The 137,103-nt window shown below is 55.3% G+C and overlaps 4 protein-coding genes across 18 annotated transcripts in view; all 4 read left to right on the top strand.

The window, feature by feature from the left end:
* Window positions 1-3,244: 3,244 nt before the first annotated feature.
* TCF3 (transcription factor 3) lies at window positions 3,245-88,959 on the top strand. 13 transcript variants are annotated; one of them, XM_071452140.1, is made up of 20 exons: window positions 3,270-3,584; window positions 5,670-5,771; window positions 12,852-12,924; window positions 47,380-47,453; window positions 48,490-48,586; window positions 57,685-57,752; window positions 60,962-61,091; window positions 62,668-62,717; window positions 69,390-69,492; window positions 70,015-70,154; window positions 70,261-70,387; window positions 71,223-71,281; window positions 71,934-72,012; window positions 73,380-73,453; window positions 74,033-74,236; window positions 75,630-75,753; window positions 76,445-76,607; window positions 80,567-80,793; window positions 81,491-81,635; window positions 82,537-88,959. In XM_071452140.1, the coding sequence occupies exons 2-19, from the start codon at window positions 5,697-5,699 to the stop codon at window positions 81,631-81,633; spliced, it is 2,010 nt and encodes a 669-aa protein (XP_071308241.1). In that variant the 5' UTR covers window positions 3,270-3,584; window positions 5,670-5,696; the 3' UTR covers window positions 81,634-81,635; window positions 82,537-88,959. The 13 variants fall into 13 exon arrangements, with proteins under 13 accessions (XP_071308246.1, XP_071308247.1, XP_071308248.1 ...); XM_071452142.1 differs by having other exon boundaries at window positions 80,570-80,793; XM_071452137.1 differs by lacking the exon at window positions 80,567-80,793 and adding an exon at window positions 77,515-77,753 and having other exon boundaries at window positions 3,271-3,584.
* Window positions 88,960-91,533: 2,574 nt separating this feature from the next.
* Window positions 91,534-95,252, top strand: UQCR11 (ubiquinol-cytochrome c reductase, complex III subunit XI). The gene is made up of 3 exons (XM_071451695.1): window positions 91,534-91,679; window positions 92,828-92,962; window positions 95,010-95,252. The coding sequence occupies exons 1-2, from the start codon at window positions 91,630-91,632 to the stop codon at window positions 92,946-92,948; spliced, it is 171 nt and encodes a 56-aa protein (XP_071307796.1). The 5' UTR covers window positions 91,534-91,629; the 3' UTR covers window positions 92,949-92,962; window positions 95,010-95,252.
* A 5,209-nt stretch (window positions 95,253-100,461) lies between these two features.
* Window positions 100,462-118,904, top strand: MBD3 (methyl-CpG binding domain protein 3). 3 transcript variants are annotated; one of them, XM_071451692.1, is made up of 8 exons: window positions 100,462-100,480; window positions 104,692-104,748; window positions 106,771-106,930; window positions 108,995-109,132; window positions 112,919-113,009; window positions 114,369-114,546; window positions 115,726-115,923; window positions 117,065-118,904. In XM_071451692.1, the coding sequence occupies exons 3-7, from the start codon at window positions 106,829-106,831 to the stop codon at window positions 115,916-115,918; spliced, it is 702 nt and encodes a 233-aa protein (XP_071307793.1). In that variant the 5' UTR covers window positions 100,462-100,480; window positions 104,692-104,748; window positions 106,771-106,828; the 3' UTR covers window positions 115,919-115,923; window positions 117,065-118,904. The 3 variants fall into 3 exon arrangements, with proteins under 3 accessions (XP_071307793.1, XP_071307794.1, XP_071307795.1); XM_071451693.1 differs by lacking the exon at window positions 100,462-100,480 and adding an exon at window positions 100,629-100,862; XM_071451694.1 differs by lacking the exons at window positions 100,462-100,480; window positions 104,692-104,748 and adding an exon at window positions 100,629-100,862.
* Window positions 118,905-127,594: 8,690 nt separating this feature from the next.
* Window positions 127,595-137,103, top strand: part of MEX3D (mex-3 RNA binding family member D) — a 12,829-nt gene continuing 3,320 nt past the window's right edge. The window contains exon 1 of the mRNA XM_071451823.1: window positions 127,595-128,141. Coding sequence (XP_071307924.1) covers window positions 127,682-128,141 — 460 coding nt within the window. The 5' untranslated portion in view covers window positions 127,595-127,681. The remainder of the gene's footprint in view (window positions 128,142-137,103) is intronic.

Here is a 137,103-nt window from a genome sequence, read left to right on the forward strand (position 1 = left end):
ACTAAGTGACCAAAAGAGCTCACAGCAGGAAAATTTCCTCTGAGCTTTCATCCCACACTGTCCTGGCCATGAATGCCTGTGGAAAACCAGCGAGACTTATCCCATCCCATCCCATCCCTCCATCACTTGGCTTTGCTGAGCCACCAGCAGCAGCAGAGTGAAGCTCAAAGGTTTAATTACAATTGTTGACAGGGAAATTATGGCCACAGATGCAAAATTAGAATATAATTGTGTTAGGGAAATGTTTCATCTTCTCCCTGTCATCCCCGGGAGTGGAAGGCGGAGGGGGAGCAGCAGGAGAGGGATGAGGTTGGCAGGAGGCCCCACAGTGGGGGGAGTGACAGGGCTGGGGGTGCTGGGGGTGACACCAGTCCCAAGGGCCACTGGGCCCAGAGGAAATGTGGCAGAAAGTGGTGAATGGCTCCTTTGTACAGAGCAGCAGCGACGGGGCAACGCTTGCCTTCCTTCACCCAGAGCTGCAGAGGGACAGGAGCCAGGCAATGGCTCCCACTGCCAGAGGGCAGGGCTGGATGGGATCTTGGCAATCAGGAATTGTTCCCTGGCAGGGTGGGCAGGCCCTGGCACAGGGTGCCCAGAGCAGCTGGGGCTGCCCCTGGATCCCTGGCAGTGCCCAAGCCAGGCTGGACAGGGCTTGGAGCAGCCTGGGACAGTGGGAGGTGTCCCTGCCCAGGGCATGAGGATGGAACAAGATGAAGTCTAAGGTCCTCTCCGCCCAACTGTTCCAGGATTTTATGATTCCATGTGCCTTGGACCAGCACCTCACTGCCACCCCACAGCCCCATCCTTGCTGAATTGGAGCAGGGGCCATCCTCACCCCTGCAATGATCCATCCCTGACGACAGGAGATGACTTTGGTCAGTGACCCCATTTAAATGCGGGCAATTCTTTCCACTTTAAAAAAAAGAAAATAAAAGCCAAATGGCCCAGAGCTGCAGGTGACAGCTGGCCCCAGATCTGGCTGCAGAGGGGTCAAGCACAGGGAAACCCAAACCAGCGCTGCTGACTGATGAGCCTGGAGCTGCCTGGGCAGGGCAGGAGAAGCAGCTTTAGCCAGGGAGAACAGCCCAGCTCCTCCAAGATCCCTGTGTTGGGATCCAGGGTGGATGCAGGTGAACCCCTGCCCACACCTGCTGCAACCACATGCTTGTGCCTCTGCTCCTGCACCTCCTGAACCACAAGTAACTGGGCAAAGCACCATCCATCCACCCCCATGCTGAATCCCAGCTCCTCAAAAACCCACTGGAGAAGAGGTGGGGGAAACAGCTCACAGGACCCTGGGGAATGATACAAACTCCCTCACCCCAGAGGGCCAGACAGACACACATTCCACGGTCCCACTGGCACCTTTGATCCCAAGCACCTGCCAGGTGCTTCCAAGTGCCAGCACCGGCTACAACAGCAAAGTGGGCAGGGAGATGGGTGGGGATGTAAGGAGTTCTATGGGTGACATGAACAGTGGGACCCAGGGCACTTGGTGACACAGAGCTGCGTTATGGGGTCACACGTTGGAGAGAAGGGATGGGAAACCACAGGGGCCTAGATGAGCTGGAGAGGAGGGATTATGACAAATCATGAAGTCCAACAAGTTCAATGAAATGTTCTGCACATGGGTCAGAGCAGTCCCAAGGAAAAGCACAGGCTGGATAAAGAATGATCAGGAAAAGCCCTGGGGAAAAGTACTTGGGGTGTTGGTGGGTGAGAGGCTCAGGCTGCCCCTGCCATGGGCACTGAGCCAGAAACCCCCCCTGGGCTGGGCTGAGCCCCCAGCGTGGGCAGCAGGGGAGGGGGGGATTCTGCCCCTCTGCCCCTGTGCTCAGGTGAGACCCCACCTGCAGAGCTGCCCCAGCCCTGGGCAACAGCAGCAGGAGGACGTGGAGCTGCTGGAGCCAGGCCAGAGGAGGCACGGAGATGCTGCAAGGGCTGGAGCCCCTCTGCTCTGGAGCCAGCCTGGCACAGCTGGGGCTGCTCACCTGGACAAGAGAAGACTCCAGGGACACCTGAGAGCCCCTGGCAGGGCCTGAAGGGGCTCCAGGAGAGCTGCAGAGGGACTGGGGACAAGGCCTGCAGGGACAGGAGCCAGGCAATGGCTCCCAGTGCCAGAGGGCAGGGCTGGATGGGATCTTGGCAATCAGGAATTGTTCCCTGGCAGGGTGGGCAGGCCCTGGCCCAGGGTGCCCAGAGCAGCTGGGGCTGCCCCTGCATCCCTGGCAGTGCCCAAGGCCAGGCTGGACAGGGCTGGGAGCAGCCTGGGACAGTGGGAGGTGTCCCTGCCATGGCAGGGGGTGGTACGAGACAAATTTGAGGCCTCTCCGCACCCGGCCCGCTCCGAGGCGACTCCAGAATGTCACACACGGACTCTGCATCCCAGCCCCGCTGCACTGCAGGGCCCGGCCGGGCCGGGTCGCAGCCGCGCAGGCCGGTCCAGGCCTCAGCGCTCCCCGGTGCCCCCACACCGGGGCTGCCCCGGCCCTACCACCCCCGGGGCTGCGCTGTGCCGGGGGAACCGCCATCCCCAGCGGCGCGGAAGGTGCCCCCGGGGCCCCCGAGGGGGCGGCGCGGCCGGGCCACGGCCGCCACGCAGGTCCCGCCAGACCCCTGTGGCCTCCCGGGGGGGGGTTCCGGGGGGCGGCGGCTGCCAGGCAGCAGCTGCCGGGCGGGGGCTCCCGCGGCGGGACCCCCGGGACCCCGGCCCTACGCGCCCTACCCCGCCGGGGGCCCCGCCGGCGGCGCGGGGGGAGCCGAGCTGTGGGCGGCGACGGCACCCAGCGGCCTTCCCCGGCCCGCCGCCCCACCCCCCGCTCGATGGGCGGGGACCGCGACAGCCCGCGCCCTGGTTGGCCGCAACACCTGCCAATCACAGCAACAGGACATTTCCATTGGTTAGGGCCGTGCTGCCTTATCAGTCCATCTCGCGGAGCTCCGTTGTCGTCACCGTCGCTGCTCGCCCAGCCGCCCGTCCCCCTCCGCTAGGAAATATAGTCCCCGCCACGGCGGTGCCCCTTCCGCGCCGCCGCCGTCGCCACCGCCCTGTTGTGCCCTCCCGGGCGCGGTCACGCGCGTGCCGGTTCCGCGAAGCCCGCGCGTGGCGGCATCACCCCCCCGGTTCCCCGCTGTTTGTGCGGGCGGCGGAGCGATACGGCGGGGGCGGGGCGAGCGGCCGCGAGTCGTGAGGGCGTGCGGGGGGGAGGCGGCAGAGGCGGGCGCGGGGGGGAGCCGCCGTCGCTGGTGCTGCCGCCGCCGCGCGGGGAACTATGCAGGGACCGCGGGGCGGGCGGGCGGAACAGCGGCGGGAGGCGGAGCGGCAGCGGCGGCCCCGGCGGCAGCAGCAGCAGCGTTAGGGCCCGGCCCGGCGCGGGGCGGGGCCGCGGGGCGGGCCGGGGCGCACGCGCCGCCCGGTGCGGGGCGATCGCGCCGCTTCGCTACATTGTATCCGCCGGCGGCGGAGAACAATAGGCGCCGCCGCCGCCCCCGGGCCTGGGCGCCGCGGCCGCCCCCGCCCCCGCCGCGACCCCCGACACCCTTCATGCGCTTCCCCTGCCCCGGGCGCGCCGGGCCTGGAACAGGTAAAAAACAAAATAAAATAAAATGTAGGAATAATAAAATAATAACCAAGCCAAGCCGGCCGCGCCGCCCTGGGGCTGCGCGGAGCGGGGGTCCCGGCGCAGCGAGCGCGGGGGTGCCGGAGCTGTGGGCGCCGGTGCGGAGGGGCTCGGAGCGCTCGCGGTGCGGGCGCGGAGCGGGACGGGACGGGCTCGGCGCTATTGTCCCCTCGGCAAAGTTTGCCGGGGCCGGGGGAAGGGGGGCGGCAGCGGCGGGGCGGGCTCGGGGGGCGTGCGGGCCACGGGGAGGGGGTGCGCGGTCCCCGCCGGGGAGGGGGGCCCGGTGCTCGGTCCTGCCGCGAACTTCAGCCGAGCACAGCCCGCCGCGGCCCCCCGGGGGTCCCGGAGCCCCTTCCCGGCTCGGGGGCTGCGGGAGCCGCGGGACCCAGCGCGGGGGCGGCAGCTTCGGCTTTCCACCCCCGGCAGGGAGGGGAGGCTCGTGGGGGCCGCTTCGCCCTCCTGCGCTCCCCGCTCTGGGCGGGGGCTGCCGGCCGGGACCTCCCTCCCTACGGCATGGGGGGCAGCGAACAACTTCAGCCCCGGCCCGCGGCCGTCCCGGGGCAGCCGAGCCTTTGTCCGGGCTGGGGAGGGACCCCGGGGGCGCGGACACTTCGGGGAGGGGGTCCTGGCCCGGCGCCCCGGCCCCGCGGGCTGCTTTGGGGTCAGAAAGTGTGCGTGGAATAAATAAAAATAACCCTCCCAACCTGGCTTTGGGGCGGCCAAGGGTTTTGTTCACGTTGTCCCCGGGTGCTTCGGGGGTGCAGGGTTTGGGGGGCTGGGAAGAGATGTGCCCTCCTCCTTCCACGGTTTCTCCTGGGTCTCGTGTCCCCCCAGCACCGCTTGAGGCACCGGGACAGAAGGTTGGGAAAGTGGCTTTAAAAACACTGACCAGATGCACTGATGACACTTTGAAAAAGGCTTTTCAAAGAAAATGAAAATAAGAAAAAAAAAAAAAAAAAAGAAAATTCCCGGGCTGTTTTTTATAGTGGTGAAGGCTTTTTACACGCTGGGCTGATTTCAGCCTTTTTTTATGAAACTTCATTGAAACGTAGTGGCTGATCCTACAAACACTTTGGATCGTGTGGAGTTTTCTTTTTTTTTTCTTTTTTTCTTTTTTTTCTTTTTTTTTTAACCTTATGATTAATGAGTTAAATTTATTGGCCAGCTGCCCTTTGTAACCATGAATGAGTTCCTAAAAAAAAGGCCAAAAAAAAAAAGGAATCTTTTATCTCATCCCAGGCCTCTCTTCCTCCCTCCCAAAGAAATATTTTTCTATCATAGCTAGCTGGCCAAAAAGATCAATCTCCCTTTTGAAAAAAAATAATCTGTAAAATTAGGAAGAATAATATTTACCTATCTTGCAAGGTTGCCTGGAGGGCTTTATTTTTGCAAAAACACTCCGAAAACAAAATTTTTTTGTTTCCAGCCCCTTTTGGGAGTGGAGAGGTTCAGTTCTCACTGAGCACGGCCTGGCTGGGCATCCCCAAACACAGCCCCTGAAAAAGCAGCTGCAGGTGCTCGGCGACCCGAAGGAAAGAGCTGTAACATCAGACTTTTTTTTTTTTTCTTTTCTTTTTTTTTTTTTTTTTTTTAAACAAAACTCGGCAAGGACAAGAGAGCCTCCTGCGGGGAGCAAGTGTGGGGGAAGGCGAGGGGGCGAGCTGAGCCAGACAAGCGCCTGAGTGATAACTTGCCTGAACCCTTTGATAAATGAGTTCACTCTTTTTTCTCCCCCCCCTTTTTTTTTTTTCCTTCTTTTCCCCCCTTCATTCGCCACACGCCAGGAACAGAATTGGCCTGAACTAGTGGAATTGGCAGCAAAAAACTAACATACAAGTGTGTCTGGTCAATAGGAGGCTTGTTCCTGCCGCTGGGTGCTGTGTGAGGACTCCGACTGTGCTCTGGCCCCAGAGTTGGACGCTGCAGACACGCTCAGGGTTTTTCTTTTCTTGCCCCTCCACTCTGTCTTTTTAAAATATTCATCAATGGGGTGGGTAGTTTGCTGTAGTCATTAAAATATCTCTCTCCCCTCCCCCTCGCTTTCTGCAGGACTGCCACTGTTGAGTCTGTGGGAATATGAATCAGCAGCAGCAGAGAATGGCTGCAGTTGGGACAGACAAAGAGCTCAGTGACCTGCTGGACTTCAGTATGGTGAGTGAGTGCGGCCGGGGGCTGCGCAGCCCCGGGGCTGGGAGCTGCACAGGGGAGGAAATGTGAGCCTGTAAATTGGACATGATGGGTTTCAGATGTGCCGTGTTTGTGTGCGTGCACATGTGCTGCAACTTGTTTATTTTCAAGTTAAAGCAAAGCCTCTGCCCCTCCTCTCCCCCTCTTCCCCTCAAACGTGTGTTGTTCCCTCGCAGGGAAGGCAGAGAGGTTTCTTCTCTGGATGGGAAATTTTGGGGGAATTAACAGAGTTGTGTGTTCTCTGTTTAAATGCTCACTTGGGTGACTGTTTCTGCAGCCATGCAGGGATGTAACTTCAGTAGCTGATTAATCAAGCTTTTTTCCTCTCCCTAGATCCAGACTATTAAACTTTTGCTCCCACAGGTTATTTTGTCACAGTTTGAAATGTGTCCAAGCTCTCCAGCGCATTATTTTTGCAGGAGTTGGACACTTGTGCTCCCCATGCTCTGCTCTTCTGTATCCTGGAAACCTTGAGCTGCATTTAGGAGCTGTTTATTTTCAAAGAAACAGGACCTAAGAGTTCCCCCTGAAGGGTGTGCACAGCTCGGAGGGAGGAGAAGTCCCTTTAGTCACAGCAGAGCGGGGTTAGTCCCTGGCACATCCCGCTGTGGCACTGCCAGCGCTGCTGCCTCTCCTTGGCAGGTGACTCGTGGAGGGCAGAGCTGCTCTTCAAAGGCACATAACTGTCTGTTGGGCTCCTCTGTTGTGTGCTGCACCCTCATGGCACTCCAAGCCTGTGCCTTGCTGTGGAGATAAGCAAACGTGCTGCAGAGATAGAAACAACAGCTCCAGGAGGGGGAATGGCCCTGAGAGTCACCCCAGCCCGGGTCACCCAGCCCACAGCCCTGCTGGGCTGATGTTCCTGCCCCGTGGAGGAGAAGGGACAAAAAGTGGTGGTAGAGCTCGGGTCACCTGCTGTCCTGGTGGCTGTGGCACCTGGGGGTGTGCTGAGGCTCGTCTGCTTTTCTGCATCCGCACACTGAGGTTCAGCCCTGGGAAATAAAGCTTTTTCTCCAGCTGGGGGTTGTACCTGTCCTGACAGGGCTCTGTGCTGCAGGGGGCAGGGGGGTGTCTCTCAGCCCCCCAAGAGCAATTCTCCTGCAGGAGAGGCCCAGTTCTCCCAGTTTCATCCTTCTACTGGGAGGCTGATTCTGTTAAATTGCTGGTAATGGGCTTTTCTGGCAGAATGTTTTAAAGTGGCTACAGGGACTGCAGTGATGGTATCCCTGTAAAACCAGGAATCTGTTCAGAGTTTTCTGTGGTTATTTGTCCCTCTCAGAGATCCTGCAGGTTGGCAGGAGCCCTGGGGCTTTCCATCAACTGCACTTGGAGTCAGTAACCCAGAATCTGCTCCCTGATGGGGGCTGCAGCAGCTCCTGCTTCGCTTTTTCTCTTCCTTGGAAAAAAATCAAATCCCATTCACCATTTAGAGCTTTAAAAAAACCCCAAGACCTTATTTTCCAATTTAACCAACCATCCTCATTTGCATGCCTAGAGCTGTATTCCCAGGAGGAGTCTTGACCTGGTCCCTCTGTCCACAAATGTTTCTGTCCTTGGAGGTGAATCCACACCAAAAAGGTTAAATTTGGGGTTGGATTCAATGCTCTTGCACTGCTGTAATTCTGGGAAGGACCAGAACTTATCCTGTGCTCTCCAAGGCTGCTGTGGGGGTGCTGGGGGTTGCTGCTCACAGCACCAGGGCCTGTGGATGTCATTTGCCAGCAAATGACTCGAAGATGTTCCCTGCAGGATCCGTTGGCCGATGGGCTCCGGCGCAGCCTGGACTGCAGCCAGCTCTGTTTCACAAACCCTCATCTCCACACACCCTTCTCCTCTCTTTGCATAAAGGGAATATTAACAGCTCTCCTCGAGGATGAGGAGCTGAAATGGAAAAGCTTCCTAGAGAGTAGATGGGTCTGTTGAAGAGGTGCTCCATGGTTTGCTCTCTCTGTGTCCTTGGGATACAGGATTTTTGACCACAAAGCTCGCTCTTTCAAGCGTATTTATATTTTTCTTTGAATAAACAGGAGTGGAGCATTGGTTCAGTAATCCTCTGCAGGAGAGTAGAGAGGAGGGAAAAGTAGAGATACTCAGAGCAGCTGGAAGCATTTGCTTCAGATCAGTATTTTGATTCCTTTTTTCTAGGAAAAATGTGTTCAGCCCCAGCAGTCTGTGGTCCAGCCCTGCAATGTGTTTTGCTGTGCAGGGAGGGAATTTTAAGGCCCTTAGGGGGTGGCATGGCCTGCCATGAGTTCCTGGGGTCAGTAAATGACAGGGTTGTGTGAGATGCTGAAAACTGGGCTTGCAGTCCTCAAAGAAGAGACTCATCCCTCTTTAATAAATAAATCTCTTGGGTAGATATTGAACTCCAAAGCACTCAACAAAAGCTTTGTGCCACTGTAATTTGCCAAAAAGGGTGAAAATCAAAGGAATCAGTAAGTGAGCAGGAGTCAAAGGAAAGGCCCAGTGATGGTTTGGGGTGTGCATGGCAGCACACTTGCCTCTACCCCCAGATAAATTGCCTTTTCTAATTACCCCAAAGTGCAGGTAATTTGTAAGCTTGCCTTCACCACTGCTCCCTGGCAGCAGGCCCAGATGGGCTGCCAAATCTGGAGAGGAGCTTTGGAGAAAACATCCTGCCTATAGACCCAAGTGGGCAGCTCAGCCTATTGATTAGGCTGGGCTTTGGTGGCTGCCAGGCTTTGCAGCTCAGCCTATTGATTAGGCTGGGCTTTGGTGGCTGCCAGGCTTTACAGCTCAGCCTATTGATTAGGCTGGGCTTTGGTGGCTGCCAGGCTTTGCAGCTCAGCCTATTGATTAGGCTGGGCTTTGGTGGCTGCCAGGCTTTGCAGCTCAGCCTGATGGGCACAGCCTGTGTATGGGGGAGCTGCCCTTGGCCTCTGCTGTCAGGAGATGCTCAACCACAAGGACTTGGAAATGAGGAAAAGGGTCTTTCCCCCGAGGCTGCTGAGCACTGCCCAGGCTCCCCAGGGAATGGTCCCAAGGCTGCCAGAGCTCCAGGAGCATTTGGACAGCGCTCCCAGGGTGGAATTGTTGGGGTGGCTGTGCAGGGACAGGGGCTGGACTGGGTGATCTTTGTGGGCCCCTTCCAGCTCAGGATATTCCAGGATTCTAGGACTTTTTGTAGTTACTGGTTATCCCAGGCAGTGTCTCAGCTGTGCCAGGGCTGCTGTGCAGTGGGGAGGTGCCACCCAGGTGTCCTGGCTGGGCTGGGCTGCTCTGGAGGACAGGGACAGCCCAGGCAGGGGACAGGGGAGCAGAGCAGCCCTGGGGGTGTTGGTGCCACCGAGCGCCAGCCGAGCTGGGAGCGGCCGCGTGCCAGTGCCAGCCGGGGGCTCTGGCAGGAGCGAGGTGCTGTTAACAGCCATGATTATTAGCAGAGTATTAACCATATGCTGCAGGGAGCTGCCTGGCAGAGGGGGTTTCTGGCTCGCTGCAGGGTGGGCAGGGGCTTGAGCAGTCACACAGGACCTGCCGCTCATCGCTGCTCCCGCTGCGCCGCGGCTCCCGCGGCTCCTGCCCCGCATCCGGGGGTGGCAGCCAAAGTGCTGGCAGCAAGCAGGGCTGGAGCAGCTCCTGCTGCTCTGCTGGACAATGCTGAGGCCGTGCCCTGCTCCGGCCAAGGCCCAGCGCCTGCATTTCCATGGTAAAACTCGGAGTTCTATCCAGAGTGAAGCAGCTGTGGAGTTTAAAGTTCGACTATACACACACAGGGGGCATTTGGGACTGTAGACAGGAAGGTCTGTCTTAAGTGAACATGTATAACATGTCCTGCTGTATGTATTTTGAGTCAAATTCCCTCTTCTCCCCAAATTAACAGCTGGATGCTTTCCATGCTGCAAAATAGATTTCGGGTTTGGAGTTCAGGCCTGAGGTTGGTTCAGCCTGGAGTTCATCAGGTGGGAGAGGAGAGAGAATGAGCACTGATTTAATTTGAAAAGAAGTGCACTTCTAGATGTGCACAATAAATGACATGCTGCTTGATGTTCCTCGTTCCTGGCAAATTCCCTTTCTTTCTTGGGGGTTGCTGTATGAAGTGTGGGGTCTCTTGCCTGTAACCTTCTCAGGGGAGGGTGCAGGCATTTGGATCTTCTCATGCTCTGGATTTGCCTCTTTTACCCAGGGAGAAATGAAGGGAGAATAAATTCCTTGGAAGGGGTGGAAATTGAGCTAGGAGGGAACGAAGAAGTTGTCACCTCTCAGGGAGGTTGGAGATAGGACTTGAAAAACCAAATACATCAACTTAAGATAGGGGATTTTACATAACCGTTCAAATCTACATTATTCAAATCTAACAAAAGCCAACTAATGACCCAATTACAACTCTTGAGAGCTCATGCCTGGGTCCCTCAATGCCTGGGTCCCCTGGTAGGTGCCAGCTCCGGTTCATCTCCTCCCTCCCCCCAGTTTATTTTTAAAGCAGCATTTAAAAGCAGAAAGGAAATTTGCAGTGGGTGGATGAACTTTGCCTCTGAGCAACACACGCCAGCGAAGGCACTTCACGTATGACTTGTGCCGGGCTCCTCGGGGCAGCTTCAGCCCACACCACAGTGGAAAAAGAGGCTGGGAGCAAGAAAAAAGCCCAAAACGCCTCCTGTGGTTGGCAAGTGATAGGTGTGGAGGGGTAATCTGGGGTTCTCTGCTCCCCATCATCCCTCTTTGACATCATGAGGTTGTGCCAGGCCTTGGCATGGAGCTCGGGGCAAGGTTCTTCCCCCCGAGGCTGCTGGGCACTGCCCAGGCTCCCCAGGGAATGGTGCCAAGGCTGCCAGAGCTCCAATGGCTCCCAGGGGTGTTGGGGTGCCTGTGCAGGACAGGAGCTGGGCTGATCATCCCTGTGGGTCTCTTCCAGCTCAGGATATTCCAGGATTCTTTCCTTTAGCATCTCTACTTGCCCTGCTGCAGGAAGGGGTCCATGACTCCTAAATCCCCTGGGGAGGGAGAGCAGGAAGGTGTTGCATCAGCCTCAAAACCTCTCTCCAAGCAGTTGGAGGAGGGGAGAGGTTCTCTGGGCTGTGGGGGGGTGTTTTGGGGGTGCTGGGCATTGCTGTCCTGGGGGGACACTCCTGTTCTGCACAAGCAGAAGGTGCTGGGTGCATTATGGAACAAGGCTGTTCCTTTTCTCCCCTCATGTTTGCTGCTCAAACCTTGCACTTTTCATCCTCAGCAAGTGCTGAGCAGAAATGCTCATGAAAAGAGCCAGCAGTGCCGTTTTGGGAGGGGGGGTTTGTTTGTTTGTTTGTTTGGGGTTTTTTGTTGGGTTTTTTTTGTTTTTTTTGTGTGAGTGTGCTTTTTGCTAGTCAGTTCATGATGCATCCCTTCCCCCCTGCTCGCACATGCAGACCTGCCCCTTGCCACTTGGCAAAAAGGGAGTTTGATCTCAATCTTCCCTACCTTGACAAGAGGGAGTGAGCGCAGGCAGGGTGGGATCAGCCACCTAAGTTCAATTTTCAGCACGATTGGAGATGTTTGCAGAGCCCCCCTGCGAGGGGGAGGGGATGCAGGGAAGCCCTGCAGCAGTGCAGAGGAAGGTGAGCTGCAATCTTTGGGGTTTGTTTTTATTTTCTAGCCCAACTTCCTGAGGAAACAAAGCTCATCTGATGGTGGGGCTGCTGGGCCACCCCAAACACCTCGGGGTGAGCAGCAGCCTCGGGGCACATCTGAGGGGGCCGGGGGGCTGTGTGCAGGCAGGTGAGGGCAGGTGTGTGCAGGCAGCTGGGATGAACACTAAACACTGTTTACACCTTCATTTAAATCTGTGTATAAAACATCTACACCCTGCACATGCATATATATGATCCCAAATTTGTGCTCTTTATGAATGGCAGTTGGTTCCTTAACTGCTCTCTTTGCATCTTTACCACATTTAACTGTTTTTTGTTGGTTTTTTTTTTTCTCCTTCCCAGCATTTGTGAAAACAAAGCTGGGCAGACGGTTCTGTACAAAGGAATGTTTCTGACCACAGCCAGACATCAGCTATGTCAGGGCATGAAACGTTGCCTTTCTGTAGGCTCTTGTGCCATTACATTGTTTAATCTTCAAAGCATTAAACTTTTGAGTTATTCAGACATTACAAAGCTAAAAATAATAAAAATTCAAATGACTTGGTGGTGAAAGTATCTTGAGTAGAAAAAGGATATTAAAATGTTAATTCACTAAGCGTTTTCCCACCAGTTGTTTTATTGGCTGGAGCTCCATTTGTGTGCAGGAGAATTAGTTTTCTTTTCTGCTGCACGCAGGTGCATGTAAATTATTAAATAGCAGCCTCTGAAACTCTCCCAACTTTTATTAAAAATATTTATACAGGTTAGGTGACGAGGTGTGTTTTTGAGGAAGCTCCTGGCAGGAGAGGCTCAGTTGTGATAATGAAGCTGTAGTGATAGAGCAAACAAGTCCCCAGAGTGACTAATTCTGTGAAATATATTAATTTTTAAATCCTGAGTAACTGTATTTGCCCTTGGAGCAGCTTCCTCTCCCCAGGCCCCAGGTCTGTGTCAGGTCCTGGTGCTGCTGGAGCCCCTAAAGCAGCAGGGTGGGAGCTGCTCCATGAGGATGGGGGCTCATCTGTGAGCCCTTGTCCTGCCCAGGCACTGCACGTGGCTGGAGGTGTGGGATGGGAGCAGGACTCCTGTGGGAGCTGGGATAGTGAGGGATAAAACAGCTTTGCTGTCGTTATCCTGCTGGCTTTTTATCAATGGAGTTGGCCTTTCCCAGGGCTCACCTGTAGCCAGGGTGAGCAGCTTTGGCATGGGATGTTGGTTTGGACCACGGCAGGGATGCTCCTGGCTGGTCTCCAGCTGCCCCTGCAGAAGCAGGGGTTGTACACGAGGGAATGTGTGTGAGAGCAGGGCTGGGCCTCCCTCCTGAGCGATGGAGCAGGGACACCAGGAAAGGTTTTTGCATCAATAATGGGCTGCCTTCCCCTCCCCTCCCCCAGTGTGACCCCTTTGCAGCAGCACAGTAAAACCAACATACTGAAATCTCTTTTCTCTTCCCTTCTCTCTCATCTCCTTGTTTTTCTAGATGTTTCCCTTGCCAGTGGCTAATGGAAAAAACAGACCCACGACCCTTGCAAGCACTCAGTTTGGAGGATCAGGTACTGTCATCTTGTTTTTCCCCTTATACCATAATGTTTCTTGCAATAAATTTGTGTTTGGTTCCAGAGACACCATAGAGGAGGGTGTTCTGTATTTTGGTGATGTTTTTTTTGGGTGGTGCTCTGCTGCTGTTTCTCTGGATGGTTTCCTTGTTGCTCCCTGTGTCTCTGGGTGGGCAAAGCTGCTCTTGCTGAGCTGTCTCCCATTAAGATGTTGCTGCCTGAGCTGGAGGTTGTTGTCCCACTGCTCCAGGAGCCTGGGAGCAGACAGGGCTGCTCTCTAAGCTGCTTAGATGTGTCTGCACTGCCCTGGAAGACTTTTGCTGTTCCCTTTTGAAGATGGGTGGTGGTGGCTCATTCCTGGCACACTCTGGGGATCTGCTCCATGCAGCCCCTCCAGCAGCTCACTGCTGTTGGGTGGGATCTCAGCATTCCCAAAGGGATCTTGCAAAGCCTTCCAGGGTGCCAAGAGGGGAGCAGGGATGCCAACATCTGAGGGCTTTGGGAGCAGGGCAGTGGAGAGGAGTGGGCTGGAGAAGTGGCTGCAATTGGAGGCTGAAAATGTGCTGGTTGGTTTGAGGCTCAGGGGGAGGATTGCTGGACAGTGCTGGGCCAGGGTTTTAATGCCCAGGGAACTGCTCTGTGCAGGGCTCACACAGCCCCTGGCACGAGGGAAGTTCAGCTAATCTGCCCTCCTTGCTGAATACTTTGTGGATGGTTAAAACTCGACCTTCCCTGTGCAGGGAAACTCCTGGCTGTGCTGTGACACTGGGAGCATCCCAGAGACTGGGCTGGGATTTCTAGAGAGCAGCTTTGATGCACCAGTGGGGCACTGGGAACCTGCAGCAGCAGGGTGGGAGCTCTGCCCTGCCTTGCCCTCCTGCTCCTGCCCTCCTGGAGCAGGCAAATGTGATGCTCTCCAACTGAGCTGTTTAGCTGCGTGTCAAGATGGTTTTGAGCAAACACTTTGGCAGGGAGGGAAGCTGTTGAGTGGGTGCTGGAGGAAATTGGAGGGGAGAAAACTCTCGGGTTAGCCCAGATGGAAGCTGATCTCTTCAGCGAGTGTTCCTTGTGTGCCTTCTGCTGTTAAAATAATCCACAAAAGACGTGCTGCACACTGGGGGGAGTAGAGCAGAGCAGGAGCTCCCATTAACCCTTTTCCTGCTCAGAGCCTGCCTTGGCTGCCAGCTCCATGGTGCTGGCCAGGAGCAGAGCCTGGAGCAGGGCCCTGCAGCACAGCCAGACCCCCTCCAGCCCAAACGACACCAAATCTTTGATTCTCCCCCACCCCTTCTTTTCTTTCGGGTGAGTGAAAGGTAATGTTGACACCACCCTTCCTCTGGGCTGCTGCTCTCTGGGCCTGCCTGGGAGCAGTTCATAAAAACAGAGCACTGGTGTTATACAACTGCACTGAGGGACATTGCACAACCCCTGCTGTCCCAGCCTCGGACACAGCAGAGGCTCCCTCATCCTGCTGTGGGCATCCTGCCTTGGGAATGCAGCTCAGGGCTGGGTGTAGGGAAAGAGCTTTGCTCCAGCAGCAGATTTATCCCTTGATCAGCCATCCTTGGTCTCACCTGGAGTTCAGGGGACAAATTTCATTTAAGTGTCAGCTTTGGGACTTCTTCCTGCTCCTGCATCTTTGGCTTTTTGCTGGTGGGTGAATAACTGCAGTATGACATCAGCGAGCTGTGCCATGCAGAAGGCTGTACCCTGCCTGTTAGAAGGATCCAAGGTGCCTAAACAAGGCCCTAGAAAATGGCAAGAGGTTGTTCTCAGAAATTGTTGCTTTGTTGGTTTAGCTTTATTCACAGATGCAATCAGCTACTAGTTACAATTGCAGAATCATGGAAGGCTTTGGGTTGGAAGGGACCTTAAAGCTCATCTTTTGCCATCTCCTGCCATGGGCAGGGACACCTTCCACTAAACCAGGCTGCTCCAAGCCCCTTCCAACCTGCCCTTGGTCATCCCCCAGAGTAGATCATCCCCCAAGACACAGGCAGTCAGCCAGCTCAAAATCTGATTTGAAGTCATCATTAACCTTGATGTGGTCAGAGGATGGAGAACAAAGGTCTGGGGGATCTGGACTTGCAGGGGGAGCAGAGCACCTCACAGCCACACCATAACCTGGTCCTGGAGGTGATCACCCTAGATCTTGCCATGCAGGAAGGCCTGGGCTTCTTCTTTAATGTGCCACATGTGTTCCAGGCACTTCTCAGCCAGGGGCCTGGACCAGCAGTGAAGGCAGTGCAGCATTTCCCCTCTGCCTGCAAAGAAGAAGCAAACACTGATTTGTCTGAGTCTTAGCTTGGTGCTGTGCAGCACAGCACCAGGATCTCTTTATTTGGGCTTGTTGTGGTAACCTTAAGATAACAAACTGATGTTGTCTTGTGTGCCAAGAAATAATGGTGTTTTATCCTTCCCCCAGGATGGGAGCCAGTCCCTGGGTTGGTGTAATTGGGTTGGACATGGGAATTCATGATCTCCTCTTCCCATCTCAATGTGGAAATGCTGGGGCAATGTGCAGCTTTTATTCTTTTTCCCCTCCAAAAGAGCTGTTATCTCCAGGCTCTTTCCTCCCCAGGGAAGTGAGGAGGGAAGGAGGGAAGGGAGCAAAGCGCTGACTGATCAGTCCTGGCCAAAATGAGATTTTTGCTTCCAAAGCCCAGCTGGTAAATAAAGGAACAGAAGCATTTGAAACAGGCAATCCCAGTGATAAAATTGTCCCAAATTCAAATCCTTTACAAATTCAACATTTCTTTACCAGAAGTGTTGTTAACCATTGCCTGCCCAGAGCAGGAATGGAATCACCCTCCCTGGAAGTGCTGAGAACAGGTGTTGATGTGGCACTTGAGGACATGCTTTAGTGATGAACATGGTGTTGGGCTGACAATTGCACTTGAACATCCTAAAGGTTTTTTCCAACCTTATCAATTCCATGTTTCTAATAACTGCCCTGGCCAAGCTGCTGGTGGCCCCTTTACCAAGGGAACCCCTTTTTCTCCCTGGGGCCAGAAAAATTCAAAGTTTTTATGCAAACCCTCCAGCTTTGACATCCCTTTGCTTTCCTATTTACCTCCTGCTTTTATTTTAAGCCCTTCCACTGTTTCCCTCATTTCTGTCCTCAAATGCTCCGGGGAGGAACTGGTTTTGCTCCCCCGCCGCATGGACAATTCAGCACCTCCGCTTTGCCTTTTCTTGGCAAGGAGAGACCCAACAATTGCCACAAGGATGGAGCTGACGTCACCCAGCCCGTGGCTGCAGCATTTATAGCACATATAGGTCACCGCGGGAAGTTGGTCTTCCTGGGGCTGGGAGCTGCAGCCAGTGTTTGCCAGCATGGGCTGTTTTCTGCTGGGCTTTTATTTTAGCCAGGGTGCTCAGCCCATGCCGCTAAGGGGTTCACCTTCCCTTCCCCAAAGTGTGTTTGTTTCCTGCAGTAGCAAAACATCTCAAAGCGTGTCCCCCGTCGTGTCATAGTTCATAAATGACTAATCTGAGCTGCAGCAAGCTCCCTCCCAGTGCTTCATCGAGCCCTGCCTCAAGCAGGAAACCACTGGGGCTGAATTTCACATGGAAATGACCATTTTAATTGACATCGAGGCAGTGGGAGTGGCTGGAGGCAGCAGAGTTGTGCTGTGGCCTCGTGGCTGCTGAGTTTTCGGCAGGGTTGGTGCGTGCCGGCTGCGCCTTTGCTCCAGCAAAGGGCTTTGGGCTCTGCAGAGCAGGGAAATAAACCCAAGGCATGTGGTTGTGTGTGAGGGAAAACATCTCCTGGAGCAGCACACGAGCAGCACTTCCACCTGTGGGTAGTGTGGGGGGTGTGCAACCATCTCCATTCCCATCCCAAATGTTGTGGGGTGCCAGGACTGCGTCCTCATGGGATGGGAGCCATGGGGTCTCCTGCTGACAAATTATTCTGCTCTCAACAAGAAAAACCTCTGTTAATTTTTGTTTTTCTTTCCCTCCCTTTTAAAATAAGCGAATTCAGCATTAATGCCTTTTTCTTCATGCTTTGTGCCAAAGTGGGTTGGGCTCTTTGCTTGGGCTCTGGGGTGGGTTTGGGAGGGAGAGTCCCCTCCCGGCCCATGCTGTGATTCCCACCCCCAAAATTCGTTGGGTGCTTCCTTGCTCGTGAGCTGAGGCTCCCTGTGAGGGAATTGCTTTGATCGGGGGAAGTTCATCAAGTCCATTTGAAGCTGGTGGAGCAGGGAGTTTTTCAAAGGCTTACAAGCTGGTGCATGTAACAAATTTTAAGTTATAGTCTGGTGAACAAAGCAAATGGATTCTCCCTGGAGGGAGGCGAGCCCGGATCCCCTTTGAAACTCTCTTTAAACAGTGCACAAACTCAGATACCTGTGGCAACAGCACCGAGAGTCATAAATTCTATGAAAGCTGGGGTTGTCTCTTTAATTGGTGCTATGGGGGAGCTGTTTGAAGGTTTAATTATTTTGAGTGTACAGGCAGCCCTGCGTTGGGAAGCACTGAGCAGGATGGGCAGGGTCTGGTACAGCAGGATGGTGCTGGGCTCCCCTCTGCCCCTGGAGCTGGGTGGTTTGCAGGGACACCACGGCAGGCAGGGCTGGGAAGAGCCAAGCACAGCCTTTCTGTCACCATGCTGTCAGCAGTCGAGTCCCAGGCTGCAGAAACCCATTTGCAACTGTTTTCCATAGTGAGGAAAGCAGGAGCTTTTATTAGCAAGGCTGTATCACGTTTTCCTACTAACTGCCTCGAGTTCCCACATGTTTTGCTTATGCTGAAGTGGGAGTGCTGGGCTCTGCTTGCTATTTTGATGGATGATGAAAGGCAGACATGAGGTGTGCAATATGGGACTCGATATTTAGAACTGGCACTTCCCCTTCAAGTTTGGGATCCGGGCTGCATGTTTTTGTGGTGTGCCCATGCAAACTGTCACCAAACACACCAAACACAAAGCCACCACAACACAAAAAGGCAAAGCAGGAAAATTCACTTGCCAGGCTGTTGGTGTGACCATTTGTTTCCAAGTAAATGTTATTGTTTAGCCATTATCAACTGAAATCAAAGGAGAGCTGGGAGTGTTCACCTGGAGAAGAGGAGGATCCAGGGAGAGCTCAGAGCCCCTGGCAGGGCCTGAAGGGGCTCCAGGAGAGCTGCAGAGGGACTGGGGACAAGGCCTGCAGGGACAGGAGCCAGGCAATGGCTCCCAGTGCCAGAGGGCAGGGCTGGATGGGATCTTGGCAATCAGGAATTGTTCCCTGGCAGGGTGGGCAGGCCCTGGCCCAGGGTGCCCAGAGCAGCTGGGGCTGCCCCTGCATCCCTGGCAGTGCCCAAGGCCAGGCTGGACAGGGCTGGGAGCAGCCTGGGACAGTGGAAGGTGAACCTGGCCACAGCAGGTGTTTGGAAGGAGAGGAGCTTTAAGGTCTCTTCCAACCCAAAAACCATTCTGGGATTCCATGGAAAATCCTTGTCCTGGCCAGGTCCAGCTTGCTCATTCCTCACAGTACAGTCCCTGCCACCCCTGCTGTCCACACTGCTGGAGCCTTTCCATTGCTGCTGCTGGGATGCAGGAGGATGCTCCAGCCATGGCAGGGACACACCTGTGTGCTGCTAACAAAGCCTGGGCACTCTCAGTGAGTTCATCTCCTCTGTGCCAGTCAGGCTTTCTGCTTTGGTTTTGTCTTTGCCCTTGGGAAGCTCCTGTTCTCCTCCCTCTCCCCTTTCTGCTCCCTGTTTTTCCCATGGGGCACATCCCATTTACCAGGATATGGAAAGAAAAGAGTTGGAGGCCCCAAAAGCTGGGGGCAGGAAACAACATGTTTGGGCAACCAATGTCAGGGGGAGGTCTTCACACCTGTGTGCCTTAATGCAGGGTCACACCCCAGCTCTGATCCTCCTGTCCTGGGGTGCACGTTCCTGCTCCCAGAGGCTTCTCCTGGGCCTTTGCAGTGATGTTGAAACACAATCCCAGAATGATTTGGACCCATCTCATTCCATCTCCTGCCATGGGCAGGGGCACCTTCCACTTTCCCAGGTTGCTCCAAGCCTTGTCCAGCCTGGCTTGAAATACGAAGGGCTCTCTCTTTCTTGTGGTTAATTGCTTCCCCTTGAATTTTATTTCACTCCTGGGACTGAGGGTGTCCTGTCCTGCCTGAGGGCAGCTGGTTGCTAATGCACACATGAGGAGCAAGTCTGGGAAGAGCAGGGACATGGTGACAGTGCTGTGGGGATGCTCTGGCAGCAGCTCAGGGCTCCTCTAGCACCTGGGGAGAGGCAAATATAACCCAGTGCCTGTCTCCCAGTGTGTTTAACTTAGGGGTGAAGGGTGCATGCCTTCAAGGGAAGGTTTTGGGGGGTTCTTTGGGGTTTTTTTTGTTCATCTCCCACCTTGAGAAGAATTCTCCTGACTGGATTTAAGATCTTTAACTGTGAAAGAGTACAGAGAATGCTGGGTGTGCCAGAGCCAAAGCTGTACTGAGATAAGTGACAGCTTTTGTTTAGAAACTGCCAGTTTGCCACAGACCTTGTTTAAGCACAGTTTTAACTTTGCCAGAATTGCTGAGGCAGTGCAGGGCTCTCTTCCCAGCAGAGCTCTTTCCTCCCATGGATGAGGCAGTTCCAGGCTGTGAGGTTCAAGGGGCTCTGATGGGATCAGTGTGTGTTGTGTAAAAATCTGAGGGGAAGCTGGGCTTGGTGTGCACCCTCTGAAAGAACAGGTACAAGCTCCAGCACTGCCCTGGCTTTAATGAGAGAGCAGTAATTAGTAAGTTCAGTACTGGTGGGCAGTAATTAGTAACTTCAGCTTTGATATTGGAAGAAATTCTGCCCTGTGAGGGTGGGCAGGCCCTGGCACAGGGTGCCCAGAGCAGCTGGGGCTGCCCTGGATCCCTGGCAGTGCCCAAGGCCAGGCTGGACAGGGCTGGGAGCACCTGGGACAGTGGGAGGTGTCCCTGCCATGGCAGGGGTGGCACTGGATGGGTTTTAAGGTCTCTTCTAATCCAAACCATTCTGGGATTCTGTGAATTCCCTCTGCCTTGCTCCTCAGGGCTCTCATGTCCATTCTGAGCTCTTAGCTGGTCTCTGGGGGCAGACTCTGGGGTTTGGTGCAGCTCTGCCTGAGCTCACCTCCAATCCTGCCCCAACCCAGGGCTGCCTGAGCAGCACATGTTGGCTCAGCCTTCCAGCTCCAGGCCTCCACGCTCGTTGTGCCCTTTCCAAAGGGGAGAGATGGCTTTGGAAGGGGCCCAGCAGGTCTGGCAAGTGCTGCTGCTGGACCTGGCTGCTGCTAATTTGCAATTCCTCATGCCCTGTGGGGTGCCCTGCTGCAGCACGTGTCCCACGTGTGACCAGCTCCTCAGCCTGGTGCATCTCCATTGTTAATGGCTGTGTGCAGTGACACTCAAACTGCAATTATTAGTAGTATTTTTAATTAGAGGCAACAAATGGGTGTCTTCAGGGGGTGGATTTCATACAAAGTGCTGTTTTGTTACTCTGGAGGGCCTCATCTCTCACCTGGCACTACATTCCCAGTGAACACAGCTGAAGGACACTGTGTTGTACCTGACTCCTGACTGTTGTCTCTGTTGTCTTGGTGGCCTGGAGAGGATCCTCTTCACTCCTGCCCAGCCTGTGCTCCCTGCTCTGGGTGCAGGATTCACTCAGGGCCATTTCCATCATGGAAAGGGCTGAGCCCAGGGGGAGCCAGTGGTGGATGTAGGGACAATAGAGCTGTCTCAGGGATGTCACAACGTTTACCTACATCAGGTGGAGAGGAGGCCACAGAGATACTGCAAGGGCTGGAGCCCCTCTGCTCTGGAGCCAGCCTGGCACAGCTGGGGGAGCTCACCTGGACAAGAGAAGGCTCCAGGGACACCTGAGAGCCCCTGGCAGGGCCTGAAGGGGCTCCAGGAGAGCTGCAGAGGGACTGGGGACAAGGCCTGCAGGGACAGGAGCCAGGCAATGGCTCCCAGTGCCAGAGGGCAGGGCTGGATGGGATCTTGGCAATCAGGAATTGTTCCCTGGCAGGGTGGGCAGGCCCTGGCCCAGGGTGCCCAGAGCAGCTGGGGCTGCCCCTGCATCCCTGGCAGTGCCCAAGGCCAGGCTGGACAGGGCTGGGAGCAGCCTGGGACAGTGGGAGGTGTCCCTGCCATGGCAGGGTGGGAGTGAGCTTTAAGGTCCCTTCCAGCTCTCATCACTCTGTGGTTCTGTCTGCCTGTTAGATTCCATCTGTCTGGGTTGGGATATCCTGCCCTCTTTGAGCACCTCCAACAGCTGGGAGTGGGGGCACTGAATTGCCCCCACCAGTCCCTGTGTGGCCAGGACCAGGGACCTGGGCAGTGCCAGGACCAGGTGCTGTTGTTTCCCTGGCACATCCCAAGCCCAGCTGGATCCTTGCAGCAGCCTCAGTCTGATGAGCCTGGGAATGGCAATGATCCTCTGGGTGCCCCTTCTCACCAGGGCAGGCACAGGGGCAGGGGCTGAGCTCTGCTCTGGGACAGGGACAGGAGCCCAGCAAGGGCTGGAGCTGGGCCAGGCCTTGGCATGGAGCTCAGGGCAAGGTTCTTCCCCCCGAGGCTGCTGGGCACTGCCCAGGCTCCCCAGGGAATGGTGCCAAGGCTGCCACAGCTCCAGGAGCTCCCAGGGCTGCTCAGGGTGGGGTTCTTGGGGTGGCTGGGCAGGGACAGGGGCTGGGATCAATGATCTCTGAGGGTCCCCAGCTCAGGATATTCCAGGATTCTGTGATTTCCAGCCAGTGGCAGCTCCCACACCCTCAAAGCCCTGGGATGATGAGTTTGCCTCACTGCAGGTGCCTGGTGCTGCTGGAGGAGCGGTTGCATTTTAGGAAATCTGAGCTCTTTCAGGGGCTGGTGGCTTTCCCTGTGCTTGGGCAGTGCCTGGTCCCCTCCAAGCTGAGCCCATCCTGTGCACACCTCAGAGCCCCCTCTGCCAGGAGGTCCCCAAGTACCTGGCAAGCTTTGATTAGCACATTAGCTTAAACAAATTGAGTTATTCACCCACGGAGGGAAGAGGTGCTGCACTCCTTCAGTGGTGACTTAGAGTTTAATTAATTTTGTTACCAAATGAGGCATGAAATACAGTTTGAAATACATCGTGGTGCTGAATGTGTAATTGTACAGGGGCCTGGGAGCACGGCTGAGGATTGGGGATCACCTGAAGCAAGCCAGGCACGGAGCTCTCGTGGCCCCAAAACGGGGCTGTGTGACAGCAGAGAGCCCATCTGGGGGACAGACAGACAGACAGAACCTTCATAATGCTCCCCAGTGGGGACCAGGCCAACCCCCCATCACAGCAAAGATGTCATTGTGCCCACAGGTGTGGCACTGTTTGGGTTTTTCTGCCAGAGGAGCCAACTCCTGGGCAGGATTCAGAGTGGTGGCAGTGTCCCCAGGTGTGTCCCCAGCAGCAGCCACTGTGGCCATGCTGCCTTTGCCATCCAAACAGGGATTTGCCTTGGCTTTGGGTGAGGATGGAGGGTGGGGGTTTTGCCAGTGGATTGCAGAGATCCTGGCCTGTCTGGCCCTGTCTTGCTGGGTGGAAGTACATCTGAATAAACATCAGAAAGGGAAAATCTGAGCCATGAGGGGAGATTTCTTGGTTCAGCTTTTGAGAGTTTCTGCAGTGGCTGTTTGGATGCTCTTCTCCCTGCTCTGATTAATGTTTCTGGAGGGAAGTTACCTCCAGTGCCTCACTCCCCCAGTAAAGAAGGGAAAGAGGCAGTCCAGGACATCTGCCCTCATTTTTTAATCCTGAATTTTTCAATTAACTCACCAGGTAGGCCCAGCTCCAAAGCCAGCAGGGAGAAAAATCTAAAAAACACTGTCCATCTGCCTGTGAAACCTGGGAAGCACATCCCCACCTCCAAAGTGACCTCAGGCAATGTCTTCCTCTAAATTTAGCTGGGGATTGCGTCAGGAGTAAGAAGGAGGTGAAGTTAATGTGGCATAAGCTTTTTCTAGCAGGGGAGTTTGCCTGGTTAGACAGGGACTGAAAATAAATAAATGAGCTTCATATCAGAGCCTCTGGGGCCAAGGCTGGGAGGGAGGGCAGCCTCCAGCACGCAGGGACATGAGGAGGTGGCTTTTTTGGGACCAAGCAGGGCAAGGGACAGTCATCTATAAGCCTTGACTTGTCCTGGCTGGGAATAACCCTGCAGGAGAGTGGGTGGGTACTGGATGTGGCCAGCAAGCTCTGGGGTCACCTCTGCTGGTGGCACCTGCCTGTCCTGGGGCAGGTTTTCTGGTGGCTGCTGGGCACTGCTCAAAGCAGAGCTGTTCCTCCCCTTCTTAGGGACTTCTGAACCATCTTCTGCCCATCATTGCTGCATCCCTGGCCCCTGGGGTGAGGACTTGGTAACGTTTTCCCCCTCCAAAAGCCCTCCCAGATGTGTGTGTGTGGCACCTGGGGACAACCTGACCTGGAAGAAGCCAAAATCCTCCAGGACAAGCCTTGGGGTCACTGGTGTCGCCAAGCCTCTCTCTTACCTTTGTGTCTCATCCTTGCCAAGCTGGGGGGACAAATCTCACTTTTGACAAGTGACAAAACCCATCCTGGTGGCGCTGAGTGCGTGACCTTCCCTGAGAGCGGGGGTGGCCTGGGCCCCTTCTGCTTTCTGGGACATTTTATTCTGCAGTGATGTGGTCTCCCTTGCAAAGGCTCCTCCTGCCCTGTTAACATTGTTATACAAAGCAGCAGTTTGCCATCTAATTAGGAAAAATACGCACTAACCTCTACCATATGTTGCTCTCCTCCTCGGATTTGCATTTGAAAGTCCAGCTGAATTTCAATGTGAAACTGGATTTTATCCAAATGATGAATGGCCCAAAAAGCTGTGGGAAGGTGGATGTGCCTCCCCATCACATATGGTTGGTGGGGTGTTTTTTTTGTCCTTTTTGAAGAAAAATTTTAAGGCAGGGTTCCTTCATTTCTTGTCCCATGGTTCAAAGTGTTCACACCTTTCCTCCCAAACTGGATTTGTCTGGCTGGGTGGTCATTGCAAGGCCTGTGAGGTGCTGGAGCTCCAGCCCCATGAGGGAGAGGGATTAGATTTGCTTTTAACAACTCATTTTTGGTGGCAGCTCCACTCCTGGCTGTGTCCTGGGCTGAGCCCCCAGCGTGGGCAGCAGGGGAGGGGGGGATTCTGCCCCTCTGCCCCTGTGCTCAGGTGAGACCCCACCTGCAGAGCTGCCCCAGCCCTGGGCACCAGCAGCAGGAGGACGTGGAGCTGCTGGAGCCAGGCCAGAGGAGGCACGGAGATGCTGCAAGGGCTGGAGCCCCTCTGCTCTGGAGCCAGCCTGGCACAGCTGGGGGGGCTCACCTGGACAAGAGAAGGCTCCAGGGACACCTGAGAGCCCCTGGCAGGGCCTGAAGGGGCTCCAGGAGAGCTGCAGAGGGACTGGGGACAAGGCCTGCAGGGACAGGAGCCAGGCAATGGCTCCCAGTGCCAGAGGGCAGGGCTGGATGGGATCTTGGCAATCAGGAATTGTTCCCTGGCAGGGTGGGCAGGCCCTGGCCCAGGGTGCCCAGAGCAGCTGGGGCTGCCCCTGCATCCCTGGCAGTGCCCAAGGCCAGGCTGGACAGGGCTGGGAGCAGCCTGGGACAGTGGGAGGTGTCCCTGCCCTGGCAGGGGTGGCACTGGATGGGCTTTGAGGTCTCTTTCAGCCCAAACCAGGTGGGATTCAGTGCATTTTCCCAGCCCATTCAGGTGGGTTTGTGCAGGAGCCCCTCATGTTGCTCCTGCTGCTCCCTGCAGGGGCTCTGGCTGCAGCCCCAGGCTGGGGATTGAAGCTTTTTGATTTTTCACTTCACTTGGAGCAGTGGCTGCTCCAAGCCCCTTCCCACACAGGGCCTTGCTTTGGGCAGTGCTCCCCAGGTACCCAAGAACAGGAGCAGGGCTTTGGGAGCCAGAGGATTGCTGAGCCAACTCTGCACATCCCCACAGTCCCTCAGAGCTGCCTGGACTTCCCCCTTGGCTCGAGGCTGGATTTTTCCCCTTGGCTGAGGTCTGTTTAAGCTGAGTTAAGCTCTGTGACAAGCTCAGCGTTACGTTGCTGAGCTGGGTGTGCTCACATGGCTCTTACTGACCTTTTACCTCACCTACCTGGCAAAAAGAGCTCTTAAAAATCACATCACATCCTGATTATTTCACATCCTCCATGAGTCTGTCATCAGAGAGTGTCTTGGGTGCCGGGCTGGCCATGGTGCTCACAGGGGGAGCTGCTTGCTTTGGGTTTCTGACTTTTGTTCTCCTTTCTCTTCACTCCTTGGAGATCAATTCAATTTTTAAGACAGTTTTTGTTGGGGTTTTTTGTTGTGTTAATGCAGCTGAACTAATATGATTACATTTCCAGATTTGGGTAATGGAATAACAAGTCAGGAAGCTTTTTTTTTTTTTTTTTTTTTTTTTTAAGAAAGGAGAACTTATGTCACTTCCAAGTCTCCAGTTGGGAAGCCCTTTCCCTTTATCAGTTACTCAGAAAGGTTGGGGGCTCTCCGTCCCTGGGAGTTTCCAAGGCCAGGTTGGACAGGGCTTGGAGCACCCAGGGATAGTGGAAGGGGTGAAATGAGATGGGCTTTGAAGTCTCTTTCCACCCAAACCATTCCTTGATTCCATGTTCTGCTCCTGGGGGCTGTGGCCATGCAGGGACACTCTGATCCAGGGTGCTGCACTTTGTGCTCCATGTCCTGGTCAGGAACAAACAAAGAGAAGTGACAGAGATGACCTGGGTGCCCAAAAAGATGCATCTTCCCTTTGCCCTGAGAGCTGCCAGGCCAGAGGGGCAGTGTCCTCTGCTTGGGGCAGAGGCCCTGGCACACCCACCCCTCCTGGGGCAGTTCAGTTCCACCAGCAGCTTGAGACACGTTGCCTTTCCTCATCTCTGTGCTTGCTCTCAGGTTCAGAGCAGGGATCTGGAAAACAGCTCAGCCAAAGCATCTCAAAGTGGCAACTTCCTTTCTAAAAAGAGAAGGATGTTGTGGAGTTGGTGGCTTCCCATTATTTGCCCCAATTTGAGCTTTCTTGCCACGGATCCCGCAGTGTCAGAAGGACCCAAAGCTGTTGGAGAGTGGCCAAAGGAGGGACACGGAGCTGGGGAAGGGCTGAGGAGCAGCTGAGGGCACTTGGCTGGTTCAGCTGGAGCCCAGGAGACTGAGGGGAGGCTCCTGGGGGCTGCAGCTCCTGCCCAGGGCAGGCACAGGGGCAGGGGCTGAGCTCTGCTCTGGGACAGGGACAGGAGCCCAGCAAGGGCTGGAGCTGGGCCAGGCCTTGGCATGGAGCTCAGGGCAAGGTTCTGCCCCCCGAGGCTGCTGGGCACTGCCCAGGCTCCCAGGGAATGGTGCCAAGGCTGCCACAGCTCCAGGAGCTCCCAGGGCTGCTCAGGGTGTTGGGGTCTCCTGGTTAATGCCTGGATGATCCCTGAGGGTCCCTTCCAGCTCAGGCTATTCCAGGATTCTGTGATTCTGTGTGTGTCAGGCTGTGTGTCCTGCTCTGCTGCTGGAGCTCGCTGTGGCTTAGGGTGTCACACATTGTGTCACCACCTTGTGTCCCCAAGCTGCTGCTGCCCTCAGGATGGGGTCCTGGCCAGTGGAGCAGAGCAGGAATGGGGCCGTGGTGTTTTCCCTTTTTGGGAATGCTCTAAGAAGGTAGTGACTCACTTTCCATGGGGCTGATAGTTACCCTGCTCCTGTCTTGGATTTGTGTTGTGTAGCCAGCAGGATTATTTATAACTTAGCCAGCATCCCGAGTCTATTGTTTCTGCAAAGAGCAGGAATGACTAGATGACTTCCTGAGATTTTTTTTTTGCCACCCCCTCATTTTTTATTTTTTTAAAAATCTACTTTTCCTTCCAAGTATTATATTTGCCAGTTGGATGCTTTCCCCCCACATCTTCCCCTCCTGATTGTGCATTTGTGCTGCTGACAATCCCACTACCGGTGTTGCTTTAACTCTAAAATCTCTCCCAGGAAAGGCTGGGGGCTGTGCCCCAGGAGGGCTGGGGCACCTTCCCATGGCAGGAGAGGCTCTCTGGCCCTGCAGGTGCTGGACACTGAGGCAGGAGGCTCTGAAGTGCCATCAATGGCAGGACTGTCACCTCTGTACTCTGTGGATGCTTTGGGATGGGAGGTGCATGCCCAGAGCAGGGTTGGTCTGATCTGGGATTGCACCAGCTCTGGGTCAGCCTTGTTGCCTCTGCCTCTCTGAGGGGTCACTTGGGACGATCCAAAGGTGTCCCTGAGCCCAGGGATGTGCAGAGCAAGAGCCATTTCCATCCTGGCACAGCCAGCCTTGGGGATGTGGCACGGGTGGCCATGGAAGGAGTGGGTCCTGAGCCCTGTCCTCGGGTGTGTGGCAGTGATCTCATCTGGGCAGTGTTTGCCCCAAACCCTGGAGCCCTCCTGGTTCTTGTCCCCCTTCTCTTTGCCCACCCACCTGATTCCCTGTTGGTATCATGAAGCCCAGCAGCCATCACCACTTTAATTAATTAATAAAGCACTTCCATGGAAATCAGTGGGGAGGGAAGGTGCAGGATGGAAAGAAAGGGCAGGGTGGGTTTGGCCAGCTGAGCTGATCTAAACCTTTGTGGGGGTCCTGCATGTTGAACTTCCTTAGGGAGCACCCCCAGTGCTCCAAGGCTGCCATCCACAGCTTCTGCTCACCCAAGCAGCTCCACTTTGCACATTCTTGCTTGACCCTCACATCTGAGACTCCTGGTTTGGGTTTGGTGGAATCCAGCTCCCTTTTGGCCAAGTGTGGAGGCTCAGTGGTGCCCGTGCCAGCTGTGCTTCCCTCACTGTCTGCAGCCTGGCTGTGATGTAGGAGCAGCCTCTGAGGCTGGGGGTGAAACAGCTGAAGGAGAAGGAGCCTGGGCTGCCTTGTGGGCAGCAGAGCCCTGCTCAGGTCCTCTCAGTTTCCATCAGTTCAGAACTCAGAACCTGGGGCTTGGTGAATGTTAAGCTGCTGTTTCTGCCTGAGGTGTCTGAGGTCTCTGCCCCATGGGTCACCAAGAGCTGCCTCGTGTCCCCTCCAGCTCTGGCTCCTGCCCAAGCTGCAGGGGAGCCCTGGAACAGGCTGGCAGTTCTGGTGCTCCCCCTTTGCAGGGCTCGTGGCACTGAGGTGTTGCTGTCCCTGTGCTGACTTTCCAGGAACTGCCTGGCTCTGCAGGGAAGCGTGAGGTTGATCCAAGTGGAGTTTTGTCATGCTGGAAACACCACTTGGATAGGAGCAGCTTGGAGTGGAAAATGAGTCCTGAATTCTGTCCTGTGGGGTTTTTACATGCTCTTCACAGAATTCCAGACTGGCTTGGGATGAAAGGGACCTCAAAGCCCATCCAGTGCCACCCCTGCCATGGCAGGGACACCTCCCACTGTCCCAGGCTGCTCCCAGCCCTGTCCAGCCTGGCCTTGGGCACTGCCAGGGATGCAGGGGCAGCCCCAGCTGCTCTGGGCACCCTGGGCCAGGGCCTGCCCACCCTGCCAGGGAACAATTCCTGATTGCCAAGATCCCATCCAGCCCTGCCCTCTGGCAGTGGAAGCCATTCTCCCTTGTCCTGTCCTTCCATGCCTTCTTCATGGCCAGTTCTGCTCTTCCAGGTTTCCTGTGGCACAGAGCAGCAGGTGTAGGTGAGAAACTGGAGGAGTGTCTGTCACCTGAGATCCTGGGCTTGGGGGAGAGATGATGCTCTGAGAAGGGTCTGGGAATTGAGGCATCTCAGGGAAGTGATGTCTGGAATCATGGGTTCACAGCAAACTTCTGGGGCTCTCTTTGGTCCCTGTTTTAGTCACCACTGGAGGTTCCTTAGGCCTGGACTTCACTTGCTTCCCCTGGGAGCTGCTCCTGACACCCTTACAGCCCGAGCAGAACAGGTTTGTGCATCCCAGAGTGCCTGTGCTGGGCTGCTCCTGCTGCTGCTTGGCTTCATTCCTGTGAGGTTTTCCAGCTGCCAGGGCACCCTTGTGCTGGCTCCTTCCCATCCCAGACTCTCAGTGATTTGGGGTTTCTCCCTGAGCTGGAGCTTACAGGCACTGAGTGATGTCCCAGGTGAAGGCTGGTACAGTTCCATCCCATCTGGCTCACTGCAGGCTTGCCCTGCAGCACTGGGTGCCACTGAATTCCCAATTCCTGCTGGCCCTCAGGTTCATTAAATTGAAATACAGGGGAAATAAAGCTGGGTGAAAAGATGGGGAGCTCCCTACAGCCCCCATGGACCTGAGAGCCAGGCAGGAGCATCACCCCCAGCTCCCTGCCCTGCCCAGCCCTCCTGGGTCAGCTCAGAAATAGAGAAGAGCCCTTTTCCCCCAGCTTGCTTTGTATTTTTAAAATCATTGTGGTTTTTTGTTCTGTATTCTTTAAATAATTTTCTAAAAAGTTGAAACTATAGAACTGGGGTTTTTTTAGTTGTTTTTTTTTTTTTGCCTTTTTTTTTTTAACCCAAAAAAGAAAACTGAAAGATGGGTGAGACGTTGTGGTTTGGAGCACCAGTTGTAAATAAATTTTTGGGTGCTCCAGCATGCCAGGCTTTCCCACCTGGAGAGTGAGTGCTTCTCCCAGGAGCTGTGTTTGTCCACACAGCTCTTCCAGGGATAATCTGTGCCGCTGTACTTGGTGCCAATAAAAAGCTGAGCTGGCTCAGCTCTGGGCTCTGCTGCCTCCCTTAGCTCTGCCCTCATTTTTGGGCAAGTCTCTCCATCTGTACAATAGCAGAAAGAGTTTTGTTCCCTGGAGGGGCTTCGAGGTTTAACATTTACAAAGTGCTTTGAGATCTGCAGATAAAGGAAAGCCAAACAATAACCCGTGCTCAGGGTTGTGCCAAAGGAGTCCCTGGATCACCATGGCAGAGCTGAGCAGGGTTGGGTGGAGGTGGCTTTTGTGAGGGGGCAAAAACTGCTCCAGCTGCAGCACTGGTGCTGACCCGGCCTTTAAAGGGCTCCTGGCAAGGAGATTACAAGAACATTATGGGATCACAGAGTGCTTTGGGCTGGAAGAGACCTTAGGGATCATCCAGTGCCACCCCTGCCATGGCAGGGACACCTCTCACTGTCCCAGGCTGCTCCCAGCCCTGTCCAGCCTGGCCTTGGGCACTGCCAGGGATGCAGGGGCAGCCCCAGCTGCTCTGGGCACCCTGGGCCAGGGCCTGCCCACCCTCATCTGTAGATCAGAGCATGACTGAAGCACTTGGGTGATTTTTGTCCAGGGCTCCCTATGAACAATCCTGCTCTGCATTGTTCAGCAGGTGCTGCCCATTTGCTCTTTGCTCTCCAGGCAGCGCTTCATAAACACCCCGGTAAACCTGATCTACCCCATAAACTTCATTCCGTTTCCTTTCTCGGCCCCTGCCTGTGCCAGCAGCGAGCTCCCTGCAGTCCCCAGACAAAGACAGGCGGCGGTGGGCAGGACAGGACGGGACGGGACGGGCCAGCGGCCCCGGGGCTGCTCCTCCCTCCCGGGGCTGGGCCGGAGCTCTGGGCGCAGGGGCCGCTCCTGCCTGCCGGCGGCTCGGGGCCATGGCAGCCCACAACGGCCTGCCCAGGGGTACGTGCTCCTGCCACACGGCTGGCAGCGTGTTTGCTGAGGGCTGGGAGGATGGAGCGGGAAGGGCTGGTTTGTGGTGGGCCAGATGGGAGCTGGACTCTCGAGGGATTGGGGGGCAGGCGGGCTGTGGAGGGGCAGGCTGGAATTGTGCGGGGATCTTCTTCCTCGTGTTCTGGGTACTTTTTGGTGCTGTTGGGCAGGAACTGAGAGCCTTAAAGCTGCTTGAGGACACCCGACCCTTTCTGGGAGCAGGAACAGCTCAGCTGTGTCTGCTCCCTGCCCACTGTGTGTGCTCAAGTCCCCTAAGCCTGTTAGAGCTGTGACCAGGGCAGGTCTGTAGGCTGGGGACACAGCACCAAGTCCAGGTGCCAGCTGAGGGTGTCCTGTGTAGGGTCACCCGTGGCCCCCACCCCCAGAGCCCATCGCTGGCACTGTTAATTGCTGTATTGTTAATTGCTGTATTGTTAATTGCTGTGGTGACACGGCCTGGGTGTGGGGTTTCCTTGCCCTACAAGGGGCTCGTGGGATGGTTTTTATTTCAAGTGATTTTAGATACGAATCAAGGCACAGCTCCCTGGAGGTGGTCTGGCTTTGATTGGAGTTTTTTGTGCGTGGAGTTGTAACTTAAGAGGAACCATTTAGTCTGAATCGCTGCTGCTCGTGGTGCCTGCTTTGAACTGAGGTGGGGTACAGGGACACCTTGGGAAATCTGCACCTCTGAGTTTTAAATAAACATGGGCTTGTGTGTAGGTGATGCAGCATCCTGGGTGCAGCCTGGGCTCTCTCTGGGATGCCAGGGAGCAGCTGAGGCTTTGGGATGCTGCAAGATCAGGGGGAATTGCAGGGTGGACAGAGCTGTGCAAGCCCAGGAGCAGGTTCCCATGAGCACCCTGGGATAGGGGAAGGTGTCCCTACCCATGGCAGGAGGTGGAACAAGATGAGCTTTAAGGTCCCTTCCGACCCAACCAATTGTGGGACTCTCTGAGAGAGTTCAAGCTCTGTGCCCGAGGTGGGCAGAGGTTGGTGTGTGCTCCTCGCCCTGACCACAGCAGTGTGGGCAGGAGCTGCATGAACAAGCCCAGAGTGTGGTGGATCCTGGGCACCAGAGAGATTGATAACAGCTTGTTTCCCCTTGATTCTGTTGGGAGATGAGGGCTCTGGTGGGAGCAGCCAGGGCAGTTCATTCCCTGTGCCATGGTGGCACCAGCGCTGGGGCTCTGAGAGGAGAAGGTGTGGGGCTGTGGTTTTGCAAACCAGCTGCCAGCTGAGATCTTCCTCTTCCTGTCCATCCTGGCCTGCCCCATCTTGGGGGCTTCTGGGGCACGTTGTGCTCCAAATGGGGAACTGATTTTCTTTGGGTTTCCTGCTGCCTTACGTGTTCAGCAGCCCCTGGAAAGTCCAGCAAGCCCAGAACTCACTCAAGAGAAATGCAGGGTGGGAAGGGCCCTTTCTTCCCACAGCAGCCAGTGCTGCCATGCCCTGAGCCACCCAGGAGCCTGGTGCAGTGAGCACCTGGAGGGAGCTTTGTCAGGGGCCAGCATGGCCCTGGGTGTCCCCAGAGCAGAGGTGGGAGCTGCCAGCAGAGCTCACATGCTGGAGGCAGTCCAGGGATTTGGGGATGACTTGGTCTTTGTTTTCCTTGTAGCACTAGTCTGAGAATGGTCTGCTTTTTTTCCCCCATTCTCACTTTTATACATATAATTTTAATTTTTTTGTTTGTTTCAAACTTGCATTTGCAAAATGCAGCCACTTTCTTTCAAGACAGCAGCTTCTCATCCACAGTGGTGAGCTCAGCTCTCACCATCCCAGCAAACTGCAGCTCCAGGTTTTTAACTGCTGCAGCTCTTTTTGTTCATGTAGGAAAACATAGATAGTTAAAAGAAAGCAATCTTTGAGCAAAATATCAGAGGAGCTTGTTAATGGTCAATTTTCCTAGACAGTTGTATTAGGATTCCTGATAAGGAGTGTTAGTGCTTGGCTTGACAAAAGCACAGAAATCGAAGGCTCATGTAGAGGAGACACAGACAAGATAATCTAATGGGTGTCTTTTTGTCTCCAGCTTGTTCTGAGCAGCAGAGAGCCCTGCAGGGGCTGGGATGGGCTCTGAGGCCAGGCTGGTGCTGCTGTGGATTTGCCTGTGGAGCAGGGAGGGGAAACTGCCTCAGAGTCACCTATCCACAATGGCCAGCCTGTGCCCAGGGTAATGTGAGAGATGTCAATAAAAATCATAAAATCTGCTTTCCTGACATCTCTGGGGCTTCCAGGGGACTGGGCAGTGGGGATTTTTTGGGGGCATTTTGGGGATAAGACCAAGGAACACCAGCTCCTACCAGCTGCTGTTGAGTGATGCCAAAGCTGCACCCAGGCAATGGTTTGAAATGTGCAGGCAGGAGGAAGGTGCTGGTTAGTCCTGGGAAAGAGGAGGATCCGTGCTACTCATTGAGTGCCATCTACTGGCACCTCACCCGTGCCACCGTTATCCCAGGGCAGTGGGTGCCCAGCCTGCAGGGATGCTGAGGGTGGGCTCCCTTTGCTCCTCCAGCCCTGCACTCCCTGCCCCTTGTGGGGCAGGAGGAGCCTGGCAGCACCTGCTGAGGTGGCACGTGCCAGCCAGAGCTGGTGCCACCAGGATCCATCACACACACAGGCTGGATCCAGCCCTTGGCTCCTGTCCTCCCCCTGGGGCTGCCCCAAGCTCTTCTCTACATCCAGGTGACACATTGTCATTTATAAAACCTTCCTCCCCACCACCTCAGTGCCTCAATCCCTCCACCAGTGTTTAGGCACTGCTTGGAGATGTGTGTTGGAGCTGGATTTAGGGACAAGGGGCTGAGGGCACGAGGGGCTGGAGCAGCTTTTTGGTGTCCCTGAGCAGTGTGTGGCAGACAGGGCCTGGAGGGCTGATTGGCAGCCTGAGCCCACAGTGCCAGGCATCAGTGACTCCTGCCAAGGGCACGGGGTGATGGCCCTGCCCCATACACACCATAGCCTTGGTGGCCTTAAAGCTGATGGATTGGGATTTGTCTTCAGGTAAACTCTTCCTGTAACTTGTCCTTTTGGCTTTAGGGCTACAAGGGGAATTCAGGGCATGGGGTATGGTTATACAAAGATGTGGATCCTTTCAGGGCAAGGGACAAGTGAACATCTTGAAGTGTTTATGTTTAAAGAGGGGGAAAAAGAGTTGTTCATGGAAATGGTGCTTTGTAGGAGCAAGTGGATTGAATTCAGCCCTTTTTAATGCAATTTAAATAATCAATGGTCTATTCAATTACAGAAATATTTGGCAGAGCTCTAAATAGGTCACATCTGTCTTTAAATTGTTCTTCAGGTAAATACCTCACTGTGTGGTGTCACATGGACCAGATTCTGTAAGAGTTGTTGTCTGGGAGGGAGAACTCCTTGGCTGTACATGCAGTTATCCCCAAAACTCTGCACCTGGTGTGCTCTGACCCATGGATTTGCTTTAGGGATTCCTTGGGAAGCCTGGTTCGTATATTTTGGGTTATCCAGCTCCTGAAGCTTGGAGCCCTGAGGTTGCTGGCTGTAACTGGACATGGCCAGGGGCTTTGTTGGCAGCCTCTGTGTTGCTCTTGGGGGCCAGGATGGGATCCTGAGCCCACTGTGCCCCAGGAATGCTCACCTTGGGAAAGGGGAAAACAAAAACACCGACTTTTGTTGTGGTGACCAGAGCCCCGAGGTTACTCGCGAGCAGGAGCCGGGCTGAGGGAGGGAGGCAGGTGGTGCTGAGAACGCTTTGTTTGGGAAAGTTTTCCTCATTGTGTCCAGCAATTCTTCTGAGATGATCCTTCCTGTGGGCTGAATCATCGTCTGGGCCAGCGCTGGCTCTTGGACTGCGCCCGCATCCTGAGCCCCAGGGGCATCCACAGGAGCCCAGCAGCCCCCAGGACCACAGGATCACAGCCCCTGGTTGGAGCAATCACCCCGGGCTGTCTCCCTCACCCTTTGGGGGCTGTTTTCCCTGGGGAAGCTCACAGGGACTGGTGCATTAGTGCACAAGTCATTCCCCACCATCCCTCTCCCCGCTGAGAGGAGGCTCACAAACAAACTGCCAAGGCCACCCTGGTGGGGTGTACGTGTGTTTGGCCACTTCCCCACATCATTTCCACATTATTTGGAAGCCATCCTTAATTTGTCTAATTTTTAACAGCCTCTGGCCTCCCTACCTGTAGGGCTGCAGCAGTGCAGGGCTGGGAGGGCTCACATACACACGGCTGGCACTGCCTGCCTGTTTGATCTCAAATGCCTCTCTGGCAAACTTCTGGGCGTTTTTCTGGTCACTTGTAAGTAAACAAGCTTCTGTCCCCGTTCGTCTTCTTGGTGAGTAATGGAAATCAAGTGGGAGAAGATTTTTGTTCCCCAGTGTTCCGGTTGCATCTCTGCGGCTGTAATTTGATTTTACATTGCAAATTAAACAATACTTGGAAAGATGCAAATCACAGCGGAAGTAGAGGTGGCTGCTGCTAAGTGGAGTAAGTGGGGGTGTTGCAGCTCCTCTGTGCATCTGTGGGGGTGTGCAAAACACCCCATGGCTGGAGGAACACGAGAGGTCACTGAGAGTGTCCCAGGGTGTTGTAGTGCGTTCTTATATTTTGTAATACCTTGAAGTAGTTGGTTTTGTATTCCCATGTTTTTCCCAAATGGTTTATCCCAGACTATACCCCCCCCCTCCTTTTGTGTTATCCCTTTCCTGGGATAAGATCTCCAAAACCCCCACCCTGGCTCTCTGCCAGTCACCTCGACATCCCAGCCCCCTACCTAGAAGTTTCGGTCCAAGTTGTCGAGTGATTAGCCAGGGGCCAAGGGTCAACCCCCCAAGTCCTGCCCCATACGCTGTTTTGTATGTCTGTCCCCCCAGCACCCATCCCCCAGAGATACCTATTGGTCAGTAGGATTTTATCTATGTTAGTTTCCTCCCCCCTTTAAATGTAAGCTCCAAACGTCCCCCAGCGCTCTCGGCAGGAGGACCCCCTGAGGTATAGGAGCTCCCTCGGGACTCCTTAATAAAACCTTGGAATATCCCCTGCTGGGAGTCGGCCCCTTTCCTCTTCCACCGACGTCTCGGTCGTCTCTGCTGCAACGAAGGCAACCAGCCTGAGTGCCCTCAGCACCCTCGGGGCACAGAGAGTGTCTCCCTGCAGTCGGCCGTGGTGGGGTCACCCCCCCCACTCTCTGCCGACCCGGGTAAGGCCCAGGGACTCGAGAGGCTTGCAGAGAGACCGGGACACCAGGGGACCTGGTGTGTTTCAGTCCTCGCTGCCTCCAGGCTGCTGAGTTCCCTTGCTCACTCAGCAGAATGAGTTTTGTCTCTTTGGACACCAATCCATGTGTGAGTGAGCAGTGTCTGCCCTGCCATGAGTGTGCAGCTCTGTGGCACAATAAATGACCTGGAAAAACTAGGATTTGGATTTAGACTCAGTCTTTTCCCTGAAGCTTTCTGTTTAATGGAATATAACCCCTGGCTTTGGGAATTGCCCCATATCTCCTGAATTTCAATTGTTCTGTGGTAGCAAATGGGTTTATCTTGTTGAGTGTGTGTGAGGCAGAAATAGGGAAGGTTCTCCATGGGGCTGTCTGTGTGTTTATGGGAGAATGGATCAGGAGCAGTCCTGGGGGAAGGACTTGGGGTGTTGGTGGGTGAGAGGCTCAGGCTGCCCCGGCCATGGGCACTGAGCCAGAAACACCCCCTGTGCTGGGCTGAGCCCCCAGCGTGGGCAGCAGGGGAGGGGGGGATTCTGTCCCTCTGCCCCTGTGCTCAGGTGAGACCCCACCTGCAGAGCTGCCCCAGCCCTGGGCACCAGCAGCAGGAGGACGTGGAGCTGCTGGAGCCAGGCCAGAGGAGGCACGGAGATGCTGCAAGGGCTGGAGCCCCTCTGCTCTGGAGCCAGCCTGGCACAGCTGGGGGGGCTCACCTGGACAAGAGAAGGCTCCAGGGACACCTGAGAGCCCCTGGCAGGGCCTGAAGGGGCTCCAGGAGAGCTGCAGAGGGACTGGGGACAAGGCCTGCAGGGACAGGAGCCAGGCAATGGCTCCCAGTGCCAGAGGGCAGGGCTGGATGGGATCTTGGCAATCAGGAATTGTTCCCTGGCAGGGTGGGCAGGCCCTGGCCCAGGGTGCCCAGAGCAGCTGGGGCTGCCCCTGCATCCCTGGCAGTGCCCAAGGCCAGGCTGGACAGGGCTGGGAGCAGCCTGGGACAGTGGGAGGTGTCCCTGCCATGGCAGGGGTGGCACTGGATGGGCTTCAGCATCCCTTCCATCCCAAACCTCTCCTCTGTGATTCTGTAATGACAAACATGGTGCTGTGTACACCTTCCTGTAAAGGGGGTACCACAGGTTTGGGTCTGGCCACCTCCTTGTTGTTCTGCAGGGTTGGGTTTATCCCAAGCTACTTCCAGAGCTTTGGGACATCCCCTTGTGCCCTCCCAGCCTCCATGGTCCCTGTCACCCACCCTGTCACAGTGCAGGGCTGGCCAGGCTGGCTGTGGGTCCCCACTGTCACCTCCCCCTGGGTCTCTGTGTCCGTTGCACAGGGGGAGCAGAGCTGCCCCTCCAGAGCAGAACTGATCCCAGGACAGTGAGGAACAGCGACTCCTCTGACACCTGTTGTGGGTCTGACTCAGCCCAGTGTTATTCTTGGTCTGTTTCCCTGCACTATTGTCCCTTGGACCCTCGTTGACATCCTGCTTCTTGCAGGGCTGTCAGGCTTGGATGGAGGCTGGGCCTGAGGGACAGGGATAGGTTTGTCCTGAAGAGGCTGGGGACAAGGGACACGGTGGGTTCGTCCTGCAGGCTGGTGACCTTTAGAAAGCCCTGACTGTGTTATCCTCCATCCCCTTCTCCTGCCTCTCCTTTGTGCTTGTGTTTGGTCACTGCTGGCCTTTGTTTTTACAGCTGGGGGAAGTGTTTTGAGCTTTAAAGTTTATTTTCTTCCCTCTGGTTGTCGTCACAGGTTTGTTTTCTTTCTCCGTGTGGCATCTTGCTGGCTCTCCCAGGGGCTGGGAGAGGGACTGGCTGCTGCACTTGGGGCTTTCCTGCTGGAGGGAGCAGGATCTTCCCTGCATTTGGGAGGCCCAAAAGCCTCTCTGCCTTCACTTCTTTTACTGAATTTTTATCACAAAATCCCAGAATGGCTTGTGCTGGAAGGGACCTTAAATCCCATCTCATCCCACCCCTGCCATGGCAGGGACACCTCCCACTGTCCCAGGCTGCTCCCAGCCCTGTCCAGCCTGGCCTTGGGCACTGCCAGGGATGCAGGGGCAGCCCCAGCTGCTCTGGGCACCCTGTGCCAGGGCCTGCCCACCCTGCCAGGGAACAATTCCTGATTGCCAAGATCCCATCCAGCCCTGCCCTCTGGCAGTGGGAGCCATTGCCTGGCTCCTGTCCCTGCAGGCCTTGTCCCCAGTCCCTCTGCAGCTCTCCTGGAGCCCCTTCAGGCCCTGCCAGGGGCTCTCAGGTGTCCCTGGAGCCTTCTCTTGTCCAGGTGAGCACCCCCAGCTGTGCCAGGCTGGCTCCAGAGCAGAGGGGCTCCAGCCCTTGCAGCATCTCCGTGCCTCCTCTGGCCTGGCTCCAGCAGCTCCACGTCCTCCTGCTGCTGGTGCCCAGGGCTGGGGCAGCTCTGCAGGTGGGGTCTCACCTGAGCACAGGGGCAGAGGGGCAGAATCCCCCCCTCCCCTGCTGCCCACGCTGGGGGCTCAGCCCAGCCCAGGGGGGGTTTCTGGCTCAGTGCCCATGGCCGGGGCAGCCTGAGCCTCTCACCCACCAACACCCCAGGTCCTTCCCCCAGGGCTGTTCCCATCCATCCATCCATCCATCCATCCATCCATCCATCCATCCATCCATCCATCCATCCCCTTTTTTTGAGTGTAATAAATCCTCTCCAGTCTGACCCATTCTGCAGGAGGAGCACAGCCCAACACTTCACTACTGGTGTGAACCTTGGCACCCTGAGTCAGGTCCTTGGCCATATTCTGGACACAGGGGATGGTGGCTGTCACCCAGTGCCACCATGGGCACCCTGTGCAGTTGTTTTGCAAGGCCTTGATGAGACTTGGGCTGGCCCAAGTCATTAATTTCCTTAATGATGACCTAAAATAAAGGCAAGCTTTTATTTTGATTACTATAAAACCACTCTGTAAAAAATGCAGTGGGGACCTTCCTATACATCTGCAAATGTGATTTGTGTCTAGTTTGAGGGATGGCCAGATTTGCTGGTTGGGTTCTGTTGATTTTTCCAGAACTTCCTCACTCCTGTGCTGGGCACTGGTTTGTACATTTATTATTGCATATAATTATTACTGGTTTTGCACATGGTGGGATTGTTGGGGTGTCCTGAGCAAGGACAGGAGTTGGACTCAGTGAACCTTGTGGATCCCTTCTGGCTCAGGACATTCCAGGATTCTGTTTCTGGGATGCCACACGAGCATCCCCAAAACCAGCCCAGGGTTTGCCATGGAGCCTGCCCTGCCCTTTGAGAGCAGATTCAGTGATGCCAGAGCATCTTACAAATGACCAGAAGTTGCTAAAGAGCTTCTTTGACTCTTTTCCCTCTTTCTGGCTTTGTTTGGTTTTGGTCTAGGTTCAGTTTCTCCCTATAGTTACCCCTCATGGAAAGCCATTGGGGAATGGATCATTTTCCCCCACTCCTTCCCTGGTTCTCTCCTATTTTTCCCCAGCCCCAAACATTTCCTAAACTCCATCTGTGTGTGCAGAAACTGCTGAACTGGAATACAGTGCAGGAGATGCTGAGCAGAGGAATTAACAATCACCAAAGTGGTGGCATCAGCTTTTTGAAGTCAAAAATTATCCCTGAGTGCACATTTGGGGAGGGGGTGGCAGCAGCAGGTGCTTCCCTGGATCAGGGCTGTGTGTGGGATGGATGGGGCTGTGGTGGCTTTGGGTTCTGGGTTCATTCATCATCACAAAGATAAAGGGGCAGAAGCTGCCCCAGAAATGGTGCAGGGATCTGTGAGTTTGATGTGGGTGCTGTGTCCCCCTGGGGTGCTGGCTCTGGGGGTGATGTCACTGGGCTCTCCTGGGCCAGAGCATCTGTTTATGGGATCCTGGAATATCCTGAGTGGAAAGGACCCTCAGGGATGATCAGTGCAGCCCCAGCCCTGCCCAGCCACCCCAAGAACCCCACCCTGAGCAGCCCTGGCAGCTCCTGGAGCTCTGGCAGCCTTGGCACCATTCCCTGGGGAGCCTGGGCAGTGCCCAGCAGCCTCGGGGGGAAGAACCTTGCCCTGAGCTCCATGCCAAGGCCTGGCCCAGCTCCAGCCCTTGCTGGGCTCCTGTCCCTGTCCCAGGGGAAATGGGGGAAATGCCACCTGAGCCATTTGGTGCCCCTGGGCAGGTCAGGAGTGGCAGCACATTCCACCCCTGCCATGGCAGGGACACCTTCCAGTGTCCCAGGGTGCTCCAAGCCCTGTCCAGCCTGGCCTTGGGCACTGCCAGGGCAGCTGAGCCTCACTGTCCCTACAGTCAGCTCTGGTCCAACCTCACATTTCATAGCAGTGAAGGGGATAAAACATCCCCTGCCCTGCCCTATGAGCAGAGCCCTCCAGGGTGGCATTGCCAGGGACCTCGTGCTGCCCTCCAGGTGTTCAGGGTGGGTTTTTTTATCCAGCCCCCCCCCTTATTTTTATTTTAATTGTTTTGTCGTGCACCGGGAAAAGGAAGTGAACAAATTGTATGGTCCCCTCTACAATCGACGTCCTGTAAACAGCTCCCGGCTGCCTTCCACTCACAGCTGTTTTTTCCTATTTGGGGGTGGATGGGGCTGGTAAATAAACAGGAATTCTGGGAGCTGCTTCCAGCACCCCCTTCTCCCCCCCAGGGGCTGTGCCAGCACCTCTGAGCCTTTCCTGGGGGTGCCAGGGTGGGCTGATCCTCACTGAGTGGAGCAAACTCTCCTCAGGAAAAACAACTTTGCTGGTTTTCCTTGGACTAAAGCTAATTACTAGTCAACTAATTTTATTGATTTCCAATCCCTTTTAGCAGAGATTTTGCTGTGGGGCTGATTGCCAGAGCGATTAGCACACAAAGCTGCTTAATTTGGAAGTGTTTATCAAGCAGCCTTCTGTCACCTCTGCTTCAAATCAAATTACAGTGGCACCGGTGGCCCTGCCTGTGGTGGCTTGTGCTGTCCCACCCCTGAGGGAGGCAGGTGGGGAGCAGGGCTTCTCTGCCTGAAATAACTGTGCCAGGCTGTTTGGAACTAGGTGGTCTTTAAGGCTCCTTCCAACCCAAACCACTCCATGGATCTAAGTATTCCATGAGCTGCAAAAGCTGCTGGCTCTGGGGTTTTTCCTCCCAGCTGCCACCACATCCTTGTCCTGCTCCAACTCTTGGGCACTGCTGTGGCTGCAGAGCTGGAATTTCCCTCCTGGCCCTCAAATCCCCACCGTGGGCACTGTGTGGTCTCTCTGAGGATGGAAGATGCACCTTCATGGCAGCCACAGCTGCTTCCAAACCTCCTCTAGCCACAGGAGGGATTTGGCCTAAATATTTTAAACAGAATTTAAAAACAAAACAAAACAAACAAACAAAAAAAAAAAAATAGGCAAGCCTGGCCCAGTGGTTTTGCTGGAATCAGATTAGGGAGGGCAGATTGTGGAGGCCAGGGGGAGGGAGAGGCTGAGCCTGGCTCAGTCACAGCTCCAGCAGCACAGAGACCCCAGCAGTGTCCCCCAGTGTCAGCCCTGGGGCTGCTGGGAGGGTCCCTCGCTGCCTCCTCCTCCTGACACATGAAAACAAGGTGCCTTTGAGACATTCTGAGTCACAGAAATCCCAGAAATTCCTCCCTGGCAGGGTGGGCAGGCCCTGGCACAGGGTGCCCAGAGCAGCTGGGGCTGCCCCTGCATCCCTGGAAGTGTTCAAGGACAGGTTGGATGGGGCTTGGGACCGTGGAAGGTGTCCCTGCCATGGCAGGGGTGGCCCTGGATGGGTTTGAGGTCCCTTCCCACCCAACCATTCCATGATTTGAGCCTGCAGCACTGCAGCTTTCCAGCACTGCATGTTCTCCTCAGGGTATCCCTTGGTACAGGATTTAAGAGCAAAAACTCTGTATTTGCTTTACAAATGGTATCTGAGAGGGTTCAGGAGCACAATATCCCATTCTCCATCCCTGCATGTCCTCTGGATGCAGAGGGATGGCTGCACACCCCACGAGCTGTGCTTTGAGCAAGGCAATCGTTAGGGACTGAGCTTGTTCTAAAAGACCTTTCACAGACTCCTGCAATATCCTGAGCTGGGAGGGGCACACAGGGACCACTGAGTCCAACTGCTGACCCTGTGCCATTCACACAAAGGCTGAGGGGTCCTTGGCTGTGTCCAGGTGGTCAGAGCTGCCTCCAGAGCCACATTGCCTCCCACACCACCTCCAAGTGCTGTGCTCAGTCTGGGGTTCAGAGCTCAGGGCTAAGGACCAGCACCTGTGCCCAGGTGGGTTTGGGGGCTCTGGAAACCAGGGCAGCTGGAAAGCACAGGCTGGGAACTGAGCTGGAAGAATGTGGGATGAATCACAAAACCCCGACTCCCTTTAATGCTTTTACATAGAATCCTGGAATAGTTTGAGGTGGAAAGGACCCTAAAGCCCATCCTGTGCTACCCCTGCCATGGCAGGGACACCTCCCACTGTCCCAGGCTGCTCCAAGCCCTGTCCAGCCTGGCCCTGGGCACTGCCAGGGATGCAGGGGCAGCCCCAGCTGCTCTGGGCACCCTGTGCCAGGGCCTGCCCACCCTGCCAGGGGAGAATTCCCTCCCAGTATCTCAGGTAAATCTGTCCTCCTTTAGGTCAAACAGGTCCCCTTTCCTGTCACTCTTCTGTGTTTTCTTGTTGCACTTGTGTGTCCAAAGTTGTTCTGTTCCTCCTGGGTGGGAACAGCTCTCGTGGCTCTGTGTCACTGGACACTTGTCCATAGCCTTTACTGGGGTTCATTGCTGCACTAAGGATGCTTTTTCTGAGCCTAAATGTGGTTAAATTATTTTTATCCCTGCTGAAGCTTAGGACAGCTCTTGTCTATCAGCTCTACTTGGCTGTGGCAGGAAAACCGTGAGGAAAAAAAAATGACTGTCTGACAGCTACATCTTATTCTATTAGTATGTTTTAATTAGAACATGAGCAAGAAATGTGTTATGAATATTCATGCTCAGGGTTATTAAAATGCACAATTAATCTGTACTCAGTTTAATAACTGTATTAATGGCGAGAGGAGGTAGCTCCTATTTTTGTCGTTTCTCAATTGAAAGTGTGCCTTAACTTGGGTAGCTGGGAAATGGGGTTATTTTAAAATCAGCTTGGCTCCTGCCAGCAGCACAGGCACGTGGGTGTCTCCAAAACTCACACACCTGAGGGTGGGAGAGCACTGGAGGGGTGGCATAAGCGAGCCCTGCCACGATGGAGCTCCCTTGTGCAGACAGAATTCAGCTCAGTGCCATGGGAGTTTTCAAAATCACAAAATCCCAGAAAGGTTTGGGTTGGGAAAGACCTTAAAGCCCATCCAGTGCCACCCCTGCCATGGCAGGGACACCTCCCACTGTCCCAGGCTGCTCCCAGCCCTGTCCAGCCTGGCCTTGGGCACTGCCAGGGATGCAGGGGCAGCCCCAGCTGCTCTGGGCACCCTGGGCCAGGGCCTGCCCACCCTGCCAGGGAACAATTCCTGATTGCCAAGATCCCATCCAGCCCTGCCCTCTGGCAGTGGGAGCCATTGCCTGGCTCCTGTCCCTGCAGGCCTTGTCCCCAGTCCCTCTGCAGCTCTCCTGGAGCCCCTTCAGGCCCTGCCAGGGGCTCTCAGGTGTCCCTGGAGCCTTCTCTTGTCCAGGTGAGCACCCCCAGCTGTGCCAGGCTGGCTCCAGAGCAGAGGGGCTCCAGCCCTTGCAGCATCTCCGTGGCCCTTTGGCCATGATTGATCTCTTTGGTGACTTGGATTTAGGGGTTTTTTGCCAGCCCAGGGGGTGTTTTAAGGCAGCTGATGTGTCCACACGTATGGAGCAGTTGGGGCCCAGAACATTCTCAGGGGATCTCCATCTCACCTGGGGCAGCTCCTGGGCAGTGCCCAGAGGCAGGAAACACCCACGTGCCCCAGGGTGCCTCTGACCCTTCCTGGGCACCTGGGTCACCTCTACAGCTGCTGGGGTGGCCTTGGATGAGCCTTTGGGCTGCTGAGCCGTGTTCTTCCCCCCTTCCCCTTCCTCTCCCCCTCCTCATGTCCAGAGCCAGGGTGTGGGGCTGTGTTTGGGGTGACTCTGTGCTCAGGGCTTTGTGCTGTGAGTGAGCAAACCCTGCTGATGGGAGCTGCTCCAGACACACCTGCCCATGGCCAGACACTGGGCTTTGCAGGGCTGCCTGGGGGCGTTTGCTGCCAAGTTGTACATCCTTAGGAATACGAAGGGAGGGGAGAGTGGGCTGGCAGGGAATGTAGGACAGATGCCAGACGTTGAAAGAGGGCAGTCTGCTTTTTCCTGGCTTCATCCCAGAAATCCCTGAATTCCTAAAACACCTGCAGGTGCTGAAAATAAGGAGATTTTTTGCTGTCACTTTTCAAGCCAGTAGCTGCAGCTTGGGGAAGGTGCAAGACTTTATTTTCCTGGAGACATCAGACAGAGCTGGCATGGGCACCTTCAGAGGTGCTTCCAGAACCTTGGGATGCTCTTGCTGCTTTGTGGGAGAGTGGAATCCCACTTCACCTTGGCAGCCACAGGAACTGGAGGCTTTTCTACCCTTGGAGGGTGCAAAAAACCTTTTGGGTTTCCTTGGGGGTTGTAGAATCCCAGACCAGTTTTTGGTTGGGAGAGACCTTAAATCCCACCCAGTGCCACCCCTGCCATGGCAGGGACACCTCCCACTGTCCCAGGCTGCTCCAAGCCCTGTCCAGCCTGGCCTTGGGCACTGCCAGGGATGCAGGGGCAGCCCCAGCTGCTCTGGGCACCCTGTGCCAGGGCCTGCCCACCCTGCCAGGGAGAATTTCTTCCTGAAAGAAAGGGTTGGTTTGCTGTGACCCCATTTGGGGTGACAAAGGGGCCAAGGAGGGGCTGGGGACCTGTCCTTGCTCTGGATGAGTGGCTCATGCTCTGCAGCTGCTGTTGGAGCACTCAGGGCTTTGCCCCTCTCCAGGCTCTGTGCCGTGCTGGTGGCACCACAGGATGCAGCAGCTCCAGGTGCCAGGGCTGTGTCCTTGTGGAGGGGATGTGTGACCCTCACCCTCAGTCTTTGCCCCCTGTGCCACTCTGTCTCCTCTCCTTCCCTCCTTGCGGAGACCAGGCAAGGATTTAATTTTATTTTTCAGGAATTTTGGCACAGAATCCCAGAATGGGGGAGGTTGGAAGGACCACAGTGGCTCCTCTGGGCCCATCTCACAGGGCACAGGATTGTGTCCAGACTGTTTTGGCATAACTCAGAGAATATCTGAAGGGACATTCAAGGGAGGAAGACTCCACAACCTGAGGAAGATTTCCCTGGTCTTCCAAGCCCCCTATCTCCCTCCAGAGCCCCCTGAGCATCCTCTCCAGGCATATTCCAGCCTGGGAATGCTGCTCTGTTGTCTGTGGGGTGGTGGCAGGACCAAGGGCTCTGTGAGGGGTCTGGGTGATCCAGGGTGACCCAGGATCCCCAAAGCCCATCCTGCATGGGGCAGGGGTGGCTGTGAGGGTCTGGTCCCCCACACCTTGGCTTCCCCTGTGCCTCTGAGGCTCCTGGGGTTCCTCATGGGCACTGTGGTGCTGCAGTCCTTGTCCTTCCAGCCTGAAGGGACCATTTTTCCAACCATGTCCAAGGCTGCTGATACTGCTCATGTCTTCTCCCCGACCCTTGGGGAGCTTTAAAATCACCCGTGACAGCAAAATGACTCAAAGGAGCATTTCTGCCTCCTGCCTCGCCAGGGTTTGCAGGGATTGCAGATGAATTGCTTTGGAAAAACACATTAGCAAAGCAAAAGTTTATTCTAGGAAGTAGGAGGTGGGAGAATTGGCAGTAATTCTCCCTAGTATCCAAGGTATTATTAGAGGCTTATCCCTGCTCTGCACAGTAATCACATTGGAAATTTTTGATTAGAAAACAAAATCTAAATGAGAATTATGAATATTCATTAGGTGTGGAGATTAATATGCATAATTATGCAAATTAGACAGCAATTAAACACCAATTCTCTGGGGAAATGATTAACACAAAGGCACAGAAATAGAAGGATGTAATTTGAAAGAAGTTTCTGGTTAAATGAACAGTGAGGGGAGCGGAGGAGACAAATCTGAGGCATGTTTGCCATAATAATCAGCTTTGCCAAGCGAAATGGGAGTGAGCCCTGACCCCCTGCCCCCCTGTCCTTGCTGCCACTCAGCTCCTGCTCCCAAAAGGGCATCCTGGGGCACCTGGAGGTGCCACCCCCGTTGGAAGAACCAGCACAGGACAGGTCCCCAGAGAGCCACAGGGCCCTGGTGCTGCTGCTGGGAGGGGCTGGTGTCACCCCAGTGTGCCCCTGCTGGGGACAGGGGGTGTCCATGGCTTGGGAGTGTCCATGGCTGGTGCCACCCTCACTCTCAGCCTTCTGCAGATCTGGGATTTTTTCTGTCCAACCCAGCAGAGTTTGTGCAGCACCTCAAAAGATGATGGATGCCCCCACCCTGCCCAGCCCCTCTCAAATCCCTGGATGTGCCCCCTTAGAACACCAACTGCTGCTCCCCAGCCCCATGTCACCCACTGGAGCAGGAGGTGGAGCAGCACAGCCGGAGAGCCTGCAGCTGAGTCAGGTCGAGGCTGTTTTCCAGAAGGTTCCTTCCGTGTGGTTGTGGTATCAGCTGGAACTGTGGGAGCTGTGCTGATGCAACATCCCAAGGATTTTGTGTCATGGTGGACATTCCCAGCTCCCTAAAGGGGCTCCAGGAGAGCTGCAGAGGGACTGGGGACAAGGCCTGCAGGGACAGGAGCCAGGCAATGGCTCCCAGTGCCAGAGGGCAGGGCTGGATGGGATCTTGGCAATCAGGAATTGTTCCCTGGCAGGGTGGGCAGGCCCTGGCCCAGGGTGCCCAGAGCAGCTGGGGCTGCCCCTGCATCCCTGGCAGTGCCCAAGGCCAGGCTGGGTGGTGGAAGGTGTCCCTGCCGTGGCAGGGCTGGCATGGGATGAGCTTTGAGGTCCCTCCCAGCCCAGCCCAGCCCATCCCATGTTCTCTGCCTGCCCCGGGTGCAGCCCAGGAGGTGCCGCCTGCCTGGGCTTGGCAGGGGATGAAAGGAGCCGAGCTCCCACCGCAGCCCGTGCAGGAACATTGCAAAACCTTCTGCCTGCTCCTCTGCTGCTTGGGGTCCCTTTGTGCTGAGGATACTCTGGGGATGGCTAAAGCTGAGAAGGCTGGGGCTGTGCTCTGATGGCCCCACTTCCTCAGGGGGACCTTGGGGGGCTGAAAGAGCACCCCCAGACAGGTGACTCTGTCATGTTGGACCCCCAGCAATTCCCACCTGAGGATTTCACCTCTGGGCACTCTTTCACTCTGCTCAGATTGAATAGAGTTTGGCCCATGATCTTGCACCATCGTGGGCAAAATTCAAGTCCTGCTGGAGCATCCAGATGGATGCAATGTGGTTTTGATTTATAGTTCAGTCCCTTTCACTGCCGCTCTCTGGGGGAAGGAGGTTCGTGGGTGCTCTCTGCAATAAAGGAGTTAAAATTCTTGTTTCTCCTCTTCCCACTGTCCCATGTTTTGAACCATTTCCAGGCTGTGGTGGGATGTGCTTTGAAGTTTGTGGAATAACTCCCAGTGGGAGTGGGAAGGTGAGGAGGCAGAGGGGAGGCTCGGTCACGCCAAGTGGAAGTGGTTTATTAATGAAAATATTGTTTTGTTTGTAGAAGGAAGAGTTAATTTTACGAGAACACCTTTGAGGCTTTGCTGATAAAGCAAAGTGTAACCTTTGTTCTTCCTGTTTTTCCGTAGGCTTGGATGAAAGGCCGGGATCAGGTTCCTGGGGAACGGCAGATCAAAACAGCTCCACGTTTGACCAAGGAAGGGTAAGGACAAAGCACAAACACCAAACTCCAACCAAAACAAATGGGGTCTTTCCCAGGCCTTTCAGAGCCAGGTCTAACCCTGGAACAGCTTTTCTTGCCCCACTTTGGACATGGGTTCTGTGAACTCTCTAGGGTTTTCCCCATCCTCATCTCCCCAGGCTTTGCTGCCTTGAGGTCCCCTTGAGGTTCCTCCTCCAAAAACCTCTCCCAGAGCTGCACTAGGATGGGCTCCTGTGGCTGCTCAGGCATCTCCCCCCCTGCACCCAGTGCTGGTGCGGGGAGAGGGGACCCAGGGGATGGGACAGGTCCCCAGAGGAGACACAGATGGGTGGGTTGAGGGATCTGAGTGGGTTGAGGGATCTCATCTGATGGCAAAGCTTCCTGAGCATCCACCCCACAAGACTTTGGGAACCTGAGGAGGGAACCCCTGCAATCCACCACATTGTCTGGCCATGGCACCCTTGGTGGGGATGGAGACCTTGGGAAGGGTTTTGCAGGGAAGGAGTTGAGGCTGCAACACTCATGACTGGGGTCTGAGTATGGGAAGAGAGAAATGCCACAAAGTTCATGGAAATGGTGTAATTTTTGTTTTAATGGGTTTGTGTGATTCATTTTTGCAATGGCACCTTTCCCTCCCCTCCCATCAGCAGCAGAGCTGGGGCTGTGCTGTGAACTCTCATTTGTGTATTTAGAATTTATGTATTTATATAAATATATCTAAAAATATACATTTTAATTTATCCAGCCTTTTCCTTTCCCCTTCACCCCCCTGGTTCAGGGAGGGGCTGCCTGGCTCTTACCTGGTGGGTGCCAAAGAGCTGCCAGCATGGGCCAAAGTGTGGTTCCATGTCCCCTCTTGCCATGTTCCCTCCCTACAGCCTCTGCACTGCCCAGCTCTCCCTTGGCACGAGGATAAAATCCTTTCCAAGCCTTTTCACAAGGAGCCTTTGGCTTTGCCCCTTCCTGGGGGTGGCTGGGCCCTGTCAGCCTCATGTTTCATCCCCCTGCTGTGTGTGACTGTCCCCTGTTGTCCCAGCAGAGCTATGGTGAAGGCCCCCACTACGGCGAGCACCGGGACCTGCCATCCCACAACAGCATCTCCTCATCCCCGTTCCTGGGAGCTGGACTCGTGGGTGAGTGCCTGCAGCTGCCTGCCAGCTCCCCAAGTGTTCTCCAGGCTGTGCTCCAGGGAGGTGGTACCCAGAGGGTTCCATCAGTGCCAGCTGTGCCAGCTGTTTCATGTCTGTGGTTATGTTTCCCTGCTTTATGGTAGCACCCTGAGGCAGGGGTGTCCCCTCCAGGACGGTGCCCCCCAGGATGGGCTGAGTGTGCCCCTGGGAGCTGGGAATTAGGGGTGGAAGAGATGCTCATTGTTGAGGATTTATGAAGGACTCAGGATGACCCTGCTTGAGTGGGGAGGTGGCACCAGATGATCCCACCATGGTCACTTCCAACCAGACCAGACCCCCTGGGTTACTGTGATGTGCAGTGTGGCTGTGTCACCTCCCAGAGAGCTGGGCCTGCTCCCTTTGCTGCAGTGGGGTTTGGAGGGGCCTCCTCCCATATCCTGCCAGGCTCCAGCAGCCTCGTGTGGCCCCTCCATGCCCAGCTCCAGGCAGGCAGCATGAGGAGCTCACAGGGACCATTCACCCAGTCACCTCTCCCAGCTCAGGGGTGGGAGGGGAGATTAAGAGCAGAAAATATCCCTGCTGGAGGGCTTAGAGAGCTCTAATGGCATTAGGTCAGGAATTGGGGTTAGTCCTCCCCATCTTTGCCCACGCAGGGGTGGTTAAAATGCTCCAGCACATGTGGAAGCAGCGGGGCTGGGGCAGGGCTTGCTCATGGTTGGAAAAGGAGGGGATAAGAAAAGGGAATCCTGTTTGAAACAGAAAATTCCCAATACAAAACCCCCCCTGTGGAGGTGGTGGCGAAGGGGAAGAGCAGAGCAGGGTGGTGCTGGGACAGGAGCAGCCACACGTTGGCCCCTCCTGGCCTGGGTCAGGGCTTGGGGCTCACTGTGAGCTCTGCCTCCCCCTTGCACCCCTTGTGCTCTTGGGGACAACGTTTGGGTGTCCCTTGGAGACCTGTGCAGGGGGAGGAGCCTTTCCAAGCCCTGTCCCTCTGCAAGGGAGGATCTTCCCTCTCCCTCTGTGCCCAGGAGGGTGTAAGTGGAGCACAGAGAGGTTTCTGGGTAGCACAGGGGAGCCTTGCTGCAGCTCAGTGGGGCTTGTGGGGGGATGTGCCTGGGGGGACCCAGCCCAGCCCATCCCACACCTGGGGCCAGGGCAGCCCTGAGAGTTTCCAGCTGAGAAGGAGCTGCCTGGGGAGGAACACAGAGGTTTCCCCTTTGATGTGTGTGGGGAAGATGCCTCTGGCTGCCTCTCCCTGTGAGCCCAACCTGTCCCTGGCCTCCCTGGGGGATTCCAGTGGCTCTGGGGGCCAGGGTGAGCCCAGGCTCAAGGGCTGTGTCTCCCCAGGGGGCTCAGGGGCAGCACCAGGAGCTCCACCACTGAGATAGGGAACAGGCAGGGGGGAAGGGTTCCTCACATTTCCAAGTCCCTTTTGTTTCTAAAATTCAACCATTAAAAGTAGAAAGCATGGATTCTGGGAGCAGGTTACAAAATACATAAATCACTTTTCATTGTAGAATCAAAGAATCAGAGAGTGCTTTGGGTGGGAAGGGACCCTAAAGCCCATCCAGTGGCTTTTTGGGGACATCTTCATTCTGTAGACGACACAATCCCGGAATGGTTTGTGTTGGAAAGGACCTTCAAGCCCATCCAGTGCCACCCCTGCCATGGCAGGGACACCTCCCACTGTCCCAGGCTGCTCCCAGCCCTGTCCAGCCTGGCCTTGGGCACTGCCAGGGATGCAGGGGCAGCCCCAGCTGCTCTGGGCACCCTGGGCCAGGGCCTGCCCACCCTCAGAGCCAGCAATTTTCTCCCAATATCCAATCTAAACCTCCCTCTTTGCTTATGTGCTGGGAAGGAAGGACATGGGGAAGTGCAGGGGTGGGATTTTCTCTTCCTCTTTTCCAAACTGCTTCTGAAAACTTTTAGAGTGGCAAACTGCAAAGGGATAAGGGAGAGGACAGGCAGGAAAATAAAATAATGCTTCTGTAAAAGCAGAGGAAAAATGGGAGGGAAAGGGGAGTTTTGGCAATGGGTCCCACTTCTGCCAGGCCCTGGTTGCCAGCAAGGTGCCCCTCAGGGTCTGAAGTTCAATTCATGTTAATGGGGTGGTTGAGTGGAACCAGAGAATTTCAAAATCTGGGGAGGTGGAGGATGAGGATGAACATGTTGGGGTTGTTGATGGATGAAAGGTGTGTGAAACATCTGAGCCCTTCTCCAAGATCAGAATTTCTCTCTCTTTCCCACTCAGCCTCTGTTTCTTCAAGGAGGATCAGGAGCTGTGGGCAGAACCATTTTGGGAGCAGCCTGGATGCTCTGTGTTGGCACTGATGGCTTGGGCCAGCAGGGAGGGAGGCTGAGCTCAAGGGGCCCCCCAAAGTCAGCACTGGGGCTCTGAGCACTCAGGGTGGTGATGGCTCCTCCTGAGACCCCCATCCTTTGGATTTTGTGTTCCTGTAGTCTGTGCATGTCCCAGGGCCAGGCTCCAGCCCCCTGTCCTCTGGGCATGGGCTTTAGGGACAGGGAGCACCTTTCCCCAGCAAAGGGACACTACAGCAGGCAGCACTTGTTGGAGAAATTGAGCACATGGTGATTTCTTGCCTCAATTTTCCACATGGAAAAGGAAGCTGTGCTCTGACAGCCTGGTGGGCTGAGGAGCTCCTGCCAGCCTGAGCCTTGAAGCAGTGATCACATCCCTTCCAGGGTGGAGCCTTCCCCTGTCCCTGCAGGCTGGGGCATTTTGGGGCCCTGGAGGGGGATCCCAGATCCAGCCAGTGCTCACCCTCCTGCACAGGCCCTGTCACCACTCAGACTGATCTGACAGGAGCAGGGAGCAAGCAGAGGAGCTGGGAGGCTGCAGGGTGGAGTGGCCCTTTGGGTAAGGGAGCAGTGGAATGTGTCCAGCCAGATTTCTGTGCTGGGAGCTGGTGTCACAAACTCCACGAGCAGCAAACCCCATGGGATAGGCAGGGCTGGAGGGATCTGCCTGGCCCAGGAGAGAAGGAAAGCAGGTCTGGTTTGAGGGGAGCAGGACACTGCCAGCACATCCCTGAAACCCCCACAGGCTGCATCCCTGCCCTTTGTTCCTGTCCTGGTTGGGCCCTTTGGTGTCAGCCCAGCCCAAGCCCTCTTCCCCTGCCCAGGGTCCCCTTCCAGGGGCAGTGAGGAAGGGGCTGGGGGAGTACAAAGCTCTGATTTAACCCCTGTTGTTCCCTGCAGTGGCCCCAGGGAGGGACAGCCACTGCTCCTCACCCCAGTCCAGCCCAGTCCTGGGGTGGTGACCTTGTGGATCACAGGGTGCACACCTGATCCAAAAGCAGCTGGAAGGAAAAGCACTGATTTCTGTTCAGCTGTTGAGTTTGAGCTCTTTGGATGAACGTGGGGCACAAAGGGAGCTTGGCTTTAGGAGGCACCTTCAGCATGGAGCCTTCTGCTCCCCCCAGCCAGGCTCCCACAGAGCTCTGGGTGATGCCCCTGCTGCTCTCATTAAAGGCACAGTGTGAGGGGAACCTTCAGTTACTGCCCTCAGCCACAGCTTCAGCTCCACAGGTGATGGGGAAAATCAGAGTCCCTCAGGATGGACTGGGCAGGGACCTCTGGGCTGTGTTGCACAGGATGGAATAACCTAAATTTGTCAAAAGAATAAGAAAATAAATTAGGGGGGACACGGAGCTGGGGAAGGGCTGAGGAGCAGCTGAGGGCACTTGGCTGGTTCAGCTGGAGCCCAGGAGACTGAGGGGAGGCTCCTCAGAGGCTGCAGCTCCTGCCCAGGGCAGGCACAGGGGCAGGGGCTGAGCTCTGCTCTGGGACAGGGACAGGAGCCCAGCAAGGGCTGGAGCTGGGCCAGGCCTTGGCATGGAGCTCAGGGCAAGGTTCTGCCCCCCGAGGCTGCTAAGGCTGCCACAGCTCCAGGAGCTCCCAGGGCTGCTCAGGGTGTTGGGGTCTCCTGGTTAATGCCTGGATGATCCCTGAGGGTCCCTTCCAGCTCAGGCTATTCCAGGATTCTGTGATTCTAAACCCCTGAATGGAAACACCATCAGTGCTCTGAATGAGGAGCCTCCCAGGTGGGGGCTTTGAACCAGGTGAGCAGGGGCAGGACCAATGTCTGAGCTCTCCATTGCTCCCTCCTCCAAGTTTCCCAGCTTTGAGCCTTTGGTGCTGCTCCTGGAGGACTGGGAACCTCCTGGGGAGTTCTGAGCTGCCCAGCCTGGGGTGGGGAGGGGTGACAGGAGCATCCCTGGCTGTCCCAGTCAGTGCCAGGACACCACACAGTGACAAACCAGCTCGGCTCGTCCCAGAGGATGAGGAGGGTGAGGAGGGCTTTTCTAAGTCACCAATTTCACAATTTAGCATTCATCTTCAGCGGGGACAGGCGAGGAGTGGGGTGGTTAAACAGCAAGGAAACTGATAAGCCATAACAGATTTCTTTCTAGTAATTATTTCTAGTAATTAGCTGCCTTTCAGAGCAGTGTTCCTAATCGGGTGGGTATTGTTGGTGCCTGTAGATTGGGGTCTTCCTGGACAATGGGTTTAATCAGGGGGTGGTCGCTGCTCCTGCTTTTTTAACTTCTTTTTTTCCTCCCTGTTTTTAATCCCTGGCTGTGTTTTGCCTCCCCTTTCCCCTCCAGGCCAGAATTCTAATGGAATTCTAATGGAATTAGCAGTGTGGGGCTGGGGGAGGTGCATGGTGGGTGGTGGCTCTGCTGGGGCTAGGGTGATGTGGGGGCACTGGTTCTGCCAGTGGCTGCTGGAAAAACTTGTAGGCAGCATTTAAATAATTTTTCTTGGCCTGTCAAGTGCAGGGCCAGGAGTTGGACTTCGATGATCCTGTGGATCCCTTCCAACTCAGGCGAGTTCCTTCCCTCCACCCCCATATTTCAGGCTGTTCTGTGATTCTGTGGTCTGTGAGAGAAATGGCAAACCCATGATTTATTATTATTTAAAAGCAGTTTGCTCCAGTGGAGGTGAGATGCTGCCCTGATCCAGGGTGCCAGAGCCAATCCCTGACACTGCCATTGTGGGTGGGAACCTCTGGGAAGAGCAGTTTATATTTTTCCACCTCGTCTCCAAGCTCAGAAGCAGATGTGCACTGGAGGAGTGGCACAAACAGCGTGGGGGGTTCCTCTGGAAAAGCCCTGGGTGAAGGCAGGGCTGGGGGAGGCTTCCCAGAGCCCCACACAGGCAGATCCTGCAAGAGGGAACATGCTGGGAGAGCAGGGAGGCTGGGAAAGGCTCCTTAGGCAGGGCTGGAGGCAGCACAGGCAGATGGGGGGCAGGAGAAGGAGCTGGCAGGGGGAAGGGCAGGAAGGGGATGCCAGGAAGATCTGGGAATGCTGAATGCTCTCAGCCAGTGTGTGGGTGCACTGACTCGAGGTGCCTCCACTGTGCTTCCCCTCCTTTCCAAAGGAAACCCCTTTCCTCTTTGAGGATTTATTCCCACTATATCCTCCTCCTCCTCCTCCTCCCACCAGATCCTTCACGTCCATCTGCAGGATTTCAGTAATTCTGCTGGGAGCCAGGTGGGGTTTGGGGAGATTCCTGGTGGCTTTTCCCAGGTTACTGAGATTTGTCTCCATCCTGGTCCTTGCCTCCTTCCTGAGGCTTTGCCACCTTTCCTGGTTGATGCCCCAGGCTGTGGCTGCCAAGGAGTGACAGACAGGGTGGGTCTGGGCTTGCCACCTGTGCCATCTGCATGCCCACAGAAACAGCTCCTTCTGCTGGCAAGCTCAGCCTTTCCTTGCCCAGCTGTGCACCTTTTGAGTTTCAGCAGGTTTAGGTACATTCCAATCCAGAAAGGTGCCACTCTTCCTTCTGCCTTGTTTTCATAGACAGTTAAATGTAAAATCTCTTATGCTGAATTTTGTTCTGTTTTTCCCTTGTTCTGTGATGATGGAGGGTGCAGGAGCTGGGGCTGGCCAGGGCTGCCCTCCCTTTGCCAATGTCCCCCATCCCATGGGGCACCCACAGACCCAGGGGTGCAGCAGATGCTGAGTGAGGAATGAGAGACATCCAGAGAAGGTTGTGGGTTTGGAGCAGTGCAGAGCTGGCACTGGGTTCACAGATTCCTGGAATATCCTGAGCTGGAAGGGACCCTCAGGGATGATCAGTGCAGCCCTGTCCCTGCACAGGCACCCCAAGAACCCCACCCTGAGCAGCCCTGGGAGCTCCTGGAGCTGTGGCAGCCTTGGCACCATTCCCTAGGGAGCCTGGGCAGTGCCCAGCAGCCTCGGGGGGCAGAACCTTGCCCTGAGCTCCATGCCAAGGCCTGGCCCAGCTCCAGCCCTTGCTGGGCTCCTGTCCCTGTCCCAGAGCAGAGCTCAGCCCCTGCCCCTGTGCCTGCCCTGGGCAGGAGCTGCAGCCCCCAGGAGCCTCCCCTCAGTCTCCTGGGCTCCAGCTGAACCAGCCAAGTGCCCTCAGCTGCTCCTCAGCCCTTCCCCAGCTCCATGTCCCTCCTTTGGCCACTCTCCAACACCTTTGGCTCCTTCTGATCTCGTGGTGCCCAAAGTGCCCCCAGCACTGGAGGTGAGGCTGCCCCAGGGCAGAGCAGAGTGGGACAATCCCTCCCTGGGCCTGGTGCCCCCAGCACAGGGGGGCCCTTGGGGCTGCCAGGGCCCAGCAGTGACTCAGATCCAACTTGCCACTGACCAGGACCCCCAGGGCCCTTCCCACAGCGCTGCTCTCCAGCCTCTCATTCCCAGTCTGTCCCTGCATCCAGGGCTGCCCCATCCCAGGGCAGGATCCAACACTTGCCCTGTTAAACTTCACATGGTTGGGGATTGCCCAGTGTCCCTTCACCTTCCCACACACATCAGGAGCCCCCTGGTTCAGCCCAGGTTCTCTGGTGATGGCAGAGGCTGCTGGATGGGGTTTGGAGTGACCTGGGACAGTGGAAGGTGTCCCTGCCCGTGGCAGGGGTGGCACTGGATGAGCTTTAGGGCCCCTTCCAAGCCAAACCATTCTGTGATTCCCCACTGCAGTCACACATGGAAGCTGCAGTGTGTTATCAGAGGGAGACCTGGCTGCTGCTGTCCAGCCAACCCCCCCTGGCATTACCCTGCTTTTCCTCTGCTTTAGGAGTAATCAGAACCTGCCTGATGCCACAACCTGCTGTGTCCTTTGTGCCCGTGGCTGGTGCTGCAGTGGATCGAGCTCTTAAGCTCTTTTAGAAATTAGGTCATTTAGGAGATCCATCCTCTGACATTCTGACCTTTGTTTACTTAACGTTTAAGCCTCTGAAAAGAAATGGCAGCAGCACCCAGGGCCTCCTGCTGTCACTGCATGGAGGGAGGGCAGGCTGAGCTGCTCCAGGACCTTCCCAGCAGGAATGGGGGTCTGGGCCTTGGGGCTCAGAGTGGGGGAATCCTCTCTAAAATTTTTGGGTTGAGTTCAAGACCTCCATGGTAAGGTTGAAAAATGAGCAGCGTCCTCTCTCTTCCCATCTGGCACAGCAATGTAAGAATCCTGGAATATCCTGAGCTGGGAGGGACCCACAGGTCCATGAGTCCAGCCCCAGAGCAGCTGGGGCTGCCCCTGCATCCCTGGCAGTGCCCAAGGCCAGGCTGGGCAGGGCTGGGAGCAGCCTGGGACAGTGGGAGGTGTCCCTGCCATGGCAGGGGTGGCACTGGGTGGGCTTTGAGATCCCTTTCAGCCCAAACCACTCTGGCATTCTCTGGTCTCTGGGCCCTGTGCTTCAGGGGGGATGGTTTGAGGCATTTTGCTTCCTCTCTCCTGCTCATCTGCTTCCCCAAAGCTCTCAGTGGTGTGGGGAGGGTCCTGCCAGCCCAGCATTGCCCCAGTGCATCAACAACCTGCATCTTAATGGCCTGGGGCTGGCTTTAGGCTAAGCAGATTGGCAAAATCCTGCCCCTCCCAATTTTGCTCACTAAGCCAGACCAGAGGCAGGATGTGATGTGTGATCCCCTTTTCAGGAAGGCTTTGGGGGTGGGGCTGGTGGCCTGCCTGTTACCCACTAGAAGAGTGTCTGGTTGTGCTTTAGAGGGATGGAGAGGATCCCAAGGGACACTGTTGTACCTCCAGGCACAGCACTGAACCATTCCCTTCTCCCTTCCTTGTGTCCTTTGCTGCCCTGGCACCCCTGGGTGCTGCTGGCTGGGCCATGCTGTGCCCAGGGCAGTGACCATGAGTGCCAGGATGTTTTGGAGAGGGAACATCCCACCAGGTATCTGGGCTCTTTTTCTTTTTTTGGCCCTTCAAAACTTTCTTTTCAGCTGCACGTGCGCAGGATGAGGTGGTTGTGAGAGAAGCCCTCATTGATCCTGAGTGCCAGGACAAGGCAGGCAATGGCTCCCAGTGCCAGAGGGCAGGGCTGGATGGGATCTTGGCAATCAGGAATTGTTCCCTGGCAGGGTGGGCAGGCCCTGGCACAGGGTGCCCAGAGCAGCTGGGGCTGCCCCTGCATCCCTGGCAGTGCCCAAGGCCAGGCTGGACAGGGCTTGGAGCACCTGGGATGGTGGGAGGTGTCCCTGCCATGGCAGGGGTGGCACTGGGTGGGCTTTAGGGTCCTTTCCAACCCAAATCCTTCTGGGAATCTGTAACTTCCCAGGGGCACCGCTGGCATGGGGCTGTGCCCACACAGATCCCAGCTGGCTCTGAGGAGCTGCAGGTTTTGGGAAGTTGCACCTCCCCCAGGAGAGGGGCAGAAGGTGCCCAGTGCCCTGTGCAGAGCAGGAGCTCAGCTCTCCTTGGCTGGGATTGCATTTCCTGCTGTCTGGAAAGAACTCCTGAGGTCTGGTCACTTGTCCTGGCCCTTGGTGTGCTCCAGCCCTGCCCCTGCCAAGTCCAGCTCTCAGTGTGTGCAGGGAGCTTTTGGCTGGGGGCTGACACTCTCAGTTTCCATGGCCACAAACACGCCCCTGTGCCACTGCAGCTCCAGGCTTTTGGTGGTTTTGGACCTGCTCTCTGTGAACTTAAAGCAGCTCCTGCTTTGCACAAGCTGTCAGGCTGTCCCTTCATGGGAGGGCAGGGTGAGCTGCTTTATGGGGACAGGATTTGTCCCTTGGCAGGATCCACGTGCCTGGGGGCAAAAAAATCCCCTCCACTTCCCTCTTACCCCAAACCTTGTCTTTTCTCTTCTTCTGCAGGGAAGAGCAGTGAAAGAGCCTCATACTCCACGTTTGGAAGAGACACAGGGATGCCAGGACTAAACCAGGTAATGATAAAATGCAGTGAGATTTTCTGCTTCATTTACTGGCTCCCAAGAGGGGGAGTCTGGTAATGAAACCAGCCTGGATTTACATCTCATCTCCATGCACGGGGTCCTGGGAAGCCTCTGCTCTGCTCCAAAACCTCTGTGGAGTGTTGGAGGCTCATATTGGTGTGTGCTGCTGGCTCAGAGGAGGTTGGAGGAGGTGAGAGGTTTGTCAGAGGTTAGGAAATGTTGGTTGTAGCAGCCTCTCAATTCTTTGCCAATCTTCTTCAGCCTCGCTCATTTTGTTATTGTTACTCCTGGTTTGTATTTGACCAGCCCTGACCCAGCCTTGCTGGGGAGTTCCAGGCACTCAGATCCAAGCAGCTCCTTTCCCTGTGCCAGGCTGGCTGTGGGCAGGGAGCATTCCAGGAGGCTCCTTCCCCTCCACTGCCTGCCCTGGGCTTTGCCTCTCCCTCTTCAGCAGCATCTCCCACCTCCCTGGCCAGTGGCCAGTTCTGGGGAGGGTCTCTGAGGTGGTTTCTGTGCTGCTGCAGCATCATTTGAGTGACTGCCAGGTGGAGCTTTGGCTTTATGGTGGGGCTGTGGGTGCAGGACCTGCAGCAGGAGCTCTGTCCAGCCCTGGGGCAGCAGCAGGACGTGGAGCTGCTGGAGCCAGGCCAGAGGAGGCACGGAGATGCTGCAAGGGCTGGAGCCCCTCTGCTCTGGAGCCAGCCTGGCACAGCTGGGGCTGCTCACCTGGACAAGAGAAGGCTCCAGGGACACCTGAGAGCCCCTGGCAGGGCCTGAAGGGGCTCCAGGAGAGCTGCAGAGGGACTGGGGACAAGGCCTGCAGGGACAGGAGCCAGGCAATGGCTCCCAGTGCCAGAGGGCAGGGCTGGATGGGATCTTGGCAATCAGGAATTGTTCCCTGGCAGGGTGGGCAGGCCCTGGCCCAGGGTGCCCAGAGCAGCTGGGGCTGCCCCTGCATCCCTGGCAGTGCCCAAGGCCAGGCTGGACAGGGCTGGGAGCAGCCTGGGACAGTGGGAGGTGTCCCTGCCATGGCAGGGGTGGCACTGGATGAGCTTTGAGGTCTTTCCCAACACAAATCCTTCTGGCACTCCATGATCTCCACAACTCTGGAAGGGACCCAGCACACCAGAGGCACCTCTTGCAGACACAGCCCAGCCCTGTTGGGTCACCCCATGTGAACCCCGGGCTCTGCTGGGGGGAACAGCTTTGCTTCCTGTGGGGAATACCAGAGGTGTCAGTCTGGGCTTGGAACACAGCAGAGCAGCCCTGAGATAACCTCTCCTGCTGCCAGCAGCATCCAGAAATAGCTTTTTGGGAAGGAGTGAGCACCTCCCTTTGATGTGTGGCTCCAAGTGCCCCCTCCGTGCCCGGCCTGCCCTGGGGAAGCAGTCCCAGCACCGGAGCCAAGGGAGGAGCTTTTGGCTGGACAGCTTTTATTTTATCCATGTACACACACACACATTACATGTTTTAATTTTACACAAATTTGTCATAATTTCCTCCTCTCTGAAGTGAGGATGTTTCCTTTGCTGGAGCAGCTGTGCTGGCTGTGCCAGAGTGGATTTCATTTACCACTGAAGCTGCTCAAAGAAAACCGGGCCCAGTGCCAAGTGTTGCTTTTGGATGTGATGGTTTTGCTGGGCTTTTGTGGAGGAGGGGGAATATAAGGTAACAGAAATGGGGGGGCAAATGGCCGGGAGAGGCCCCGGGAGAGGCGGGCACAGGGCTCAGGATCGGGTGGCAAATCCCACTTGAGGTGGAGAGGAGACAAAACCCCCTTGTGGGGGGTGGGGGGAGGCCAATGGAGCCTCTGTGGCCCCCAGAGCAGTTGTTGCTTCTGGCTCCAGTTTGGGGGAGTGAGGGGGGTTGACTTTTTGTTTTGTTTTTGAAAAGATGAAAAATTGTGTGGTGGAGATGCCCTGGATGGGGATCAGGTTCTTGCCCAAAAAAGCCTTGCTCTGGTAGGGCAGAGCTGGCAGGGCATTTCCCCTTTGTTTAACCCTGAACCATCTCCTGGGGCATTCCCAGGCAGAGGAAATGGGAAGAAAACCCCTTTCTTTGAAATTGCTCAAAGTCCCAGTGTGTCTCCTGCCTGCAGGAGGAGCAGCTCCGGGATCCCTCCGGGTGCTTTCCTTGGCCGCGCTCAGAGCGGCTCCGGAGCAGAGGAAACCTGAGCAGTGGAACAGATTGCAGGAATGTCACCAGCTGTGAACACACGAGCTCCTCTTTCCCTCCCTGACCCCTTTCTGGAGGAGACAGAGTTTGAAAGCAAAGGGGTTTTTTTCCAGTTTCTCAAAAGCCTGAAATCCTCCTTTATTTCCATGTGTTGCCCTCGGAAGATGGGTCAAAGCTGAGCTTTTGGGACTTGAGGGCCCTTTGGCAACCCTGTGCAATTCCATGTAAATACACTGAACTTCCTCCTGAGGTGAGAGTGCTGGAGGAGAGGCTCCATCCCAGGAGGGAGCACCCTGGGCTCTGGCTCTGCTGCTTCCCAGCGTGCCCAAGGTCAGCTGGGATAAACAGAGGGAGGAGTTTCCTGGCTTTACAAAGAGGGATTTGGCTTTTCCCTGATAAAACTCAGGAGAAAACCACCCTGAGCAGTGGCAGCACCATTCCAGGGCACTGGCCACGACATGTGCAGGTGACATGGGGCTCATGCTGTCCTCCTGGACATCAAGGTGAGCATGGCACCACACTGCTCCTACCATGGCACCTGCAAGGTGACCATGGGACCACAGTGTCCCCCAGCATGGCACCTGCAAGGTCACTGTAGGACCACAGTGACCCCCAGCATGGCACCTACAAGGTGACTGTAGGACCACAGTGTCCCCCAGCATGGCACCTACAAGGTGGCTGTAGGACCACAGTGACCCCCACCATGGCACCCACAAGGTGACCATAGGACCACAATGTCCCCCAGCATGGCACCTGCTGGTTTGCATCCCTGGTGTGCAGAGGTTCCTTGCTGGGGTGCAGCAGGGAAGCACAAGCTGAAAGCCTCTTTTGTTCCTCCACACCTATTCCCCCACCTCCACCCCCATATTTACGGATTTGCTTTCCCTCCTGGCCCCTTGGCTCGTGTTTATTTTTCCCCTCTGCTGAATTGGTGTGAAGGTGGCTCAAAGCAGCTCTGTTCTCTCCCAGTGAGTCGTTTTGCAGTGCAATTCCATGGAAGGGCTTTTCTCTCTGCTTGTTTGCAGCCTGGTTTCCTGCCCAGCGAGATGGGAATCGCCAGCCCGAGCACGCTTTCCCCCACTGGGGGCAAAGGGGGGGCTCAGTATTTTTCTTACCCCAACAATCCTCGCAGGAGAGGTGCTGAGAGCAGCATAGGTGAGTGACTGCGTGTCCCTGGGTGCCACCATGCCACCTGGGCAGGTGCCCTGCTCAGACCTGCCTTTGGGAATGAGGATACTGATGCTGGGAATGAGGGATTGATGTTGCCATGTGTGCCCCTGGCATGAAGCTGGTGTTTGCTCTTTTTTGGGGAGGGAATGTATCTAAATATCTCTTTTATATATATAGAGAGAGATCTAACCTCAAAAAAGAGTCAGGTACAATTTCTCTCTTTCTGGAAAATGCCAGATTAGCTGAAAGCAGCAAATGGCTTAAGGTTCTTGTAAAAACACCTCCAGCCACACTGCACATCACTCATCCTTCCTGGCAATCCCTGGGCTGCTGTGGAGGCTGTTCCTGTGGCTGGTGGCCCTCCTGGAGCTGCAGCAGGCAGGACTGGCAGGAGCAGGGTGGAGGAGGCAGCAGGAGGGGCTGGAGCTGTGCCTGGCACCCAGGGAATGTTTGCTCCAGGAGCTCTCCCTGCCCGCTCTGCTGTTCCCAAGCAGGGCTGGCCCATGCCTGGATGGATCTGGCAATAAGCTTTTACCAAAGGCTGGGTCAGGTGTGAGTTTAACTTGAGAGGGAGCAGAAGCTCCAGTTCCCCAGAACTGCTGTTTCTCGTCAGAGTTCCCCTGCACCCTCCAGAGCCACTTTCCTGCTGCTATTTTGGGCTTTCCCCAACGAGTGAAACCAGAAGTGACCCTGTGGTGGGTGCACTTTTCAGTGCTTTTCAGAAAAAGGCACCTACTCTGGTGCTGCCACTTCAGCCTGGAAAATGATTCTCTAGCATTCTGTGGGATGAATTTCTGCTCTGGAGCTACATCCCAACAGAGTCCCTGGTTTGGCAGGTTGCTGTGTTAGCACCCTGAACCCCCAGCCAGGGCTTTCCATAATTATGAATTTTTTAAAATATTATTTAAAATAATTTTTAAAAATATGGGAAAATAGTTATAAAAATAATAATTATGAAAAATAGAATTTAAAAAAAATTAGCCATTGCTTCCCTTTAAACCACTTCTGGATGTTTCCCTACCACTTCCCTGAACTGTCCCCTTCCCTTCCCCCAGGACACTGTGTCCCCTCCAGAGCTGGAACCAGAGGGATGGGGCTGGGGTCTGTCCCTGGGAAGCACATCCCTGCCTCCTGCAGCACTAAAGCTTTCCCAAGTCTATCCCTGTAGGAAGCAAATGAAAATACAGCCCAGCCTTGCATGTGTTCCCTTTCTGCATCCTCTCTCCACAAACCCACTTCAAGTTTAAAGTGTTTCCAAAAAAACCCCAATGAGGGGTTATAACATTAAATGTTATTATATTTATGGGCTCAGTCTCTCCCAACAAACCCTTCCTGTCCTGAGATCTCTGTGTGAGTGTGAAACCTGCCCCCAAAGGGAGCAGACAAGATTTGGAGAGGCTCAGCCTTGGACATTTTCACTGTTGATGCTTCCTTGGCCACGGGACATTTGGGATCTCAGTCCTGTCTGTACCTGCAGTTTCCAACCCTGGAGACTTTTCCTGCAGCTCATTTCCCCTCCCTCTAACCCCCTGAGAACTCAGATCCTCTCTTGTCTGCACAGATGGACAGCCCAAAAAGGTTCGGAAGGTGCCTCCTGGACTCCCCTCCTCGGTAAGTGACAGCATCATGGTCCCATTCCCTGCCCTGGGAGCCATCCCTGCTCCCTGTGCCCCAAAATGCTGGGTCCTGCAGCCCCAAACTGGCCAGCAGTGGGGTGCTGATGGCAACATTGCAAACTTTGCAGGATTTCTCCCAAACAAAGCAGGACCAGGTTCTCTCCAAACCAGCAGCTGGGACCCTGCCTGCTGATAGAGCCCCAAACTCCACCTTTAATCTGAACCCAGAGCCTGGGGAAATGACCTTTTTTCCATGGAAAATGGCCTCCATTTATGGCCACTCACACTGGGCCACACTGGGGTGCCAACCTAAAAATTTGCAAACTTTGCTTGATTTCTCCCAAACTAAAACTTGCAGAAACTAGGACTGAGCATTCCATTAAAATCCCAAACGCCACCTCTGAACTGATACCTGTTGCAGTGTGATCTCATAGGGTATTTAATTTCAATAATTTCAATAGATACCCAGAGCCTGGGGAAATGACTTCTCTTTCCCATGGAAAATGGCCTCCATTTGGGGCCACTCACTCTGGCAGACACTGGGGTGCCAACCTAAAAATTCACAAACTTTGCTTGATTTCTCCCAAACTAAAGCTGCCAGCAACTAGGACCCTGCCTGCTGATAGAGCCCCAAACTCCACCTTTAATCTGATACCCAGAGCCTGGGGAAATGACTTCTTTTTCCCATGGAAAATGGCCTCAGTTTGTGGCCACTCACACTGGCCCACACTGGGGTGCCAACCTAAAAATTTGCAAACTTGCTTGATTTCTCCCAAGCTAAAGCTTGCAGAAACTAGGACCAAGCATTCCCTTAAAATCCCAAACACCACCTCTGAGCTGATACCCAGACCCTGGGGAAATTACTTCCCTTTCCCATGGAAAATGGCCTCAGTTTGGGACCACTCGCCTTGGCAGACACTGGGGTGCCAACCTAAAAATTCACAAGCTTTGCAGGATTTCTCCCAAACTAAAGCTGCCAGCAGCTGGGACCCTCCCTGCTGATAGAGCCCCAAACACCACCTCTGAGCTGATACCCAGACCCTGGGGAAATTATTCCTGTTCCCATGGAAAATGCCCTCCATTTGGGGCCACTTGCCTCCATTTGGGGCCACTCACACTGGCCCACACTGGGGTGCCAACTTAAAAATTTGCAAACTTTGCAGGATTTCTCCCAAACTAAAGCTTGCAGAAACTAGGACTGAGTGTTCCCTTAAAATCCCGAATGCCATCATTGAGCTGATACCCATTGTCTGGGGAAATGACTTCTCTTTCCCATGGGAAATGGCCTCAGTTTGGGACCACTCACCTTGGCAGACACTGGGGTGCCAACCTAAAAATTCACAAGCTTTGCAGGATTTCTCCCAAACTAAAGCTGCCAGCAGCTGGGACCCCGCATGCCCCGCACGCATCGCGGGCTGGGATTGCGTGGGATGGGGAAGGGAAGGGAATTCCCGTGCGGGAGAAGGGGCAGCGATGGGGGCAGCTCGGGGAAGGAGCCGAGGAGCCCGTGCCGTGTTTGCTGCGCTGTCCGCCTGAAAGGCGACACCGCGGGCTCGGGTTTCGGGCTGGCGCTGGGGGCCGGCAGCTGAGCCCGCTCCAGGTGTGCGCTGCTTTATAGGAAAGCTGAGCAGGCTGCAGGAATATCCCTGCTCCCGCGGCTGTTCCAGGGGAATCAACTGAACAATGTCTTTGTGGCTGCGAGTAACGGGATCTCCAGGAAAGCTAATTGGAGCGGGCTGCGGGGTTCCTGCAGGAGCACGGGGGCTGCATTCCTGCCTGGAATGTCTGTGTGCTCTGTCCCACTGGGCTCTGTCCCCAGCCCGGGGCTGTGCTGTGCTGGAGACGTGCCCTCAGTCTCTGCCCCATTCCCCAGGGAACATCCCCATCCTGGGGGAAATCCCTGCTGTGGCATTCCCTGGCTGCTGGTGCACAGCTGGAACCTGCACCACAGGCTCTGCCTTTGGGATTGGACCCCGAGGTGCTGGTTCTGGAGGATAGAGGGAGGGGAGGGCATCGAGGCCTTGCCAGCTTGGGCTCACAGACCTGGGGGTGTTGGAGGGTCTGTGTGGATCCATGTGAGGCAGAAACCAGCTCCAAGAGTGTGTGTTTTGACAGGGAAAACCTGCTTGAGTCACAGTCTGTGTCACTGCCTCGAATTTCTGTGGGAAATTTGGAGCTTTAAACCCCAGTCGACATGTGGGGAAAACATCGCTCCAACAAATGGCCTTTATTGGCCTCGAATTTCAAAGTGCTGGGGCTTGGCCCATCCTGCTGGCAGAGCCCTGCAGGGCCCTGATTCCCACAGGAAGAGCTGCTTGGCATTTGCCACAGCTCAGCCCCTTCCCTGTGTCTGAGTGACACCTGCACTCCAGCCTTTCATAGGATCGTGGAATGCTTTGGGTTGGCAAGGACATTAAAGCTCATCCAGTGCCACCTCTGCCATGGCCAGGGGCACCTCCACTATCCCAGGGTATTCAAAGCCCCATCCAACCTGGTGTTGGACACTTTCAGGGATCCAGGGCACCCACAGCTTCTCTGGGAAACCTGTGCCAGGAAAGAATTTTTCCCCAACATCCAACCTAAATCTCTGTCTCTGCCCTGGCTGTTGCCTCAGCTGCCTCTTGATGCCAAAGCTCCAGTTTTCAGAGCAGGGGTTGGTTCTGCCTCTTTCCCTCACCCTCCCTGTGCTGGGAGCTCCAGCTTCCTGGTTTGTTTTTGAACTTCCACACCTGGGGAGACAGATCTGTGCCTAGGCAGCAGCAGAAGTGTGAGGCAGGAGTGGCCTCAAAGGCAGTGGATCAAAGGCTCTTTCTTGTCTGACTCGCCCATGCAGGAGCCCGCCCCGTGTTATCGCTGGACCCCGTGCAAAATAAATAGGTTAATCAGCATCTTATTCAAATGAAGTGCTTTAATCTGTAATTCCCGAGCTGCTTTGAAAACTCGCCGAGGTCAGCGGCTGCAGGAGCTGAGGGTGGGTGGGTGAGCAGGGAGTGATGCCAAGGGCAGCGAGAGGGGTTCAGGGGTGTGAGCAGCAGTGCCAGGCAGGGATGGGCACAGAGGAGCTGTGCTCTGAACCCAGGGCCCTTGGGCTCAGTGCTTTTGTGCCAAGGACACCACAGAGCTGCTCCCAGGGCTGGAGCCCCTCTGGAGCCAGGCTGGGAGAGCTGGGGGTGCTCACCTGGACAGGAGAAGGCTCCAGGGACACCTCAGAGCCCCTGGCAGGGCCTGAAGGGGCTCAAGGAGTCAAAGGGCTGGGCTGGATGGGATATTGGGCAGGAATTGTTCCCTGGCAGGGTGGGCAGGCCCTGGCACAGGGTGCCCAGAGCAGTTGGGGCTGCCCCTGCATCCCTGGCAGTGCCCAAGGCCAGGCTGGGCAGGGCTTGGAGCAGCCTGGGATGATGGAAGGTGTCCCTGCCATGGCAGGGGGTTATGAGATGGGCTTTGAAGTCCCTCTGAACCCAAACCATTCCATGGTTCTATGCAGTAGGTGCTGGCTTGGGGCTGCCCTCAGGGCATGGAGCCCCTTGAGCTCCTGGCCAGGGGCTGCTGTGTCTGGGCACAGGATCTAGAGCTGGATGTGGCTCCACATTGGCTGCAGTGCCAGAGGAACCCGGGCAGGGATTCTGTACAAGTTGCTTCCTGCAGGATTTTGTTGCCACAGCAAGTTCAGTGCCTGGGAGCTGTTTCAGGCTGTTCATTCCCAGTCTGGTCACTGCTCTGTTTAGCCTCAGTCTGCCCAAAGTCCCACCCCAGCTCCTGCATTTAAGCAAGAAAAACAGGGAGGGAAAAACAACCCCAGACCACAAAGCGCTGCGAATCCCAGCGCTGGGGCTTTTCGAGCGCCTCTTGCCGCGCTGGCAAATTTTCACCGGAGGAAATGACCTCACCTGGAGGTCCCCGGGGCTGCTGGCCTGAGGGCTGGGGCCAGGGGCTGGGGAGGGGTCCTGGCCTTGATTTCCAGCTGCCTGCAGCGCCCAGCCCAGCCCCACCATGCCCGCACATGGCTCTCGGAGGAATTTGCTTTTCACAGCCTCCCCTGTGCTGGACAGCAAAAGGAACAATTAGCAGGGTCAGGGCCAGGAGTGTGCTGAAACTTGGCCCCCCAGGATCCGGCAGGAGATGTTCCAGGGGTGCTGGAGCAGGGTGGGTGCACAGTAAGGTGAATTTCCCCTGCTTTGCAGCCCTGATCCCTCCATCCCTGCCATTTTCTGGCCGTTGTTTTCTCCCTGGGTTCCTGGCTGGGCTGTTGGTGCAGCTGCCGGGCGCTGGCCCCGAGCCAGCCCCTGCCAGATGGCGCGGGGCTCTCAGACGTGCTGCGCTCCATTCCCCAGCCCGCTCCCGCTATTTAATCAAATTATAGGAAAAGTCAATTTGCTGGATTCCCGCTCTGCAGTGCCTCCCCCACCCCCCCAGCCCACGCGCGGCTCCCTCTGCCCACACACCCGGCAGCATCCCGGGGACCAGGGCCTGGAATTCTCTGTTTGGAGCAAGGGACAAAGGGCAGCTGCCTGTGTCTGTCAGGATTTGCCCTTCCCCCCCTCTCTTTTTTTTTGTCTTTATTTTACGAGTTCTCTGTAGAGTCACAGAGTCATTAAGGTTGGAAAAGCCCTCTAAGGGTCACAGAGTCCAACTGTTCCCCAGCACTGCCAAGGCCACTGCTGACCCGTGTCCCCAAGTGCCACATTCACACATTGTTTGAACACTTCAGGGATGGTGACTCCACTTCTACCCTGGGCAGTCTGTTCCAATGCTTTCCAACACTTTCTGTGAAGAAATTTTCCCAATTTCCAATCTAAACTCCCCTGGCCCAGCCTGAGGCCATTCCCTCTCCTCCTGTCCCTGTTCCCTGGAGCACAGCCCGACCCCCCTGGGCTGTCCCCTCCTGTCAGGAGCTGTGCAGAGCCACAAGGGCCCCCTGAGCCTCCTTTGCTCCAGGCTCAGCCCCTGCCCAGCTCCCTGAGCCTCTCCTGGTGCTCCAGACCCTTCCCCAGCTCCACTGACCCTTGTTGGATTTCTGGGGGGCTTTGGGGTTGTTTTTTAAACAAAAAGAAGCCTGGCACAGGCTGTCCAGGGCCATGGTGGAGTCACCACCTTGGAATTGTTCAAAAAACATGTGGATGTGGCACTTGAGGACATGAGTTAGTGATGAACATGGTGGTGCTGCTGCTTTCATGGTTAGACTTGATCTTAAAGGTCTCTTCCAACCTTTAGGATTCTCTGATTGTGTCTTTTATTCCCCACCATCAATTTTGTCCCTTTTTACTGGTGAGGACAAGGGCTGGAAGGGAGCAGCTGGCTGTGGGGAAAAAGAAACTCAGGCAAGTTTCCTTCCCAAAGAGAACTGTGTGTGCCAGGCAGAGCCTGGCCCCTGCCCCACCTCTGCTTTCGTCTGGATTAAAAAAAAAAGATTATCGGTTTCAGAATGAATCAAAGGAGATGAAAATAACCTGTGACAAAAGTTCTCACATCATCTGAGAGCTATTTCAGTTTCTTTGAATGCCATTTCGGTTTCTTTGCATGTTGAATTTCTGCTTTAAAAAAAGAAAAGTCTGTTTTTGTCCTGGCAGAAGATGATTTTCGGTCAGGGCTTTCTAGGATGGGTTTGGTTAATTTAGTAGGGAAGGAAAAGCTTTTTCTTCTGCTTGATGTGCTGTTAAATCACAGAGCAGAGCAGTGCTGCAGAAATGTGACCCAAGAGCTGTGTGAGGGCTGTCTGAGGTTTGTCCCTCCCCTGTGACAATGGCTGTGAGGGGCTGCTCAGCCCCACGTGCCTCAGTTTCCCCTCAGCCTGGTTTTCCTGAGGGCTTTGAGTGGGGGCTGTGCTCAGGAGCCTGGCACAGGGCAGGGTTGGCACAGGGGGGTCCCAAGGCCACACGGGTGCCCGCTGCCAGTGCCCAGCCTGTTCCCCCCAGAGTGGGGTCACTGCAGCAGTGGCGGCTTTTGTGGTTACCCAGAAAAAGTTATAACCATGGAAAACGGAACTGGAGCAGAGTCGAAACTTCTGCTGGAGCTGGGCAGGTTCTGGGGACCAAGGAGGGTGACAGGAACAAACAGAAAGGAACACTGTACCCTGTCCTGTGTGCCCTCTGCCCTGTCCTCTGTGCCCTGGCCCCTGCTCTGCTCCATGTAGGGCTGTGCCCTTTGAGGACTTTGGCTGAGCTGCTCCAGTTCCCCCCCAGATCTGCTGTGGGATGAATTAAAGCAAAGCTCCTGGACTCATCAGATGGTTTGGGTTGGAGTGGACATTAAATCCCATCCAGTGCCACCCCTGCCATGGCAGGGACACCTCCCACTGTCCCAGGCTGCTCCCAGCCCTGTCCAGCCTGGCCTTGGGCACTGCCAGGGATGCAGGGGCAGCCCCAGCTGCTCTGGGCACCCTGGGCCAGGGCCTGCCCACCCTGCCAGGGAACAATTCCTGATTGCCAAGATCCCATCCAGCCCTGCCCTCTCTGGCAGTGGGAGCCATTCCCTGGGTCCTGTCCCTCCTTCCCTTGAAAGGTCAGCTGAGTGAAGCACTTGCTGCTCTGTTGCCATGGGAGAGGTGGTCAAACACTGCTGAAGTTTGAGTTTTGAAGTTTTACTGTGCAGGGCTGGGGGGAGCCATGGTGAGGGTGTGGGGCTATGGACTGACCAAGGCCTTCTCTTCAACCCCTCTCCTGCCCCACAGGTGTATCCATCCAACTCAGGTGATGACTACAGCAGGGATCCAGCTGGATATACTTCCTCAAAACCTCCCAGCACTGTGTATCCTGGAGCCTTTTACATGACAGGTGAGTTATTCCCAGCCCTGTGATCCCACAAACCAGGCAGAGCAGGGGCAGCCTTGCCCATTATGGACCATGGGAGGGATTGCACATCTGGAGGGAGCTCAGGGCAGGAGTGCATGAGGCACAATGCAGCCCCAAAATCCTGAGTGAGAAGGGATCCAAAGGGATCATCAGTGCAGTCCCTGCCCAGCCACCCCAAGAACCCCACCCTGAGCAGCCCTGGGAGCTCCTGGAGCTGTGGCAGCCTTGGCACCATTCCCTGGGGAGCCTGGGCAGTGCCCAGCAGCCTCGGGGGGAAGAACCTTGCCCTGAGCTCCATGCCAAGGCCTGGCCTAGCTCCAGCCCTTGCTGGGCTCCTGTCCCTGTCCCAGAGAGTTTGTCCTGATTGCTCAGTGGGTGATGCTCAGCACAGGCAGGATGTGGTGGGGACAGTCCCGTCCCCTCATCCAGGGCTGACCTGTTCCCCCTGGGGCTGGGGGCTGCCTGCTGCTGTCCCTGCCCCACTCAGCTCTGGGCTCCTTGCAGATGGACTCCATAACTCTGCAGACCTGTGGAGTTCCCCGGGTGCCATGAGCCAGTCGAGTTACGGTGCCATGCTGGGCAGCTCCTCGTCCCCGCTCCCGCAGTCCAGCGGCTTCAACAGTTTACACCAGCACGAGCGCATGGTAACGTGTCCCCGTGGCCCTGGCACCTCCTGCCTTGGCTGTGGGTCCTGCCCCAGCTGCTGAACCCCACAGCTTTTCCTCTGAGCCCACTCTCCCTCCCTGGCAGAACTACCAGCTGCATTCAGCAGAGGTGAACGGCGGGCTGCCCTCCGTGTCCGGCTTCTCCTCGGCGCCCACGGCGTACGGAGTGTCCAGTCACACCCCCCCGATCAGCGGCACCGACACCATCATGGGTATGGCCAGCGTCACACTGACCCCACAGCCGGGCACAGCTCACCTGGACAGCCTGGGCTTGTGCACACCTGCTGCCTGAGGCATCCAACACACCCAGACACCCCTGATCCTTGTGTGTCCCCTGTGCCTGGAGTCCCTGCCCGGGGAAGAGGCACAGGGAGGTTCTGGGTGCTGCTCTGGGGGTTTACAGCTCGTGGGGTGGGTCTGGGAGGAGCCCAGCAGTCTAGTATAATCTCCTGGAGGTGCTGTGGCTTAGATGAGTTGTGGGATGGATTTCTATGTGAAGCTGCTTCCCTAGATCCAGAATGGGAATGTTCCTGCTGGGTTTGGGTACCACATTAACCCCTGAGTGCTTTAATCTCTGACCCTGTTACTGAAATGAGCTCATGCTCCCCAGGAAATGAGGATCCTGACACAGATTTGTAGAAAATACCTTGCTTTTCTATGGAGAAGGAAGTTTGGGATTCATAGAATGAAAGTGTCATTAAGGTTGGAAGACATCTCTAGGCTCATCAAGTGCATTGGTGGTTGCTGGGGTTTGAGATGCCCCATGGCAATGGCTCTGCTGCAGCAGAGATGTCTGATTGCTGTTGGTGGCACTATACCTCCAGCCCAGGGCTTGGAGAGATGTCCCTGCAGCCCCTTGATGGCTTCCAGGGGAAGGTGCCCCGTGTCCGAGCTGCTCCGAGCTGCACAAACATTTAATTTTCAAGCAAAGCACTAAAAGCAGAAAATTTCCACCCCAGAGCAGGTGACCCCAAAGAGGGTCCTGTAGGGTGCTGTGTCCTGCTGGGGTCTGTGGGCTTGGCAGTGGCACCTGTGTCTCTCTTGCAGGTAACAGAGGAACCACAGCTGGGAGCTCCGGGGACGCGCTTGGGAAGGCTCTGGCCTCGGTGAGAGCTTGGGGTGGTCCTGACCCAGTCCCAGTCCTGCTGCTGCAGGGACCCTCTACCCAGCAGGGAGCATGCACCCCAAATCCACAGCAGCCTTTAGGGAGGGTTTTCTCCTCTCCATGTGCTGTCATCTCAGTCCCAGCACCTTTTGGTGGATGGGGAAACTGAGGCACTGAGGTTGTGGTGGCCCTGCAGTCACATTTGCTGCTCTGTGCCCTCCCAGCCTGGTGCTGCTCTGCCAAGACCACCCTACACAAACCTTGTGGGAGGACTTGCAGGTCCCAGTAGTCCTTGCCCTGTGTGTGCTGGTTCAAACTGGAGGGCACTGGTCTCACTGGGTTACCAGAGAGTTTCCTCTGTCCTGTTCAGTGATCTCTGCATGGATGCAGAGGGGTGCTGACAGTGACCCTGCAACAATTCCTGAGAGCTCCTGCTTCCTCCTGAGAGGGGTCCTGAAGAGCAGAGGCTGCACTCAGGGGTGGTCACAGTGGGGACAGACCCCGAGGTTGATGGGGGAACTGGGGGGAACTGGGCTCGGTCATTGTGCTGGCTCTGGGTTTGGGAAGGGAGGTCCCAGCAGGTGCTGGGTGTCACTGGGAGGGGACAGCTAGCTCAGATGGCACTGCTGACCATCCCCCTTCTGTCCCTGCAGATTTACTCCCCTGACCACTCTAGCAATAACTTCTCCTCCAACCCCTCCACCCCGGTCGGGTCCCCGCAGGGCCTCGCAGGTGAGTGACAGTGTGAAGGTGAGGGGGGTGGGGTTTGCTTTGGGGAGCTCACAGGCAGTGAATTTCCCAGGTCAGCCACTAAACCTCAGCCCAGAGCTGGCAGCAGCCCTGGGACCTTCTCCTGCCCTTCCTGGCCCTGTCCCTGCTTGTCCCATCCCAGAGAGGCTGTGGCTGGATTTGCCTCCGTGGGAGAAGTGCAGTGGGATGTGGGAAGCAGCCAGTGGTTCAAACCCACATTGAGCATCTGCTGAAGGCCCTTTCCTGTTCTCCTCGGGCAGGACAGGTCCTGTGGTGCCCAGCAGAGCTGGTGCCCAGCAGAGCTGGTGCCCAGGCTCCCTGTGCCCGGGGTGCAGCATAAGCTGGCCCTGAGGTCACAGCGAGTCACTGGGACCGGGGACATTGGGGACACCTCTCAAGGCCTGAAGGGCTGAGCCAGAGCAGAGCTCGTAGTGCCACACAGTGCCACAGTGCCCATCAGTGCCACACAGCCCTGTGGTGATCCATGTAGTGCCATGGTGATCCATGGAGTGCCATGCAGTGCCACAGTGCCCATCAGTGCCACACAGCCCTGTGGTGGCCCCTGTGGTGCCATGGTGATCCATGTAGTGCCATGGTGATCCATGCAGTGCCATGCAGTGCCCATCAGTGCCACACAGCCCTGCGGTGGCCCATGTAGTGCCATGGTGATCCATGCAGTGCCACGGTGCCCATCAGTGCCACACAGCCCTGTGGTGGCCCATGTAGTGCCATGGTGATCCATGCAGTGCCATATGGTGCCACAGTGGCCTGTGCAGGGCCGGGTGTTGCTGCTGTGGCCTGAGCAGTGCTGTGTCGAGCAGTGCCAAGCCGTGCTGAGCAGAGCCGAGCTGAGCAGTGCCGAGCAGTGCCGTGCCGAGCCGTGCCATGCCGTGCCCTGTGTGCCATGCCGTGCCGTGCCCTGTGTGCCGTGCCGAGCCATGCCGTGCCGAGCCGTGCTGTTCCGTGCCGAGCAGTGCCGAGCCCTGCTGTGCTGTGCCGTGCCAAGCCGAGCCGTGCTGAGCCCTGCTGTGCTGTGCCGTGCCGTGCTGTGCCGTGCCGTGCTGTGCCAAGCCGAGCAGTGCTGTGCCGTGCCGTGCCGTGCTGTGCTGTGCCGAGCCGAGCCGTGCCGTGCCGAGCCGAGCCGAGCCGTGCCGTGCCGTGCCGTGCTGAGCCGTGTCATGCCGAGCCGTGCCGTGCCGAGCAGTGCCGAGCCGTGCCGTGCCGTGTGTGCCGTGCCGTGTGTGCCGTGCCGTGCGGTGGCCGGTGCGCTGCCGCGGTGTCCCAGCTTCCAGCCCCATCTAGTGGCAGCCGTGGCCATGGCCGGTCCCCAACTCTGCGTTTGTCCCCAGGCTCGTCGCAGTGGCCGCGGGCGGGCGGAGCGGGTGCCTTATCTCCCAGTTACGAAGGGAGCCTCCACACTTTGGTGAGTGGCACCAAAAATTCCGGGTTCTCCTTTTCTCTCTCTTCCCTCAGGGCTTGGTGATGAAGGGTTTTGGGTGGCACCCTCTCCCTTGGATGCCTGGAATCAGCTGGGTGGCCAGGGATGGATATGTGGGGAGCAGCAGCTGAGCAGAGCCCAGTGCTGCATCCCTGACCTGGAGTCCCCTGGCAGCCCCAGGCCCATCCCGGGGCTCTGGCAGGTTTTGCCTGCCCTCAGCAGTTCCACTCGTGTCACCCATCTTGCCTTTGGGGAATGGCACTGGCTGGGGGGGTTATTGCTCCCCATCCCTGCCCTGTGGCACCCGAGTCCAGGATTGCCACCAGCCATTCTGTAGTGCAGAGCAGCAGGGGGCTGCTGGCTTTATGGGATTGCAGTCATGGAATTGGATTGGAATCATGGAAAGGTTTGGGTTGGGAGAGATCTTAAAGCTCATACAGTTGCACCCCTGCCATGGGCAGAGACACCTTCTGCTAGACCAGGGTGCTCCAAGCCCCATCCAACCTTGGACACTTCCAGGGATGGGGCACTTAACACAGACCTGTCTCTGTCCTGCCCTTCCAGCAAAACAAAATGGAAGACAGGTTGGATGAAGCCATCCACGTGCTGAGGAACCACGCCGTGGGCCAGACCTCTGCCATGGCCAGCAACCACGGGGACATGCACGGGCTGCTGGGCTCAGCACCAGCACACAGTGCTGCCGTGGGCAGCCTGGGCCAGGCCTTCCCTGCCTCAGTCATGGCCCTGGGGAGCAGGCACCCGAGTCTGGTGAGTGTGGGAGCAGTGTGGCAGCTGGCAGGGACACCTGGGGACACGTGTCACGTGTGGTGTGACGTGGCGTTCAGGGGGACGTCGCCTTTGGTGCAGGAACAGCCCAGTGTGGTCAGCCTGGGTCAGGTGCTGGCAGCATTGCAGGGGTGACAGGCACAGAAGCCACTTCCCATGTTCCTGCAAGGGAGAGCTGAGTCACAGAATCCCAGAGTGGTTTGGGTTGAAGGGACCTCAAAGCTCATCTTGTTCCACCCCCTGCCATGGCAGGGACACCTCCCACTGTCCCAGGCTGCTCCAAGCCCTGTCCAGCCTGGCCTTGGGCACTGCCAGGGATGCAGGGGCAGCCCCAGCTGCTCTGGGGACATTGAGTCCAGCCTTGGCACAAGCTCTGTGTGCCCTTCCCTTGTGCCCCTTCTCAGGGCAGACAGGGGTGGTGAGAGAGCTGCTCTTCTTTCCCTGCAACATGATTGAAAATCCCTCAAAACAACTTCAAGGTGTCCCTGGGATATGCAGGGAGGAGAAGAGGGATCCAGTGGGTACAGGAGTGCCAGGTGTCACCAGGAACTCTGAATGGTTTGGGCAGGCATCACATCCCTGTGTGGTGTGTGAGGGCTCATTCCAGCTGCAGGGAATGGGATGGATCCAGGGCACCCTGGGCAGGTGGATGCTGGGGTCCCATGCAGGGTCACCTGGGTCCCCCCTTGTCCAGAGGTTGGTGACCACAGCAGCACATTTTTGGCAGAGCTGCTTTGCTGCTGCAGCAAGCAGTGACACATCTGCAGTGTCCAGAGAAGCAGCTGTGATCCCCTTCCAGGCTCCCTGGGTTCTGCTCCTGAGCAGGGAATGAGATGTGTCCTCTGTAGGCTGCTGCCAGCTGGGGAGTCAGCAGGGCTCTGTCCCCTCAGTGCCCAGCCTGTGTGGCACTGCCTCGGGGCTGTGGGCTCAGAAGGGGCCCTCACCCTTTGTCCCAGCTCTTTGGAGCCAAGTTCATGTTGCTGGGATGTCCCTTGCTCTGGTGGCACTGGGGAGGTGGCAGTGATGCTCAATGACACAGGACATGTGTCATCTCTGCTGTGCTGGCCTTGCACCAGGCACAGAGGGACTTTCCTCGGGGCAGGGGACAGCAGTGACAGGGCTCTGGGTGCAGCCCCTGCTCAGAGCAGGGAGCTGCAGTGTCCCCAGCGGTCCCAGAGAGCTGCTGCTGCACAGGCTGGCTCTTCCCTCCTGCATTCCAGAGCTCCAGGGGTGGGAGGTGAGGGGAGCACCCAGAGCACCCAGCTGTGCCTCAGCCTGCTCCATGGAGCCTGGGGTGACAGCTCAGGTGAATGTCCCCTCTGCCTGCTGGCAGTGACCCATCCCTCCCTGAGGCTCACTCTGCTCCTTGCTGCAGGTGGGAGGAGGCCACCCTGAGGATGGGCTGTCCAGCAACCCCAGCTTGCTCCACAACCACGTCACGCTTCCATCCCAGCCCAGCTCGCTGCCGGAGCTCAGCAGGCAGCAGGACACGTACAGTGGTAAGGCAGCTCTGCAGGGGGGTCACCTGTGCTCAGGGTCACCTGCTGGGGGCTGTGGGGACTCACCTGTGGGGCTGGGCCCAGGCCTGTGCAGCCTGGGAGGAGATGGATGATGTCTCTGCAAGGCTGGTGCTCCCTTGCAGCATTCACAGGGCAGTTTCTACCTGGAGCCTTTTCCAGAGGTTTCACAGAGTCCCAGAATGGTCTGGATTGGAAGGGACCTTGAAGCTCATCCCCTTTCACCCTGTCCCATAGGCAGGGACACCTTCCACTGTCCCAGGCTGCTCCAAGCCCTGTCCAGCCTGGTCTTGGGCACTTCCAGGGATCCAGGGGCAGCCCCAGCTGCTCTGGGCACCCTGTGCCAGGGCCTGCCTAGCCTGCCAGGGAACAATTCCTGCCCAATATCCCATCTAACCCTACATCTCTACATGTTCAACCTGTATTTTCCCATTCCCCCTGCCAGGTGTGGGTGCACAGTTCCCAGTGCTCTGCTGTGTAGGTTGGGTTCCCAAATTGGAAGTAAGAGGGAGAAGGGGGAGCATCAGCAGAGGCAGCACCCTCCCATCTTCCCCGAGTGTGGAGCAGCAATGCAGGATGAGTTTGGGCTGCAGGAGCAGAGCCTGGGGACCCCCCAGCCTCCTCTGTGGGTCAGGCCCCTCAGGCTCTGCACGTGGCTCTGCTCTCTCTGCAGGTTTGTCTGGGGGGCTGGGCCGGAGCAGCGTCTCCTCAGGAACGAGCGAGATAAAGAGGGAGGAGAAGGAGGATGAGGAGAACACGTCGGTGGCAGATAACTCAGAAGAGGAGAAGAAGGAGCTGAAGCCCTCCCGGAACAGAACAAGGTGCTCTTTGAACAGGTCTCTCCCTTCACTTTCTCTGTTCCCAGGCCAGGGCTGTTTGGGCTGGGGTCCAGCTGCCAGGACCCACCAGGCACTGACTGGGCTTGGCCCAGTTTGGCCTGGGGTCATCCTGTGGCACAGACCCCCCAGCCCTGCCCATCTGGAGCCTGGTGTGGTCTCACACAGCCTGGGCTCCTGCTACCACCCCAGGGGAAGGGTCCCTGCCACCCTCCTGCTGGCTCCTGTCCCTGTGGCCTCAGGGCATCCTCATGCTCCTAAAGCAGAGCAATGCACCTCATCCCCCACCTGCCTGTGTGGGCACTTGGGGCTGTGCAGGGAAGGAGCCAGTGCTCCCAGTCAGACACAGTTTGACCCCCTCCCTGCCTTGGGGCATCTCTGCTGTCTGCTTTGGGCTCCTGTATGCTCTGTCACATCCAGCCAGAGGAGTGGCAGTGGCTCAGGTGGAGTCCTTCAGCGTGTTGGCTGCTCTGTGGCCCTGCCACCAGCTCGGAGACCTCAGCAGGGTGATGGTGCCCAGAGAGGCAGCACCAGCCCCACTCCTGCCCTGGAGGCAGAGGGCTGCATCTTCCCAGATTCCAGCTGGGGATTCCAGTGTTTGCCTTCACCTTGTCTGGGCCACCCTGCACACTCCTGGCAACAAGCTCAGGCCTTAATCACATTGTGTGTTCTTTCTTTGCTGTTTAAAACCAAAAGAAAACAAAAACGAGGCAGAAGAAGAGCCTTAACTGGTTGTGTCCGAAGCCCCTGCGTGTCCCTGCACGTGGCACAGGCCGGCAGGTCCTGGCAGGGCACACAGGGGGCTCTCATCTCGCTGCGTCACCGTGTGTTTCTTGTCTGTGAGTTGACCAGTGCTGAGAGTGCACACGAGGAATGTCCCTGTCTCGTTCTTATTTTAAACCATTAGTCAAGATGAGGATGAGGAGGACGATCTTCTTCCCCCAGAGCAAAAAGCCGAGAGAGAGAGAGAAAGGAGGGTCGCCAATAATGCCCGTGAGCGCCTGCGGGTTCGTGACATCAACGAGGCCTTTAAGGAGCTCGGACGCATGTGCCAGCTGCACCTAAACAGCGAAAAACCGCAGACCAAACTGCTAATCCTACACCAGGCCGTATCAGTCATACTGAACCTGGAGCAACAAGTTAGAGGTCAGTGAGGGTCCCGGAGTGGTGATATTTACGTACCTGATCGGCACGGGGCTGTCTGTCTGTCTGTCTCCTGTGACGTGCTGTGGTGCCTCGCACTGTCTCTCTCCCCTGTGGCCTTGGGGACCAACCCAAGGCTGTTGATGTCCTTTTAATTTTTTTTTTTTTTTTTGCCTTTTTTGCATCCATCCCTGCTGTTCTCTCCTTTGTCCCCCGCTGCCACTGCGTGTGCTGCATGCTGGTCCCCGTGGGGACGCCTGTGCCATGTCCTGCTTCCCTACAGCCAGGAGTGCTCAGTGCTTGGCCAGCAAAGTGACAGAAACCCCACTAGAGAATCTCTCAGAGGGGTCCAGCTCTGCCATCTCCAAGGGCTGCTCTGAGCACCGAGCCCGTTCCTTTCCCCTCGGTGTGCCCGATGGGGCTCTGTGCTGCTGTCCCCCAGTGTGGCACCTGGCAAAGCCCTGGGGCACGGCAGCTGTGCGAGGGCAGCGGGATGCCCTGGCTGAGCAGCCCTCGCTGCCTGTACTGGTGTGGGAGCGCTGTGCATTCTGAGCCTGGAGCTGCCAGCGGGGTCCTGCAGCCTCTGCCCTCCCCGGGCCACGCTCAGGGCACGCTCGCTCCCACCACGGAGTGTGCACCCATCGCAGGGGGGAAGCGAGGGGGCAGTCCCGGCTGTCCCCCCAGGCCGAGGGTGGCAGTCCCGGCTGTCCCCCCAGGCCGAGGGGGGCAGTCCCGGCTGTCCCCCCGGGCCGAGGCCGCTTTGTCCCCATCCCGCAGTGCATGTGCTCCTGGCCCGCCCCTGCCCCGCCTGCAGCGTGCCCCGGGCAGGTTAACCCCTTTCTCTCTGCAGAGCTGTGTAACACGCGTCGGGGGCTGTGCCTGCCTGTGCTCCTCTCTGCTGGCCTTGCTGTGCCTTGATGTTGGAGTCCTTTGTGCCTCTCTTCAGTTTGTAATTTTTTGCCTTTCATAACATGTATATTTTTTCCTGTCTTCTTTTTTAATTTCCCCTTCCTTTTGATTTTTTTTTTTTATTTCAAGTTTTTACTTTTTGGTTCTGTTCTTTCCAATCTCCTACAGACATGCCCCAGCCGTGACCTCTCGGTGGTCCCACTCTACCTTGTACTTGCTGCTCACGGATCCCAGGCAGGACCGAGGGTGGGGCAGGGCTTAGGCAGAGTTGGCACCGTGTTCACTTTGGTCTCCCACGCTTGTCCCTTTTTAAACCCTTCCTGAGGGCAGCCAGAGGAGGCTGAGCCCTGCAGGCTCCCTCAGCAGATAGTGCAGACAGGCAGTGTCCCCTCCTTGGCTTTGAGCTGCTTTCCAGGAGAGAATCCCTCCCTCCCAGCCCCTCTGGCAGTGCTGCCATCAGGTCCCTGTGTGCTGTGGGGGCTGCCAGGATCCTCCCACTGCCACAGCAGCTGTAGGAAGGGAAAGGAGGAGACTGAGGAGTTTCAGGCTGGCTGGTGACCCCCAGGGGCACAAGGCAGCCAAAGCATCCCATCCTCACACAGTGTAAGCTGCCAGTGATACGTGCTGGTGCTGGGGACACAGCTCTGTCCTGCCCAGGTGTGACATCCAAGCCTTGTCCCTGCTGGGGGAGCCACCAGCCAGGACTGGCCACCAGCAAGGAGCTGCAGCCACCAGCCTGTGCTGGAGGAGGGATCTGGGGTCCTTTGTGGGGACACAGGTGCCAGGATGGCCCCGTACCCCCGCCTGTGCTGGGCCTGTGGAGAGGAGGTGGCAGCTGGGGCAGCGAGGAGGGGACACAGGCAGGGACAGGGCAGTGAGGAGAGGGTGCAGCAGGGCCAGTGGGCAGCCCTCAGTCCCACACAGGCAGTGCTTGCCAGGGAGCCCCTGCTCCCCCTTCACACAGCCCTGCACTGTCCGGAGGCTCTCCAGGAGGGCTCTGCAGCCCCTCTTTGCTAAAGGCTGATCCCCACATGGCTCCCCACAGGCTGTCCCAGTGTCAGGTCTCACCCAAGGACCCTCCTCAGATAGGTGTCTTCCTGCAACAAGTTTTGCTCTGGGGGAGAAGGTCGTCTGTATTTAAATTGGGGCTTTCGAGGGGGTGGGCAAAGCCACGGCTCAAGATGCTGCCAGCACAACTTTGCTTCCCCCATCCCTGCCTGTGTCAGGCATCCCTGGGGTGCTGTCAGCAGTGGGGGCTCTCACAGAGCTTCTGACTTTGCCTGGAAAAAAAAAATCACCCCTTCTGGCCGTGTTTTGGCTGTGTGGAAAGATCTGGATTCAGTGTCTGCCTCCAAGTCTGATCCTCAGAGCAGCTCCTGCTCCCAGTGCTGCCCTGGCCCCTCAGAGGGTGCCAGGCCAGGCTGCTCCTGCTGCTTCAGCACCACTGCTCCAAACACCAGCACTGGAAGCTGCAGATGGAATTTGGGAAGGAAATCTTAGAAAGAAGGATTTGCTTCCTGCCAAAATCTTTCCATGGGGGACAAACCTGACGTTTTTGGCAGAGAGCCTCCCCCAGTCTTCGAGTTTTCAGTTGAAAACAAACAGGAAGGCAAAATTTTGCAGAGGGTGGAAGGTGTTGGTGGGTGATGCTGCATCAATGCCCACCCTTGCCCCCAGTGGCCCCTCCAGCCCCCTGGGCACCTGGGCCTGTGCTGGCAGCACCTTCCCTGGGCTTGCAGAGGTGACACAGCCTGGGCTGCTCTGGGAAGCACCCAGAGGAATTGGCTTTGCAAAGTGAGGCCGTTTGGGCCATTTCCAGTGGACACCCGGAGCACTTCCAGCACGGCAACATAGAGAGCCCCCCTCGTGGCACCCCCTGACTAACCCCTGTGGTGCTGTGAACCCAGCAGTACAGACGAGGCCTTGTCACTGGAGGACAAAGATCTGAGGGACCGGGAGAGGCGAATGGCCAATAACGCCAGGGAAAGGGTGCGAGTGCGGGACATTAACGAGGCCTTTAAAGAGCTGGGACGAATGTGCCAGATGCACTTAAAAACGGACAAAGCACAGACCAAACTGATCATCCTGCAGCAGGCCGTGCAGGTCATTCTGGGCCTGGAGCAGCAAGTACGAGGTATGGTACCGCTGGCAGGTGCATTTCGGGGCCTGTCTCTCCCCTGTCTCTGCATGCTCCTGCTTCTCTGTCCTGACTCTGCTTTCTGTCTGAGCTGTGTGTTTGCAGCACCAGCAGCACCTCTGGCTGCTGAGCTCTCCCCAGCCCGGGTTGGATTTGAGGCTGCTCTCTCTCTCTGCTCATGCTTAATATAATTTTGCACCTGGATCCCATTAAGCAGCTTTGGAAAATTCAGTCCTCAGCTCTGAGTGCTGGCTGAGGCACTTGGGGCTTCCTGTAACAAGCACATGGAGATGCCCTGGCACAGGGTGCCCAGAGCAGCTGGGGCTGCCCCTGGATCCCTGGCAGTGCCCAAGGACAGGTTGACTGGGGCTTGGAGCAGCCTGGGACAGTGAGATGTGTCCCTGCCCATGGCAGGGGGTTGGAACAAGATGGACTTTAATGTTCCTTCCAACCCAAACCATTCCATGATTCCCTGGTGAAGTGGGGGTGCAGCTGGGCCTGGGGTTCTGCTCGAGCAGGGGCCTGGCAGGATCCTGCAGGGACTGGGGCAGCAGCGAGCGCTGCACAGAGCTCATCTCCTCACACAGGCCTGCCTGGCATGGTCCCTCTGTCCCTCTGGGGTGCTGCTGCCAGGGGTGATGCTGGTGCCCAGACTGAGGTTGCTCCCCTCCCTCCCTTGCTGTTTTGGGCACAGAGCGCAATCTGAACCCAAAAGCCGCCTGCTTGAAGCGTCGGGAAGAGGAGAAAGTGTCCGGAGTGGTAGGAGACCCCCAGATGACACTGTCAGCTTCCCATCCTGGTCTAGGAGACGGTCACAACCCTGTTGGACACATGTAAAGGTACCATTCCCCACCTGTGATCCCACATCCCAGCGTGGCTCCAGCCCTGTGCCCGTGCCCTGCTCTGCTCTGGCTGCTCAGCCCTGCTCCCTCAGCAGCAGCCACAGCCCTGCTTCATGTCCCTGAAATCAATGACCTACATGTGTGCAAGGCCTGGCACAGGTGCCCACAGCAGCTGGGGCTGCCCCATCCCTGAAGGCCATGTTGGAGGGGCTTGGAGCAACCTGAGATGGTGGGAGGTGTCCCTTCCATGGCAAGGGGTGCAATAAGATGAACTTTAAGGTCCCTTCCAGCCCAACCCATTCCATGATTTTCTCTCTCTGTGTGTCATGTGCCCCATCCAGAGCCTCTGGCCCACAGGAAAGTGCAACCCCATAGCTGGGATGGGGGGTTTGGAGCTCTCTGGGTGGGCTCAGCTCTGCTCTGCACCTCCCAGTCCTGCCCCAGTTGGCTGCTGGAAACCAGCAATTCCTTTTCCTCGTGGCTCTATGAGAGGGAATGGGCAGGTCCCAGAAATGCCAAGAGAGTCAGAGAAGGTGAAAATCCCCCAGTGAGGCTGTGGCAGGCACTGGTTCCCATGGGCTGTTCCCACTTTTAAGGGACCCTAGGAGCATCTGAGCAGTGCAGAGGTGGTGGATGGGGGGATTGAGCAGATCCAGGAGTGGTAGGTCAGGAGCTGATCCCATGCAGTGCAAGGAGAGGACACAGTCCCTTAGTGTCCCCTGTCCCAGTGGGTGCCTGGGGATGGCCTGACCAAAACAAAGGCAGCCCTGCCCAGCCCTGCAGGGACTGACAGCCTTGGGGCCCTCTGTGCAAGGAGCACAGTTTTATTCTCATCTGGGCTTCTATCACTTCAGACTTTTTTATTATTTTATTTTATTTTATTTTATTTTATTTGTAGATCTTTTTGTTCCTCTGGCTATGGAGGTGTGTAGGAAGAAAACCCTTGGTGTGACCTGCAGCCCTGTTGAACCATGAACTGTAGTACTGCTCATACTGACACACGCAGCCGGATCCTGGCGTGACGTAAGGAGTGGAAAAAACACTTTGTCAGAAACAAAACGGAAACAAAAAATTGCCTTAAGTATAAAGTGCAGAACAGTCAATACATATCACTCAGTTAGGAGGGGGTGGCGTGTTCTCTTGGCTTGTTCACAAGCAGCCAGCAGCAAAATTGTGCCTAAGCTTGATATTTCTTTTTTAAAAAAAAAGAACATTAGTTATGAGATTTTTTATGTAGAACAAATAGCAATGCCTTTTGGTTTTTTTAGCTTCTTTTGCATATGTTTTGTAAGCAACGAAAAAATTTTTTTTTTTTTGTATAAAAACATGTCTTGTACCCTCCGCTTTTCTGCTGCTGTTTCTATAGTTAACGTTGCATCTTTAGGATCAACCAGAATATTAAAATTGTATTAAGAGAGACTGGATATAAAGAGAGGAATTCTCAGATTCGGCTCGGAAAGCCACTAAAAGCGAATGTAGCCACAGTGAGGGAATGTTCTTCCTTGCCTGGCTTGTACCTTCCATGACAACAAACAAACTTGTGCTGAATTCACCATCTCTTATCTTCGGCCACTTCTGATTTGGGAAAAGGAAGTTAAACAGCAGAGCAGTGGCAGCAGTGCTCCCCTCCCCGGGCAGTGACTGAGGTGCTCGCTGGGGTTTGCCTTGTTCTGGAGATGCCCCCGGGTCAGAGGATGTGACCACGGCTGTTCCAGAGTGTCACCGTGGGGAGGAGGAGCTGGAAGAGCAGCCCCGGGTGGAGGAGAACCAAGGGACTGAGGCACTTCCAGGTGAGCAGAGCAGCGAGGGATGCACAGGGAAGCTCCTGTTCCCACGGGCCAGAGCTGCCAGAGGCACTTCCAGGAGCAGCACTGAACAAAGACCAAGTGAACAAAGCTGCAGCACTGGGAAGAGGCAGAGACAGCTGGAGCAGCAGTGGGACACAGGGCCAGGAGGCCGGGCAGCAGCAGCAGCAGAGGGTGCTGGAGGCAGGGAAGGAGCAGAGACCCGGCCACTCCAGCCTGGGCAAAGCCCTGAGCAGCTGCAGGATCCCTTCTGGCACTGGAGCCATTGGAAATGCACAGTGCTGGCTCGGGGAGAGGGGTGGCCTCACAGCCCTCTGTCACCTGCTGTCACATCTCCCAGGCATCCCCGGAGGCAGACTGAGCTCAGCCCTGCCACGGGATGGGAGTGGCCACCTCACCTGCACACGGGCTCCTCTCTTGGCACTGGGAAGGGGGCAGCAGGAGCTCCTGTCCCTGTGCTCCAGCAGCCAAGCTGGGCCAGCTGTCCCTTCACTCCAAGGGATTCCCAGTCACTCCAGACCACTCTGGTGTCCCCAGCAGGAGGAGGATCCCTGGCAGCCCCTCTGGGTGCCCTCGAGGTGTGGAGCAAAGAGGTGCTGGGCAGTGCTGAGCTGCAGCTGCCAGTCTGGAGATGGCCATGGAAAAACATCCACCAGGAATTTACTCTTGTTTCTTCCCTCTCCTTCTCCTTGTGAAACATTTTGTGCCTGGTTCTTCCCAGCTCTGCAGAGCCCAGTCAGGCAGGATGGTGCACGAGACATGGCTGCTGGTCTGGGGGGATGTGGGGAGCTCCCCTCTCCCCTGCAGGCTCCATCTCTCCCTGTGCTGCTCCAGCCTGGGCTCCTGGAGAAGCTGTGTTGCTTTGGCACAGGGAAAGGGAGGGACTGGCACACAGGATTAGCTCCTGTGGCACTTCCCAGGTACCCCAGGCTCTTGGCATAACCTGGTGCTCCTCCATGTGCTTTGTGCCCTGGCAAGCCCTGCTGGAAGTGCTCAGGGCAGTGCTTATCCCCCACCCACACCTGGGCACTGTGGCCTCACCCTGTGGCAGCTCCAAGCTGAGCCACTCCAAGTGCCAGGGCAGGATGGGACTGTCCCTGCTGCCCCTGGCCCTGCCTGGGGCTCCCCAGCATCCAACCATCCCTCTGAAGCTTTTGGGTGCTCCCACCATTCCTTCTGCATGGTGAGACCTCAGCAGCCCCAGCTCTGTCCCTGGGAAGGGCAGGAAACTCAGTGGTTCCATAACCCAGGTGCTTCTTGCCGGTGTCAACAGACACATTTTAGCCTAATCAGCTCAACAGGTTACAACACTTCCCTCCCTGGGGCTCTTCTGGGTGCTGAAGCAGTGGGCAGGGAGATGGATGAGGTTTTGCTCCCTGTGTGACAGCCCTGACTCCCATTCATGCTCTGGAGTGCAAACTGCAGGGCTCAGCAGCTGCTTTCTGTTTCATCCATGAGAGTTCCTGCTCCACTGGTGAGAGTGCTGGGGCTGCAAAGTGCCCACTGCTCAGGGGTCTTGGCTGGCTCAGTGCCCCTGTCCCAGGGCCAGGAGGGATGGAGCAGTGTCCCAGCCCTGGAAAGCTTGAAACCCTACAAAAAATAGTTAAAAGTGGTTCACAAACCCTTTGATTTTGCCCCAAGAATTGGAGGTGGCAGTAATGGACAACTGGACTTAAAGGGACTAGTCAAGAAAAATCCATAAATTCAACAAAATTGGAAACCTGAGAAGATTTATGAGTTGTTCACAAATTTGCTGAACTTCTTTATCCCCTCTGAGTCCTGCAGGCCAAGGAGGAACCCTGATGAGCCAGAGCCTTTCTCACCATCCCTGAATCCCCAGGCATCACAACAAAAATGGGGCTTTTCAGCTGCATTTAGGTGGTTTAAGATGTTACTTTGACAGCAAATCCAGCCAACTTCCATCCATGGCAAGGATTAGGTGAAGATCCTTGAGCATTAGCCCTCAGAGGCAGGGTTTGGAGAGACCATCTCAAAAGCACAGTGTAGGGGGTGGCAGTGCTGTCCCTGGAGCTGCCTCGATGGCACAGGGTGACAGCTGTGTGTGCCAGCCCAGTATGGCCTCAGTGGCATCTCTGCTTTTCAGGGGCTCAGGGAACAATTGGGAAGAGCAGCAAGGAAAATTTCCTTTGTCTTGCCAGTGTGTTTGGCTCAGTGTGAGCTTGGTGCCTGTAACCTGCCAGGGAAAGTGGCTTTTCTGAAAACAACCACTGCCAGGTGCTCTCCCCAAAGTCCCACCAGCCCAGCCCTGGAATGTCACCCTGTAGCAATGAAACTCTTGTCTTTAGGTGTTGTGGTCAGCGAGGGCTGCACCCTCCCCAGCCCACAGCTCTGCTCCATTCCACTTGGGATCTTAGAGATCCCCAGACCTGCTCCTGTGCCCATCTGTGTGTCCCCCACAGCAGTGGTGCTGCCAGGAGAGCTGTCACAGGGGGGTGACATGTTCTATGGTGCCATTTATTCCATTTCCTCCTTCCTCTCTCAGCCTTTGCTTGCATGGCTGCTCCTGGGGGCACATGCCCTCCTCTTTGGGGGCCACTGAGCCCCCCCAAGCTTCCTTCATCAGTGGAGGGCTGCCTTCCCTTCTGTGCAGCTTCTTCTAGTTCCTCTTTCCCCAGGCTGCCTCAGTGAAGCAGCAGAACTGGGACACTGCCATGGGACATTTCCAGTGTCCCCAGCCCAGGGGCTCCTGTTGCCCCGCTCAGCCAGCCCCCTGCCTCCCTGCACACAGGCTGTGCATGCCACAGGACTGGGGAGCATCTGGAATCCAGTCTATGAACAGTAAAGTTGCAGAATGTTGTTTTTTCTCCCTTTTCACCTGCTTTTTCCCCAGAACAAAGCAGCTGCAGCCTCCCATGGGTTGGTGTTCAGGCAGTGGTGGCTGCTCCCAGCCCAGGGAGCAGAATTCCAGCTGTGTGGCACTCACCCCTGCCCTGACCCCTCAGATCCCCTCACAGCCCCAGCCAGCAGCTCCTGGGGCTCTCTGCTCCCCTTCTTCCCCCAGAGCTGGGCTGCAGGAAGGATGGACTCAAGCTGTGGTTGTCTCAGGCTGTAATTCCAGAGTCAGGGCAGAAACTGCTCTCCAAGGTCCTTTGTGTCTCACCAGTGTCCCCACTGAAGCCAGCAGAGCCTTTGGGCCATTGCTGAGTGGTTCCAGTTGTGGGGGCTCGAGAAACAGGAGGCTTTGGAAACCCCCAGTCCCCTGCACCCCTTGAGCTTTGCTGCCAATTTTGTGGCCAGTGGAACCCAAGTTCCTCTTGCAGGCCCTGCTGTGCTGTATTGGGGAGCCTGGGCCAGCTCCAGTTCCATCCCTGGGCTCTGGGAGGTGGAGCAAAGCTGGGGATGGAGCTGGGCCAGAAGAAGCTTTCAGCCCCCACCTGCAGTGCTGGCGAACCCAGAGCATGCCTGGCCCCTGGGCTCCCCCATTCCTGCCCAACACCAGCAATAGCAAGGCCTGTTTTCTGTACCCTGAGCTTGCACAAGGTCTTTGCCCTGTTAAAAATCCTATGCAAATCTTACCCCTCTCCCCTCTCCTGGGGCTCTGCAGATCCCAGCCCAGCCCATTCTCTCTGCTCTTGTCTGTGATTCCTGCTCCCTGCTGCCCTCAGGGTCCAGCTTCATCCCTGGCAGCTCCAAAAGCATTTTGAGACCTGTGCTCTGGAGCTGGGAGGGGGCAGATGAGACTGTAGGAGCACCCAGCTCATACTGAGCACTGAACTGGAGGGGACAGGGCCTGGTCCTGGGGCTCCTCCATGCACCCTTCATCCTCCTGTGCCTTCTGCTCAATGCTGGTGGGGCTCTGCCAGCATCCCTCATCCCTCAGCCCCCTGACAGGAGAAGCTCTGTTCCACCTTGCTGCTGCCCAGACTGCCCTGTCCTGACCCCTGAGCCTCAGCCTTGGCTGGGGCTGCTCTTCCTTCAGCCACCCCAAGCCTGCAGGGGTGTTTCCCTTCCTGCCACGCTCCCCAGTCTGTCCAGCCAGCATCTCTGAGCTGTTTCCCTTTGCAGAGGGGCAGCCCATGCCAGCAGCTGGGGTGGGTGCTGCCAGTGTCCCACAGCACAGCTGCCTCTCCCTGCCCCTGGGGACCTGGTGCTCTGTACTTTGATTTCCAGGACAATTCAGCCCTTTTGGGGAGCCAGCACTGCTGTGCCTTGGCCTGCAGGACTCCCAGGGGGAGGGGGGCTCTGCTTAGGAGGGTGGTGCAGGCTCCTCATGACCTTCTGCCAAACTTTGTGTGTCCATCTGCAGCCCAGCTCCGGGCCAAGGGCACTCCTGTCGTGGGTGCCCACATTGGTGTCTCTGTTCCCCTGGCTTTGTACCCCTCCTGCTCCTCAGGGCTCCCCATTCCGACCCTGGCACAGCCAAGCCCGTGCTGTGCTGGAGGGCAAGGCTGTAACACTCACCCTGAGACATCTCAGCCCAGCGTGGCTGCAGCACCAGCCCGGGAGAGCAAAGGGGTTTCTGCTTCCAAAGGGGTGTCCTGGTACCGAGGCCTTTGGCCAAAGAGCACCCCTGGGCTGTGCCCTGCACCCCTGGGCTGTGCCCTGCACCCCTGGGTTGTGCTCTGCACCCCTGGGCTGTGCCCTGCACCCCTGGGCTGTGCCCTGCACCCCTGGGCTGTGCCCTGCACCCCTGGGCTGTGCTTTCCATCCCTGGGTTGTGCCCTGCACCCCTGGGTTGTGCCCAGGGAGCCGTGGAGCTCCTGGAGACAGCGAGCTGGGGACACCAGCAGTCCCCCTTGCCAGGGCCACGTCTTCCCAAGTCACCAGAAGCCAGCAGCCTTTGAGCAAACCTTGTACCGTGGAGCCACGGGGAGGGAAGGAGCCGTGGGAGCCCCGCAGCAGCCACTGCTGCTGTGTGTGCCAGGAGAGGGGACAGGGGCAGGACAGGGAGGATCCCAGCTGGGAATGACCTGTCCCTGCAGAGGGCTCCAGCTCTCCGGGGAAACAAAGCATTCCTGGGATGTTCTTTATATTTTTGTAGGAATGGGGGGTGGGAGAGCAGATGGGAGATGCCTGCGGAAGTTGTTTATTTTTAACCCTGTAGAAAGTTATGGGTTGTTTTGGTTTTTGGCCTTTAAAATAAAAATGGTCCTTGCTTTTGATGTTTATGCTGCCTACCTGTAAATCCAGATGTACTTAAGTGGCTGAAATCCTTGTTCTTAAATCAGATACACATTATAGTTTTGAACTATATATATAGTAAATATATATATATATATGCCTAACCCAGCAAAAAAAAAAAAAAAAAAAAGTATTTGGGGGTGGGAAATGCGTTGCTCTTTGAAATGAATCACAATTGGGGGATGAAATTGTGTTTCTGAGTGCCTCAAGATATGAATTGTTTTCATTTTTTTAAATAATTTTATACAAGTGTCAAAACAGCTGGCTGGATTATTTGGAATTTTTAAATAATCCTAACTTTTTTAAAGTAGATTTTGAGAACTGTCCTGTATATAACAGTAATGTAGCAATAAATGTGACATTTTATAACAATATTACTTTTTTTATCCCCATGTGTGTCCTTCAGATGTTGTATCCCTAGGAATGAAAAGTTGGAATAAAGGCCTTGCCTTGTACTAAAAACCAAAAAACAAAAGAAAACACCAGACAGGTTTTCAGACACTTGCTCTGGGTGTGGATCCTGCCCCCTGCATCTCTGTTGTTTCCTTGCCTCTGTCCCTGGGGAGCACCCACAAAAAATCCACTTCAATCCAGTTAAATGCCCCCAGCCCATCCAGGAGCCCAGCAGAGACTGGTGATGGGAGAAATTCATCAAATCAGAGTCGTTAAGGGTGAAAAGACCTTTCAGATCATGGAGTCCAACAGTCAGTTCAGCACTAACCCATGCCCCAAGCACCACATTCATTGTTTGAACACTTCTGCCCCAGGCAGCCTGTGCAACCCTCCTTGGGAAGAAATTATTCCTAATATCCAACCTAAACTTTCCCTGGCACAACCTGGGGCCATTTCCTCTTGTCCTGTCCCTTGCTCCTGGGAGCAGAGCCCAACCCCACCTGGCTCCATTCTCCTGCCCTGCAGGCTCCAAGGTCCCCCAGGACTGTCACAGAATTACAGATTGATTTGGGCTGGAAAGGACCCCAAAGCCCATCTCATTCCACTCGCTGCCACAAGTGGGGACATCTTCCACCAGACCACAAGCTCCATCCAACCTGGCCTTGGACACTTCCAGAGCCAAGGCCTCTGCCTGGGAGCAGCCTTCCTTCCCCAGGTTTGCTGCCTGTGCTCTCACTGTGCTGCTCCAGAGCAGGACAAACAGCCCAGACTGACTGAGAAGTGGCTCTGGCAGAGGCTGCTTAAATCTCCCTTAGCCTTGGGTGCCTTCTCTCAGCAGTGAGGCAGCTCTGCCCTTCCTGAGCTGCTCTGGGTGCACGGATCCTTCCTTAGACTGCATCATAAAACCACAGAATCATTAAAATTGGGAAAGACTTTGAAGATCACCCAGTCCAACCATTAACCCAGCAGCACTGCCATGTCCACCACTAAAAATCAAGAGCCACTACCACACATTTTATTAATGTTTCTAGGGATGGTGACTCCACCGCTGCCCTGGGCAGCCTGTGCCAGCTGTTTACAGCTCAGCTCCAGGCGAGGGAGATGTGCTTGGGAGCAGCCTGGAAGATGGATGCTCAACAAATGCACAAGGTGGAGCATTAAGCAGGCGAGTGCCCAGAGCAGGCTTTGGACTGGGAGAGCCGGTGAGGACAGGAGCAAGGAGCAGCACAGAGGAGCAAGGAGCAGCACAGAGGAGCTGCTGAGAGCATACACAGCTTCCCAAGAGCAGAGCAGTGGCCACCAAGCGAGCTCCTGCCAGCGCTCCCTCCCTGGAGATGAGCTGGGATGAGGCTACCAGATGTTGTGGCAAATGTCATGTCATGCTTGCACCGCCACACAGTCTCAGAATCACAGAATGGTTTGGGTTCTAAGGGATCTTAAAGCTCATCCCGTGGGCAGGGACACCTTCCACCATCCCAGGGTGCTCCAGCCTGGCCTGGGACACTTCCAGGGATCCAGGGGCAGCCGCAGCTGCTCTGGGGTGTTTGTTCCAGAGTTCCTCCTGCATGTTCACGAGAGGCTGAGCAGGCTCTGAGCAGAGCCTGGGGAACATTATGGAATTGATGGTGATTTTATGATCCTCTCCTGAAAAACCTGGCTGGAAACTCCCTCTCCTGCTGGGAGAGACTGAGCGGCTGTGACAGGGGGGTTTGCAGGGGCACTGACAGGCTCTGGGCACACCCCTTTGGGAAGGGGGCACTTCCCTCCAGCACAAGAGGCTGAGAAACAGTCCCAGCCCAGTGTGGGGACACTGCCACCCCTCAGGGCCCATGTCCCCTCTCCAAAGTGAAGACATCCTGTCCCCTCAGGGCTCGTGTCCCCTCTCTGGTGCAAAGACAGGCCTCACATCCCCTCTGCAGTGCAGGGGCAGCCGGTGTCCCCCGGGCAGCTGCTGTCCTCCCTCTGCTTTGGGGACAGCCTCGGTCCGTGTCCCTTCAGGGCTCGTGTCCCACTCAACACAGAGACAAGCCCATTCTCTCAGGGCTCATGTGCCATCAAGCCCCATGTCCCATCTGGGCTGGCATCCCCTCGGCTGGCATTTCCTCAGTGCCCATGTCCCCTCAGGGTGGTTTGTGTCCCCTCAGAGCCCGTGTCCCCTCAGCATGGCCTGTGTCCCCTCAGGGTGGCCCATGTCCCCTCAGGGTGCCTCGTGTCCCCTCAGGGCAGCTCGTGTCCCCTCAGAGCCCGTGTCCCCTCAGAGTGGCCCATGTCCCCTCAGGGTGGCCTGTGTCCCCTCAGTGCCCGTGTCCCCTCAGAGTGGCCTGTGTCCCCTCAGAGTGGCCCATGTCCCCTCAGGGTGGCCCATGTCCCCTCAGTGCCCGTGTCCCCTCAGGGTGGCCCGTGTCCCCTCAGGATGGCCCGTGTCCCCTCAGTGCCCGTGTCCCCTCAGGATGGCCTGTGTCCCCACAGGGTTCGTGTCCCCTCAGGGTGGCCCGTGTCCCCTCAGGGTGGCCCGTGCCCCCTCACGTTGGCGCACAGCCTCGCGCAGGGCCGGTTCCGCCGCAGCCCCGCCCCGCTGCAGCCCCGCGCGTGCTCGGAGCGGCCCCGCCGCCGGCGCTCGGGGTCACTTTGAGTGAGGCGGCGCCATCGCCATGTTGAGCCAGCTGCTGGGGCCGCGCTACGCGGAACTGCTGCGGACCTGGTGAGGAGCTGCCGGGCTGCCCACGCCGCGCTGGGGCTGCCCACTTCCACCCGGGGCTCTCTGTCCGCTCCGAGCCGGGCTCTGCTCGCCCCGTCCGGGTCTGTCCGCCCGGCCCGGGGCTCCGCGCTCCCCTCACCGCGTCCTCCGGGCACGGCCGCGCTCGCAGCGCGCTCTGTGGGAGCCGGACAGAGCCTGAAGGGCATCCCGGCTCCTTCCCGAAGCCCTGCCCGAGGCCTCCCCGTTCCCTCTGCGCTCTATGCGGGTCGCTGGGGACGGTGCTGGGGTGCGGAGCAGCGCTCGGGCCGGGCTGAGGGGCCGGGGAAAGGGCTTGCGGCCCACCCGGCGCTGGCTGTTTCACATGCGGTAATACAGCAGTGCCGTGGGTACCCCTTGCAGGGCTGTGGGAGGCAAAACCGGGGCAGAACCGACGGGATGTGGCGGCAGCCATGTATGGTAGTGTGTCTTCTCTTCGCTGTGCAGTAGTCTTTTTAAGTAAAAGACTATGAGCTTTTTCCTGTCAAATATCTTGGCTGCCCTGAGGACTAATGCTGTTCCATGTCTGTGAGGTTGTTTCAGTATTTCTGTGTCCAGCTTGGTCACCACAAGATCAGAAGGATCCAAAGCTGTTGGAGAGTGGCCAAAGGAGGGACACAGAGCTGGGGAAGGGCTGAGGAGCAGCTGAGGGCACTTGGCTGGTTCAGCTGGAGCCCAGGAGACTGAGGGGAGGCTCCTCGGGGGCTGCAGCTCCTGCCCAGGGCAGGCACAGGGGCAGGGGCTGAGCTCTGCTCTGGGACAGGGACAGGAGCCCAGCAAGGGCTGGAGCTGGGCCAGGCCTTGGCATGGAGCTCAGGGCAAGGTTCTGCCCCCCGAGGCTGCTGGGCACTGCCCAGGCTCCCCAGGGAATGGTGCCAAGGCTGCCACAGCTCCAGGAGCTCCCAGGGCTGCTCAGGGTGGGGTTCTTGGGGTGGCTGGGCAGGCACAGGGGCTGGGATCAATGATCCCTATGGATGCCTTCCAGCTCAGGATATTCTGGAATTCTAAGCTCTTTTCCTGATTGAAGTACCTTTTTCAGGTATCTCAGCCATGAGCATCTGCCAGGCCTTTCCCAGTGGTAATTTGTTGTTTCCCTGGGTGTGTCTCTCCTTTAGGACCCCCACCCTGGCAACATGGGGTGGTGTGGCTGGCGTTGGTGTGATCTGGGCCACAGACTGGAAGCTGGTCTTGCAGTACGTTCCCTACATCGGCGGCAAGTACAAAACTGAAGACTGAGCTTCCCCCTAATGGTGAGTTTTGTTTGTGCATCTCTTGGCTTAATCAATAGAATTATAAAATCACAGATTCCCAGATGGGTTTGGGTTGGAAGGACCTTAAAGCTCACCCTGCTCAGCCCCTGCCATGGGCAGGGACACCTTCCACTATCCCAGGTTGCTCCAAGCCCTGTCCAGGACAGCCTAGCCTGGAACACTTGAACACAATAACCCTGTGTTGGTGTGATAGTGGATATTTCCTCTTTGCCTGGGGCACAATCATATTTGTTTTCTATTTTTTAATTGAAGTTTCTCAGAGCGCCAGAAGGATGAAATATTCATTAGAATCTGTTTTTCAAGTGATTATTTTGCAAGCAGCAGGTTTTCCACAACATAATGCAGTTCTTAAGAGGTCAAATCAAGCTAATTTGGAACTTTTGACTTACCTGTTTAATTCTGTTCCTGAGCAGAAGAGCTACAAGCTCAGGGCTAGTTTTGTGACTAGGCAAATTCAGACTCCCCTCTGCTCCTTGTAACTGGCATTAAAAGTAAATTGAATTTTCAGAGCTGGTTATTGTATTCCACAAATTCATTGGAAGATTTGCTTTCTCAAGGTTTTGGTTATTTTCCTTCTTTAAATGCATATCAGAAGTGCTGTTCTGAATGTTTTGGAAGTCTGAGGATTCCTAAAGCTGGAGCAGCAATTAGACAATTGAGTCCCTTCTGTAGGGACTCTAACTGCATATTCTTTCTAGTAGGCAGGCTTTGGATTTCTTTATTCTTTGCTGCAGATAGAAGGGAGTCAGGAAGATTTTTCCATTCATTAAAGGATGCTAATGGAGAAACTCTGAGTCCAGAGGAAACTCTGTCCACCTCAGTGTTTGTTTCTTCTGGTCAGAATAACAGTTAAATCTAAATGTTGATTAATGAATGTGAGCTATTTGTGTTCCAGCTACACAGTATTTTGTAGGGAAGTCAGTCCATTTAAAAAGCACAGACAGGTACTTTTTAAGTCCTTTTTCAGCAATAGTTGTTGCAGTTTAAACAATTTACTGTTTGCAAACTTTGTATTGCACAGATCCTTCTGTTACCAAGAGAGGGATGAAACTTGTTTTGGAAGTCAGCTGAACTTGGAGGCATTGTGGGTCATTGTGATGTTTACAGCCAAGTCATAGAACCATAAAATCACCCAATGGCTTGGTCCTCAAAGCCCCTTCAGTCCCACCCCTGCCATGGGCAGGGACACCTTCCACCATCCAAGCCCTGTCTAACCTGGATGGAGAAAAGTTTTCAATTGGAAAAGCTCTCAAGTTATGTAGAGGCAATTCAGTTGCCTTCTAAGGGCTTTCCTTCTTTAAAAATTGTCAGTAGTAGGAGCACAGCTCCATTCCTGAGCCAAGAGCCTCTGTTTCCCATTTTGAAGTAAGAGCTTTGTGGGAAGAGAAGCAGAGAAAGGGGATGTGTCTGTGGTGGGCTGTGCTCCCTTCCAAAGGGACTCCAGGCCTGCCCACCCTCACCTGCATCAGCTTCTGTACCTGAAACTTCCTGCCTGGATCCTGGAGGATCCTGAAATCTCTCCCGTGGCTGCTGTATGGAAATGTGCCCTTTGTTGATAGAGTGACAAAACTACCTTTTGTCTCCTTAAAAAGGAAAAGAGCCTACAAGTTTCTCTTCAATTAGGTGAAATTACACCTCATAGAACTTGGGAGATTTCACCATAAACTTAAGGATAGCTAATGGAACAAAAGCCAAAAAGTCCCACCTGAGCAATTTACTAGAAAAAGAAGAGAACAATGGAACTAATGGCTTTTGTGAGGTGTTTTACCAGGAGAAGAACCTCTTGCACCTGGCTCGGTTTTTCTCTGTAAAGAGTTGGTTTTTTGCCTTTTATTAAATTTTTCTGTTTCCAACACTACCACAGAAGCCATCCTGCTGATTTTATGCCTTCTAAGGTAGCTGAGCTGTCTTGGGTGTGATATAGATCTCTAAGAGCTGATGAGACCTGGCTTGAGGACACCCCTATTTCACTGCTGTGGCTCTGTGCAGGAAGCTCTGCTTAACCTCTGCTCTGTGTTTGTTGTAGGATTCTATTGCTGGAGAGTGTCTGGAGCCATCCGTCCCTGAGACCCTGCTGGGGTGACCCTGAAATCAGTACAGATTCTGCAACAAGCTGTGGTCTGTCTGTGTGTCTGTCTGTCTGTCCCATGAACAGCTGTGAGCAAATTCACCCTCACTGACCACTTCCTCTGAGCACTTTCCCAGCTCATCTTGCCTTGATGGGAGCAGGTTATTAACCTGGTGTACAAAATAAACCACGTGAATGATTTTTGGGGGCTTGGGTTTTTTAGGATTTTGTGGGTGTGTGTGTGTGTCTTACCTTCTTAGTCCATATTCTTAAGATCAGACTCCTGGTTTGGTTTTGGCTTATAGAATCATGGAATCCCAGACTGGTTTGGGTTGGGACACCTGGAACTGTCCCAGGTTGCTCCAAGCCCTGTCCAGCCTGGCCTTGGGCACTGCCAGGGATGCAGGGGCAGCCCCAGCTGCTCTGGGCACTGTGTTACATCTTCAGCTTCTTGGACTGTGTGTCCTAAGGCAGGTCTGCCACATGTTTGCCTCTTTTCCTGTGCAGGTTCCTCAGGAATCAACCACTGGCTGCTAGGATGCTGGGCTTGATGATTTATTTATGTCAATTACAGCTCTTGAGCTACTCTTAGGGATGTGTTGATTTTACGCTCATCATTCCTGGATCACTGTGGCCTCATGGATGCAGTTAACTTTTCACAGCCAATATTGCAGAGTTTCATGGTAGCAGGTTCCTCAAATTTGGTTTAAAGAAAGGATTTGGGGTTTTTAACATCAATTCATGGACCCCTTAAATGGTCTATTTTTTAAACTTTTCTGGCTTAATCTAGAGGCTTGAGGAAGGCAGGCCCCAAATCCTGGCTGTCTTTGTACCAGGATGAAAACCAGGGCTTCAGAGAGCTGCTCAGTTCTTAATTTGGGGTTTAAGTAGAAAAATCTATATTCTCAATTTATATATCTGTTTATTTGTGAACTTAAATTGGTGGTGAAACAGCTCCCAAACACAACCCTTTAGGTGAGAGCTTTTAGCTGTTAGAAAAAAGAAGAACAAGGATTATTTATTATTTTGCTCTGGTCTCTGCCACTCAGCCACAGATGACTCAGACTCATGGGGGGAAAAGTTCATCCCTTTTCACAAAGACCAGAATTTACAAACAAACTTCCTCTCTGTGAGAACAGGGTCTCTGTTTTCTCTCTGCTTAGTGCCCAATTTCATCTTACTAGAATGTTTGGCTGTAATGCAAGGCTTGAATCTCTTTAGGGGAAAATCCCAGTTGTAGCTGTGCTGCCCATGTGTCACTGTCAGGGCTGTGTCACCCTCAGGGATGTTTCTATGGAAAACTGGTGGAAAACCTGCCCAAACAGTGGCACTATGCAGGACACTTGGATTACTTAATTAACAGTAAAATTTGTTAGTGTTGCTTCAGCATCAGCATTGTTAATTAATTGGGGGCAAAGAATATAATTTTCACATGCAAAAACTGCCTTTGCTGCTCTAAGATGCAATCACAGAATCCTGGAATATCCTGAGTGAGGAGGGACCCACAGGGATCATCAATGCAGCCCCTGTCCCTGCAGAGCCACTCCAACAACCCCACCCTGAGCACCCCTGGGAGCTCCTGGAGCTCTGGCAGCCTTGGGGCAGCTTTCCTGGGATGTGGGATAATGGGATAATGGTGCTGATTGCTCAGGCTGTCCCATCCCTGCTCCAGCAGGGCTCCTGACTGACCTGCAGGAGGCCAGAGCCTCACCTTAACCTCAGGGTGCTGGGAGTGCAGCTTTGACAGCAGCAGCCCCTGCCTTGCATAGGGGGGCTGATACTGATCCATTTCCAGCCAGATTGTACCTGGAGAGTGGATATTCTTGGGAAGTGATGTTCTGTCAGCCTGTCCTTGCACAGCAGCAGGATTGTAACCTCAGGTCTGGACAGCTCAGTCCCTGCTCTTACTTCACCTGTGTGACACACCTGGGCAGGATGGGTGTAACCTGCTGCTTCAGAAATCCCCTGGTTTTGCCTTGTTCCATGGCTTGGAGATCTTTGGGAAGGCTGGAGCTGGGGGTCTGTGGTCCCATCCCTCTGAGAACCCCGGGGTCCCTGAGCTGCCATCAGTGGTGACAGGGACCTTACACAGCCCCAGTGGCAGAGGTGTGCCCAGCTGGTGAGAGGAGATGCTGAAAGGATAAAAACAAATTTTAAATCCCAGCTGTGTGCCCAGGCAGCTCTGCAAGGAGTGCACAGACCTTGGATTTGTTTGGGGATTGTTCAGCTCCTTGTTCTTCGTGCAGCACTTCCAGTGGTGGATTTATTGCTAATTAACCCTAGAACTAGTGTATAACTGGTTTAATTGCTATATTTCTTTTGCTACAAGAGCAAGAAACACACTCTTGAAAATACTTTCTGCATTCTTGGGCAAGTCTCTGTTAAAATTCAAATAATTACTGTTTCAAGTGGCATGGGTGATCTTTCTAATTTTTAATATCCTAGCATTACCTCTCTTCTAACAGTTAATTATTTTCATAATGAGTTGTGAATGCTGCATATATTAGGAACAAAATAAAAACAATGACCTGACAGAGGGGGAAAAAAGCTTCCCCTTCCAAACCTGGAGAAGGCACAGCTTTGGATTTACGTCTGTGGGTTGATGATGTAACTTTGAAACAGCCCCTAAGAAAAGGGAAACTTTGCATTCCTGCCTGCCTCTTCCAAGTGTTGGCCCTTGTGGTGGTGCCCCCACTTCACTTCTCTCCTGGAATGTGCCAGTGGAGGTGGGACAGGGTTTTTAACTGCAGCCACCTCAGCACTGGGAGCCTGCCCAGCCCCTGTTGGTCTCTGCTCCTGGAGGAGCCTCTGCTGGGGCTCCTGGGCTGGGAATTCCATGGCAAATCCTGCTCTGGAATAAGCTCCTCAGTTGGCTCTGGGAATGCAGAGTGGGAAGCTTCAAACCAGGGGTACCTACAGAGTGAAATCAAGAGTTTTTCTGTCAGGATATCCTGCTGCTTCCTTTCATGTCTGACAACAACTGATTTGGGTGATTTTGGGGATTACCTGCTCATCCTGGGGCAACACAGAGTCTCTGGCAGCTGAATCCACTTTCAACTGGTGCTTCTACCTGCAAATATTTCACCTTGGCAGTGTTCCCAGAGGAACACTGGAATATTTTCCCTTCAGCTCAAGAGTTCATTTCTACCCAAACATTTCACGCAGTCCTAGGAGAGAGTAAATGTTTCCCTTCCACAAACCGGTGCCAGCTGCCAGTGAAAACTGATTTTCTACCTCCTGATACCCTCAGCTCGAGGTCCAGAGGATGCAGGGATCCTTTCACAGACTGGCTGTGACACTCTTCCACATCCAAACAGCTCCACTTGCTCCCAGCTCTGCCAGTTCATTCTTAAAAAACACCACTGAAGGTTTCATCGTGCTTCAGTTTCCCTTTTGCACTCCAGAGCTCCACATCAGTACAAGTTTTTGGTTACAACAGTATAAATTGAGCTGGATTTGAGGTTTGGGGTGTTTTTATTACAAAAAAAACAGGGAAGTGCATTTGTGGAAAATAGTGTAAGTTTGATCAATAGTGGGAATTGGAAGTTTTCCATCTCTTTTGTGCAAGATTGCAGGAAATAACAGCAATGGCAGAGCGAGACATTTCTTACCTGTGAGGCCAGAGGAGACAACATAAACTACCCCAGCCGGTCCCTGGGGAGCTGCAATGCCTTCAGGGCAAAGCCCAGCATCGATCACACTAAAGTCACCACCACCTCCACCCGCATGGATCTTAAACCTTTTTAAACAAAGTTAATGTAACCCGGCACCTACAGGCGCACCTGGCTCTGGGAAATTGTTTCCAGTTTCTACTCCCGAGTCTGGACAATTTGCAGCCCGTTGTGGGGGCGTGGGCTTCCCTCGCATCCCTGACAAGTCTCACATCCTCCCTCGATCTCCTGCTGCTTTTCAAACGAGGGAGTTTGAAACGAGTGAGTGAGCCCCGACTTGAAAAGAAAAAAGCAGTAAGTAATCCCCAACCATGTGGTGTTTAACGATGGCAGTGCTGGTTCCTGCCCTTGGGACAGACTGGGAATGAAGGGCCCTGGGGGTCCTGGTCAGGGGCAAGTTGGATCTGAGTCACTGCTGGGCCCTGGCAGCCCCAAGGGCCACCCTGTGCTGGGGGCACCAGGCCCAGGGAGGGATTGTCCCACTCTGCTCTGCCCTGGGGCAGCCTCACCTCCAGTGCTGGGGGCACTTTGGGCACCACGAGATCAGAAGGACCCAAAGGTGTTGGAGAGTGGCCAAAGGAGGGACACGGAGCTGGGGAAGGGCTGAGGAGCAGCTGAGGGCACTTGGCTGGTTCAGCTGGAGCCCAGGAGACTGAGGGGAGGCTCCTGGGGGCTGCAGCTCCTGCCCAGGGCAGGCACAGGGGCAGGGGCTGAGCTCTGCTCTGGGACAGGGACAGGAGCCCAGCAAGGGCTGGAGCTGGGCCGGGCCTTGGCATGGAGCTCAGGGCAAGGTTCTGCCCCCCGAGGCTGCTGGGCACTGCCCAGGCTCCCCAGGGAATGGTGCCAAGGCTGCCACAGCTCCAGGAGCTCCCAGGGCTGCTCAGGGTGGGGTTCTTGGGGTGCCTGTGCAGGGACAGGGGCTGGGATCAATGATCCCTGAGGGTCCCTTCCAGCTCAGGATATTCCAGGATAACTCTTTAAGTTACTGCCAGCTGGGGACTGGAGGAAGCACTGGTTATTGACACAAATGGAGTTTGATGTCAGGCCAGAGCAGTGGCCTGAGAGAGTGGACACACTGCTGTGCACACCTCTGCTGTGGTGTCTGACACTGATCCCTTCCAACTGCTGCTCCAAGCCGGATTCTTAACAAAAAGCTAATACATCATTCATTAAAGGAAAATTGATTTCTCTGACTTGCTTTGGGAAGGAGGCTGCCTTGTGGTGTTTCTCAGCGTGTGGATACTGGAATGGAATGGTGAGGAGCACAGCAACTGGAATTCGGGTGCTGGCTGGTGTCTCATTCCCAAAGCTAGGGTTCCCAGTGGCTGTTCCTCGGCAGACACCTCTCCTGGCGGTACCACAGCCAGGAATTTGCCACTGCAGCTGCAGTAGGTGTTGGTTTACACGCTTTCCTGGAAAACTTTTCATTGCTTTGTCTTCCCTCCAGTTCCTCGTGTGCAGATTTCCCCCCCTTTTTTTTTGTTTTTTTGTTGTGTTTTGTTGTTGTTGTTGGGTTTTTTTGAGCGGTTTTTTTTGGTATGCTGCTGTTGCACGGAACGAACCCCCGAGCCCCCACCGGGGGCAGCCCCAGGGCGAGGGGCCGGTTCTCCCCGGGGGTCCGGGCGGGTTCGCGTCCCCGGGGCGCGGGGCGGGGCCGGGGGTCGCGGGGCCGCCAGTGCGGCCGGGGCGGGCGCGGGGGAAGATGCCCAAAGCGGCGCTGCCGGGACACCGGGGGGGCCCGCGGCGCTCGGCGCTGGGGTAAGGCCGGGACCGTGCGGGTTCGCCGGGGGGAGCGGGGCTGGCACGGGGGGGGGGCACCACGCGGGGGCGGCGGGGGGAGGGACTATATGCGGGCGGAGGGATCCGGGCGCGGCGGGCGGTGGGAGGCGGCTCGGTGGGTGGAAGGGGCGGGCGGAGGGAGCGGCGCGCACCGGACGGCGGGAGCGGGGCCAGGGCCGGGACCGGCACCGGGAGCGCAGCGGGAGCGGGACGAGCCGGGCCGCGGCGCCGCCTCCCGGGGGCAGCGGGAGCGCGGAAGGGCCGGCGGCGGCAGGAGAGCGCGGCGGCCGGGAGGAGCCGGCGGGAGGCGGCCGGAGCCAGGCGGGAGCGGGCCGGGAGGAGCCGCCATGGAGCGGAAGAGGTGGGAGCGCTCGGCGGGGCCGCCCCGGGCGCGGGGGGCCGGGCCGGGGCTGCAGCCACAGGTGGAGGGGAAGGGAGCGGGGAGCCGGCCCGGGGCGGCCGCGGGGGACCGGGGATGCTCGGCCCCCCTCAGGGATCGGGGAGCGCCGTGAGGAGCCCTCGCGTCCCCTCAGAGCGGCTGCTGCCCTGCGGGCACTCGCGGTTCTTTATTGTCGAAGGAGCAGCGCGGGGGGTGCTCCTCCTCCCTCGGGGCTCGCTCCGCTGCCTTTTGGGTGTACTCGGGGATTGTGGGGAGGGAGCCTGGGCTGCTCGCGGTGCTGGCCCCGGGGCGGGTCGGGATGCGCCTTGCCGGGAGTGTGGCTGCGGGGGGAGCACATGGCCCGGGAGCTGGAGGGGTTCTATTTATAGCCCTGCATGGCTCATATGGCTGTAGGTGGCCATATGGATCCTCCCCGCACCCACGAGGCACCCGCGGGCTGAGGTGTGAAACTCGGGTCCAGCGGGAGCTGGGAACGCAGCAGGAGCTGTCCCTGTGTCCTCACCTGGCCCTGCCTGTCGGGAAAATCCAAACCCTCAACTTCTGCCTCTGACACAGGATCCTCACAGCATGGTTTGGGCTGGGAGGGACCTTGAAGCCCATCTCATCCCGCCCTGCCATGGGCAGGACACCTTCCACTGGACCGGGTGGCTCCCAGCCCCGTCCAGCCTGGCCTTGGACACTTCCAGGGATGGGACAGACGCAGCTTTAGCTCCAGGTTTCATTTTTAGAATCAGGTTATGGTTGTGAGAAAAGGGGGAGTGAACCAGAAAATGCTATCCTCGAGAACGTGAAGCCGATTCTGCTGCTGCAGCTCGGAGGCGAGGGCAGGATGAGTCCACCACCAGCAGCTGAAAGCTTCAGAGATTCTGTTTTTCCCAGAACTTGTTAAGTTGCAGTGTCGGAGATGAACTTAAGAAAAAGGGGAAGAGAGGATAAGTAGCATATTTTTATTCCCAAATGATGATGGGTTTTCCCTTTGTATCAATTTGGACAGAGATCAAAGGTAGCATAGAGCTTTGTTGCGCTAATTTTTGGTTTCTGTTGCATTTTGCATTACCTCAGAGTGGCAAATACAGGTGTGGCAGTTCAGTAATATCTGTGAGAGTTCTGCCTGTTGTTTACCTGGGTGATTGTTCTGTCCAGCTCCCAGGCACGTACAGATGCAGGGAGGGGAGGGTTTGTGGAAAGCCCCTGTGAGATGTGTGTGTGAGCCAGTCCCTGGCTGGAAATTCCATCTTCCTCGAGGTCTGAGTACCTGGGCAGGTTTTTACAGCCAGTCCTCGAACCTCATCCTTAGGAGGGTTTCTGGCTGAGAGGGTGGGACCTGTGGGCAGGAGAAGTGCAGGGATGGAGGATTTCAGGAAGAAAATCGTGTCAGGGATTTTGTCAAAGTGGCAGGTTGTCTTTGAGAGAGTTCTGGCTCTCTTCAAACTCAGGATTCTCACGTGGGGGAAGGAGAATTTAGTGCTGCTTTGTGGGGCTTTTTTTCTTCAGAGTGTTTTTCTCCTGAAGCTTTGATGACCAAGTGTCAGAAATTTGGGATCACTGTTCGTCTGTGCTTCAGGATGTTGACACCACTGTGCTGGGAAACTTCACACTCTTGTGTGAAACTTATTTTGTTGAGAATTCCTTACCTTTGCAGCACAAATGTAAGAAGTTGGAAGGGAATGTTTTTAACACTCCTCCAAGGATATTTTGATCGGTACAGTCTTTTCAAAAAAAATTGTGGAGCAAAATGCTTTCACTGAGTCTGTGCTTTGCTTTTCCTCTGTTGCTCTGGTTTGCCTGCAGGGAAGCTCATCATTTCTCACATGAGAAGGAAATGGCCTCAGGTTGCACTAGGGGACATTTAGGTTGGGTATTAGGGAGATTTTTTTTCATGGAAAGAGTTATAAAGGATTAGAACAGGCTGCCCAGGGCAGTGGTGGCGTCATCATCCCTGGAAATATTCAAAAAACATGTGGATGTGACACCTGGGACATGGTTTAATGGTGAACATGGTGGTGGTGCTGGGGTGATGGTTGGATCTGATGATCTTAAAGGTCTTTTCCATCTTTAACAATTCCATGGTTCCACGATGCCTGAGTTGAGCCCTGCAAAATCATCTGGTTGTAATTTTGTTTGTCCCGGTGTTATGGAGCTGCCATTTGGGCTCTTCTTTAGGGATGTGATGCTTCTGGAAATTTGGGAGATTTTGTGTGTCTCCAAGTGCTTTGTTGGGGTTTTTTGGGGGTGTTTATTTTAGGTATGGTTTGAGTCCAAGTTGCTGAATGAGGACCCCCCTTGTTGCCCTATGGCATCATCCCAGGGGACAGGGACAGGCCTGGTCCCCGAGGCTGCTCCCTGGGCTGTGGCTGTGGCTGTGTGGGGGTGTGGGGTGCTCTGTGGCAGCTGGAGGTGTCACCCACCTGGCCGGGTGTGGTGTCCATGGCCGTGCCAGCCCACCCCAGGATGGCCCAGCTGAGTGTGGAGCCCGGGGCAGGGCTGGCTGTGGATGCTGCCCCCAGGGCTGCCGTGGGGATGCTGTGACAGAGGTGCTAGCACTGGTGGTTGTGCAGTGTTTTGGGGTCCCCATCTCCCTGCCAGCATCATCAGGAGCTCCTGCAGCTCTCCAGGAGCCCCTGGTGCCGGGATTTGCCTGGAGCAGAGCTGGGGAGAGGAGTGAGGGAGGGAGCACGATGGGAAGCAAGAAGGAGAATCATTTTGTGTTCTTCCCTTGCCCCCTCCAGCGAGGACACAGGCTCTGAGTGTCTGCTTTCAGTGACCCGTTTTCCCTGGGCTGTTCCTGCCTCCATTCCTTCCACAGGCAGGCGGTGGCTGGGTTTGCTCAGGGTTGTTGTTTTTTTTTTTTTTTGCCTTTTGTCCCTTGCTTCCCAAGTTGTGCAGATCCTGTGCAGACTAAATGGGAGAGCGGAGGGGAGGAGACTCTGATGAGGGAGGAGGGGAGAGGGCCTGGGCAGCCGCTCTCTCCTTAAGGATATAATATAGGCAGGAAACAAAGGCTGAGCTGCACATGGAGAGCAGGGGCACCTGGCAGGCCTGGCCCTTCAATGGGCTGCCCCGAACGCGGCTTCATCTGCCCGGAAAAGTCTGGGAATGAGAGCCGGGGGTGGCTCGGGGTGGCTCCCGGCAGCCAGGTCTGTTTTGTTCGCGGGAGCCAAGCGGCCCAAGCGAATAAAGCCCCAGAGCTGGTGATGGACGAGCGTGGCAAATCCTTTGCAAGTTGTAAACTCCTTTGCAAGTCGGCCGTGTCCTTGCCTTTCACGCAGGGAGCTCTGGCACAGCCTAATTCGGGATCAATCCGGGCTCTCAGCGTCGCTGCCTGGGGGGGGTGTTACAGAGCAGAGGTTGGGCTTTGCAGCTTTGTACCAAAATGTCTCGTTTCTGGGCCTCTTTGTGCAAAAGCAGCAGTGCAGGAGGAGCAGAAGAAGGTAAATTCTGTATTTTGGGACATTTAAAGTCACTTTAACAGGGCTCAGAGTTCTGTGGTACTGGAGGAGTTTCCGTGTGTCCTGGTGTGCGTCAGGGATCCCACACAAGTTTTGGGTTCCTCTGGCTCCCCCCACACCTCTGACCCTCCCAGGTGTGTGTGGGTGCCCCAATGTCCTGCATGGTCCTGCCAGAGGGTCCCCAGGAGCTCCAGGGCCCCCATCCCTTCCTTTCTCAGTTCACTGTCACCTTTAGCTCATAGCTTTGCTCCCTGGTCTGCTGTTGTCCCAGAGAGCCTGGGGATGATCCTGCCTTTTGCAAGACCTAATCAGAATAAAAGTTTTTCTTCTGAACATTTCAGTGCTTTTCCTTTGGGCCAAGCTTCCCCAGGAAGAGACAGGACTCTCAGTCATTTCAGGTGGGTTTTTTGAGAATCTGAGCAGCTTTTGAGTTCTTCCTTGCAAAATGACCACAGCACATACTAAACACACAGAGATGAAGGGCTCTGTTCACTTAAAATCCTGTCTTTGACTGTACTGACTGTTCTGGAAGTTACTCTGCACTTTAATGCATTATTTTTAAACCTGCTAAGACACTAAACCCTAAATTGGAGCAGCAGATCTTGGAACAGGGAGCAGTGCCATGTTCTTCATGTAGCAGGAGTTTTTCTTCCTGGCTTCACTGGCAGCAACAGCCCTGCCCTAAAGCTGCTGGAGTTGGTAATTCCTCTCTCTGGATTGAGGCAAATAACTCCCTTTAGAGTTTGAAAAAGTGATTCACAAATCTGGGGCTGGACACAGCCTCTGCTCCTTGATCCTACTCTGTGTTGTGTCCTGGCCCAAGTGCAGCTCCACAGGGAGCTGGTCCAGCTGAGGAGTAACCAGTGGGGAGTGTTTCCTCCTCCTCCCCTGCCCTCCAAAGATGGATTATTTTCCTCAGCTGGTTCATTTGCATGAGCACTGGGCTGTGTGAGCAGTGGTGGTGGCAGGGAGGAGATCCAGGCAGGATAAGCAGCTTGGGAGCAGTTGGAGCCAGGAGCTTCCTCAGCAGATGCTGTGTGGGATCACCACAACCTTTCAGTCTTAACTCCTTCGAGAGACTTTTTCTAATTTCAGTTTTAGTGTAATTCATATTAAATTGATCTCAGTTTTTGGAGACCTTTTAATACTTTGGTACTTTCTGGTTTTGTTTTTTTTTTTAATCTATTTTTTTCATGCACAGCCTGACTTAACCTAATTGCTTTGTCACTGTCCTATACCAGAAATTCTCTGCTTATGCTGGTTTTCCCCTAATAAAGCTTCAGGGCAGGAGACAATATGTGAAAATAAACTTTTCCTTTTGTTTTGTTTTGTTGTTAAGACCTTGGTAAGGTTATCAGCATCTCACCAGTGTGAGATAAGGTGGTAACTGGCATTTTTGGTCTTAAAATGCTTTCCAGCCCATTAAGCTGTGATAGTGGGATGGATATAAGGGAGTGAGCTTCTCCTGGATGTCATCTAGGACTGAATATGCAAGTTGTAAAGTGGAGAAAACCAGAAATGAAAGTAATTGACAGAATAAAGAGGTGTTGTTATGGTGCTCAGTGAGAAGGTGAAGATTACTTGGTGCTTATTGTCGTTACAGTCCTACACTGCAGCCATAACACACTGGCTTATTTTTGCTTTATGAATAAAAATAGCTTATGTTGGATTATTAAAAAACAAAACAAAACAAAAAAAACCCAAAAACAAAACAAAACAAAAAAACCAAACCACAAAACCCAAAAAAAAACCCAATGAAAACATCAATAAAGATTTGGAATAATTTGTAACTTCTCTTCAGGTTGAGTCTTAGTGGAAACCCAGGTGTTACAGAAGAGTCTCTCTTCCCTTTTGCCATTAATGGAAAGTTTTAGGGGGTTTTGACATTTATCTTTGCATCACTTTGTGATTCTTTGTTTTGCAGCTTGTCAGTATTAACTTCTGGTTTTCTCTTTTTCTGAAGTCTTCAGGATGCTACAAAAGACATAGAATCAAACCTGAATGTGCTGTTCAAGGGGTGGGGAGAGGAGACAAGGAGCATTTTTGGTGCTGGTCAAATGCAACAGTCCTGGGAAAAGAAATTATACTTAAAAATGTGCATTTACTGTGAGAGACAGCTGAATGAAAAGTGCATCTGTGCTGAGATCTCCCTTGATGGTTATTGTGTGCATTGTGCTACATTTGTTTATCTGATCTGAATCTTCCTCTTGACATCCAAAACCATTTTAACTTCATTTGTGTGTTCCACATCAGAAGCAGTCGATATGAAAACATTTTAGAGTCGAACGTCAGCTTCATTCTGCAAAGTCCAACATGTGGTTTTCAGCATGGCAATAAAAATCCTCCCTCTGCTGAGCTGCAGAGGAGGTGCAGAGGGTGGAGGTGTCCCTGGGGGTGGACACCTGGTGTGTTTCTTGCAGCCCCAGTGGGAAGAAGTTCCGCAGCAAGCCGCAGCTGGCGCGGTACCTGGGCAGCTCCATGGACCTGGGCACCTTCGACTTCCGCACGGGGAAGATGCTGATGAACAAAATGAACAAGAACAGGCAGAGGATGCGCTACGACTGCTCCAACCAGGCCAAAGTAAGAGTGAGAGGCGCTGCTGCTGCTCCCCCTCCCTGCTGAGGAACTGCCAGAGCAGCCTGGGAGAGAGGGAGAATGCAGCAGTTCATAGCTGGAGTGTGAATTGGAGCTGTGTCAGAACAGCTCTGCTGCTGGGGGTTGGACAAGTGCTGCTCCCAGGGGGTTGGTGCTGGGGAGGAGAGTTGTGTCACTGCTCAGTCTTCTGTGGAGGAGGGCAGGGAAGAGACTGTCACCTTCCTCAGTTCCCAGCACGAGAGAGGCATTGCCCTGTGGGGATGAGTGCAGAGGAGCCCCTCTGCTCTGGAGCCAGCCTGGCACAGCTGGGGGAGCTCACCTGGACAAGAGGAGGCTCCAGGGACACCTGAGAGCCCCTGGCAGGGCCTGAAGGGGCTCCAGGAGAGCTGCAGAGGGACTGGGGACAAGGCCTGCAGGGACAGGAGCCAGGCAATGGCTCCCACTGCCAGAGGGCAGGGCTGGATGGGATCTTGGCAATCAGGAATTGTTCCCTGGCAGGGTGGGCAGGCCCTGGCCCAGGGTGCCCAGAGCAGCTGGGGCTGCCCCTGCATCCCTGGCAGTGCCCAAGGCCAGGCTGGGCAGGGCTGGGAGCAGCCTGGGACAGTGGGAGGTGTCCCTGCCATGGCAGGGGTGGCACTGGATGGGCTTTAGGATCCCTTCCAATCTAAACCATTCTGGGATTCTGTGATCTCCCTCTCTGGAGTGTGAGCTCACCTCCTCCAGCACAATCTGCTCCAGAGCCCCACATTTCCTGGAGCTGTGCAGCAGCTCTGCCCTGCCTTGCCTTTGGTTTGAGAGGAGAGGAGGGGTTTGGGTCCTCAGGGATGAGGAGATGCTGCAGCTCCTCCAGTGCTGTGCTGCTGACCCAGCTTTGGCACTGATGGAAGGGGAGGTGGCATTTGGGGCAAAAAGCCTGACAGGGAGGAGGGCTGTGAGGCCTATTTGTAGAACAGAATAAAAGATTCTCTAGCTGCTAATTCAGATTGTTGAGGTGTCAGGATGGCAGTGACAGGCTCCCTGTCTGGATTGATTGTCCCAAGTCATTCCTAAGGATCTTCATCAGATGCTCAAATCTTTCCCAGAACCCAAGAGCTGCTGTATATGCACCTAAACACTGAATGTGGAAAAGGCACAATGCTCATTTCTGAAATACATCAGCCAGTCAAGGATCATCATCACGAGAGTGCTGGGAACATTTCTTACAGTCCTGGTGCTGCAGGGATATTTTGAGACCTGCCTTGAGGCACAGAGCAGCAGCTCACACACCTCTCAGGCTAAAAATTCTGCCCAAAACTCTCAATAAATGTACAAATGTTATCACTGGCTTCTGAAAGGATTAGCACCCAGATGGTTCAGAATTATATTTGTCCTGAATACATCTTTTCTACATCTCATGAATAAATCTGTGAAGCAGACACAGTGTTTGCATCCCTGAGAACAAAGCGTGTCCTACAGCCATTCCAAGAGTTGTGTGTTGGATTTTGGGAATGAGGAACAGCCTTCCTATGCTTCCCCTAACAGAAAATGCAGTCATGTAGTGCAAAATTGATTATGAGCTGCATTTAAAAGCTGAGCTTTGTTCAGAACCAAAGGTAAAAAAAAGGATTCAGCTTTCAGTGGTGTTAGTTTGTTTATTGGTCACTACTGGATTTAGAAGGAATGGTTTCTGGATTCAGAAACCAGCCTAAATCTCTGCTTGAAAATTTTTTATTTATTACAAATACTGTGTTGTAGCCCTCTCTTTTAGTGATTACACATGGTTTGTTCTGACTCCTAAAGTCATTAAAAATGGGAGTAAAACTGATGTGTGTGAACTCACATGGGAGGAGGCTGCTATGTTAAACAGAATGAGTGGAAAACTTTGATAGGTCTAAGGCAAGATTTGAATTTAGTTATGTATTTTTAGCAGCCTAACTTGTATAACTTGAGATTTGACAAGATTTGAAGCCCAGGAACTGTTCCCTGCTGCACTTCTTTGTGGCTGTAGTAGCATTTTAGCAAACTGAAAACATTTCTGTGGGTTTTTCCTTTTCTTTTTGTGTGAAACAGGGCAAGCCTGATTTGAACACAGCCCTGCCTGTGAGACAGACAGCCTCTATCTTCAAACAGCCTGTCACCAAGATCACAAACCACCCCAGCAACAAGGTGAAGAGTGACCCCCAGAAAGCTGTGGACCAGCCCAGGCAGGTAAGGCTGAGAAACTCCTGGATTTCCTACTGGGAGGATCCCAAAATAATCTGCTTTAATTTTGTGATGCTGAACAAATACTCCCTGGCAATTCCTGATCTCATTTCAGAATTCAGAAAAATCTGATCTTTCAGAAGCAGTGGCTTGCAGTGCTCCCAGCTCTTAAAATCAGAACAAGTCCCATTCCCAATCTCTAGTTATGGACTCTGCATACTGGGATTTACAAACTCCAGCCTTTGCTTAGATCCCAATTCTTTTGTAGCTAAACCTGAATTTCCTTCATGCTGAAATTCAGTATTATCTACAAAATTCTTCAGACATTGTAACCACTTCAGAGGACACTTGGGTTTAGAACCACTGTCAAATGTTGCAGTTGTGTAAGAATTCCATGTTCCATTAAATCTTTGTTCCATTAAATCCTTGTTCCTGCAGAGATCACATCCATTGTGGTGTTTGTTGCAGTGCAAGGCACTGTACATTAGTAGGAGTAAACTCTGCCAGTATAAGATCATAAATTCACTTTGAATGGTATTGTTAATACAAAATTATTATCATAGTGTGTATTTGCAAGCAAGAGAGCACACCAAAATTAAAGGAAAGGGTGCTCAGGACAAGGGAAGGTAAAATAAGCTGTACCTGTTGGAACACTGAAAACCTTTTCTGAAAACTTCAAAAACCACTTTTTGAAGGCAGTTTTTAAGAATTTAATAAACCCAGTTCAACTAGAACCCAGGTGTGAGATAGAATTTATCTGAAATGGGTGGGGTTTTTGGTGGCTGGGGTGGGTTTTTTGTTTATTCAGCAGGTTGGCAGGGCCTTACCATGGTTTTCTGGGGAAGCAGATCCTGTATGTTCACAGTGTGGTTGCTGTTCCTGCAGCTTTTATAGTTAAGGCAATAAAAGAGAACACTAAAGATAAAATACCCTCTCCCAGTTCTGAGCTGGATTTGTGTTCCTGTTTAAGATACTTTACTGGATTGCAGAATATTTTGACTTTTTCTCAGCAGACTCCAGATGTTTCTCCAAAATTTGAAAGCGGTGCCAAGTCCCATCATGGCTTAAAAATCCCAGAATTCTTGGGGGCTGGAAGGGATCTTAAAGATGATCCCATTCCACCCTCCCACCATGGGTTGGGACACTTTGCACTATCCCAGGTTGCTCCAAACCCCATCCAGCCTGGTTTTCATCAATTCCAGGACTGGGACAGCCACAGCTTTTCTGGGTAACAAAAAAACCCCAAAAAACAAACAAAAAACCAAACAAATCACCTATTTGAAGGGCTAAGGAATATCCAGGCTGTGTTTGGGCTGTGACTGCCTCATTCCCCTTTTTGGAAAAGTCATGTGGGGTTAGTTGCACTTGGATTTTGACAGGCAGGAAAAAGGGGTGGGATGTGCATGGACTGTTTGAGGTGAATTCTTAATTTCTCAAAACCCTGATAAAAATGGGGTTTTTTGCAAGGCAGTTGATCCTCCAGCTGTGCATTGCTATCCTCCTGATATCTCTGCTGCACCAGGTGCAGAGTTAAAGGTGTATCAGGGTGATGTATTTGAATTTCTACCACATCACACATTCAGCCTTTTAAGCCTGGGGAGAACCTGTGACTCAAAATCTGGTAAAGGGGAGACGTGGGGAAAGGACCAAACTGAAGGAAGAAAATAATAATTTACCTTGAATTCTTGCATTCCTTAACTTTCTGTGGATATGTAGGAGAGAAACAGGGTGCAAACAAGGCTGTCTCATGTTCACAGGGTCTGAGGATGAGGGAAGAGGTGAGGACCTGACTCCATGTTTCAGAAGGCTTGATTTATTATTTTATGATATATATTATATTAAAACTATACTAAAAGAATAGAAGAAAGGATTTCATCAGAAGGCTGGCTAAGAATAGAAAAAGAAAGAATGAATAACAAAGGCTTGTGGCTCAGAGAGTCTGAGCCAGCTGGGCTGTGATTGGCCATTAATTAGAAACAACCACATGAGCCCAATCCCAGATGCACCTGTTGCATTCCACAGCAGCAGATAACCATTGTTTACATTTTGTTCCTGAGGCCTCTCAGCTTCTCAGGAAGAAAAATCTTAAGGAAAGGATTTTTCAGAAAATATCATGGCTACAGTCTCACACTGTGGGCTTGCAGCTGAAAGTCAGCAAGCCTGGCCTTGTGCTGCAGCTCAGAGCAGTGAAAGTTCCAGGCCCTGGAAGAAAAGAGAGTTTTCCAAGGCAGCAAACTGGGAGAGAGGAGATGTGGGGCTGTGTTGGAGCCCTGGCTGCTGAGAATTTCAGACTTTCTGTGCTGCCAGGCACTGACCCCCCAGAGAACACTGCATTGACCTGAGGCTGTGGAGAAGCTTCCAAAATGGAATGACAGAGCTGGGATTGTGGGAGTGGAGTTTGAATAGAAATGTGTGATATCACAGGGTGGAAAACAGAGTTTAAGGTTTTAGAATATAATAATATATATAAAGCAAGATGGAGGTTTTAGGGTAGAGGCTGGTCCTTTTCCTTCTCCTTCCTCCTTTTCCTTCCTCCTTTTCCTTCCTCCTTCTCCTTCCTCCTTCTCCTTCCTCCTTCTCCTTCCTCCTTCTCCTTCCTCCTTCTCCTTCCTCCTTCTCCTTCCTCCTTCTCCTTCCTCCTTCTCCTTCCTCCTTCTCCTTCCTCCTTCTCCTTCCTCCTTCTCCTTCCTCCTTCTCCTTCCTCCTTCTCCTTCCTCCTTCTCCTTCCTCCTTCTCCTTCCTCCTTCTCCTTCCTCCTTCTCCTTCCTCCTTCTCCTTCCTCCTTCTCCTTCCTCCTTCTCCTTCCTCCTTCTCCTTCCTCCTTCTCCTTCCTCCTTCTCCTTCCTCCTTCTCCTTCCTCCTTCTCCTTCCTCCTTCTCCTTCCTCCTTCTCCTTCCTCCTTCTCCTTCCTCCTTCTCCTTCCTCCTTCTCCTTCCTCCTTCTCCTTCCTCCTTCTCCTTCCTCCTTCTCCTTCCTCCTTCTCCTTCCTCCTTCTCCTTCCTCCTTCTCCTTCCTCCTTCTCCTTCCTCCTTCTCCTTCCTCCTTCTCCTTCCTCCTTCTCCTTCCTCCTTCTCCTTCCTCCTTCTCCTTCCTCCTTCTCCTTCCTCCTTCTCCTTCCTCCTTCTCCTTCCTCCTTCTCCTTCCTCCTTCTCCTTCCTCCTTCTCCTTCCTCCTTCTCCTTCCTCCTTCTCCTTCCTCCTTCTCCTTCCTCCTTCTCCTTCCTCCTTCTCCTTCCTCCTTCTCCTTCCTCCTTCTTTCTTCTCCTTCTTTCTTCTCCTTCTTCTCCATGGGTTTGGGTGGTTTTGTGTAATTGGATAAAAAAGTCCACATTATGAGCCATGGGTTGGTTGTTTATTGGGTAAAAAGTAAAAATAATTTAGGTGTCATTTCTTAATTGGACAGTTTATCCTTAAAAGGATAAACTATCTCTCTCTCTTGTAGAGAGAGATAGGGCTCTGTTTTTAGTTTGTTGGAGTGAAGTGATGTAGAACTCAGGGTTGGTGAGACTGTAACATAGATTAGAGCTAATAAACATCTGAGTCCCAACAAGAAATACCATCTCACACATTTAATCCCAGCCCTGGCACAAAGAAGCTATGACTCCACAGGGCTGATTGGCAGTGAGGATTGTTCCTGCTGTTGGAGGTGGCAGATCCCTTCTGTGGTAAATCCACATTAAATGTCCCCAGCCCTGCTGTTCCCTGTCTGCACAGGAAGCAGGGATTTTCTGGAGCTGTCAGTTCCACTCCTGGCTGTGCCAGTAACACCAATAACCACCTGCTTTGACTGCAGCTCTTCTGGGAGAAGAAGCTGAGTGGCCTGAATGCCTTTGACATTGCAGAGGAGCTGGTGAAGACAATGGACCTTCCCAAAGGGCTGCAAGGTAATCAGAGGGTGCCCTTCACTCAGGGCTGGCACTGGGCACCTGGCAGGAGGGGGTGAAGGTGCTGAGGGTGTTCCCAGAGCCTGGCAGGGCCGTGGCCATTCCTGCTGCAGCAGGAGCTGTGGTGCTGCCTGGGCTCCCAGTGCCCTTTGTTCTGAGGGGACACTGAAGCAAAGCTTCTCAGTCTTTTGGGGATTCATTTTCAGAAACAGCAGAGCATCCCAAATTGCTGTTTGAGTTTGGGTTGGAAGGGACCTCAAAGCCCATCCCACTTCACCCAGTGCCATGGACAGGGACACTTTCCACTGTCCCCACTGAAGGGCACCCAGGTCCCTCCAGGGGTGCAGGGCACCCCAAGGCCCCCAGAGCCTCCCCTCATGGCAGGGACTCCAGCTCACCTGGGCCCTGCTGGGGCTCCAGCACCTCTGGGTGTCCCACTGCCCCTGGGTGCCACTGTCTGTGCCCACTGCCCCTGGGTGCCACTCTCCAGGGTGTCACTGTGTGCAGATCCGTGGGTTTGCCACGGCCTCTGTGTCCCCTCAGCCCTGGGTGCTGCTGGCCTCAGGTCCCTGCTGTCCCCACACGGGGCCTGAGGGGCCTGGCCAGCCCTGCAGGGCCAGAGTGAAACCCTGGTGCCACACGGAGGGTGGGTACAGCTGGGACAGAGTGACAATGAGGTGGCCAAGTGAGTGAGGGATCACGAGCATGGAGAAAGGTTTGGGTTGGGAGGGACCTCAGAGCCCATCCAGTGCCACCCCTGCCATGGCAGGGACACCTCCCACTGTCCCAGGCTGCTCCCAGCCCTGTCCAGCCTGGCCTTGGGCACTGCCAGGGATCCAGGGGCAGCCCCAGCTGCTCTGGGCACCCTGGGCCAGGGCCTGCCCACCCTGCCAGGGAACAATTCCTGATTGCCAAGATCCCATCCAGCCCTGCCCTCTGGCACTGGGAGCCATTGCCTGGCTCCTGTCCCTGCAGGCCTTGTCCCCAGTCCCTCTGCAGCTCTCCTGGAGCCCCTTCAGGCCCTGCCAGGGGCTCTCAGGTGTCCCTGGAGCCTTCTCTTGTCCAGGTGAGCACCCCCAGCTCTGCCAGCCTTGTTCAAGCAGAATGGAAACATCTTCCTTTCCCAGCTTGGTGATTTTTATTATCTTTTTGGTTCTAACAATGAGGAACTGCTCTAAGTTTCAATACCCTCAGAGAGCTGCAAAGGTGCTGTTAGAAGCATTTAGGTCTGAGATTTGTGTCATGTGAGCTTTCCAACTGACAGCCTGTGCTTTGCCATTAAAATTTCATTCCCATTGTCCTGATTTCCTGCTCCCTGCCTGGGGCAGTGCTGCTCATGGATTTCCCTCCCCCTTGCAGGGGTTGGCCCTGGCTGCACAGATGAGACTCTGCTCTCTGCCATCGCCAGTGCCCTGCACACCAGCACCATGCCCATCACTGGGCAGCTCTCTGCAGCTGTGGAGAAGAACCCTGGGGTCTGGCTCAACACCTCCCAGCCTCTCTGCAAAGCCTTCATGGTGACAGATGAAGATATCAGGTAGGAGCTGGAAATAGCTCTTGCTGTTCTGGAGCGAGGTTCCTTGTGCTCAAACAGTGCTTTGCTTTTTCTTTCTGAGTGTCTGATGGAACACTGTGCCTTGGGAATTCATTGGAATGGCTCTCTAGCAAGAGAGTAGACAAAAGTAGTTACACTAAGCTCTGTCATGTGCTTAAAGCCCACTGGTTTTTATTTTGGCCATGCTCAGTTACTCTGCAGTTTCAGGCTCATGTTTGTTTTTCGTGTCAAGATCCCTTTTATTACAAAAGTGTCTGAGCTGGGAGAACTTTGACTGAGGCACCTCTGAGCAGAGATAGCATTGGAGAAATCCTGTACAGTGGGATTGGATTCTCTTCACCTTCCTCTGTGTCTGTAAATGAATTAAATAAAATGTATGGATTGACCAAACCCAAGCCATGCCTGCTGACAGGGAACAAGGATGCAGCTTATTCTGCTATAGGTTGCTGTAGTAATTAAATATTGTTAAATCAGGATTGGTCAAACTCAGCTTTAAGCTTTTAATGGAGAACTGACTATACCAAAGGCCTGCAGCATGCAATTTGCATTCATTAAGTGTTTAAAGGCAGTCCTTGCTTTGACTGCTTGATAAATCTTTTGGAATTGCAGGATGATTTTTCTGGGTTGATTGAGACATAAATGGCCAGGAAAAAGAGTCTGTTTGTAACTTTGATGTCCTGTGGCTGAGGTGAAATAGGAGCCCCATGAGCCACTGGTTGTTGATCACTTCTTTGCTGTGCTTTGACTTCTTAGGGTTAGGACTCAAAAGGAAAATGAGCAGAAAGAAATGGCCTGAAATTTAATTTTCTTCAGTCACATTTTTGAAAGTCTGTGCAGGGTTGGCTGACTTGTTAGATATTAGTAGTTAAAAATTAGCATTAGGCTAAAAAAAAGCTTCTAGGTTAGCCAAATTTCAGCCAGAAATCAGCAGGTCCAGGACATGTAATATAAATACTGGACAAATTCTTAAAATGTTTTTCATCTTCACTCAGAGTACAATGCCAGGTGGGTTTTTTTGGTTTGTTTTGTTTTTTGTTATACAGTGGAGTTCTTAGAGGGCTGTTCCAGTCCATGCTTGTCTGATGTTGGAGGGATTGGAGACTCTTTTCCCTTGCCAGGGGCAGCCCTGGGGCTGATGTTGGGTGTGCTTGTGTTGGGCAGGAAGCAGGAGGAGCTGGTGCAGCAGGTGAGGAAGAGGCTGGAGGAGGCCCTGATGGCTGACATGCTGGCCCACGTGGAGGAGATTGCCAGGGATGGGGAGCCTCCCTCGGAGAAAGAAGGAGCAGAGGAGGAAGGAGAAGAAGAAGAGGAGGAGGAGGAGCAGGACCATGACCAGGAGATGGAAAATGTATAGTCCAGGTGGGTGATTGTGCTGTGTCTCACCTTAAACACTGGGGACAGGAAGGTTTTCAGGAGGAACCTTAAATATTGATCAATCTTTGCTTTTTAGCCTGGGCTTTGAAAGGTGTGGGGGCCTTGGGTCAGGAATGGGGGAGGTGGGCATGAGACCCCCCCCTGCAGAGCTGCCCCAGCCCTGGGCACCAGCAGCAGCAGGACGTGGAGCTGCTGGAGCCAGGCCAGAGGAGGCACGGAGATGCTGCAAGGGCTGGAGCCCCTCTGCTCTGGAGCCAGCCTGGCACAGCTGGGGGTGCTCAGCTGGACAAGAGGAGGCTCCAGGGACACCTGAGAGCCCCTGGCAGGGCCTGAAGGGGCTCCAGGAGAGCTGCAGAGGGACTGGGGACAAGGCCTGCAGGGACAGGAGCCAGGCAATGGCTCCCAGTGCCAGAGGGCAGGGCTGGATGGGATCTTGGCAATCAGGAATTGTTCCCTGGCAGGGTGGGCAGGCCCTGGCCCAGGGTGCCCAGAGCAGCTGGGGCTGCCCCTGCATCCCTGGCAGTGCCCAAGGCCAGGCTGGACACTGGGGCTTGGAGCACCAGGAGGGACTGAGGGAGCTGGGGGGACTCAGCCTGGAGAAAAGGAGGCTCAGGGATCAGCCCCAGTTGTCTCAGCCTGTCTCCATAGGAAAGGTTCTCCAGCCTTAAGATCAACTTAGTGGCCTCCTCTGGAGCCTTTGAGACAAGAATCAAGAATGTGGTGGGGGAAAAAAGGGACTTTTTAGGATGAATAGCTGAGGAGCTCCTTTGAAGGGAATGAGGATTTCAGGTGGGAGGAAGATTGATTTTGTTTAGCAATCCTTGAAGCTTGAGGATTGATTATAATGTGCAATCTGCTTGGCCTTTGGGAGATCCCATCTTTTATCTGGGCTCTTTTTTCCCAGTTTCCCCTATCACCAGCAGTGGCTGTATTTGGACAGTGAATGCCTTGAATTCCTTTCTGCTGTAGAGGTCTGGCAACAGGCAGGAGCCAGAACAAACTGAGTGCTGCAGGTGAAACCCAGGAGATAAAGACATGGATGTGTTAGGACAGTGGGATTTCTCCTTTTAAGAAAAGATACAAAAATTCTTTTTGAGTTACAAGGTCTTTGTTTTTCCTCTTTCAGGGAGTTCCATGTAAGAATTCCCAGTATAAACCCATTCAGCAGGGTCAGCACAACCATTCACAGAGCCAAGAGTGCACCATCAGTCCAACTGTACCCCAGAGCCTTTGGATGGACTTCAGGAAACGTGGAAGCTGATGGTTCATTCACTGCAGGGGAGTTCTGCAGATGGAACTTGACTAAACTCTGCTCCCCTTCCTTTTTCTACAGGGGTAGGGTGCTTGGGAATGCAAAAGTGGGAGGGGATAAAGAATATCACATGGTGGGAGGGAAAATCCTAGGAACTGAATTTGCTGGCTCTTTTTTTGGGTTTTTTTTTTGGTATTACTTTTTGTGGGTCAGTGCTGGGTGATACATTTTTAAGCTTTTCTATCAAAGTACTTTTAATGACCCACAGAAACAATTTTCTCTCTTACTCAAGGGAGGGAGATGCTGTTTCACTCCTTGGCTACTCTGCTGTGGGCTACCTGTTTGTACCTGACTGTAGGGAGGTCATTTCATGTTGTGAATGGTTCATTCCATGTGTGAATTGCTGTTTCCTCACAAGACCACATTGGTCTTGGAAGTGTTTGGAAGTGTAGTCTCAGAGCTGAGCTGCCAGTGCCTCTCCCACCTGAGCTGGGGTGAGGAGGGGAAGCTGCACTCGAGGACTTGGGCTGCCAGCTCTGGGAATTTGGGTATTTGGTTATTCCACACCACAGTTTGGATCCAGAGCTCTGTGTGTCCAGACATTTGCCTCCAAGACTCTGTTCAGAATATACCCAGCCTGAGGTATATTTTACTTTGGTTTAAGTCCAGTCAGAAGGACTTTCTCAACTGGGGATGGAAGGATGACTCATTTCTGACTGATAATGAGGAAAACTTCCTCCTTTTTCTCTTCTGGTGCCAAGAACCTGCCCTCTGTTCCTCAGTGTGGAGGGAAGGGGATCCATTCCAGCAGGTGTGGCTACACACCTGCTTTTGTGTGCAGTAATGTTCTGACCTCTTTAAAAAAAAAAAAAAAAGGAAAAAGGTTGATTTTTCTATAATTGATATCTAAAAAAGGAATTTAAAGCTTTTTATTAAGTATTGAATCTTTCTTATTTGCATGTGCAGTGAAGTGACCAGCATTTTGTGTCAACAATTGGACTGATGTGAAACCTGCCTTAATGTGTTTATAAATATTGGGCTTCACCATGGGTACCTTGATTGATCCCTCAGTCTCTTCCAGTACATCTTTGAGCATATTGGGGTAACTTGTGGCTAAAAAGGGATTTCTCTGGGAAGGGAGACCAGGAGAGGGGAGGAAGATGAGAGTTGATAGCTTGGGGAATGTGTTTGACTGGGTTGCAGAATTCTTTTAGTCTTAGGGTATCCATTGCTCAACCGTGCGTGGCCGTCTCGGCTGAGAGAACACTACACAGTGGTGCATTAAATACTGTGCCACCAACCAATTGTACAAGTTGTTGGTATCCCAAAACTTGGGGAAGAAAGTAGCTCCCAGAGCCTTTATTGTGTGAGAAAGATTAGCAGGGACAGCCAGGGGCCAGGGAATTGCCTTTGGGAGTAGTGCAGCTTAGTGATCCCTGAAAAATATCCCATGCCAAGGTGATTGATCCTTTATTCACTCTTCTCTTAAAGGTTTGAAAACACAAAATTGGTTGATATTGCTCATTTGAGTGCTGCAAGGAGACTGAATTGTACTTTGCTGATGCTCTGCCAGGTGCTGCTTTGGGGAGCTTTACCTGGCACTGCAGGCAGCAACCATTATTTTCCTTTCTGAACAGTCTGTTACAGTTACTACTCTGTAAATCTGTCCTCTTGTAAGTCATGGTGTTGAATTAAATGTTTCTCACAAAGAAGAGGTTCTTCTAGTCTGCCTCAAGCCCCTACTGGAGTTTTGTGCTCTGCCCTTTCCATTTCCCCCAGTGGAGCTGCTCTGGGGGTTCAGCTGGGGGCTCCAGTCTGAGATTTGGCTCTGGACATCTGGAGCCTGGCAGAGGGGAGAGTGTGGAGGGAAACTTGTGGAAAGCAGTTCAGTCATGTGCAGAATCCTCTCCTGTGTCCCCAGCAAGGGAGAGGCTGCCAGGGTGTCCCATCTCTTGGGCAGGTTGGTGATAGAGTCACAGAATTGTTAAGGTGGGAAAAGATCTTTAAGGTAATAAAGTCCAACCATCAGCCCAGCACCACCACATTCACCACTAAACCCTGTCCCCAAGTGTCACATCCACATTGCTTTTGAACACTCCCAGGGATGATGGCTTCACCACTGCCTTGGGCAGCCTGTGCCAGGCATGGACAATCCTTTCTGTGGGAAAAAAACCAAAAAATATAAAAATATATCCCTAATATCCAATCTAAACCTTCCTGGCTCAACCTGAGTCTATTCCCATGTGGCCCTTTGAATCTCAGCTCCAGCAGCTCATATCCCACCCCAGAGCTGTCCTTGTAACCAGAGCAATCTTATTCTGACACTGGCTTTTTGAAAACCTGTTTAATATCTGGAGATGTCTTTATCTACTTTTACTTGGATCTAAACATACCATTGAGACCATACCACAGGTCATTGAGATGTTGACACTTTTATTTTGATGCACTAAATACCAATTTAAATTGCTGCCAACTCATTTCATCCCCCCTACCCCTTTCCCAGTTCAGTTCTCTTTCCTTCAGTTTACAAAGTTTATGATGTTTTCATTGATATGGAGGAGTTGCTTGGGCAAAGTGCCAAAAAAGGACCCAGGACTCCTCTCACAGGCAGAGAAAGTGAAATAACTTTACCTGCTTACCAAGGTGAGGAAATCAAGTGTTTGTTTTCACTGACCATGGTGTCTGTTTCATGTTGCTGCAATAACAGCTGGATTACTTTGTGTTATCTCAGCCCTGGACGTGACTGACGGGCATGAAGTGTCTGCCATCATCAAATCTATCCCCAGGGTGGAGAAAGGAGCAGGTTTGAGGTACAACTTGTTAGGCATATGATTAGTAAATAATTTACTTAAGAGCAATGAGTGGAATTGGAGCAACACTTACATTGCATTAATTAATATTCTCTGCTGCATAGGGTCTTGATGGCTACAATTTTTTCCTCTCCACTTTGTTTTACAAAACTTCAAGATTTAAAGGGAATGTCATTTTCCTGCTGTTTGGGGAGTGTTATTTTTCCTGAATTCTAGCTGGATTAAATTTTGTGCAAACCATAGAATGAATTGGAATGGATATTGGTGCAGTCTGGATTTGGCCAGCAGAGCTCTTGGAGGTGGTTCTGCCCAGGAAAAGTTGGCTCGATTCACATCTGAAATTGAGCTTGCTGAACTGGCTGTTGAGCAAGGAAAGGGAGGAGTTTTCTTGCTTGTAAACTCAGCCCAGCAGGAAGAGCAGAGTCAGGGATGACATGGCTGGACTCTGGGAGTGCAGGCACGTCCAACCCTGCCTGGGGAGGCTCTGCTGTCATGGCTGGACTTTGGGTTGGGAAGGACCTTAAAGCCCATCCAGTGCCACCCCTGCCATGGCAGGGACACCTTCACTATGGCCTTGGGCACTGCCAGGGCTCCAGGGGCAGCCCCAGCTGCTCTGGGCACCCTGTGCCAGGGCCTGCCCACCCTGCCAGCCAGGAATCCCTTCCCAGTATCCCATTAAATTCTCATTGCTGCTCTGTGGGATGTGAATGAAGCAGGACACCTGGAAGGACTCCTGGGTCATGTGCTTTTGTCTTGTTTTAAGGAGGGACCATTCTGTCTGGACTGATTGTCCTGGTCCTTGGAAAGAGTGGGATAATGTGTTTGAAGGGGGAGGAGGCAGGAGAATGCTTCATGGAGAAAAAGGAAGTTTTTTGGTAATAACTCTCCAGTCAGGAAATCCTGGTTATTTGGGATTATGTGCATAAGAACAATCTCCAAGAGTCCAGATGCCCATGCAAATACTTGGATAATACCACTTCTCCCCTATCACATAAAATGCATATTCCTCACTGTTGTCACTCTGAACAGGAATTTCTGCATCTGCTGGAATTGCTCCAGACATTGGGGTCGATTGAGGATCCCAGTGTTGCCTATTTTACCTTCCTGCTTTAATGAAACACAGCCATGGGAAGGTGGTGTCCTAATTCTGCAGCACAGAAAATAATGTCCTCTATGGGCTGTAGTGAGCTAAAAATTTGGATTTGTTCTCAGATTAGCAGGGATCAACTTGAATTAATGAGGGAAAACCTTTCTCCCCCTCCTCCTCAGGCTGATCCCGTGAGTAGCTGGAGTGTAGGAGAGAACAGCACAGAACAGAGTGTGCTAAATGGTATTTACAGTGACAGAACATTTGGGAGGGTGGGGAGAGAAAAACGTTTTGAACTCCAGAATGACCCACCAAATGCACTTGGAATTGTCAGGGCATTGCTCAGCAATCTCATTTAGTGCTGCTGATCTCTTACCAATATCCATAACTACTGCTGACTAGCTAATAACAATAACTACTGGTAAGAAATAATATTGGCCTCCAATGGGAAAGCTTTTAGTCAATTCATTAAATAAGTCTCAGATTGGATTTTTCTTACCTTGCAGAGTCACCAACAGCAGCAGTTGGAGACTGCACAGAACTGGGTAATGAGTGACCTGAACAGGTTTGTCTTCAGTGGCAAAATTCAGAAATGCTGTGCTGAAGAAATCTGGTTTCATTTGCATTTATAAATGTCAAGTTTTCTGATACAAGGAATTCCAGAATGGTTTGGGTTGGAAGGGACCTCAAAGCCCACCCAGTGCCACCCCTGCCATGGCAGGGACACCTCCCACTGTCCCAGGCTGCTCCCAGCCCTGTCCAGCCTGGCCTTGGGCACTGCCAGGGATGCAGGGGCAGCCCCAGCTGCTCGGGGCACCCTGTGCCAGGGCCTGCCCACCCTGCCAGGGAACAATTCCTGATTGCCAAGATCCCATCCAGCCCTGCCCTCTGGCAGTGGGAGCCATTGCCTGGCTCCTGTCCCTGCAGGCCTTGTCCCCAGTCCCTCTGCAGCTCTCCTGGAGCCCCTTCAGGCCCTGCCAGGGGCTCTCAGGTGTCCCTGGAGCTTCTCTTGTCCAGGTGAGCTCCCCCAGCTCTGCCAGGCTGGCTCCAGAGCAGAGGGGCTCCAGCAGCTCCACGTCCTCCTGATGGTGGATGGGGGCCCAGAGCTGGACATGGTGCTCAGGGTGGGGAATGGACCCCCAAGCTGGAGCTTCTGGGAAAAGTTGAACCCTAAAAAGTTCCTGATGTGTTTTTGTTTGCATGATGAGCTCAGTTCCATGTCCTGGATTAGCCTGCTGGGCACATTTTGTGGGGTTTAGGGATCTGAAGGGCTGTAAAACCTGAAAGCGTGGTGTACCAGCTTTTATTTTTTCATGCTTTTGTCTGATCTGCAATTAATTCTTAGCTTTCCATCAAGTTGGCTTCTCCACAACTCCAAAGTCATTTACCTGACAGCTCAATTCCTCATTCATCTAATGCATGAAAAAGAGCCCTCTGCTAATGGCTTCCCCCAAGGTGCCTCTTTCATGTCCTGCTGTAGGGAGGGAGTCTCTGAAGGTGCTGTGGCAGAGAAAGGGCTGCTGGGCCTGCTGGCACTGAGGGATCACAGAGGGCCAGGCCTTGGGTGACCTCATCTTGTGCCTGTGCTGCAGCTGTGGCACCAGGGTGACACTGAGCCTCCTCACCTTGAGCTGTCCCCCTGTGCTGTTCCCTCAGTCAGCGACTTTGTGGGATGATTGATCTCGGGCTGAGGTCATCTTTCAAGTTCCACATCTTGTCAATCTGTCTGGCTCCACCCACATGCAGTGATTCAGCTCCTGATGTGCTGAAATATTCCCTTTAGCCTTCCCACACAGAGTAAGGGCTTTTTTGTGATTCTGCTCAGAGCTGCAGCACCTCTTCTGTGCTCTGCTCCAAGCCTGTGCCTTCTGTGCTTGGAGAGCTGCAGAAAGTAGAGTTTGACCTCCTAAAGAGGAGAAGAGCAGCTATAATTGTTCTTTAAAAGCATTTTTTCCTCTAAATTTTGGATCCCATTTTATAGGATTTGGCCAATGTGCCATGATTTAGACAAATGGTGAAAAATACAGAGAGCAGCCCTGGGGGAAGGACTTGGGGTGTTGGTGGGTGAGAGGCTCAGGCTGCCCCGGCCATGGGCACTGAGCCAGAAACCCCCCCTGTGCTGGGCTGAGCCCCCAGCGTGGGCAGCAGGGGAGGGGGGGATTCTGCCCCTCTGCCCCTGTGCTCAGGTGAGACCCCACCTGCAGAGCTGCCCCAGCCCTGGGCACCAGCAGCAGGAGGACGTGGAGCTGCTGGAGCCAGGCCAGAGGAGGCACGGAGATGCTGCAAGGGCTGGAGCCCCTCTGCTCTGGAGCCAGCCTGGCACAGCTGGGGGAGCTCACCTGGACAAGAGGAGGCTCCAGGGACACCTGAGAGCCCCTGGCAGGGCCTGAAGGGGCTCCAGGAGAGCTGCAGAGGGACTGGGGACAAGGCCTGCAGGGACAGGAGCCAGGCAATGGCTCCCAGTGCCAGAGGGCAGGGCTGGGTGGGATCTTGGCAATCAGGAATTGTTCCCTGGCAGGGTGGGCAGGCCCTGGCCCAGGGTGCCCAGAGCAGCTGGGGCTGCCCCTGCATCCCTGGCAGTGCCCAAGGCCAGGCTGGACAGGGCTGGGAGTAGCCTGGGACAGTGGGAGGTGTCCCTGCCATGGCAGGGGTGGCACTGGATGATCTTTAGCCTCCCTTCCAACCCAAATCAGTCTGGGATGATTCTATGACAAATGTGGGGTTTTTTGGAGGGGGGGCAGGAGGATTCTCCTGTCTCTGTTCACTAATCCCATCTTTAGGGGTGCATCTACAAAGGATACTCTCCATTGCAGAATAAATATTCCAGCTCAGGTATTGTCACCTGTGCCATTGCACACTTGGCCTGGAATGAGCAGCAGCTGCAGAGCTGTTCCTGAGGGAGCTGGAGCTGTGGTGGCCCTGATGCTCTGCTGAACTTCTGTTGTTTTTTCTCTGTATAGGAAACCCCTTAATGGGCTGTGACGCCTGGTGTGCTTCTGTCCATGTTCTGGAACCCCCTGTCTGTACATGGGATTCAGTTGTTCTTTTTGGGGACATCTTCATTCTGTAGATTACACAATCCAGAATGGCTTGTTTTGGAAAGGACCTTCAAGCCCATCCAGTGCCACCCCTGCCATGGCAGGGACACCTCCCACTGTCCCAAGGTGCTCCAAGCCCTGTCCAGCCTGGCCTGGGCACTGCCAGGGATCCAGGGGCAGCCCCAGCTTTAATGGTCAGACACCAAATTGTTGCAGGTGCCACAAACATCTGGGAACGAGTTCTGCTGGGAGATGGGGAAGCACCTGGACAGATGGGCTTGGAAGCAGCAAGTGCCTTCTCTTTCCTCTTGTGTTCAGTGAAGTTGGTTCTTCTGCATGGTCATGTTCTGGTAAAGAAACAGAGTTGTGCTGAACAACTTCCCTGCTTTGTAGACTCATTTCCTCTGTTAATGGGAGACACAAGTCTCTTTAAGAACTGCTAATTGCTCAGGTTAAAAAAACCCCAAAGGCTGCTTGGTGTCATGTGTGGAAGTCAGACTCTCAGAAGAAAGTGTGAGCTAGTTCTGCTGAAAATGGAACAGATCAGAGGCACAACATCTACAAACCAGGTTTGCCAAAGTGCTTAAAATAACAACTGGCAGCTTCCCTGGGTGTTGTTGGAGTTGATGTAGAAATTTCCCAAAAGGACTGAGAGAGCAGAGACAGAAATGGCAGCGTTGGGAGTGCAGCTCCTGAGGGGGTTTTGAAAGGGACTTCTCAGTGGCTTCAGAGCTGCTGATGTGGTGGCCAGGAGTGTGTTTGGTGTTGGAACTGCAGCAAGGACATCCCTGAGGAGCTGCTCAGGGCCCTGTGCAGCCCTCTTGGCTTGCTCAAGGCTGCCTGGTGGAGTTACCAGAGGCAGTGTTGGTCATGCCTGAGTTTCCTCCATTACCTGGGAGCAAAAGGAGCTCAGCCAGGAGGTGTTGTACCCTTCTGTCTCAAGTTATGGAGACCCCACTATTTTTAGTTGTTTCTACTTACTGTATTAAATATTTTGGGAAGTGAAGGAGTGGAGGGGGAGATGTCTCAAGCTCAGATTTGGATTTCCTGTGTCTGTCCCTGGAGGAGAAGCTTCTCTCAATATGTGCAAACCCTCGTGCCAGAACTGGCATGGAGCTTGGCATGTACCAGGCCTTGGCATGGAGCTCAGGGCAAGGTTCTTCCCCCCGAGGCTGCTGGGCACTGCCCAGGCTCCCCAGGGAATGGTGCCAAGGCTGCCACAGCTCCAGGAGCTCCCAGGGCTGCTCAGGGTGGGGTTCTTGGGGTGCCTGTGCAGGGACAGGGTTCCCTGTGGGTCCCTTCCAAGCTGGGATATTCAAGCATCTCGTGCATGATGGTAATAACCCTGGTGCCTGCCAGCTCTCTGAACAGCTCATGGCATGGAGAAGGCAGGTCTGGAGTGGGAGCATTCCCAGAGCTGTGCTGATGCTGTTGGATCTGTGTAAGCTGAGGAATTGGGATGGATATGGACACATCTTCATGAAATTGAGCTTTCTGGGGGGAAAACAAAAGTTATTCACCTTTCTCTGCAAGAGCCACAGAAGAAAAGTGCTGGTGGCAGTTCACAGCTGAGTCCTCTGGAGAGAAAGCAGGAGGAGAGGAAGAAGAGACAAAGCAGGAGGGGAAGCAGCTTGTTAACTGTTTTCATTAAACTTTTTAGCATCTGGAAGATGATGAGTTAATTGTCAGGTGAGAGGAGGGGAAAGAATTAAGGAGGCAGTTCCTGGTGGTTGTTACCTTGCTGGAAAGATCCCACAGAAGTTTCAGGTGTCCTTTTCAAAGTATCAGAATGTGTAATTCTGTCCAAAGAAGAGTCACCAGCTTTGAAGCACAGAGCCAGCCCATGTGGCTTGTTTTGGGGCCATGGAGAAGCAAGAGTTAATGTTTCCTGGGATCTGAAATGGGAACAGAGTGGGTGGATTGAAGGGGGGGTTTCTAGCCCAGACACTGATGGCTCCAGCAATTAAAAGCAATCCCAAGCCAAACGGTTGAATTAATCCCAAAGACAGTGATTGGGAAAGACAATTCTGTGTAAATGGAGAAAATGAAACTTGAGTGTGGAGTGGGAATGTCTGGGCACGTGGGGTCTTGGGGGAGCTGGGAATTGGTCTCTGTTTTTCCAGGGAAGGAGTGTGCTGGGCCAGCATGCTCAGGGAAGGTTTTCTCAAGTCCTGGCTGTGGAAGGGCCCTGTAAAGCCCCGGCCCAGCAGGGACAAAGGGTTTGGAGGCAGCTGCTTGGCAGTGACCCTTGGGGGGACACCCATGGCAGCAGGGACCTGCTGTGGTGACCTGGTGGGGAGGGTGATGGGGATCCCTGGGCTCGGGGTCTCCAGGCTGCTGAGGGGTTCGTGGCTCTGTCAGGCAGAACCTGGCGATGCTGCTGAGAGTGAGCAGCAGAACCGGGGCTTGGAACCGGGCGGTCCCTTCCACGCCGGAGTGCTCTGGGACCCTGCAGAATAACCCTGTGAAACAGAAGCTGAAGATCCAGGGGGAAAGACAGATTTGATGTTTTCCTAAGTTTAGTGACTCGGCGAGAAGGAGGAACCCAGCGGTCCTGGTGCGGGGCTGTGCCACGGCTCTGTCCCGAGTGCCTGCGAGGGGCAGGGGGAGCGGCTGCCCGGTACCGGGAGGAGCTGCGGCTGCCCGGTACCGGGAGGAGCTGCGGCTGCCCGGTACCGGGAGGAGCTGCGGCTGCCCGGTACCGGGAGGAGCTGCGGCTGCCCGGTACCGGGGGTGCTGCCGCCGCTCCGCTCCGTGCGGTGCCGGGCGGTTCCCACCGCTCCGCTCGGTGCTCTCGCAGCGGTGGCACTGCCGGGCTGTCCCCGCCCGGTGCCTCCCGCCTCCCTCGGTGTCGGCGGCGCTTTTCAGGCACCGAGCCCCGCTCCGCGATGGGAACAGCGGAGTCTGAGCTGCGGATGGGGGAGGGCGGCGGTGCCGTGCGCCGGGAATGTTCGTGACCCCGGGGCTGCTCGAACCCCTCGGGATGATCGACACCCGCCCTCCGTGATGGTCGGGGTCCCCTTCGGATGCCCGGACGCTCCCGAGATGCTCGGAACCATCTGCGATGCTGGGGTGTCTCTGGGATGCTCAGTACCTCCTGCAATTTTAGGAGACCCCTCCGGGCACGCTCGGACCCTTCCCGGGATGTTCGGAGCTCCCCTGGGGTGCTCAGAACGCCCCAGCCATGCTTGGACCGCTCCCCTCCCCTGCGGTGCTCAGGGTCCCCTTCCCCCCACGCTCGGAGCCCCCCCGAACGCTCGGACTCTCCGGGCTGCTCGGAACCCCCCAAATTCCGGGACCCCGCCCAAATTCCCGGACCCTCGCCCGGGTCGCGGCTCCGGGGTGGGCGGGGCACAGAAGGGCGTGGCCCGGTGGGCGTGGCTCCGGCGGGGAGGGCCCCGGGCCGGAGGGCGGGGCCGTGTCGCGCATGCGCGCGGCGGGCGCGGGCGGGCCCATCGCCGGGCGGGGCGGGGGGCGCAGGGAGGCGGCGGCGGCGGCCCCGGGCAGCGGCACCGCCCCGGCCCCGGCCCGCTGCGCTCCGCGCCCGCTCCGCGCCATGCCCGGCTCCATGTACCAGCCCGAGCCCGGGCAGCCGGCCCGCGGCCCGCCGCGCTGCCTCACCCTGCTCAGCCCGCCGCCGCCCGCCGGGCAGGACCCGCCGCCGGAGCCCGAGCCCGGCCGGGAGCGGGAGGGGCCGCCGGGGCCGCCGGCGCAGGGCGAAGCCGCCGCGCTGAGGTTCGCCCTGGACCAGCTCTCGCTGCTCGGGCTGGAGGGCGCGGAGGAGCCGGCGGGGGGCGCGGGGCCGGGCGGCCTAAGGGAGCGGGAGCGCGGCGGCGGCGGCTCCCCGGTGCCGGCCCCCGCCCCGGCCGCGGGCGCCTTCGGCAGCCTGGCCCCGCCGCTGGGGCCGCCCGCGCTGCTGCCCGAGCCGCCGGCGAGCAGGAAGAAGAGCGTGAACATGACCGAGTGCGTGCCCGTGCCCAGCTCCGAGCACGTCGCCGAGATCGTGGGCCGGCAAGGTAACGCGGCGTGGGGACACGGCGGGACACGGGCACCCTCCTCCCTCCCTCGCGCCGCCCGCCGCGATTTGGGGCAGTCTCGGGGCTTTGTCTCCCTGCGGAGGCGGAAACTTAACGGCGACAGAGCCGCGGCCCCGAAAGTCGGCCGCGGGTCCCGGGAGCCGCGCTCCGCGCCGGTCCCAGCGAACTGCCTGGAAATGGCAATTAAACTGGAAATTAAACTCCATCGGCCCTGCTGGGATAACGCCGGCTGCCCACGGAAAGTTCCCGGGAGCCACGCGAGGCCGTGGGAGCTGCCAGGACACGGAGCGAGGCGAGAGCTTTGCTTTCATTGTAGTTGTGCCTCTACCCCCTCCCCTCCAGCTCCGTATCTCAGACCCGGCGTGTAAACGGTGCCCCTTATCTCAGACTTCGTTTGCAAATCCCGCTGATAAATCCGATATAAATGGTCATTAACCCGCTCGTTTGCGGTGGCCGGAGCTCCGCAGGCGGCCCTGGAGCCCCTCGCACCCACCTGTCACAAAGGGACGCCCCAGCCCCCGCCGGGTGGGTGTGCCCTGGAGTGGGCTTTGTCTCCAGGACGTACCGAATAAACCAAACTTTCACCTGGAAAAATCAAAAAGAAAAGACCCAGGGCGGAAGATTTAAGGGGAAAAAAGGGAAAAGGAAGGGAGCTGCTGCCCGCAGGGATCCCGGCAGGAATCCCCTGGCGAGGAGCGTGACCTCCGGGCTGTTTTGCCCTTGTGGGGTCTGGCAGCCCAGCCCTGCCCTCGCCCGGCGGCTCCCAGCGCTCCGTGCCCGGGGGGCTGCGGGCCGGGGGTCGGGGGGCTTTTTTTCCAGGGGGGAAGCGGGGAGCTGGGCAGGCTCATTGTTCTCTTTGTTAGCCAGAGCCATGCTGTGATGAGCGCGGTGACATCATGCTCTGCGCTTCCCATTGGCCTGCGCTGCCTCCCAGCCGGCCCCGCTTCCCGGCCTCCCAACTTTCCGTGCCCCCCTCCGCGGTCCCGCCGCCCCGGCCGGGGGTCCCTCCGGGCTGCCGAACCCCGCCGGGCCCGGAGAGAGCCGGGGCAGAGCCGGGGAGCGGAGCGTGGCACCGCGCCCTGCTCCCGGGGATCCTCCTCCTCCTCCTCCTCCTCCCGGGCTGGATGAGACCTGGATTTGGTGGAAGAGAAGCTGTGCCGGGGCTGGGCTCTGCTGGGAGCCCGCCGGTGCTGCCGGGAATGGCCGCGTTTGGCCCGGGAGCTGCCGGTCCGTGCCTTCCTTGTCCTGGGTGTTTCGGTGCTGTGAGACCCCGGCGCTGCCCCGAGGAGCTCGCGGCACAGCCAGATACCTGCACACACAGGCACACACAGATACCTGCCCAAACACCTCGGTGGAGTTTGGGTGCTCGCTAAGCTTCACGGGCTTGTGAAACTTATGAAAAAAATACTGCCGAAGAAATGATGATATTGGCTTGAGGAGGGGGGCTGGAGGCTGGAGGTGACCTGGGGCCGGCTGTGAGCTGGAGCTCCCTGCTGCAGCCCCAGCCCCTGGGCAGGAACAGCCCTCTCCCCTCTCCGGGGCTTTCCCTTTGTGTTTCCTGCCCCTCTCCTGCCTGCCGGGATGCTGAGGGACCCCACAGTCTGGGGGCCTTGCACTGGGTTTTTGCTGAGGAGGGGCGCTCAGCACCCTCGGTCCCGCTGTGGATGGGCAGTGGGCAGCACGGGGCTGGCAGCAGTGGCTTTGTGCTCCAGCTGCTCTCCGTGCCACTGGCAGCTGGATTACAGCAGGGATGCTCAGGTGTAGCCTGAGCAATATCGAGTTTATTCCTCAGGGAGGAAGCAGAGCCCTTCTCACTCAGCCTGTGCTGCTCTCCCTCCAGACCTTCTGGTTCCCAGGGCCCCCCTGCGAGTCTCCCTCAGTTTTGGGAGCCCTGTGGCAGTGAGGTCTGGCTGTAGAGCTGAGCCTTGGGGTGTTTGGCTGGACCATCATCATCGTGGTGACAAAATGTGCCCTGCTGGTGACACTGCATGTGTCAGGGGCCATGTCCCTGTCACTGTTGTCTTTCCCTCACTGCCCAGCCTGGTTGTGACCCAGGGAGCAGAAATTTGTGGTGCTGCCACGCCTGAGCATGGGAAGGGATGAAGATGTGCGTTTTGGGTGCCCTGGAAGGGGCTGGAGTTGGGACAAGGCTCAGGATCTCGCTTTGGGGCTCTTTGGGACCTGTCCTGCGTTGCCCAGACCTGGCTGCTGTGGCAAGTGGGGACAGGGAGGTCCTGGCAGCCAGGACCAGCACATGGATGTCCTGTCCTGTGCAGGCTGAGATGGGACACAGGCACTTGGACACAACTTCTCCTACTTCTCTTCTTCAGTTTCTCTCCTTCAGATGCCCTAATTTAACCCTTTCACAAAGGAGCAGCAGCAGCCCATCAGGTAAATCTTTGTTCTTTAAATCAAATTGGTGTTTTCTTCCCTGAGCTGGAGGAGTGTTTGTGTCTGGATTGGCATCGGTGCCACCACAGAGCAGCATCTGCCAGCCAAGATCTGGGGCTCCTGTTCCAGCTGGAACCTGGGGCTCCTGTTCCAGCTGGGACCTGGGGCTCCTCTCCCCCCTGCCCACATAGCTGGGGTGGGATTCCCTGGCTGTGCCTTCGCCTCCCAGCCTGTCATGACTCCTGGTGTGGGAGGGATCATCTCCAAAAAGTGCTGTGGCACCGACTGGAGCATGTGGGCTCCTCTTGCCATCCAGCAGAGAGAGCCTTGGGGATCACTGGAGTCACCAGGAGCACGGGGCAGGGTTAGAGCTGCCCTGGCTGGCACCTGGGCTCTGTGCTGCTCTGGATTCCTGCTGTGCCAGCTTTGGAGGGGCATTTCCAGCAGTGGCTGCTCTGCCCTCCCACACCAGGTGCCTGCCAGGGGATGGAGCCACAGCTCCTCTCCCCATTGTGACACCTGGGGATTGTCACAGCTCTACAGAAGGAAAGTTGATGTTTATAGAAGATGCTGGGATGCTCAAAGGGTAAATCCAGGGGAGGATGGCACATGGCACCTCTCCTCACTGCTGGAGTGTGACTGGCATTCCAGTGCTGAGAGATGCACAGGGTGGCCATGGGCCCCTCTGGGCCAGCCTGGGCACCTGTAACCCTGCCATGGCTCACAGGGGTGCAAGGAATCCTCTCATTTCTGAGCCTCTCTGGTTTGGGCTGCTGCTCTCTGTTGTCTCCTGCCAGGGCCATGTCCCTGGAGGCACCTGGCACATCTCCCTGGCTGCCTCCTCCCAGCTGGGTCCCAGCAGAGCTGGGAGCTCCTGAGCTTGGTCACACAGATGGATGTGGCTGCTGGAGGATCTGCCTGTGCATCTGAGAGCTGGCACTGGCTGCACACTGTGTCCCAAGGAGAGGAGCCCAGCAGCCTCCCTGCCCCTCTGCTCAGTGTCTGGAGAAGGAGCCAAGGTGTGATGTGCTGGCTTCCTGCAGCAGGGCTGAGCTCGTGGCTGTGTGCAGAGCTGGGAAGGAGCACTCAGCAAGGGGAGGGGAGCTGTGCTGGGGGTGCAGCCTTTTCTCCTCCACACCTGTCCTGTCCTGTGCCATCCACTGGGGACCAAGGGGACCAGGAGCTCCAGAACTCTGGATCAGAGGCCAGGAGATGCTGCAGAGCTGGGGAAGAGGAAGAGCCATGGGTGAGGTACCAGAGGGTTCCTGAGCCTGTGACAGACACCATCCTCCTGCCTGGTGCCATCAGAGGCTGCTCCAGAAAAGCTCTCCTGGTGCTTTTTGGGTTTTATCACTCAGAGCTGGGCACTGCCAGCACAGACCTTGGTGACACAGAGATGTGGTCGGGAAGGGGATGAGGTGGCTCTGTCCTCATGGCAGGAGGATCCTGATGTGGGAGCAGAGGCTGCCTGGGCTGTGCTGGGGTCAGGGTGTGGATGAGCTGTGTGGGATCCATCACTGGAGGACAGAGGATGGAGAGGCCCTTCCCAGCCCTCTCTCCCAGCCCTGTGCTGCTTCTCATGGGCTCTTGCCGTGCTCTCAGCCCTGATCTGCCTGGGGCTTCTCACAGAGAGCCAGGTTTGCTGTGGTGGTGCCAAGTGAGGATGTCCAGGGAGAGCAGCTGCCTTTCCTGCCTCCATCACCACCTTTTCCCAGGGGAGAATTCCCTGGATTCTGTTTCTTGTCAGAAATTACCAATGTCCCATCCAAGGGCAGCTGGGATGGCTTCAGCCAGGGCAGTTCTGCAGAGTGGAGAGAAATGGGAGCTGTGTGGGATGGGGAGGGGGTGAAAGAGGAGGAGGACATGGAGTTGAGGCAGAGTTTGGGAGGAGTGTCCTGCTCACCCCCATCGGGGCTGTCCCTGCAGGCACAGCTGGGTGTGGTGGCCCAGGGGGCTGGCACCTGGAGGGGGGTGGCACCTCTGGAATGACACTTGGACACCTCTGGAATGCTGGGGTTTGCTGGCAGCTGAGTGTGGCCATTGGGTGTCAGGATGAGTTTGTGCCCTCAGGGACTCAGAGGTTTAACAGCAGCTGAGCCACCCTCAGCCAGGCTCTGGTGTTCACAGTGTGGTGTTTCTGCTGCAGCTGCTGGGGCTGAAGCATCCCTGGGTCTGTCCCCTGTGTCCTCTGGTTTTGGGCTGGTTTTATTTGGATCTTTAAAGCCACTTAGGTGGAGACTTGCAGCCCAGTCTGGCACTTGGTTCTGCTGTGCAGCCCTTGGCCAGGGCAATGTGTGGGTGCCACCTGCTGCTCTGGGCTGAGCTCTGCCACTGCCTGGCCTGGGAGCCCCAGGTCCTTTCCACAGCCCCCTCGGGCATGGCCCTGGTCCTGCAGCAGCTTCACAGGGATGTGGCCATCCAGGATGGAGTCACAGCGTGCTGGGGTGGAGCTTTGCAGAGGCTCATCTGAAATGTCTTGGGCTGGTCCAGATCATTCCAAGTACAAGAAAGATGTGGAGCTGCTGGAGCCAGGCCAGAGGAGCCACGCAGATGCTGCAAGGGCTGGAGCCCCTCTGCTCTGAGCCAGCCTGGCACAGCTGGGGGAGCTCACCTGGACAAGAGAAGGCTCCAGGGACACCTGAGAGCCCCTGGCAGGGCCTGAAGGGGCTCCAGGAGAGCTGCAGAGGGACTGGGGACAAGGCCTGCAGGGACAGGAGCCAGGCAATGGCTCCCACTGCCAGAGGGCAGGGCTGGATGGGATCTTGGCAATCAGGAATTGTTCCCTGGCAGGGTGGGCAGGCCCTGGCACAGGGTGCCCCGAGCAGCTGGGGCTGCCCCTGCATCCCTGGCAGTGCCCAAGGCCAGGCTGGACAGGGCTGGGAGCAGCCTGGGACAGTGGGAGGTGTCCCTGCCATGGCAGGAGATGGAACAAGATCAGCTCTGAGGTCCTTTCCAGCCCAACCCATTCCATGGTTCCCCAGCTGCAGTTGAAGCCCAGTTTGCAGTTCAAGTCCATCTGGCTCTGGGGGCTCAGCCATGAGGTGCCACCCCCCCTCCTGAGCAGGAGCATCCCTGGCTCAGCCACCTCAGGGGTTCAGGTGTGCTGCAGGGCAGGGCTGTCCTGCTGGGAGCTGGTGTCACCTGTCCCTGGTGTCCCAGAGCCATGGCTCTCTGTGCCAGGGTTAAACACTGCCCTGGATGCAGCGTGGCCACTGCCCATCCTGCCCATCCTGCCTGCTCCAGCTTTGGGACCATTGGGGAGTCCCTGCAGCCAGGGGGTGTCTCAGGAGGAGTTTGGGCCTGGGGACAGGGCAGGACACATTGGTCCCTTGCTGTGTCCCACTGCTGGAGATGCTCTCAGGCAGTTCCTGGTGCTGGTGCCAGCACAGCCCCAGGCAGTGCCTCCCTCCCCAGCCTTTCCTGCCGTGCTTCTGGGGCAGCCAGGGGTGACCCCACACCCCCACCCTCCCAGACCTGCCACCTGCTCCCCTCCCCTCCCCTGGGACACCCAGCTTCCCCCCCAGCTGTGTTTGGTGCCCTCCTGGCAGCATCCAGCAGCCACGGGCTGGGGGCATTTTTCCTGTGCTGCTGGTTTGAGGAGGGTGGAACTGGCCAAGCCAGGCACCCTTTGATTTCTGTCCAAGGTTTCTGGCTTTGTCCCTGTGAACAGCTCACAGGAGCAGCCAGACAAACTCTTCCTCTCTTTGGTGCTGCCAGGGCATGGTTTGGGTCCCTCTGGTGCTGCTGGTGGGATGCAGTGGGGTGAGGAGGAGCCTCACTGGGCCGTGTCCCTGTGGGATGTGGCTCCTGAGTGGGTTTGAGTGCAGCTTCTGGAGCTGCCACTTGCTGAGGGTTGGGATGGAACTCAGGGAAGGGGCTGGGCACTGCCCAGGCTCCCCAGGGAATGGGGCCAAGGCTGCCACAGCTCCAGGAGCTCCCAGGGCTGCTCAGGGTGGGGTTCTTGGGGTGGCTGGGCAGGGACAGGGGCTGGATCAATGATCCCTGAGGGTCCTTTCCAAGCTGAGATATTCCATGGTTCTGTGGTGCTGCAAAGGATGAATTTGGGACCTTGGGCATGAGGCTGGTGCCCGTGGGAGGCAGAGCAGAGCCTCCTCCCTCTGCCCTGGGCTTGTCCTGCTTTGCCCAGCAGTGGAGCAGGGGCAGATCCTGCAGCAGGCACCAGGATAAATCTGGGAGGGGACGTGGGAGTTGCAGGTGCCTCTCCCAGGACAGCCCTGTAGGAGCTGGCACATGGCAATGGTTTCAGTAAATGTCACCTTCAATGGTTCTGCCCTGCCCCAGTCCCTGGGCCATTACTGCTCTGTGTGCCCAGCCATAAATCCACCTGCCAGGGCTTGGGGGTGCCAGAGAGCCTGGCTGTGACACCAGCCAGTGTGACACCACTGACTGTGACAGTTTTTTCCTTCTTGTCATCTCTAAGGTTTAGTGCTGGGATTGCAGCACAGCTCCTGCTCCCCCTCTGCTCTGCTGGAGAGCCTGGGCTGATTCACCTGCCTGGGACAGACCTGCCTCAACTCCTGGTGCCATTCCAGCCCTGGCTCAGTCACAGAATCCCAGAATGGTTTAGATTGGAAGGGATGTTAGAGCCCCTCCAGTGCCACCCCTGCCATGGCAGGGACACCTCCCACTGTCCCAGGCTGCTCCCAGCCCTGTCCAGCCTGGCCTTGGGCACTGCCAGGGATGCAGGGGCAGCCCCAGCTGCTCTGGGCAGTCTCTTTCACTGCACTGGGTTGACTCTGGCTGGTTCTGGGCACCCCCCAAAGCTGCTCCATCACTGCATCCCCCACTCCTTGGGGGAATGCATCCATCACTCCATCCTCTGTGGACAGGGGAAAGAAAATACAGCAAAGGGTTCATGGCTTGAGAGAAGGGCAGGGAGAGATCCCTCACCCAATATGGACAAGGGCAAAACAGACTCAGCTTGGGGGTACTAATTGAATTTATTATTAACAAAATCAGAGCAGGACCATGAGAAATAAAATAAATCTTTAAAATACCTTCCCCCTCCCTCCTTCCTGGGTTCTCCCTCTGCCCTCCAGCAGTGCAGGGAGGTGGGAATGGGGATCACAGTCACTTCATCCCAGATTGCTCCTGCTGCTGCTCAGGGAGGGGAGTTGGAGCCCTGTCCCAGTGTGGGGTCCCCCCCAGGGGACACAGGTCCCCCCCAGGGGACACAGGGACACAGGTCCCTCCCAGGGGACACAGGTCCCTCCCAGGTCTCCACCCTGTCCCAGCTGGGTCCCCTCAGGGTCCCAAGTGCTTCCAGCAGAGCTGCTCCAGCGTGGGCTCCTCTCTCCAGGGCTCTGCAGTCCCTGCCAGGACCCTGCTCCAGCTCAGGCCTCCTTCAGGCTCACAGCCTTCCCTGGGCCTGTTCCTGCTCCCTGTGGGCTCCTCCTGGGGCTGCAGGTGCATCTACACCCCCGAGGACTTCCATGGCCTTCACCATGGTTTTCCCTGGAGGCCACAGGGGCATCTCAGCTCCTGCCCCTCCTCCTGCCCTGCCCTGGGTGTCTGCAGAGCTGCTTCTAGCAGGTTCTAACCCTGCTCTGCTCTACACCCAATTACAGCTGCTCAAGACCTTTCTTCCTTCTTAAACCCATGATCCCAAGGTGTCCCTACCATCTTTGCTGGGCTGGGCCTTGGTCAGTGCCAGATCCATCCTGGAGGTGGCTGGAGTTGGCTCTGTGGAGACAGAGGGAGCTTCTGGCTCACAGAAACCACCCTGTAACCTCACTGCTACAGAAACCCAACTGCTCACCCTGCCAGGGAACAATTCCTGATTGCCAAGATCCCATCCAGCCCTGCCCTCTGGCACTGGGAGCCATTGCCTGGCTCCTGTCCCTGCAGGCCTTGTCCCCAGTCCCTCTGCAGCTCTCCTGGAGCCCTTCAGGCCCTGCCAGGGGCTCTCAGGTGTCCCTGGAGCCTTCTCTTGTCCAGCTGAGCACCCCCAGCTCTGCCAGGCTGGCTCCAGAGCAGAGGGGCTCCAGCCCTTGCAGCATCTCTGGCCTCTCTCCAGCAGCTCTGCATCTTTCATGTGCTGAGGCCCTTCAGCCTTCCAGGCCTTTCCTTCTCCAGCCTCACAGCTGGAAGAGCAGCCCTGCCCTTCCTCAGGGAGCGTCTGGGAAGAGGAGGAGGGGAAGGAAGGAGTGCCCTGAGCCAGCCAGGCCCTTGCAGCTGCCTGGCTGTGCCCGGAGGAGCCGAGCTGTTCATCCACAGGGATCTGCAGCAGCCTCTGCCATGGCCAGGGACCCGCCCAGGGCTCCAGGGGAGACTCCTCCATCCCAGCTTTGTGCTGGGTGCCCTGCAAAGCTCAGGGCTGGCAGGGGACAGAGGGGTCCCTCACTGCTCTGTGGCAGTGGTCACTGAGCTCAGCTTGGTTAAGCTGTGCCTGGTTTGCAGGGACTTAATTGAGAGTGGATGCAATTAGGGCTGGGGGTGCAGGGAGTGGGGCTGGGCTGGCAGCCACAGACTGCAGCTCAGTGGGGCAGAGCAGAGGGGCCCTGGAGGAGAACTGGAGCCTTCTGCAGCC

The sequence above is a fragment of the Agelaius tricolor genome, unplaced genomic scaffold (genome assembly GCF_023055355.1).
Source record: "Agelaius tricolor isolate 1412-34295 unplaced genomic scaffold, bAgeTri1.0.p SCAF_33, whole genome shotgun sequence".
In the NCBI taxonomy this organism is placed as follows: Eukaryota; Metazoa; Chordata; class Aves; order Passeriformes; family Icteridae; genus Agelaius; species Agelaius tricolor.

Excerpts from the sequence above, each read along its gene's own strand:
- TCF3 (XM_071452137.1), top strand. The coding sequence starts at position 5,697 with ATGAATCAGCAGCAGCAGAGAATGGCTGCAGTTGGGACAGACAAAGAG. Across the intron at positions 48,587-57,684 it reads CCTGGGAGCTGGACTCGTGG|GGAAGAGCAGTGAAAGAGCC; the intron begins GTGAGTGCCTGC and ends CTTCTTCTGCAG. Across the intron at positions 70,155-70,260 it reads TACACCAGCACGAGCGCATG|AACTACCAGCTGCATTCAGC; the intron begins GTAACGTGTCCC and ends CCTCCCTGGCAG.
- UQCR11 (XM_071451695.1), top strand. The coding sequence starts at position 91,630 with ATGTTGAGCCAGCTGCTGGGGCCGCGCTACGCGGAACTGCTGCGGACC. Across the intron at positions 91,680-92,827 it reads GCGGAACTGCTGCGGACCTG|GACCCCCACCCTGGCAACAT; the intron begins GTGAGGAGCTGC and ends TCTCTCCTTTAG.
- MBD3 (XM_071451693.1), top strand. Across the intron at positions 109,133-112,918 it reads CTGTGGACCAGCCCAGGCAG|CTCTTCTGGGAGAAGAAGCT; the intron begins GTAAGGCTGAGA and ends CTTTGACTGCAG. Across the intron at positions 114,547-115,725 it reads GTGACAGATGAAGATATCAG|GAAGCAGGAGGAGCTGGTGC; the intron begins GTAGGAGCTGGA and ends TGTGTTGGGCAG.